The sequence below is a fragment of the Phascolarctos cinereus genome, unplaced genomic scaffold, assembly GCF_003287225.1.
Source record: "Phascolarctos cinereus isolate Bilbo 61053 unplaced genomic scaffold, phaCin_HiC Scaffold_8;HRSCAF=390, whole genome shotgun sequence".
Taxonomy (NCBI): Eukaryota; Metazoa; Chordata; class Mammalia; order Diprotodontia; family Phascolarctidae; genus Phascolarctos; species Phascolarctos cinereus.
The window spans coordinates 42,477,881-42,622,059 of NW_027556291.1; the positions used below are offsets into that span (position 1 = coordinate 42,477,881).

Consider the following 144,179-nt stretch of genomic DNA (forward strand, 5'->3'; position numbering starts at 1 on the left):
GAGTGAACAAAGGATGCCCAATATCACCTTTATTATTTGACGCAGCCCTACAATTTCTAGTTATAACAAAAATACAAGAACATAAATAAATTAATTTTAATTCAACAAGCATTTATTGAGTAACTACTATGTGCCAGGAACTGTGTTAAGTATTAAGGATACAAGGACAAACATCAAATAGTCTCTGCCCATAAGGAGCTTTCATTCTACTGGAAGAGAAATTAAAGGAATAAGTGGGAAAGAAGGATGAAAAATTATCTCTATATGAACATAATTATCTCTATTTGCTTACTTAAAGTACCCTAAAGAGTCTGCACAAATTAACTGAGTAAGATAATAACTTTGGGAAAATAGCAGCAAACATAAAATAAATTCACAAAAAGCATTAGCATTTTTGTATATGACTAACAAAAACCTGGAAGAAACTCTAGAAAGAGAAATACCATTTAAAATTTCAACAACATGCACAAAAAATCTGAGTGTTAACTTATTAAGACACACACAGGAGTTATATCTATATAACTGCAAAACAATTTTTTTCCTTCTTTTAAAATTTAAACAGAAATTTATTAAGCTCTTAATGTACAAGATACCATGCTAGGCTTTGGGGACATAAAAATAAAAATAAAATAGTATCTGCCCTCAAGGAGAAAAAACAATTATTACAGAAATAAAAGAAATAAACAAATGGAGAAATTTAATGTTCATGGCTAGTTCATGACAATTTTGCTACAATGGTGATACCACCCAAATTGATCTATACAGTTAATATAGAGTAAGATTCCTACCTCTAATTATAGAATATTGTTCTTCCCCGATGAAAGCATTCTTTGGTGAGGCCTCCTCCCACCACTAAAATGAGACGTTCCCCTTCCTTTCCCCATATTTCAATTTCTTCCTCTGCCTCTTCACCCATTCTACTGAAGGCCCTCGTCTTCCTTCAGAAGTTATTTCCCCTTCATTATTAACTATTGACTTAATTATATCACATATTCCCCTCTATCTTCTTCGATTCTCCTATCTTGTTAGAGGAACCTCTAACATCAATCAACTCATAATGGGCAACTTTGGAGTGACTGTATAACCTAGTATCTTTTCAGGGCCCAGAAACAGGCAAGCAATTGATTTTTAAAGGTGGTATAGTGAGTGGTTGTTCTGGGGAAACTGAAGCTTTAGAAGCCTAACAGTTGCTTGTTCTGGCCACCTCTTAGTGCCTGTCAAAGACTGTACTCGGCCTAGTCTTTATGGAGTGAGATCTCTAGAACCGTAGGCCTTGAAGGGTCATAAGGCCCCAAGGGGAGAGACTACTGGACAGCTTGCTTTATATCTTCTAGGGATGAAGTCTGTTCTGGGGCTCACTTGAAGGAGGCAGACTTGTGGGTGACTTGGTCAGTGGGGGCCATCAGGATATCCAAGTAAAGAATGTGTATTCTCTAAAGCCTGACAAACCCAATGTCTTTAGGTTTCCTTCTTAGATTGTGGGGAAGTGTTATTAGCTTATTTTAGACTGTGTTCAGAATTCTCTAGGTTTTCCCCACCCTATATATTCCTCAAAACTTGACTGAGCAGGCTAGACTCTGGATTCTTCTTAAGGTTGATTTCCTACCCTTTGTCCCTCTTATGGACTAGTATCGGTTTTGGGCCTTGGCCATTGCAGCTTCATCTGGCTTGGCCAACATTATGTCATCAATGTAATGTCATATATCAATGTCCTCAGGAAGGGAGGTCTCTTTCATATCTCTCTGCCCACCATAATGTGCCAGTATGAGGAAGAGTTCAGATAGCCCTGGGGAAAGACGGTGCAGGTATATTAAACTCCTTCCCAGGTGAAAGTAAACTGTAAACTGTAAAAACTGTAAAAAGTAAACTATTCTCACCCAGAAGGAATATAAAAAAGTATTGCATCCAAGATCTATAGGAAATTGACACAAATCTATGAAATTAAAATCCATTCTACAATAGACTAATTATCATAGGACAGGAACAAATGATTCTTGAGCTAAAATGTTGGGATGAATCTAACAAGATAAAATTTAATAGGGATGAATGTAAAATCTCATCCTTATGTTCAAAAATCAACTTCATAAGTACAAGACAGAGAGGCATGGTAAGACAGCAGTTTGTCTGAAAAAGATCTGGGAGTTTTGGTGGATTGTAAACTCAAGATGAATCAGCAATGTGATGTGGCAGCCATAAAAGCTTCCATGAATATCACCTACTCACATGACAAGGGCTTCTAGCTAGCATTAAAGGAGAAAGGATTTGAAATCACAACTCCTTCAAGTATTGTTAATATAAGACTACAGTTTAATATGGCAATTAGGAATCTAATGCAATCTTATTCTTAAATAGTCACATGCCTCTGTGGTCTCAATTGTTTGAGTAGATGATATTCATAGTTGAGTTGCTGTACCTCTCCCCAAATTCATTACCTTGTAAACAATCTGGTAATCAACCTTTCCAAATGTAAACGGTCTGATCCTTAGATGACAGATATTTTGCCACTGGGCCTTATTCTAAATTTTGTGAGCATGATAGAACTAGACAGAGCTTGCTTTCAACTGTCACCGCCTTGGCGATCCTAAGGTCACTTACATGGCACAATGAGACATCAGAGGAAGACTTTAATGGTGATATTTAAAAATATAGTGCATAAGCAATCATCAAAACTGCTTGGTACTGGCTAAGAAATAGGGAGATAGATCAGTGGATTAGGTTAAATATGCAAGACACAGTAGTCAATGACTATAGTAATCTATTATTTGATAAACCCAAAGACCCCAGCTTCTGAGATAAGAGCCCACTCTTTGAAAAAAACTGCTGGGAAAACTGGAAAAGAGTATGGCAGAAACTAGGCATAGACCCAAATCTCACACCATATACCAAAATAAAGTCAAAATGGGTTCATGACTTAGATATAAAGGCTGATACCATAAGTAAACTGGGAGAACAAGGAATAGTTTACCTATCAGATCTATGGAGAAAAGAAGAATTCACGACCAAACGGGAGATAAAGAACATTATGAAAAGCAAAATGGATCATTTTGATTGCATTAAATTGAAAAGTTTTTACACAAACAAAGCCAGTGCAGCTAGGATTAGAAGGAAGGTAGAAAATTGGGAAAGAATTTTTACAACCAGTCTCTCTGACAAAGGCCTCATTTCTAAAATATATAGAGAATTAAGACAAATTTATAAGAACACAAGCCATTCCCTAATTGATAAATGGTCAAAGGATATGAACAGACAGTTCTAAGATGAAGAAATTAAAGCCATCTATAGTCATATGAAAAAATGCTCTAGATCATTATTGATTAGAGAAATGCAAATCAAAACAACTCTGAGGTACCACATCACACCTACCAGATTGGCCAACATGACAAAACAGGAAAATGATAAATGTTGGAGAAGATGTGGGAAAATTGGAACACTAATGCATTGTTGGTGGAGTTGTGAAGTGATCCAACCATTTTGGAGAGCAATTCGGAACTGTACCCAAAGGGCTATAAAAATGTGCATACCCTTTGATCCAGCAATAGCACTTCTAGGGCTATATCCCAAAGAGATCATACAAATGGGAAAAGGACCCACATGTACAAAAATATTCATAGCAGCTCTTTTTGTGGTGGCAAAGAATTGGACATTGAGAGGATGCCCATCCACTGGGGAATGGCTGAGCAAGTTGTGGTATGTGAATGTAATGGAATACTACTGTGCTATAAGAAATGATGAACAGGCTGACTTCAGAAAAACCTGGAAAGACTTATATAGTCTGATGCTGAGTGAAGCGAGCAGAACCAAGAGGACTTTGTACACAATAACAGCCACGTTATGCGATGACTAATATTGTTAAACTGAACCCTTCTCAGCATTACAAGGATCTAAGACATCTCCAGAGGCCTTGGGATGGAACATGCTGTCCCCATCCAAAGAAAGAACTATGGAAGTCGAATCATTATCACTTATTTTTACCTTCTGTTGAGTTTTGTTTCATCTTTCTGATGGTTCCTTCTATTGGTTTTAATTTTTACTTACAACTTCACTAATGTGAAAGTATGTTTCATGGGAATGTAAATGTTAAAGCCTATATCAGTTTGTGCGCCATCTTGGGGAGGGTGGTGGGGAGGAAGGGGGAGAAAAACTTTCAACTCAAAAGCATATGGAAGTGACTGTTGATAAATCAAAATAAATTAATAAAATATAAAAAAATAAAAAATAAAATAAAATAATAAAAACAAACAAACAAATAAATGTTTGTTGAAGCCTAAATATATATATATATATATAGTGCATAGACAATTGTGGGAGTATGACAGTGTGTTAGGATCTAGAGTATCCAGATTCCATCTCCCACTAGTCAACATACCTAATAAAGCTATAAAAATCCAACTGACTGAATAATGGTAAAGAGTACCAGGAGAATCAACTACGAACTCCTTAAACCAACATGAGACTACAAAAAAGGACTGCCAGAATCCTGTGTAACTGTAGAGCAAAGACAAAGTTCAAAACATGCCAGTATCCATAGCAGGAGAGAAAGTTAGAGAAGGACCCAGTATGGGAATGCATGGGGACCTCATCCACAGCAAAAAAACAAGGCTAGAGCAGCACCCAACAAAGAGAGACACAGGGGACCGTCTGGGGGAGGAAACAGAGACAGGGAAATACATAATTCAAGGTTGACCAGGGGCTTCACCTGAGGCAAGAGACATGGCCATGCCAATATCTAGGAAGTCTGTGCCCAACCCAGCATCAGGCAGCCCATGACTACTTCAGTGTCTGCCTACAACCGTTGGGCAGCCCGGCATCCAGGCAGCCTGAGCTTGTATCACAGTGGGAGACAAGGCCAGACAAGTCTCGTAGAAGGCAGGGCCTACTTGTAGCCACTGAACTCAGGATAAATCAGGGCATGCCCATACCATCCAGGAATATGAGAGAGAAGTTTGACACAAGCACTAGCCCTCAATCTGGAAACTGAGGCCAGAGATAATTTGTCCTGAGAAAAGTATGACAGGGTAAACCCAGAAGAAAGTAACTACAAAACAAGTCCAAGTAGAATTTCAAAGAAAAGAATGAGTTGACCACAAGTACTATAAGGGTACCTGGAAGAAATGAAACAAGAGATAAAAAATAGAATAATTGGACAGGAAAGAATAGTAAGAAGACTAGATTAGAGCCATTGGTGGCAAAATTACCCAAGAATTGAACTCCCTAGAAATTAGAATGTGCCAAACATAAAAAAATGACTTAAATGACAACAAGAAATCTTAAAACAAAATAAAAAGATTGAAAAATAGAAAATTGTAAGGTATATGCTATAAAAAACAACTGATTTGGAAAACAGGTAAAGGAGAAACAGTCTTAAGATTCATCCACGTGAAAATCATCATCCAAAAAGTAAAATAGAAACAGTACACTGGTTACCTCTTGAATGTAACTACAGTATGACAATTTCTAGTAACACCATTGACAAAATATATCTCTCAGTCTTCCCCAAGCTCATGGTAGGCTGCCTTCGCCCAGCCCAAGAGAGGAACAAAAGATAAGAATATCAAGGGGACAGATGAAAAAAAGCATGAAGGAAGGGAGCCTAGGAGTACTGTATCTCAAACTATGTTACAAAGCTGGTATCACTGAAACAATTTTGTATTGGGTTTAAAAAAAAGAGGTTGCTCAGTGGAACAGATTAGATATACAATATACAGAAGCAAATGAGCACAGTAACCAATGTTTGATAAACCCGAAGATCTCACTTACTATTTTTTTTTTTTGGTTAGGCAATGGGGTTAAGTGACATGCCCAGGGTCACACAGCTAGTAAGTGTTATGTGTCTGAGGTCGGGTTTGAACTCAGGTCCTCCTGACTCCAGGGCCAGTGCTCTATCCACCGTGCCACCTAGCTGCCCTTTCACTTACTATTTTGCAAAAACTGTTGGGAAAACTGGAAATCTATGTGGCAGGAATTAGGAATAGACCAACATCTGAGGGGCAGCTAGGTGGCACAGTGGATAGAGCACTGACCCTGAAGTCAGGAGGACCTGAGTTCAAATCTGGCCTCAGACCAAACAGTTGACACTTACTAGCTGTGTGACCCTGGGCAAGTCACTTAACCCCAACTGCCTAAAAAACAAAACAAACAAACAAGAATAGACCAACATCTCATACTCTATACCAAGACAAGCTCTAAATGGGTTCAAGATTTAGACATAAAGAGTAACATCATAAACAAATTAGAGAAGCATGGAAGAAATTACTTGTCAGATAATATGGATCAGAGAAGAGTTCATGACTAAACAAGAGATAGGGAAGATCATAGGAAGCAAAATTGACTCTGTGGTTACAAAAAATTTAAAGTTTTTGTACAAGGAAAACTAATTCAACTAAATTTAAAAGAGAAACAGGTAAATGGGAAATTTTTTTGCATCAAGTTTTTCTGATAAAGATCTCATTTCTAAGCTACATAGGGAACAGATTCATATTTATAAGAATAAGAATCATTCTCCAGTTGATAAATGGTTATGAAATATGCAGATAGCTTTCAGAGGAGGAAATCAAAACTATCTGTAGCCATATGGAAAAATGATTTAAATTGCTAGTAATTAGAGAAGTGCAGATTAAAACAATTCTGAGGTGCCACCTAATAATATCTATCAGATTGACAAAGATGACAAAAAGAAAATGATAAATGCTGAAAGGGCTATGGGAAAACAGATATATTAATGCACTGTTGATGGAACTCTGAACTGGTCCAGCCATTCTGGAAAGCCAATAAACAGTACATAATTTTTGACCCAGCAATAACACTACTAGATTTATATTCCAAAGAGAAAAAAGAAAAAGGGAAAATTACCCACATGTATAAAAATATTTATAGCAGCTTTTTTTGTTGTGGGAAAGAATTGGAAACTGAGGGGATGCCCATCAATCAGAGAATGGCTGAACAAGTTATGACATATAAATGAGATGAATACCATAGTGCTATAAAAAATGACGAAGGGGTGGTTATAGAGAAACCTGGGAATACTTGTATGGACTGATACCAAGTGAAGTGAGAAGAATTTACAGTAACAACATTTTAAAGACAACTTTGAAAGACTTAGGAACTCTGATCAACACAGTGACCAATCGCAATTCTAGAGGACTCATGATGAAACATGCTACTTACCTCCATAAAGAGAGGTGATAGACTCAGAATACAGATTGAGGCTTATATTTTGTTTCGTTTTGTTGGACATGGCCAACGTGGAAATTTGTTTTGCTTCATTATACATATTTGTAATGGGTTTGTTTTTCTTGCTTCCTCAATGGGTAGGAGGTGAGGAGGGAGAAGGAAGGGGAGAGGGAAAGAGTTTAGTCCTGAAAATAAAATAAAATAGAATTGAAAAAATAAAAATAAAATTTTTAAATAAATTAAAAACCAAAAGTGTATACATGTCCTATAGCAATAATCATAGCCTATTTATATAGCAATGTACAGTTTACAGAGTGCTTTAACAGGCATAGAATAAGAGGTTTAGAGATGGAAGGAAATGGAGTTTATCTAGTCCAGTCCCCTCATTTTACATATGAGGAAACAGAGACACCAAGTGTTTAAATGACTTGTCTATGGCCATACAAGTAATAAGTGACAGGGGCAGGATTTGAACCCAGGTCCTCTAATTACAAAATCATTGAGTATTCTTTCCACACTACCTCAAACCCTCCCCCTTTCATAACTTCCATGTAACTATAAGGAGTATCACCATCCTCCCAGTCACCCAGACTCTTTATGATCCAGTCACACTGGCCTCCTTGCAATCACTTGCACAAGACACTTCATCTCTTGACTCCATTTTAATTGGCTGGTGCTCATGCTTGAAACTCTTCCCTCATCTCTACCTTCTGGCTCCCTTGGCTTCCTTCTAGTATCAGTTAAATTCCCACCTTCTACAAGAAATCTTTTCCATGCCTCCTTAATCTTAGTATTCTACCTCTAAGATTATCTGCAATATAGTCTGTATAAATCTCTTTGTACATAATCACTTGCATATTGTCTTCCCTATTAGATTGTGAACTCCCTGAGAGCAAAAACTGTTTTTTGCCTTTCTTAGTACTTAGCACAGTGCCTGGCACACAATACAGACTTTATAATTGCTTGCTGACTTGCTGACCAATATCTCTACATTATGGAGGTGTGCTATCTCCTTTGCGTATTATCTCATTCGATTATTATAATTCTATGAAGGAAATAGGGCAGGAATTATAACCCTTATTTTAGAGATGAGGGAACTGAAGCTTAGGTGGTTGAATGACTTGTCCAAGGTCCCACGGTCAGTAAGTAGTAGAGTTCAGACTAAAAAACCAGGTCTTCTAACTCCCAGCCCAGTGTCCTTTCTGTTTTTTGATTGGCTTACGGATGCTTATTCTTTTTTTTACTATATAATAATTTCCCAGTAAACCACCAACACTGAACCCTCCATAGGGACAAAGAAAAATGGCCCAACAAAGCCATGCAATAAAGTAACCGTGTCTGACAGTGTGTGTAGCATTCCACACCTGCAGTCCCCCACCTCTGTACAGAGAGGAGGAAAAAGTGTTTCATCCACTGTTGAACCCAGATCCTCTGACTCCTTGTCCAGTGCTCTTTACACTAGACCACAGTGCCTTCCATTTGTCATTCTCAGGCTGTAGGGAAGCAAGCACTTTGTTTCAACGTGAGGCTCCCTAAACTTGAGTGAGATCCAGAAACCAAACCAATCATCACCCAAAGCAGTCTTGAACAACTTGCCCATAGACATAAAACTACTGTTGTGGGTAAAGATGGAGGAAAATGCCATTTGTTCCCACAAAAACCTGCTCTCCAGTTGCATCCCATGCTCTGTTGGATTTTCAATTTCTTTGCTATAGGTAATCCCTCCCCCAAAGCAGATCACAATCCCTCTGCACTTTACAATTCTGTGCTATAATTTACATCTAATGAACGTAAAATAACCCAAGGACACTGAATTCATCCCAGAACAAATGCTTTGATTTTGAAGTCTAGTTTACCTGGCTTAATAAAGAACAACATTTAATTTAAAAATGTAGAAGTGGGGCTTTAAATTTTTGTGGTAAATTTGTGACCCCTGTGAGTCTGCCTCCCATTCAGACCACACAATTGTGGCTCTCTACGACAAGGAGAGAAGAAAGGACAGAGAAGATTCAGAGCTGGGATCTCTAGGCAACGGGAGAGAATGCGTAGGTCAGGGGAACTAAAAGCCAATTGCTTCCAGTGCTTAACAGGGAGGCTTTAAGAATGAAATTAACAAGCTGGATAAGTAAAAATCTAATAAAGGGGTCCAGACTTGAGTTGGAGAGAAGATAAATAAGAAATGCTTAGAGCAGTGAGGCACCTGCCCTTATGTGGAAGGGCCCTCGGGAGGGAAGGAATTGTCTATCATTAATCCCTATGTATTCAAAGAATCTTTCTTTTTTCTTTTGTGAACCTGAATTCTATAAAAACCACTCCACTAGAGTGAGGGCAGTGGGAGGATATTGCAGACAAGGAAGATTTGACGCTATGGCAGCAGCACTCTTTGTGGCAGCAAAAAACAACTGGAAACAGACTGGATGGCCACTTGTTAGGGAAAGGCTGTCCAAACCGGGGTGTGTGCTACATTACCAAAAGAAATGGGGAACGTGAGGACTTCAGAGGAGGAGGAGAAGACTTCCATGAAGTGATTCAGAGGGAGAAAAACAAAGCCAAGAGAGTACCACACTCAATGATTGCCATGATGTGGAGGACAGCAACGTGAAAAAGAATCCTCATGAGCAATCTTAGTCCTGAGGGACAGATTAGGAAACAGATTTTCTTCCTGCAGGAGGTAGAGAGGTAGAAGTGATGGGTGGGGAATGAGGTATACATTGGAAGATGTGGCTCCTGTGTCAGCTGGTTTTGCTTAAATCTCACCCCAGAGTAGGGGAGGCTCAGGAGAATCTTTGAAGTTTTGTTATCAATAATGTCCTTCAGGCAGAAATCCCATATGGTTCGAGGGATAGACAAATTCTGTCATTTTTTTCTTGCATAATTCCATATTTTGAACCAAAACAGTTGGACCAATTCATGGATGCTACCACCAGTAACTTACTAGTGTAGCTGTTTCCCCTTATCACATGCAACACCAATTTTTCCATCTTTTTATTACCATCTTTATCAAATGGGTGAGTGCAAGTGAAGCCTCAGAGTAGTTCTAACTTGCATTTATCTAATCATTATCAGTGTTGAGCACTAAGATAAGTTTTGACAGTTTGGGGGGTTTCCCCCTCAAAATCACAGCATTTTAGAGTTGGAAGTGACCTTGGCAGCCATCAATTACCACTCGTACCTGAGAGTCCCCACTACTACACATATGATAAGTGACTATCTTGTCTCTGAATGAAGATTTCCACTGAGGGGGAACCGACTATTCTCAAGGCAGTCTATTCCCTTTTGGGGCAGCTCTAGTTGTTAGCAAGCTTTTCCTGACACCAAGTTTACATTTGCCTCTTGGCAACTTCCACCTATAGCTCCTGGTTCTGCTATCTGAGGCCAAACAAAATAAATCTAAACCCTCTTCCACATGACAGCTTTCCAAGGAGCTGAAGACAACGATACTGTCCTTCCTGCTTCTCTTGTCCTGGCTGAACATTACAGTTACTTCAGCTGTCTCTTATATGGCATTGATTCAAGGCCCCTCCACATCTTAATTGACATCTTCTGTATACTCTTCAGTTTATCAATGTCCTTTCTAAACTATGACACCCAAAGCTGAACAAAATGCTCCCCATGTTGTCCAACCAGGGCAGTGCACAGTGGGATTTTTACCTCTTTATTCCCAAAAGCTTTCTTAAGAAGTATGCAGTAGCTTCTGTTTAGTCAGTTAGTTGAGAAACATTTATTAATTAATTACCTATAATGTGCCAGGCACTCTGTTAAGCGCTAGCAATATAAAGAGTCAAAAGACAGTACCAGCTCTCAAGGAGCTTATAACATAATTGGCGGGGGGGGGAGCAATATGCAGTGCAATGTAAAAGCAAGCTATATGTGGGATACATAGGAAATAATTAACAGAGAGAAGGCACTAGAATTCAGAGGGTTTGGGGATGGCATCCAGTAAAAGATGGAATTTTAATTGGAACTTAAAGGAAGCCAGGGAGGTCAGTAGTTGAAGCAGAGGAGGGAGAGCATTCCAGGCATGGGGGACATCCAGAGAAAATGCCTGGAGCTGAGAGATGGAGTGTCTTGTTTGTGGTACAGCCAGGAGGACAGTGTCACTGGATTGAAGAGTACGTGTCAGGGAGTAAAGTGTAAGAAGACTGGAAAAGTAGGAGGGGGCTAGGTTATAGAAGTCTTTGAATGCCAAACAGTTTTGTATTTGATACCAGAGTTAATTGGGTGCCACTATAGTTTACTGGGTATTGGGGTGACATGATCAGACCTGTACTTTTGGAAAACCACTTTTGTGGCTGAATGGGAGATGGACTGGAATGGGATGAGACTTGAGGCAGGCAGACCCACTGGCAGCTACTGCAATAATCCAAGTGGAAGGTGATGAGGGCCTGTACTATGGTGGTGGCAGTGTCAGAGGAGAGAAGGGGGGCGCATTCAAGAGATGTTGCAAAAGTGAAATCAACCGGCCTTGGGAATAACTTAGATATGGGGGTGGGGTGAGAGAGAGTGAGGAATCCAGGATGACTCCTAGGTTGTGACTCTGAGGTACTGGGCGGATGGTGTTGTCCTTTACAGTAATAGGAAAGGTAGGATGTGGGGAAGGACTTAGGGGAAAAGATAACGAGTTCTGTTTTAGACATATTGAGTTTAAAATGTTTATTGGATATCCAATTCAAGATGTCTAAAAGGCAGTTGGAGATGCAAAATTGGAGATCAGCAGAGATAATTAGGACAGGATTGGTAGATTTGAGAATCATCAGAATAGGGATGGTAATTAAATCCATGGGAGCTGATGAGAGATCACTCAATGAGAAAAAGGCCCAGGACAGAACCCTGTAGGACAACTACAGTTGGAGTTAGCTCTGGATGAGGATTCAGCAAAGGAGATTGAGGAGTAGGTCTGATAAGATGGGAGGAGAACCAGGAGATAGTGGTGTCCTTGAAATCAAGAGGGAAGAGAATATCGAGAAGGACAGAGTAATCAACTATATCAAGGGCTACAGAAAGATAAGGAAAATGTCGATTGAGAAGAAGCCTTTGAATTTGGAAATTAAGAGATAACTGTTAACATTGGAGGGAACAGCTTCAGGGGAATGATAAGTCAGATTGTGAGGGGTTAGGAAGAGAGTGAGAGGAGAGAAAATGGAGGCATTTCTTGGAAATGGCCTTTCCATGTTTAGCCACAAATGACAGTGGAGATACTGATGATAATTAGCAAGGATAGAAGGATCAAGTGAAGGTCTTTTGAGATTGGGAGACACATGGGCATGTTTGTAGGCTGTAAGGAAGGAGCCAATAGACAGAGAGATTGAAAATAAGTGATAGAGTGGGGGTGACAGAAGGGGCAATCTTTTGGAGGAGACAGGATGGAATGGGTTCATTTGAACAAGTAGAGGATTGGGCCTTGGTAAGGAGTAAGGTCACCTCATCACATGAGAAAGGGGTGAAGAAGGAGATAGTGGCAAAAGGCATATGAATAATAGGAGATGAGGAAGAGGGGCAAAGAGAGACCTCACTCTCCTCAATTTAGTTCTCTAAAATATGAGGCAATGTTCTTATCTATCTATCTATCTATCTATCTATCTATCTATCTATCTCTGTCTATCTGTCTATCTATCTATATATCTATCATCCTTCAGCAGTATAGAAACAGAGTTCAGCACCCAGTTTAGAAGAACGGTTAGTTAAAATGGGAAATTCCTCATCTTCCCTACTTCTTCCTTCCCCTCCTCACCCCATGGCAGCCTCAAGAATAGCAGGTTTGTGGCAGTGTCCTAGGGTCTCTGACATCCTATGCCCTACCTACAGCCAACTGAAGGTAAACTCTGGGTCACTTGTCTTAGATGTGATGCATTATCATACACTGCTCTTGGAGCAAATTTCTTAGTACTCCTCCGGGCCTTCTAAGCTGGTCTTCAGACTTCAGAAACCATGCACTCAGCTTGTCAGGATGCAAAGGACATCTACTCTCTGCTTTTGCCAGTATTAGCATGTGGGGGCCATCTCCAGTCATCCTGATCCTTATCTTGCCACTGGACCCAAAAGGCTCCAGAGGAGAAAGTGAGGTTGGTGACTTTGCACAGCCCTCTTTCATTTAAATCCAATTCACCTACAAGTCATGGCATTATCTTCCTGATGTCATTGTCCTCTTCGAGGACAAAGGACAAACAAGGACACCAATTAGCATATATGCAATAATAATAACAACAACAAAACCTTCAACAATGTTAAACTCTGCAGTTGCCCCAATGGCGTTATTTTGAGCAGTAGCAAGATCAAACAAAAAGAGACAAAAATGAGAAAAGAAAGAAACAAGCAAACGACAGCAATAGGCAGGGGGTGGTTGAACTAGTCCTAGAGATTTAAGTAGTAACCCCCCCTTTCAATCATTCCTCTTTTGTGCTGTTATTTAATCAGAATATTTCCCCTCCCTGAAAGGGAGACTTACATTTTTATGCTTGTTCATTGCATTTCTTTGTACTGCTAGTGAGATGTGAGTGAAGTTTTCTGGCCACTGAGGTACCACTAGGGTCAAAAGTAGTATTAACTGGATCAACCACAGTTGAATATCTAATTGCCACTGTTGCGCATTAATCCATTTTACCTTTGGTAATCAGGGTCAATTTTAGTGCTTACTAATATGACCACCCAGAGTGTGAACTCAGCTGCTGGAAGTGTCCTGGTACTTTATGGGGTACTACACTTCACTTGGGTGCCCTGGTAGCCAGACCCAAGGACCCAATTTTTAGGGATCTGGGTATAAAAAAGTGTGAATTACTGTATACTGCTATTACTAATAGTGACAGGTCCCTATCATTCATTCATTCATTCATTCATTGAACAGGCACTGATCAAGCACCTACTGTGTGCCACACACTGTGCTAGGGGCTGTGGATACAAAGGCTGAAATGAATTAGTCTCTGCCTCAGGGAGCTTGCATTCTACTGGGGGAGGGGTGTGTGGTATAGGAAGCATACACACATGTATGTATGTATTCAACAAACATTTATTAAGTACCTATGGTGCCAGGCATTAAGCTAAGCACTGGGAATACAAAGAAAGGCAAAAATAATCCCTGCCCTCAAGGAATTCACATTTTAATGGGAGAGGTAATATGTAAATAACTAGATGCATACAAGATACAGGATATTCTAAAAGTCTTAGAGTAGCTTTAAACTGTTAAATTTTAATTTGACTTAACAATAAAGTTTTAATATCTTAAAGCTACACTAGGACTTCTGAGACACTATATATACAGTTACTGTTGTTCAGTTGTTTTTCAGTTTTCTGACTCTTTATGACCCCATTTGGGGTTTTCTTGGCAAAGATACTGGAGTGGTTTGCCATTTCCTTCTCCAGTTCATTTTACAGATGAGGAAACATAGGCAAACAAGATTAAGTGACTTGCCCAGGATCACATTGCTAGTAAGTGTCTGAGGCCAGATCTGAATTTAGGAAGATGAATCTTCCTCGCTCCAGGCTCCCTACTCTGCGCACTGTGGCGCCACTAGCTGGCCATTTATAGAGTAGATGGAAAGTAATCTCAGAGAAGAAGATATTTACAGCCAGGAGGACTCAAAAAGGTCTCCTACAGAAGGTGGGATTTGAACTGAGACTTGAAGGAAGTAGTAAAATTGAATGTGGAAGGTGATAGAAGGAAAGGAAAAGGAGAAAGGCATAAGCATTGATATACTACCTACTATGTGTCAGGCACCATGCTAAGTGCTTTACAAATACTATCTCATTTGATCCTCACAACAACTCTGGGAAACAGGTGCTGTTATTATCTCCATTTGACAGGTGAGGAAACTGAGGCAAATAGGGTGAAGTGACTTGCCCAGGGTCACACAGCTAGTAAGCGTCTGAAGTTGGATTTGAATTCAGGTCTTCCTGACTATAGGCCTGGTGCTCTATCCACTGTGCCACCAGATGGAGGTAATAGGAAGTCATTATGGTGTATTGAATGAGTTGGAAGGTGTCATGGTGAGACCTATGTTTTAGGAAAATCACTTAAGTGCTTGAGTAAAAAATGGATTGGAGTGGAGAAAGACTTGAGGCAGGGAGACTAATGAGAAAGCTATTGCAATAGTTTAAACAAGAGGGTAGGAGGAGGGCCTGACATAGGGTGATGGATGTGAGCGAGGAGGGAGACATAAAGGACAGATGTTTTCAAGGTAGAAATGACAAGTTTTGGTAACAGATTGGATATGTGGAATCAGTGAGAATAAGGAGTCCCTGATGACACTGAGGTTGTGAGCCTGTATGACTGAGAATATGATGGTGCTCTGGACCATCATAGGACAGTTGAGGTGTGCAGGGGGAAGATGGTTTTGGAGAAAAATAAGCTCTATTTTGGACATGTGACTTTGAGATGCCTAGGGGACATCCAATTCAAGGTGTCCAAAATGAAGTTGGCAATCGAGGCCTGAAACTCAGAAGAAAGATTAGAAATAATTATTGAATCCATGGGAGCTGATGAGTATACCAAATGAAATAGTATAGAGCAAGAAGAAAAGAGGGCACAGGATGGAAACTTGGACTCTACTTGCAATTAGTGAGCAGGATCTGGATGAAGATTCAACAAACGAGATCTAGAAGAAACAGTCAGACAGGTAGGAGGAGAACCAGGAGAAGGCAGTGTCCCAAAAACCTAGACAGGACAGAGTATCCAAAAGAAGGTAATAAAAAAGTGTCAAATGCTGCATAGAGGTCAAGAGTGAGGGGGAGTGAGAAAAGGTCATTAGATTTGGCAATGAAGAAATCATTGTTAACTTTGGAGAGAGCAGTTAGAGTTTTTAAAAGCCAGATTGCAGACAATTTAGAGGTGAGAGGAGAGGAGATGTAGGCATCTGGTGTACCTGGCTTTCTCAAGGACTTTAGCCAAGAGGGAGAGAAGAGATATGGGAAGATAGCTAGCAAGGATGATGGGATCAAATGAACGGCTTTTTTTTAAGAATAGGGGAGACATGGAGGTGTTTCTATAAGCTGAGGAGCCACTATATAGGAAAAGATTGAAGATGAGAGAGACAGTGAAGGAGAGATGATGCTTAATCTGTTGTAGAAGGGATTGGGAGGGCATAGAATCAAGGGTGCATGTGGAGGAGTTTGCCATGGCAAGAAGGACCACCTCTTCATGGGGAAAGAGCTCTTTCTGTGAATGGCCTCAATTGTTTTCATGACGTATTTATACTTCATGTCTTCAGCTAAGAGGGTAGAAAGATGGGTGTCATGTGCCAAATCTGAGTATGAACAGGAGTGTTTGGAATAGCTGCAGTGATGACTGGCATATCCACAGAAAGAAAAATTTATGAGTTCTTGATCATGGAAATTAAACGCTCAAAAGGGTAATGGTGAAATCAAGGATATGAACATCCTTGTATATGGTTAAAATGCAATGAAGGTAGAAGTTATGGCAGTTGAGGAGGTTGATAGACTGAAAGGCCAGAGTCTTTTCAAGGAACATCACCATGTATATTGAAGTCCCCAAACATAAGGACAGAGGTTGGTTTGGAAAGGAAGACTGTATGCCAGGTACTGAACTCTTTGAGAAATGAGAGAAAAGGACTTGAGGGCTGATAGAGAAATGCTACCAAGATCTAGATAGAATGATTGATTTGAATGAAATTAACCTCAAAGGAGAAGGCATTTCTAAGTGATAACAGCAGAGAGCAAGCATGGAAGTGGAAGAGGCATGCAAAGGATGTGATGATTCCATCTCCTGGTACAAAAGAGAGGAGAGGGCAAGAGAAAAGGTATGTATCTAGTCCAGTAGAAGATGGTCATGATACAATATTTTGGCAGATGTAGGCTGGGGGTAGGTAGGTCTTCAGGAGTGCTAGAAGAGAGAAAGACCCTGAGAAGAAAAGATCCAAGATGAAGGGAAGTTTGTGCATGATAGAATGGTTGTTCCCAAAGGTATAGTGGAAGGGGTGGGCATAGCTGGATTGGGACTTGGAAATAGTAGGGTTGAGGTGGATGAGGATAAAGGAACCCTATGAGCAGTAGAAGGGGAGGGAGCAGTTTTCATTTAGGCAGTGCGTGATTCTGTGCCACCTGGATTCAGAAAGGAGAAGTTCAGAGTTCATAGGGATGCTATACTTTTAAACTGGGGCTTCCATCCTCAAAATACTATAAGCATAGAGGATGGAGTCAATTCTCTTTCAAGTGCTAGGAAAGAAGGGCACTTCAGTTGTTGTTAGGGGCTCTGCTTACATTTGAGGTCATTATGGTAAGACATCTGGTATATTAGACTCTGGTCAGGAAGGTTGAGAGGGAGCACTGGGTGGGGGAACCTTAGGAAAGAATTTAAGGTCCAGGAAGAGGACTAGTCCAGCCTCCTATGAGGGTAATTCCCATGATGATCACTGTACCAAGCTGCCTTGAGGAGGGCTGTCTCCTTCAGTGATTTCAGATGTCAATTCTCTGAGTGGCTTGATGAGGTGTTGAGTCTTTTCAGACCTTATTGGAGATATCCCAGGACCCTAAACCCAAGAGCCTTGGGAGTAGCAAAACTTCTAGCCTAGTGCCTTTAGTCCTCACTCTTGGGAAGCAGCTAGTATGGAGCTACAACCTGGCAATTGCTTCTGCAGGTGTTATAGCCACAGCTACTGAAGACCCAGAAAAGAAAGCTCTTATATCTATCTATCCATCTATCTAGATATGTATATATTTTTGGTGAGGCAATCAGTGTTAAGTGACTTTCCCAGGGTCACACTGCGAGTAAGTGTCAAGTCTGAGGCTGGATTTGAACTCAGGTCCTCCTGACTCCAGACGCGATGCTCTATCCACTGCACCACCTAGCTGCCCCAAGAAAGTTCTTGTCATCAAAGTTCTTGCTACTGTCAAAGGATTTGACAGCAGAAACTGATATGATTTCATCAATAGAAATGACAGTAAAGAAGAGGCATCACCATCTGCTTTGTCCCTGTCCCCTAATGACCCTGGGACTTTTCCATCAGACCTACAGCTGAAACCTTTGCCATTAGAATGTGAGTCCCTTGAGAGCAGGAATTGTCTTATTTGTGTGTATTCCTACTGCTTGGCATAGAGCTTTGCATATAGATGCTTAATAAGCGTTTTTTTTCATTCCCCTCACACTTTCAGTATTTTTTTAAGTCCAATCCTAGGCATCCTGGCTACAGAGGAGGTAGAATCATACAGAGGGTGTTTGTGGACTTCATACTATCTGTTGGAACGCTGACTTCCATCCCTCAAAGTGGTTTAATTTTTTTTTAATGTTAAGGTGAACTCACAAAGAAAGTGTCTTCCCTAAACCAGTTACTTTTTCTTTAACCATTTTCAATCTAGTCAAAGATATACAAAGGAATACATTTTTTTTATTCAGAATGAACAAGAAGACATTACCTCTGTTAGTTTGGCCACCATAATTGAGACAATCTCTCTTAATCCTGGTTTCAGGAAGTCAGGATCCCTTAGAATTTTTAACTCTTTTATTAGACACTAATTAGGTCTTAAATTCAAGTGAGATCAGGGACTTCAGAGCAGGGCATTGTTGTGATATTATTTCTAAATATATTTTCCTCAAAACTTTTTCTTTTCTCACTCCTGCCATCTTCTGGCACTCACTGGGATTTGACTCATTTCTGATAACAGTGCTTTCCTGGTTCCCCTTTCCATCATTGGCCATACTTTCTCTCATACTTTGATTCACTGATTGTTATGGAGGAATTGGAATACTCCTCAGTCCTTATTACCTCTTCTAGACCCTCCTTATGCCACAGTCACTCTCCTCCTTTGAGGCTTAAGCTATCCAAGTTTGTCGCCCAATTCAGATCATGATGACTTTTACCTACCAACCCCCAGGTCACTCTCTCTCCATTTTTAGTGAGTTCAGTGCCTGGCTCACTGTCTTTCCACCCCAACTCCTGCCCTCATACTAGGAGACTTCAATATATATATTGATGTTTTATTAAGTACTCTAACTTCTCAGTTCCTTTGACCTACTCTTCCACTCTACCTCTACTCCATGATGAGACAGTCATACCCCTGATCATCACCCACAAATGTTCCACTTCTATGCTCATGAACTCTAAAAAATTCCTTTATCTGGTCAAAATATTTTTATCATTCCACTTTCCCGATGCCTTATGACTGCTAATCTTGTTTTCCTCCCTCACCAAGACTGTCAATCCTTCTATCCATCAATATTTTCTCATACTTTGTCAAGCTCCACACTCAGATTATTGCTATCATTTATCTCCTTCACTCCTCTTCACACACTACTAAACAGAGCTGGAGGAAGTCATAAAATCATCCTGACTGGGTCCATTACAAATTTATGTTATCTAATCTCAGCTGGGCTACTCTGCAACAAGGCAATCCTTCTACTCCTCTCTAATCAATTCTTTAATATATTTACCAGAGCAGCTTTTCTGAACCTTCTTGTCTCTCTTCAAGGCTCTCATGTTGCCCCTCCCCTACTTTCTCAGCTTGGAGCCTCACTTCATACTTCATGGAAAAATTGAGGCCATTAGCTTAGAGTTCCATCTTCTCACCTTATCTCATATCTCATTTATTGAATAATATTTTATTTTTTTCCAATTATATGTAAAAACTATTTTTAGCATTCATTTAAAAAGATGAGTTCCAAATTCTCTCCTTTCCTTCCTCCTTAAGACACCAAGCTATGCATATGCAATCATGCAAAACATTTCCATATTGGTCATGTTGTGAAAGAAAACACAGACCAAAAAACCATGAAAAAAAAATAAAGTGAAAAAATAGTGTGTTTTGATCTGTATTCAGACTCCATCAGTTCTTTCTCTGGAGGCTATAGCATTTTTCATCTTGAGTCCTTTGGAATTGTCTTAGATTATTGTATTGCTGAGAACAGCTAAGTCATTCACAGTTGATCATTGTAAAATATTGTTGTTATTGTGTACACTGTTCTCCTAGTTCTGCTCACTTCACTGTGCATCAGTTCATGTAAGTCCAGGTTTTTGTGAAACCATCTTGCTCACTATTTTTTATAGCACAGCAGTATTCCACTACAATCATATACCACAACTTGCTCCAGTTTCCAATTCTTTGACACCAAAAAAATAGCTGCTATAAATATTTTTGTAGAAATAGGTCCTTTTCCTTTTTTAAATTTCTTTGGGATACAGGCCTCCAACGTTTGTCATTTTCCTTTTTTGTCATATCAGCCAATCTAATAGGTGTGAGGTGGTACCTCAGAGTTCTTTTAATTTTCATTTCTCTGATCAATAGTGATTTAGAGCATTTTTTTTATATGGTTACAGGTAACTTTGATTTCTTCATCTGAAAACTTCCTGTTCATATCCTTTGACCATTTATCAATTGGGGAATGACTCATATTCTTAAAAATTTGACTCAGTTCTCTAAATATTTGAGAAATGAGGCCTTTATTAGAGACATTTGCTGTAAAAAATTATTTCCCAGCTTTCTGCTTTCCTTCTTATCTTGGCTGCCTTGGTTTTGTTTGTGCAAACCCTTTTAAATTTGATATAATCAAAACCCATTCATTATTCTTTCTTTATCCATAGATCTGATAGGTAAACTATTCCATACTCTCTTAATTTGCTTATGGCATGACCCTTTATGTCTAAATCATATATCCATTTTGACCTTATCTTGGTATATGGCATGGGATGTTGGTCTATACTAGTTTCTGCCAAACTGTTTTCCAGTTTTCCCAGCAGTTTTTGTCAAATAGTGAGCTGTTATCCTAAAAGCTTGGATATTTGGATTTATCAAACACTAGATTATAGCTAGACCACCTTTCTTCACATTTCCCCCCCATTAATTCCCTCGATATTCTTGACCTTTTGTTCTCCCAGATGAATTTTGTTATTATTTTTTATAGCTCTTTAAAATCATATTTTGATAGTTTAATTGGCATGGCACTGAATAAGTAAATTAATTTAGATAGAATTGTCATTTTTATTATATTGAGATGGCCTACACATGAACAATTAACATTTTTCCAGTTGTTTAGATCTGACTTCATTTGTGTGAGAAGTTTTTTATGATTGTGTTCATATAGTCACTGGGTTTGTCTTGGCAGGTAGGATCCCAAGCATTTTACATTGCCTATAGTTATTTTAAATAGAATTTCTCTATCTCTTCCTGCTGGATTTTGTTGGTGATATGTAGAAATGCTGATGATTTATGTAGATTTATTTTATACCCTGCAACTTTGCTAAAGTTGTTAATTATTTCAACTAGCTTTTTAGTTGATTCTCTGGGGTTCTCCAAGTATACCATTATATCATCTACAAAGAGTGACAGTTTTGTTTCCTTATTGCCTATTCTAATTCTTTCAATTTCTTTTTCTTCTCTTATTGCTATAGCTAGCATTTCTGGCATAATATTGAATAATAGTGGTGACAACGGGCATCCTTGCTTCACCTTTGATCTTATTGGGAAGGCTTCTAACTTATCCCCATTATAGATAATGCTTACTGATGGATTTAGATAGATACTACTTATTATTTTAAGGAAAGTTCCATTTATTCCTATGCTTTCTAGTGTTTTTAATAGGTATGGGCTTTGTATTTTGTCAGAAGCTTTTTCTTTTGAGATAATCGTATGATTTCTGTTGTTTTTGTTATTGATATCGTCAATTATGCTGATACTTTTCCTAATATTGAACCAGTCCTACATTCCTCATATAAATTCCACTTGTTTATAGTGTATGATCTTTGTGAAATATTGCTATAATCTCCTTGCTAGTATTTTATTTAAAATGTTTGCATCAATACTCATTACAGAAATTGGTCTATAATATTTTTTTCTCTGTTTTTACTCTTCCTTGTTTTGGTATCAATGCAATATTTATGTCATAAAAGGAATTTGGTAGGACTCCTTCTTTGCCTATTTATCCAAATAGTTTATATAGTATTGGAATCAATTGTTCTTTAAATGTTTAGTAGAATTCACTTGTGAATCCATCCAGTCCTGGGGATTTGTTCCATTTCTTTTTCTAAGATAGAGTAATTTAAGTATTCTATTTCATTTTCTGTTAATCTGTGCAATTTATATTTTTGTAAATAGTCATCCATTTCTCTTAGATTGTTAGACTTATTGGGATGTAATTGGGCAAAATAACTCCTAACACTTGCTTTAATTTCCTCTTCATTGGAGGTGAATTAGTTTGTTTTTTTTTTCATTTTTGACACCAGCAATCTGGTTTTCTTTCTTTTTTTTTTTTTAAATCAAATTAACCAATGATTTGTCTATTTTATTTTATTTTTTCATAAAACCAGCTTCTAGTTTTATTTAGTAGTTCAATGATTTTCTTTCAATTTTATTAATCTCTCATTTGATTTTCAGGATTTCCAATTTGGTGTTTAATTGGGGATTTTTAAATTATTCTTTTTCCAGTTTTTCAGTTGCATGTCCAATTCATTGATCTCCTCTTTCTCTATTTCATTGATGTAAGTGTTTAGAGATATAAATTTTACCATAAGTACTGCTTTGGCTGCATGCAATAAATTTTTGTATGTTGTCTCATTGTTGTCATTTTAAGAAATGAAATTATTGATTATTTCTATGATTTGTTCTTTGACCCACTTATTCTTTAGTTTCCAATTAATTTTTAATCTATGTTTTCACAGCCCCTTATTGAATGTAATTTTTATTGCATTATGATCTGAAAAGGATTAATTTAACATTTCTGCTTTGTTTCATTTGGTTGTGAAGTTTTTATGCCATAATGCACGATCAATTTTTGTGTGAGTGCCATGTACCGCTGAAAAAACTTATATTCCTTTCTATTCCCATTCAATTTTCTCCAGAGGTACAGCATATCTAACTTTTCTAAAAATCTATTCATTTCCATAATTTCGTTCTTGTTTATTTTTTGGGGGTTAGATTTATCTAGTTCTAAAACGGGCAAGTTGAGGTCCCCCACTAGTATGGCTTTACTGTCTATTTCCTTTTGTAACTGATTTAACTTTTCCTTTAAGAATTTAGAAGCTATACCATTTGGTCCTGATATGTTTAGTATTGACATTACTTCATTGTCTATGGTACCTTTTAGCAAAATGTAGTTTCCACGCTTATTTTTCTTAATTAGATCTATTTTCACTTTTGCTTTATCTGAGATCATGATTGCTACCCTGGCTTTTGGCTCAAGCATACTAGATTCTCCTCCAGCCCTTTACCTTTACTCTGTGTGTGTGTGTCTCTCAGCTTCTAGTGTGTTTCTTGTAAACAACACATTGTAAGATTCTGGTTTTTAATACACTCTGCTATCCACTTTTATTTTATGGGTGAATTAATCCCATTCACACACAGTTATGATTACTAATGGTTCATTTCCTTCCACCTTGCTTTTTCCATTGTTTATTCTTCTCTTTCTCCCCTTTCACCCTGTCCCTCTTCAAAGTTGTTTTGCTTCTGACTACCACCTCCCCCAATCTGCCCTCTCTTCTATCAGCCCTCCCTTGCTCTTTTATCCCCTTCCCCTCCTATTTTTCTGTAGGCTGAGACAGACTTCTATATCCAAATGAGTGTGTATGTTACTCCCTCTTTGAGCCAATTCCAATGAGAGTGAGGTTCAAGCATTGCCTGCCATGCCACACCCTCATCTTCCCTCCATTGTAAAAGCTCTTTTGTGCCTCTTTTATGTGAGATAACTTATCTCATTGTACCTTTCCCTTCCTCCTTCTTCTAGTAGGGGTGGGGAACCTACAGCCTCGAGGCCACATGTGGCCTTCTAGGTCTTTAGATGCAGGCTTTTGACTGAGTTCAAGTTTTATAGAACAAATACTTTTATTAAGGGCACCTAGTACATCCTCTTTTCTTACACCTTAATTTCATTTTTTTTATATCATCCTATCATAGTGAACTCACACCTATGCTTTCTAAGTACATTCCTAACTGCTGTAATTCTTAGGAGTTACAAGTATCATCTTCCCATGCAAGATGTAAATAGTTTAATCTTATTATATTCCTTATGATTTACCTTTCCTGTTTACTTTTTTATGCTTCTCTTGAGTCTTATGTTTGAATGTCAAATGTTGCAATCAGCTCTGGTCTCTCATCAGGAATGTTTGAAAGTCCTCAATTTCATTAAATATCCTTCCCCCCTCCTGAAAGATTATACTCAGTTTTGCTTGGTAAGTGATTCTTGGTTGTAATCATAGCTCCTTTGCCTTCCAGAATATCATATTTCAAGCCCTCCAATCCTTTAATGTAGAAGATGCTAAATCTTGTGTGATCCTGACTGTGGCTCCCCAATATTTGAATTGTTTCTTTCTGGTGGCTTGCAGTATTTTCTCTCAGACCTGAGAGCTCAGGAATTTGGCTATAATATTCCTGGGAGTTTTCATTTTGGGATTTCTTTCAGGAGGTTATCAGTGGAGTCTTTCAATTTCTATTTACCTCCTGGCTCTGGAATATCAGGGAAGTTTTCCTTGGTAGTTTTTTAAAATATGATGTCTTTGCTCTTTTTTTTTTATCATACCTTTCCAGTAGTCCAATAATTCTTAAATTATCTTTCCTCTATCTATATCCCAGGTCAGTTGTTTTTCCAATGAGATAGTTCACATTTTCTTCTATTTTTTCATTCTTTTGATTTTGTTTTATTGTTTATTGATGCCTCATGGAGCCATTAGCTTTTACTTGCCCAATTCTAATTTTTAAGGAATTATTTTCTTTGGTGAGCTTTTGTACCTCCTTTTCCATTTGGCCAATTCTGTTTTTTAAGGAGTTGTTTTCTTCAGTGAAATTGTTGTAAATCTTTTTCCATTTTGTCAATTCTGCTTTTTAAGGAATTCTCATCAGTGGATTTTTGTGCCTCTTTTAATATTTGGCTCTTTTTTTTTTTGGATCCTTCTTCAGTGAGCTGTTGATTTTCTTGCATCACTCTTTCTTCTTTCCTCCATTTTCCTTTGCCACTCTTATTTGATTTTTGAAATCATTTTTTGAACTCTTCCAGGGCCTGAGACCAATTTACATTTTTATTTGAGGTTTTGCATGCAGCTGCTTTCATATCATTGTCTTTTGTTTTGATCTTCTCTGTCGCCATATAAACTTTCTATGGTCAGGTTCTATTTTTGTTTTTGCTCATTTTCCCAGACTTTTTCTTGACTTTTCACTTTATGTTAAAGTTGGGCTCTGCTCTCGGGTTAGAGGGGGCACTGTCCCAAGTTTCAGGTATTTTGTGCTGCTGTGTGCAGAGCTAGTTCTGGGGGTCTGTAAATTTCAGTTATTCCAAGGTGGTATGATCTAAGGAGAGGTATGGTTAATGTTATCCTGGCCTGTGCTTTGCTCTGTGAGTGATCACAAGCACTGTTTTCCTACCAGTCCTCCTCTTCACCTTGGGACTGTGACCCTGAACCATACATGGCAAAGGATCTCCTGTAATTTCCTTCTGTGGGCTGAGAGCATTGGAAGCTGCTGCTGTTTTCAGTTACCCCCAAGGCCTGCATGGCCCAGTACTGATAGTCTGGCTTGTTAGGGGTAGCCGGTGTTGGACTATGCTCCATACTCACTCCACTGAGACAGACCTTTCCTGCTGACTTTCTAAGTTGTCTTGGGCTGGAAAAATTGTTTTACTCCATCCTTTTGTTAGTTCTGCCACTCCAGAATTCGTTTTGAGGCATTATTTTAACGGTATTTGGAGGGAAATCTGGGAGACTTCAGGTGATTTTCCCTGCCTTTACTCTGCCATTTGGCTCTGCCTGTCATATCCCTCTTACATCATCTTCTACTATCTCCTTTGCTCTAGTCTCTGATGAGGTGACCAACACACTCTACATATATTATTTATCTCAATTTTATTTCATCTTTTACAGCAGATGGCCCCCAATATCATCCATACTCTCTCTAATCTTTACTCTCTACTTATCTATTGTCTCCTTCCATGCTGCCTACAAAAATACTCGTGTCTTTCTGATACTCAAAACCTCCCCCTGGGTTAGCTTACTCCACTCCATTTGATTACCCTTGTCTCAGTGGTACTGAAACCCTACCACCAGAACAATAAATTCTTCTCTCTAACCTTTTTTGCCACCATAAAAATTGCTGCTACGAATATTTTGGTGCATATGGGCTCTTTTTTTTTTCTAGCAATGACATCTTTGGGGTATAAATCTACTAGTGGAATTTCTGGGTTAAAAAGTAAATCTTTGCATAAAGTGACATTTTCATAATTATATTTGCATAACTCCAAATTGCTTTCCAAAATGGTTGTTCTGATTCACAGCTCTACCAACAATGCACTAGTGTGACTATTTTCCCACAACTCCTCCAACATTGACTACTTCTATCTTTTATCTTTATGTGATGTGAAACCTCAGTGTTTTATTGATTTGCATTTCTATTATTATTAGTGATTTGGGACATTTTTTGATATGGTTGTTAATAGTCTGAAGTTTCTTTGACAACTTACCTATTGGGAAATGGCCTTTTATTCTTATAGATTTCTGTTAGTTCTGCATGTATCTTGAATAACAAACCCTTAGATGAGAAATCTGATAAAAAACATTATTTCCCATTCTACTGCTTCCCTTTTTATCCTAGAAACATTAATTCTATTTGTGCAGAAACTTTTCAATTTGGTGTAATCAGGGTTGTTTATCTTTTTGCAGTTATCTTTATCTTTTGGTTAAGAATACATTTCTTACTCATAGCTATAAAAAGTATGTTATCTATCTGGGGGCAGCTAGTGCTGCACTGGATAGAGTATCTGGCCTGAAATCAGGAAGACTCATCTTCCTGAGTTCAAATCTGGCCTCAGACACTAGCTACCTGTGGACCCTAGGCAAGTCACTTAACCTTCTTTGCCTCAGTTTCCTCATCTATAAAATGAGCTGAAGAAGGAAATGGCAAACTACTCCAAAATCTTTGCCAAGAAAACCCCAAATGGGGTCATGGAGAGTCAGACACAACTGAACAATAACAATCTATTTCTTTTCTAATCATTTTTATGGTATGATTTTTAATATTCAGATTGTCTATCCATTTTGAATTTATTGCAAAAAATGTGTAAGATGTCCATTGAACCTAATATCTGCCAGACTTCTTCCTGGTTTTCCCAGAAGTTCTTAGCAATTCAGGAGTTCTTTCCTAAGTGATTTATGTTTTGGGGTTTATTGAATACTGGGTTATTGATTTCCATAACTTCTAATTTTTCCTTTTCTAGCATGTTCCATTGGTTAACTTTTCTATTTTCTAATCAATTCCAAATGGTTTTGATGACTCCTGCTTAATATAGGTCTGAAAGTGCTATTCTCCCTTCATCCTCACCTTTTTTACATTATTTCCTTTGATATTCTAGATCTTTTACTTCTTCATATGAATTTTGTTGTTTTATCAAGTTGTGCAAAATATCCTTTGATAGTCTGGTACAGCATTAAAATTATAAATTAACTTTGATAGTTTTGTCATTTTTCTTATGTGTCCACAGCCTAGTGTCATAGGTGTGGCTCTAAAGCCAGGGATCTTAGTTCAGGTTCAATGTTGAGAGGAGGCACTCTTAAGGCAATTAACATTTAACAAAGGAGGAGGTTTGCTTTGCTCACACACATCAAAAATGTGCAATAGCAAAAATCCAGAAGCTCTTAGCTTCTTTGGACACAGCCCCCCTCGTCTCCATTTGGAAACATTTGATCAGTCAGTCATGTTACAGAGACTCCCATGGTCTCAGACACCCACCAAGTCTGAGATGTGGGGAGCCCAAATGGCTTGGACTTTTTATTGGCCCTAGGCTAGGAATCTACGTCAGAGAAGCTGGGGCCAATCAGGTTTCATGAGGGGAGGAAACTTCACCAGGGAAGCCTCTAGGGAAGCTGGGGCCAAAGGAAATTGTGTCGGGTGAGAGAATTAATTCTTGATCCTGTATTTTATATCTGATTTTACTCTGTAAGTGATTTTATTCTATAATCATATTCCTCTTCTCCGTCTCTGGATGAAGAAGCTTATGTGTGCTAAAGTTCAGCCTTCTCCTCTCTGAAGTTAAATACCAAGGCTAAGCTTTCCCAGAATTGCTGTTAGTTAAAGAAAAACTCTGTTCTCCATACTCTCATAAAGCACTATCTCACCATTTCCTGCAAGGTTTGTGTGGTATCCTTGAGAAACTAGGACTGGCTGACCTTGTCCCATCTTTAGCCATTAAGGTGGTCTTATCTAATTCCCCAGGCGCCAGTGAGTCTATGTACCTGAGACCCTATCAGTAATCTCAGGATACAGCCAGGACCCATAAATTCTCAAAAGCATTCCTTAGAGATAGAAAGAGGTGCTCTTCATCCCACGTGGGGACTAAGCCAGTTTTCCTTAAGGTAACCAATTGTAATCTTTCACCTCTGTAATGCTGGCCAATTATACTGTTTTTGTTCTGTTCTTTGTTCTATGCTTATAAAAATGGATTGTGCCCTTCATTCGGGGTCTTTTGGCTATTTGAGGGGTTTAGACGTGCTTTCTTGGTGGGTAGCACCCCTAGCAATAAACCATAACTTTGCTTGAAGTTTGCCTTGATTTCTCTTTCTTGTTAAACTTCACACATGACATTGGATTGTGTTAGAGTAAGAAGAATTATCTCAGGGAAACTGCTGCTTCCCACATCTAGCCATGAGCATTGATTGAATATTCTTCCAGATATGTAAGTTGTTCTTTATTTTTTTTGAGGAGCCCGTCATAGTTGAGTCTATACACTTTTGAGAAGTGCACTTTTGGCAGATTGAGCCCAAGTATTTTACGTAATTTGTAATTATTTTGAATGGCATTTCCTTTTTTATTGCCTCTTTTTTATTGTTGCATAGAAATGCTGTTGTTTTGTGCGTTTATTTTGTAACCTGCAACTTTGTTGAAACTATTGCCTCAATTGGTTTCTGTGATTATTTCCTGGGATTTTCTAAGTGCACCATCATTCCATCAGTAAATAAGGATTGATTTAATCTCCTCTTTGGTTATCTTTAAAGATGTAGTAGATTTTAATGTGTCTCACAGTTGGCTAAATCTAATGGAAGGGTAAACAAAAGGGAAAATATAGAATTGAGCAAATTACTGGAGAGTTTAGAGTTAAAAGATGTACGGCATCTTCTAAAAAGCAGGATTTGCGATCTTGTTATCAGACAAAGGAAAAAAGTCACAATATAAAGAGAGATGAAGGAAATGGCATTATGCTAAGAGGAACCATAGACAATAAACCAATATTGATATTAAATTTATGTGCTTCACATACCATAGTACCTAAATTAATAAAGGAAACATTTGTCACCTCAGCGGCTTTCTCATAATGGCAACTTCTATGGTTTTCTCCTCTGCTGGGTGAGTTCTTTCCCCATAATCTCAATTTGAGGTTTTAAGGGTAAATAATAATGAGTTCTGTTTTGGACATATTGAGTTTAAGATGTCTACTGGACATCTAGTTCAAGATGTCTGAAAGGCAGTTGGAGATGTGAGATTGGAGGTCAGCAGAGAGATTAGGGCAGAATTGGTAGATTTGAGAATCATCAGCATAAAGATGGTAGTTAAATCCATTGGAGCTGGTGAGATCACCAAGTGAAGTAATATAGAGGACCAGGATAGAACTGTGAAGGACACCTTACAGTTAGAGGGCATGATCTGGAGGAGGATCCAGCAAAGGAGAGAGAGAAGGAGCTGTCAGGGTAGGTAGGAAGAGAATCAGGAGAGCGGGATGTCCTGAAAATCTAGGGAGAAGAGAGTATTAAGGAGGAGAGAATGGTCGACAGTGTCAAAGGCTGAAGGAATCATATTCTCTTCTAACTTGGCTCAGCTCTGATATTTTGGGCTACTTTTCTAGATTTCACTCCCTTCTTGTTTTCAGCAATTTTTTAATATGTTGTCTTACTCCCCCTCATTAGAATGTAAACTCCTTGAGGACAGGGATTGTCTTTTAACTTGTATTTATATTTTCAGCTTTTAGTAGTGTCTGGAACATAGTAAATGCTTAATAAATGCTCTATCTACATCTATCTATCATCTCTACTTTCTATATATCTAACATCTCCTCCAGCTGCATTACTGAGTCTGGACATTTCAACCTCTGCCTCAGCTAGCTTTTCACCCTGGAGATGCTTTTCATCCTGTGTCCCCCTCATCCCATTGATGAGTTTCTGCCCAGAATTTCCACTTGAGAAAAGTGTCCAAGTCAATAATACTAACTTCTCACCCAGCTCTGCCCTTGACTTTTCCACCTCTTCCCTAGTTGCCTTCTCACCCTGGAGATGCCTCTACTCCTGTGACCCAATCCTCCTATTAGGGCTTTACTGACCAGAAACTCCCTTTTCAGAATGGCTCTCTCCTGTTTCTTCTCTTGGCTCTCTGGCTATTTCCTCCTACTCGCTACTTCCTCACCCTGGACATACCTCTGCCACTATGGCCTGCTATTTGTCTTTGTAAGTTCCAGACCAGAACCTTCTTTTTTTTATTTTTGGTGAGGCAGTCAGGGTTAAGTGACTTGCCCAGGGTCACACAGCTAGTAAGTGCCGTGTGCCTGAGGCTGGATTTGAACTCAGGTCCCCCTGACTCCAGGGCCATTGCTCTATCCACTGTGCCGCCTAGCTGACCCTCAGAATCTCCTTTTGAGAAAGCATCCAAGCTTAACCATGTTTACTTTTCTCCCGGATCCATTTCTGACTCTATGGACTTTTGTCTCTCTGTCCCAGTTAACTTTTCAATCTAGAGATAACTCTGACCCTGCATCCCCCAATTCGCATTTGTGAGCTCCAGTCTGGATTCCCGATTTGAGGAAGTACCTAAGCCAACTACATTTACTTTTCTCCTGGCTAATCTGCAGCCTTTACCTCTTCTGCCCCAGTGGCTTTCTCACACTGGAGATTCATTTTCTCTGCAGGCTCTTCCTCCTCATGGGGAGTTCTTGCTAAGAACTTCCATTTAGGGAAGTGCCATGACCCATCACCCTCACTTCTCTCCTCATTCTACTCCCGATTCTCCTGACTTTTTCAGCTCTGTCCCAACTGTTTTCTTACCCTGTACATGTCTCTTCTTCTGTGGTCCCTTCCTCCCATTGTTGAATTCCTGCCCTGAACCTTCATTTATGGAAACTCCAAGGCCAATCATGCTCACTTATGTCCTGGTTCTGCTCCTGACTCTGCACCCTTTTCCACTCTGCCTCAGCTGTCTTATCGTTCTGGAGGTGCCTCTACACCTGCATCCTTGTTTTCGACTTGCCCAGAACTCCCCTAGTAGTTTCTGGTTTGATACTGGAACAAAATGAGACACTCATAGATCATTCAATAGTTAACAGAAAGAGGTCTATTTAGGCATAGCAGGAGGAAGATATTTAAAAAGGATAAGACATTGAAAGCTGAATTCTCATCACAATTCAGCAGCCAAATATCTGAGGGACCCTTCCAGCTTCTTATGACTGCTGGTATCAAGGCTCATTGAGGAGCCTTGGGTGGGGAACCTGCAACCTCGAGGCCTCTAGGCCCTTAGTTCCCTGGACCAACCACGTTTAGAGTAATATCTCAATACCTTTCAAGGAAAAACTAGCCTAATCTTCAAGGGGGGAAGGGTCAGGCTTTTGGTCCTACTACACTCCACTCCTTGCTGATAAGGTCCTTAAGTTTTTTTTAAGAGAATCACATACCACTTAAATGAAGTAGAGAAAAACTAAGAGAAACATGATCAAACCCGAACTAACAATGTAACAGTTCCCTGAAGGACTGACTGAATCTGAGAGAATCCTAGACAAAAAACAAGTACGTGGTCTAAATGATCAGGTTCATGTGGCACATGATGCCAAGTCTTTGCTGTTCATAACATATCCTTCAATGTAAAACGGTTACCATGAACAGGAGTGACAGTAGACATATCAGGGTTATAGCAAAGGTGATTATACTTCCTATTTCGTCTTCCCTAGTCACTGATCCTTATCATAAGACAGCATGAGTTGCCCTGGATGACCACTCACTTAGCGTTCTCTGGCCCACCAATGAAGACCTCCCCCTCCCTGGGAGACCAACTGAGGATGAAATACAACATTTTGCCACATGAAAGGCCTCTGACAGAATACCCCTTTCTTTTGTGGTGGCTTAGTAAACACTTTTGTCTCTCTCTTGTTGCCATAGAGCCAACTCCCTCCCAACAATGTCACCCTCTGGTCCTCCAAGCCCTCCCTGGGGAAGAGTTGTACAATGATCAGTGGGTATTATACTAGCAGCAATGTGGATGCCAATCATTTTTACATTATGATAAGCAATGGGCAACAATGGGTCTGCATTTTGTTACTGCATATGGCAGTGCCCATACCTCTGCCACTGGGCAGAGAGCCAGTTTGCTCTCTATTTCTACCAGGCCCACATCTCTGCCCATCAATGTCCCACTGCTGCTAGGGCCTTTGCTTCTGCCTGCTCCAGCTCCTGCTCCTGGCTGGCACTATGAGGGCCTGTGCCTCTATCCTATCACTCTACCAGGGTCAAATGGTACCCATGGGCCGGGGCAAGAGTACTGCTCCTCCTAGGGCCTTAGATCTTCTGTCCTGTGCTGCAACGGAGTGTTGCTAGAGGCATGAGCACTATTGTGCTGACTTGCTAGGGCCCAACTCCACCCTCCTGTGTCAGGCCTGCCTCTGTTCTCCTATGCAGAAGGTTGCTGGAGGCTTGTGCTGGTGCTTCCCAACTGTGTTTGGCAGGAGTGCTGTGCATTCTGCTAGTGCTGAGGCCTCATTCTGCCCTCATATGTGGAGGAAGGGAAGACACAAAGCAACACAAAAAGCAGCAAAGCCAGAGCTCCTGTAGGTCAGTACATGTGTTCCATTTCCCATCTGGAAGCAGCAGCTGGTTCTGCTGGGATAGAGGGTTTTGGGGGCTTGAGTCCTGTGATTTTGAGGGGCCCCTCATTGGTAGGTCCAGAGAGAGAAAGAGAATTATAGTACACAGTTGAGGAGTATGAGTGGAAATTTCTTTTTTTGAAGGGGAATTTTTTTTTAATTTAAAAAAATATTATTTACTTATTTATAACATTCATTTAAAAAAATTTGAATTCTGAATTCTCTTCTTCCCTCTGCCCTTTCTCCCACTTACTGAGAAAGCAAGCAATATGATATCAATTATATATGTGAAATAATGCAGAACATATTTCCATATTACCCATGTTGAAAAAAGCAAGAAAAATAAAGAAAGTGAAAAAATTATACTTCAAACTGCACTCAGAGTTCATCGGTTCTCTCTCTGGAGGTAGATAGCATTTTTTATCAAGGGTACTTTGGAATTGTCTTGGATAATTGTCTTGATCATATACCTTTTACAGCTGCTCATCCTTACAATATTGCTATTACTGTATACAGTGTTCTCCTGGTACTGCTCACTTCACTTTGCATCAGTTCATATAAGTCTTGACAGGTTTTTCTGAAACCATCCTGCTTGGCATTTCCTATAGCACAATAGTATTCCATCACAATCATATACTACACCTTGTTCAGCCATTCCCCAATTGATGGTCATCCCCTTAATTTCCAATTCTTTGCCACCACAAAAAAAGCTCCTATAAATATTTTTGTATATATAGGTTCTTTTCTTTTTTCTTTGGTCTACCTTTGTTGTCCACCTGCCACGCAACTCTCACCTGTGGCTTTAAGAAGCTGTAGCATGCTTAGTGACCACACCCTGATAAAACCATCTTGGAGGATGGGCTAAACCAAGTTAAGGGTAACCAAAAGGCCTCAGACCTATGGGTGAGTTAGAGGGATGTCTACCACAAGCATGTGAAGACTTCCTCCAGCAGAATGGGCAGATGACACCAATTTGTTCCAATGGTCATGAAGACAGGTGAAGCAGGCATTGTGGAGTGTTTAGAATATCAGGCTTCAAAGACACCAAGGTCATCCAATGCATCCTGGGCCATCGCCAGTCATCCTGACTTTTGTCTTGACACTGGACTTTGATAACTCAGGAAGAGAAGGTGAGGCTGACAACATTGTGTAACTCTTTCACTTAAATCCAATTCACACGCAAGTCAAGACATCACCTGTGTTGTCACTGGTCCTCTTTGAAAATGAAGGACAACCAACAGCTGGGAGGAACATGGAAATATCTAGAGATTCAGGAGTAGAACAGGGAATTAAGTGAACTGAATAGAAGGGAGTATGTGTTGTCGTGGAAGCTTCTTCTATTAAACTTCTAGGTAGTATCTATCTCAGCACTGAGAATAGGGGGATATAATATCAGAGGCATCTTCATGGTGGGAAGGTAGCTGAGATGGAGGTGGAAATATCAGAAGTGTCAAAAGTGGAGTTGGGAATGACATGAACTGGAGAACAGGTAGCATGCTTGGCCTGGGTGTTTCCTCAGTTAGATTTTTCAGGCAGGAAAGTAGCAGTCAGTGAGAGCAGAAGCATCTCCAGGGTGAGAATGTAGCTGAGATGTGTGTGGGAATGGCTCAAGAGTCAGGAATATAGCCAGGATAGAAGGGGTTGTGGTTGGTTTGAACATGTCTGAAAATGGAAATTCTGGACAAGAGCTCAGCAATGAATGAATGAATGAATGAATGAAGCATTTGAGCACTTACTATGTGTAAAGGTCTGTACTGTACTAGTTATACAAATAGGAAAGTAAAACAATCTCTCCTCTCAAGGAATTCACCTTCTCAAGGAGACAATACATAGGGAAGGTTTCAGCTGCAAGTTAGTAGGGAAAAATCTCATAGTGCTGAGGGTACAGTGGCAAAGCAGATGTTAATGATTCTTCTCTAATGTTCTTATTTAATGTTACTATTCCCAGAGCTCTTGGGTTGAGGGTCCTGGGCTGTCTCCATCAGTGTCCTAGGTGAGATAGTGGTCAAGGTGGTGGTGGTGGTTTGCTTTGCCTGGCACAGGCTACCTCATGTCTCTACATGGAGCCTTGCTTGTCTGGTGTGTGGTGTCACTTGGGCAGTTGGTGGGAATGGCTGGCCTTTCCTCTACAGGAGTTTCTTCCCTGGGTGACGGCTATGAGGAATAGTCTGGGGAGTGCTGCCACTCCCAGGGCTCCTGTGCCTATCTTTCTGCTCGTGGCAGTTGGTCAGCAATTGTTGCAGGTGGTGATAAGGAAGACAGGCCCCCCTCCGCACAATGACCTCGCCTTAATGACAACTGTGGGGGCTGGTATGAAAGCAGTCCTGATAGTTTCACCATTTCCAGGGTTAAAAGGCAGCTGGGAATAGAGTTGGAGAAATCAGATTTAGGAGCACCACCTGGAGGAAAGTGTGCTGGAAGAAGAGGGCATGTTTTTCTTGGGTACTTTTTCAATTGGTTTTTCCAGTCTAGAGCTCAGCAATCGGAGAAGGAGACAACAAGAATGGACTCATTTCCAGTTTTAGAAGGCAAATGGGATGCAGGAAAAGAAGTTCGGAGTCAGGAGTGGAGATGGAAAGGAGCAGGAATGGTTAGACTCAATGGAGGTTTGAGTAGGGCCTCATCAATGGGAAGAGATGCCTGCAGGAGCTGAGTCAAGTCTAGGGTGAGAAAGTGGCTGCTGTAGAGTTGGATAAACTACAGATAGAGTTGGACTTAGCAGCAGAACCTTGAGAGAAGTGAGCTGGAGAGAAGGGGATGTTTTGGTCTGGATGCTTCCTCAGTTGGACTTTTTAGGCAGGAGTTCGGCTTGAGAGAAGGGGGATACAAATGCTGCTGTGTCTCCAAGGTGAAAGGCAGCTGGATTGAGGGGGAGAAACAGAAAAATCAGGAGCAGAGCTGGGAATGAATTGAGGCAGAGAGAAGTGAGTGTGTTTGAGGTGGCTGCGTACTCAATGGGATTTTTCCAGGCAGGTATCCGGCAATTATAAAGAGAGACAACAAGGCTGGAGGCATCCTCAGAGTGAGAATTTACTGGGGGTAGAGTTAGATAAATCAGGAGGTTTAAGGCAGAGCCTGGAGAGAACTGAGCTGGAGAAAAAAGGAGCATGTTTGTCAATTGAACCTCCTGTTCAGGAGCTTAGCAATAGGAGAAATAGGCCACAAGGGTGGGAATCTCTCCAGTCTGAGCAGATAGCTACATTTAATGAGCTACAGTCTGGTGAGTGCCAGCCTCCTGATATGGACTCTAAATACTAGCAGGAGACAGAGAGACAGCATTCCATCACGTGCTAATCACCTGGGCTGGCCTTTTCCTGCTTATAGGGGACTCTTCCTATCTCCAGGGGATCAGAGAAGTAGAATCCAGTTCTGGTCCCTCGGCCTGGCCTCTTTCTGCTTGCAGGGGAAAGAGACTGAGAAAGGGCAAATAGGAGTAGTTGAGAAGGGGTGGGGAGAGAGGGAGGGAGGGAGAGAGTGAGACAGAGAGAGAGAAGGGGGGAGGGAGAAAGAGAGAGTGGGGAGGGAAAGGGAGAGAGAGAGAGCCCCACAGGCATGTGCATACACACATCATGCCATACCATTGTGTGCCTGTCTCTCATGTTGTCTTCTCATTTGCAAGGGAATCTTTCTGCCTTCAGGGTACAGAGATACATTATTCCTTCATGCCCCTGCCACCTATCTCCTGGCTTGTTGTTTCACAGGTAAACACACAAGTAACACCATTTTTTAGGCAATTGGGGTTAAGTGACTTGCCCAGGGTCACACACCTAGTAAGTGTCAAGTGTTTGGTCTGAGGCCGAATTTGAACTCAGGTCCTCCTGACTTCAGGGTCGGTGCTCTATCCTAGCTGCCCCCACAGGTTCATTTTTAATCAGGTCAGACAGGAAGACAGCTTTGGAGGTGTTAAATAAACTTACTTTATTCTAGTCTTCTCAAAAGGGTTGCTGATAATGGGAGCACCAACTCCTACAGCATTCCCTAATCACTCTTCTGGGGTGGGGGGAGAATAAGAGTCCAACTCCTCATCCCCTAAGCCTCAATGGGGGCAGGTTGAGGCAAACACAGATTTCCCCCCAAGCCTTGATGGGGGCCAATGAAGGTAAGCACAAATACACATTCCTCATGTGCATTCCTATTCCTTCCTTACTGATCAGTGCCCACTTGCTTTATAGGGCAACAAAGAAGGCATATTGCTAGCAATAGCCTCACAATTTTACATTGCTTCATCTCTATATCTACTGCAACCATGATCGTGAGAACTCATATCTAATACCTGGGAAGTAGAGATTGTTATGGCTATCGATTCTAGGAAACTAAACTCTAAGAAAGAATAGCAAAAATCCACCTTACACAGACTAAAATCTACCTTACTTATACTGGTCCTGCCATTCCATCAGCTCCCCCCACTAGTCCCTTCACTTGAGCTGCCTATGACTCCACCCTGAGGTCAGACTTCTTCTGTTACTAGGCCACCTGAATTCATTTGTCAGTGATTAACAAACTCCCATCCAGTCATATTTAACTTGAGTGCTTCCCTAATCGGAGATTGTGGGCAGGAACTCAGCAATATGATGGGGAAGGAAAGTACCCACGTGAGGACATGGTTTTGACATCTGGAAAATCAGGAGCAGAGTCAGAAGGGGATTGAAGGTTGACCTGCTTGGGCCCTTCCACAAAGTGAAGGGCACAGCATCAACTTACCAATGCAAAAAGGGCCTGCCGGGTAAAAGGCTATTCTAAGATGAGAAGACTGTAGGTATAGTTGTATGTTCCACTTCTAGGAGGCCCCAGGTGCTGAGGAAAGCTCCAGGACTAGAGAGCAGGGGAATGAAGACTGGCCTGCCTAGGCCCCTACACAAAATGGAGGTCCCAAGAGAAATTCACTAATGAGAGAAGAGAACTGACCTGGCAGAAGGCTATTCAGAGGTGAGGAGGCTGCAAAGATAGTTGGATATTCCAGGGTGAGAAGGCTGCAGGGTGATTGGATGTTTCAAGGTGAGGAGGCCTTAGGTGCTAAGGGAAGTTGCAGTATGAGACAGCAGCTGAGTCATGTCTTTGAAGGCCGAAGGAGGGCAGGCATCTCCAGAATGAGAATGTAGGTGGGTGAGAGGTGGAAGAGTCTAGACTCTAGAGAGTCAGGAGCAAATTAGTAAGGGTAGCCTGGTCCTTTCTTCAAATGGATATTCCTGATAGGAACCCACCAAAAGCTGAAGGGACCTGCTTGGGCAGGGGCATCATCATGGTGAAAATGGAAGTTGGATGAATTTTAGTATTGTTTTTCCTCATTTTATAAAATAATCCTTTGGTATCTTGATTGGTATTGGCACTGAATAAGCAAGGCAGGATTTTCATTTTTATTATCCTGGCAAAGCCTACCCATGAGCAATTAATATTTCTTTTTCAGTATGCTTTCATTTCTGTAAAGAGTATTTTGTAGTTAAATTCACATAGCTCCCCATGTGTGTCTTGCTGGACAGATTCCCTGTTGTCATTTTGAATGGAATTTCACTTCTTTTCTCTTCCTCCTGCTTTTACAAATAATCATCTTAAAAGGCTGATGATTACGTGAATTATTTCATGTCTTGAAACATGATGAATTTATTCATTGTTTCAACAAATTGTAGTTGATTCTTTCAGGTTCACTAAAACCATCCTAACATCTGCAAAAAGTGATAGTTTTGTTTTTCTCTTTGCCCATGTTTATTCTCTCAATTTCTTTATATTTTCCTATTGCTATAGTTTCATTTCTAGCACTATGTTAAATAGTAGTGGTCATAATGGGCATCCTTGTTTTGCCATGATTTTATTGTAAAGTTCCTCCAACTTTTCTCCATTACATGCAATATTCATTCTTGGTTTTAAACATGTATTATGTACCATGTTAAGTAAAATTCTATTTATTCCTATGCTTTCTAGTGGTTTTTAAACATAAAATGGTGTTACATTTTGTCAAAAGTCTTTTCAGCATCTATTGATATAAACGTGCTGTTTTTGTTATTTTTGTTTTTAATGTGGTCTATTCTGTTCACTATTTTCTCTGCATTCCTGGTATAAATCCAACCCAGTTGTAGTATGTAATCTTTCTAATATGTTATTGCATCCTATTTTATAATATTTCATTTAATATTTTTCATCAATGTTCATTAGGAATATCGGTCTATAACAGTGATGTCAAATTCAATTAGAAATAGGGACCACTAAAGCATAGATAAGGATTCCTACAGGCCACATATTGACTTAGAAAACCACATGTGTTTATTTCTTTTGTTATTAATACACCAACACATTAAAATCAGTTAGGAACTACCTTTTAATTTGGTTCAGGCTGCACTTGGGAATGTTGTGGGCTGCATGCAGCCCAAGGGCCATATGTTCAAGAGTTTTTGTTCTCTTTTGACTCTCCCTGTTTTAAGTATCAATACCATACTTATAGCATAGAAATAGTTTGGAACAGTACCTTCTTGTCATTCTGGTCCTATTTTGTCCTTTGGGAGTTCATTTATAGTTTGCTTAGTTTCTTTCTATGATGTGTTTTTAAAATAATTTATTTCTTCTCTTAACCTGAGCATTTTATATTTTGGCAAGCATTCAACCATTTCATCTAAGTTATCCCTTTTGGGCATCTAATTGGGCAAAATACTTTCTGACCTTTTCCTTTATTGCTTCTTCAGTGGTTGTGCATTCTCCTTTTTCAATTTTAGTATGAATGATTTGGCTTTTCGTTTCTTTCTTTGGAATCAGACTAGGTGTTCATTTTATAAATTTTTTTTCAAAGCAGTTCTTAGTTTTATTGATCAATTCAGTGACGTTGTTTTTTTTTAATGTATATTTTGAACCAAAATAGAGCATTTCCATATACAAAGCAGAACACAGAGGGCTCTATATGAAAATGTGAATCTCCATTTCATACCACTTGCTTTTGTAAACAAAAACAGATATATGATAAATTCCACACCATATATTCCTTTCAAAATTGTCCTGCTTCTCTATATTTCCTTCTAAACTTCCTCATCTTCCTGTCTGTGCACTTTAAAATATTACAATGGCCCTGTTTTATTAGTAATCCACTATTACTAACCTGTTATCTCCCTGTCCCTTCCTCAAGTGTTTTTGTTGTAAGAATTCATGTAACAAAAGCATAGTCAAGCAAAAAAGTACCCATGCAGAAGCCATATCCTCTCAACCTTGTGTCTATCACTTCTCTGTCAATAGATGGATACCATGCTTCATCGTAGGTCCTCTAGAATCATGGTTGGTCATTGCTTTGATCAAGGGCTCTTAAGTATTACAAAGTTATTTTTTTTCTTTACAATGTTGCTATCTTTGTATAAATTGTTCTGATTCTACTAACTTTACTCTGAGTCAGTTCATAATACTCAGGATTCTTCGAAATTGTCTCTTGTCATTTTTTATGGCACAATAATATTCTGTTGCTTCCCTATACCACAATTTGTTCAGCCATTCTCAACTGTTTAAGGGGGAAATCTAAGGCACACTCTTAGAGTCTAGCTCTTTCTTCCCTTTTCACTACCCTCTTCAGGATGAGGAAGTTTGTTTTGCTTGGGATTATTCCCTCCTTGTATTATTTTCCCGCTTAACAGTCTCATCCCTATCCCTGCTTATTGCCCTATTAATTTGGTATATTTCTATACCAAACAGTGAGTGTGTATTCAATCCTCTTTTCTCCATTTAAGAGACAAATGAGGTTCATTTGACGTTCTCTATCTCTTTCTCCATACTTCTCCATTCTTCTTCTTCCTTACCGCAATTGTGAGAAATACCAAGTTTCACTCTCCTCCTCTATTATATACTGAAGTGTTTCTTTTACCTTTCTTCTCTTTTCCTTCTTCTTATCCTCAGGAGAGAACTAATCCACCACTAAGGCAACTGTTTTTCTTATTTAACTCCCCCAGGATCCTTTGAGGATATTAAGGTTCTGAAAAGACACTTGTTTCTTCTCAATCTATTGGGATGTTAGTACCACATCACAATACAGGTCTTTCTAATTCATAAAATAAATTTCCTTTTCCAGGATTCTCTGGATTCTCAAGTTTGTATTTCAGTGTTTCTATTCATCAGAAATGTTTGAAAGCTTCTATTATATTTCTATTTGAAAGCTCCAGTTCCCCCCTGTGAAAAACTTTTGTGGTTGTTGGTTAAAGCCTATCTCTTTTTGCCTTTTAGAATATTGTTTTCCAATATCTTTTTTCATTTAAAGTAGAAACTATCAGGTCTTAGGTGATCTTGGCTGTAGTTTGGCAGTTGAACTGCTTCAAGATATTTGTAGGATTTTTTAAAATGTTAGAGCTTTGGACATTCTTGGGACTTTTCCTTTTGGGGTTCCTTTTAAGAGGTGACCAATGGATTCTTTGTATTTTCTTTTCACCAGGAGGCCATGCTTTTCAATTCAAGAACTAAGCTTTGCAGAACTTAGCCTTTTCATGCTCAGTGCTCTCAGTTCCTCAAGTCAACCACTACATGTAGGTTGCACTCCAATCACACTTCACTTCATTCGCTGAACTTTTCTCCAGCCTTCCTGCTACCATGTAGCTACTTTGTGTTTGTTCCCCTTGTCCAGTTCTGGAATAAGTTATTGATCCTAGAATGATCGTGTTAAACCATTTCCCTGTGACTCCACTTACCATTCCTGTAACTTTCCAAACCAAAACACGATTCCATGGCTACCATTTCCCTATATGTGTTGCCTGTCCCTATCAGAATGTCAACTCCTAAAAAAAAAAATTTTAAAAAAAAGAATGTCAACTCCTTGTGGGCAGGAACTGTTTTTGGTTTTGCTTTTAGCAAAAGCACAACAATTAGCATGGGACCAGCACTAAATAAGCACTTAATAAATGATCATTCAGATCAAGCTGAGGTCAATCTGCTTTAAGATCCCTTTCCACTGTAAAATTTGGGACCAGCAGTCTTGGCTACAGTGAGACAGGGGATGACTTGCTAGAGATTTTAATATAATTTCAAGTTATATATGTGAGTACAGAGCCTAGTCACAGGAGCAAGAAATGGCCTAATGGGGATCAAACACCAACCATAGGCATTCAAAGTTGGCCAGCTGTGAGGGGGAGATTGACGAGGAGCACTATTTGATTAGTGCTACATGTTGTGCATGGTGGCCTGTCCATCCCAAGGGGTGATGGTGGCATAAGTTACCTTGAAGGCCATAGATTCTTTTTAATTTAAAAGTTAAAAAATTATCTTATATTTTTGCTTTTATTTTCATCATACTCATTTCTGACTATATCTCTTTTGTACCATTGAACTTTCCATTGGTACGAAAATTTTAAAAGAAAAGAAAAAAAAGTGGCAAAACCAAGTTGACACATAAACTATATCTGACAGTAAATGCAACATTTCCCTCCCATAGTTCCTTATCTCTGCAGTAAAGAAAGGATAGTGCGTTTCTCAACTTTTCTCTGGGGTCAAGCTTTGCTATGATTATATAATGTTCAGTTTTTGTTTTTATTTTATTGTTATGGGCATTGTATATAATTTTTTGTTTTTGCTTCATTCTATATCAGATTCTTCCCATGTTTCTTTGAATTCTTCATATTTATCCCTTCTTACAGTGCAGTAATATTCCATTAATTTATAGATTACAATTTGTATATTCATTTACCAATTGATGGTCACCCATTTCCCCCCATCTTTTTGCTACCTTAAAAAGTGTTGCAAAGAATATTTTGGTATGTATGGAACCTTCTTTTCTATCTTCAGCTTAGGTACTGGGGGTCTATGCCAAGGAGGGCAACCTCTTTCAGTCTCTTTTTTTTTTTTTTTTTGCTTTTAGGCAATTGGGGTTAAGTGACTTGCCCAGGGTCACACAGCTAGTAAATGTCAAGTGTTTGATCTGAGGTCAGATTTGAACTCAGGTCCTCCTGACTGCAGGGCCGGTGCTCTATCCACTGCGCCACCTAGCTGCCCCCTTTCAGTCTCTTTTATAGCATAATTCCACAGTGCTTGAGAATGATTGGATTACTGACGATGAATTAATGTGAATTAATGAATTAAGGCCCTTCAGCAATTCTAATTTTCCGTTTTGGTCATCTTTGGCAATTTTATGGATATGAGGTGGAACCCCAGAGTTGTTTTCACTGGCTTTTCTATTATTAAAAGTGATCAGGAATAGTTTCTAATATTGTTGCTTATAGTTTTAATTTCTTCCCTTGAGAACTTCCTATTTATATGTTTTGACTACTTATTTAGTTGGGAATGACTCTTATTCCTACATATTTGCATTGACATCATGGGTATTAGATATCTATCAGAAATTTATAATATAATTTAATTTATACAAATTTATAATATGAGGTCCAAAATGGCTATTCCCTCTTCATTTCTACTTTTAAAACTTCCTTTGGGATTTCCAGACCATTTTTCTTCCTAATAAATTTTATTACTTTATATAGCTCTAGAAAGTAATCCCTGGGTAGTTTGATTGGTATAGCACTGACTATAAATTAATTTAGATAGTATCATCACTTTTATTATATTGGCACAGCCCAGCCACAAACAATGAGTATACTTCCAATAAAATAACTAACTCTTTATTTCTTTAAATAACTCTGTGGTGGAATATTGTTTGTATCCTGCTAAATTGATTCATATAGTTGATGTATTATATGGTTATTTTAATGGGATTTTCCTTTCTATTATTTCCTTTTTGATTTTGTTATTGCTATAAAGAAATTCTCCATTCTCACTTCTGCCTCTTGACTTTCTTAAAGACTTAGCTCAAATCCTACCTTCTGTAGGTCTTTTCCATCCACCTCCTTCCCCCTCTCCACTACTAGTGCCTTTCCTTTGAGATTAATTCCCATTTACATTGTACAAATCCTGTATATACATGGTTATTTACATGTTGTCTCCCTCATTGGAGTATGAGTTCCTTGAGGGAAGGGACTATGTTTATGGTTTTCTTTGTATCCTCTCTATTTGAAACAGTGACTTATACATAGTAAGTATTTAATAAATACTTGTTAACTGACTGATACTGAAATCTCAGTTGTAGAACAATACTTTTCTTCAACCTCAGTTGTCCCTTCATCTATTCCCATCTACCTCGATCTCGTTCTCCTAATTCTTGTTACAGGTTTGTTTGTTTTTGTAAGTTTAAAGTTTTGGATTTACTTAAACAGAACAAAATAATTCTCTTGAACCCTCAGATATCTTCCTCAAACCTATTACTTTATTATAAACCACTCTAACTAAGGAATCCCCTTTCAGTTTGTTCAGGGATTGTACAAAGTCATGACTTTATGGATAAGACCTTCCTGCTATTGGTTTTTTCTACAGAAATGAGACAAATTCTAGTAATTCTAGTCTCAGGGATTCAAGATTCTTCCATGGCATATATTAAACCTCCATTTGAGGCTAATTAGGTCAAGTGAGTACAGGTAGTAGCCCAGGACATTGTCTTCATATTATTTCTTAATATTTTTTTTTCCCCTCAAAATCTTTTCCTTACTCACTTCTGCCATCTTCTGGTACTTTCTGAGACCTGGCTCCCTCCTGATGATAATGCTTTCCTGTTACCCTTTTCAGCACTGGCTATGTTGTATTTTCTTTCATACACTGCCCCCCCCACCCCTCACTGATTCATTGCGGGGGGGGGGGGGGGGAGGAGCTGGAATAAAACTTGTTCCCCATTAACACTTTCAAACTTTTCACTATTATTCAGCCACCTCTCCTCCACTGAAGCTGAATTATCCATATTTATCATCCAATCCAGATCCTGGTGGATGTTTACCAACCCCCAGATCATTTCCCCTTCCTTTCTCAATAAATTTAATGCCTAGATCACTGTCTTTATTTCCACTCCAACCCCCTCCCTCTTAGTAGGGGACTTCAACATACCTATTGATGTTTTCTTAAGTACTCTAACTTTGCAGTTCTTCAATCTACTCAATTCCATTCCTAACTCTGTTGTTCTTCCTCATCAGGACCTCCAAGTCCTCCATGCTTCAATGCTATCCCTCACCTTAACAGTCTTCAACCTTAGAATATTCCTATAATCTTCCTCCTTCCTTCATATTCATGTGCAACTGAATGGAGGTGGAAAAAATCATGAAATTATGCTAACTGGATCCATTACAAATTTATATTACATAATTTCAACTGCACCCTGCAGAAAGGAAATCCTTCTATTTCTTGCTAATTAATTCTCTATTCCACCTACTACAGTAGCTGTTCCAATCCTATTTTGTCTCTCCTTAACCCTCCCATGGTACCCTTTCCTGACCATCTCAGCTCAGGACCTCACCTCAAACTTCATTGAAAAAAACTGAGGCCATCACCTGAGAGTTCCCTCTTCTTTCCTGCCCCTCATTTCACACCCCTTTGACATCTGCTACCACTCTGTCCTCCTTTACCACTGTTTCCCTTGAAGAGGTGGCCCTTCTCTTTGTCAAAGCCAACACTTCTACATGTAACCTTCATTCCTTTCCATCCCATCTTCTCCAGCAGGTTGATTCCACCTTCATCTCTGTTCTCTCTAATCCATTCATTTTAGTCATCCAAGGCTTCTAACTGCAATGCCATTCTTGACTCTTTACTCACCCTACGTTTCTAAATCTGTTTATTAAGTCTTGTCATTTTTACCCTTACAATATCTCTCCTATACGTTTCTTTCTCTCCACTCCCACAGCCACCACCCTGGTCCAGACCTTCATGCCCTCTCACTTGGCCTTCTGCAATAGCTTCTTAGTCTCCTGTCATGTAGTCTCCTTGGTCTCAAGTCTCTCCCCTCTCCAGTCTATCCTCCATTCAGCTGCCAAAGTGATTTTCCTAAAGCTCAGAGGTCTGAACATTTCAGCCCAACTCAGTAAACTCCGCTACCTCCAAAATATCTCTAGGATCACATATAAAGTCCTCTGTATGGTATTGCAGACTTTAAAACCTGGCACCATCCTTCCTTTCCAATCTTTCCATGCTTCTTTTCCCTCTGTGCATTCTATAATTCATCAATCCTTCTCTACTTGCTGTTCCTTGCACATCTCACTCCATTTCCATTCTTTGCACTAGTTGTCTCTATCTCATGCCCCCCATAATTGGAATATATTCCTTCCTCACTTCAGCCTCTTGACATCCCTGGATTCCTTCAAGATTCAGTTCAAAATCTCCCTTCGGCAGGAGGACGTACTTATCCCCAAGCCACTTGAGCCTTTTTCCTCTAATGTTTTCTACTCTGTACGTGTCTTGTATATACCTATTTATTTACGTCTTGTTTCTTTTATTAACATATAGGCTCCTTGAGGACAGGGCTGTTTTAGGTTTCAGCTTTTCTTTTTATCTTCAGCACATAGTACAGTGTCTGGCACATAATATATACTTAAGAAAGATTGTTGGTTGATACCTTCTTGGCAATAGTTCCATGGCCCTCTGTCCACTTAATGGACTGGTTTTGGACATGTACAATTTAGGATAGATCATTTGCAATGTTGTACATTCACAGGAGCCACTTTCTGGCCTGCCAGCACACTTAGGGGGCAATTAGTTGGCCATCTTTCTTGTCTCTGGCCACATTACTGACCTTTTCCATTTGGTTTGTGCTCCACATACATTCTATGTCCTGTTTGGCACTAATCTATTGCTTTCTTTCTACTCTTCGTACCCATTTCCTCACCTGTCCAATTCCAGAAATATTCTTGGATTTATGTCTACTGACACATTCCCTAATCTGTCTAATTTGAGATAAATCACTGTGCCTCATAAAATATGTTCTCTGAGACCTTTTTCTAGTTTGGGAGAATTTCCTGTATGCCTGTCTACCTACTAAACACATTCCTTGACTTTTACTATGAATAGATTCTTGACCATCTATATACACTTTGGATGCATTCTCTTAACTTTCCACTTTGGAATAAGTCTCCTTACTCACAAGACACTTGACATAATCTGTCCAATTCATGATTGGTTCCTACATGTATTCTCTGAATACCTTCCTTTACTTAGCTCTCAGAGACAGATTACTGGTTTGTATACTCTCTGGATATATTCCTTGACCTGTCTAATCTGGAATAGTTCTTTGGTCCTTTATCTATTCTTAAATTCTCTGATCTGTCTTATTATTGTTGTTGCTTCAGTTGTATCTGATTCTTCATGACCCCTTTTAGGGTTTTCTTTGCAAGGGTACTGGAGTGGTTTGCCATCTCCTTTTTAGCCCATTTTACAGATGAAGAACTGAGGCATACAGGATTAAGTGACTTGCCCAATGTCACACAGCTAGTCAGTGTCTGAGGCCAGATTTGAATTCAGGTATTCCTGATTCCAAGGCCAGTGCTTTATCTGCTGTGCCACCTTGCTGCCCTCTCGTCTCATATAAATTCCTAGCCGTGTCTAAGATATGCAGCCTTTTGTTCTTGTAGACAGCCATCTATCTATTGTGAGAAGGGAAGTGTTTCATTTTTTGATTTCTGGAACAAAATTGGTGTTTGTAATTAACCTGAGTTTCACTGTCTTTTAGTGTTATTTTCATACATGTTGTTGCCATTGTATATATTACTTTCCTGGTTTAGCTTTTTGTTCTGTATCCTTTTTTTTATATTTTCAATTATTAAACATTTATTTTCACACCCGAGATGGTTAGATTTGCCTAGTACATGCCACCTCTTGCCTCTCCCTTAGGGTACCTTGATGCTTCAGGGTCTCTGAGTCAAAAGACTCTCATTCAAATGCTCTTGTGTTTCCCTGCTTTTCACAGGATCGTGGTTTCTTATGATGCGGTAATATTCCATTATATTCTTATACTTAGTTTTTACCAGTCTGCTTTCCAGCTTTCCTATCCATTTCCTATCCATCTATTCCTATTCTTATCCAATAAAGAGTCCTCCCCAATCACCATGCTTTCTTATGTTTATCAGACACTGCATCTATTTGTATATTTTTTCTTGCCTATCTAGTCTATTCCATGGATCTACTTTTCTATTTTTTAACCAGTACCAAATAGTTTTGATGATCATAGTTTTATACTAGTTTGAAATCTAGTAATACTAAATACTTTTTCATTATTTCATTTGAGATTCAAGACTTTTTGTTCCTCAAAATGAATTATTATCTAATCTCGTTCTATAAAGTAACCTCCTGGTAGTGTCATAGAAAGAAAACTCACTGCTTATAATTTAGGGTACATCAGTAAAATGCTTTATTTTATGCGTAGCTACAAGCCATGACAGGGAAGGGCATCATAGGGTGGCCTATAGAACAGAGATATTTATATGGGACAACAGTAGTGTAGTCACACTGGGCTCACAAATAGTCCTTGGAACAGGAATTAAGGGGAGCAGTTGGATGGTGCCATCAGCCTCAGGATGACAAATAGCTTTAGTTAGATGGCGAAGGACCTGGAAGATGGAGAAAAACTAAAGGGCAGTGGTCATGGGTATCCAACACTTGGATGAGGGTGTGCAGGGGCAGGGGTGGGGAATCAGGGTGAGACAGGGTGGTCCAGGAATCTGAGAAACACATTCCAGCTTGAGCCTTTGTCTGGCAGACAATCTGGGAGTGGAATTTCTGGGTGGCATGGAGGCAGGCTGGCATAGCCAACCTGGGGTTCTTTATCCTTGGTCACAGATGGGAGCAGCAGCACAGGACAAGAAGAGAGGCATTTGGTTCCAAGGGGATGGTGAGTTTCTTTTGTAGTATGATGTACAGCTCTCCACGTCTGATGGTCAGATGGCAGATGGCAATGTTGTTGGGCAACAGGATCTGGGATGAACTCTTCCAGTATGATCGAAGGGTGCTTTTCTCACTGATGTGCCCAGTCTTCCAGTTAGAAGTTGTGGGAAGGAAAAGGTGTCAAGTGATCTGGGAAGAAATTCTGATACCTGATGGTGAACAGACTAATATATTTCATTAGTACTTGAACATAGTTAGTGGTCTCATCTATTAAATAAAGACCTGTTTGGTAGGGGATGTCTATAGGAGCTTCAAGGTATTGGGGCATGCTTTTTTGCTAATAAGTACTTGTTAATGGAATGATAATTCAAAGGGACCTCAAAGGGCATGGGGGGTCAGCAGGTCACTTATGTCCAATCTCAGTATAAATCTTAGCTATATTTAAGGGTTATATTTAAGTTATTTATAAGGATTATATTATAGTGCTTCTGAAACTCAGGGCGGTACTGGAAGTGAGAATGCAGTTGAAAAAGAAAAGTATGAAAATTCCTCTTACAATTTGTTCTATATAATGAGTGCTTCTAGCAACACAGGCAGATGTAGGGAAATAAGAAATTTTAGTATTGCTGAGCTACCTTTTATCCAATTCTTTCTTTTTAGGAGGAATTGGTACAGACGGGACTGGGAAGGCTGTATCTGGAAATGGAAGAGTTTAAAAAAGTAAAAGGGAGGCAAGAGAATTAATGGTAAGTCTCAAGTCACAAGTTAGGGGGAAGTTGTAGGGGGTGAGAGATTAGATAGGTCAAGGTAATTCTACAGAGGTGAGGTTTCCAAGGTTACTCACCCTATGCATTCCAGCCTCGTCAATTTTGCCCAGGGCAATGTCTGATACTTAATTAACTTCAGGCAGAAGGAACAGGAGGGGGACCAAAGAGTCTGCAAGTGCTCTACTTTTAGTCTGGTGGCTAGGTGTCAAGAAGCAGAAGGGCAGAACATCTACTGAGTTTCAGCAAATTGTGCTACCAGAATTGACTGCGTGATGGCAACAATGGAATTCAGGAAGAATAGGGAGGATCCAGGAAAGAGGCATGGGAAAACTCTTAGGAGCTGATGCAGAGGGAAAGAAGAACCAGTGACAACCATAATGTCAATGGAAAGTCCCCAAAGTGAAAGTGATTGCATTGTCTTTGTAATGACCAAGGATCTTGGCGGTAGAGAAGAGATGAGAAAAGTCACCTCTGTTCCTTCCATGTAGATGGGGATATAGATGTGGATGGTCCGAGTGTGAAATATTGCACATGCAGGCTGACTTGGTGGATGTGTTGGTTGGTTTTACTGAACTGCCTTCCTCCATTTCTTTACTAATTCTTTGTACTAAGGGATGGCTTACTTTGGAAATGAGGATGATGTAAAAACAAAAAGCTGTGAGGACATTGTGACAATAAAGCCATGGAAAGAAGCATGGGTGGGCATTGTAGAAAGGTGCAAATTCTAGCCAGGTGGTGAGAGAGAGTGATGAGAACCTGGATGGGTCAGAGCCTGGCTCCTGGCTGGATCTGGAAGGGTGAGGTTTATTTGATTTACTCACCCTCCAAACATCAGCCATGGCAGCTCTTCCCCAGAGCCAGTTTCAGCGAGCAGTAGCCTATTTCATTCTGGGTTAGGAGAGAGGGTTGGGAAAGTGATGGGTCTCTGGTCCTGGTCCGTTGTCCTGGATTCAAGTAGCAGGTCTGTTGGCTGGGTGGATAACAATGGTCAGGCCCTAGCCTGTGTGTCAGAGGGTGGGTTGAGAGACTGGATGGGTTTGAGTCTGTTGCCTGCTGAGTCATAGAGGGGTGAGGCTTGCTTATTTTACTCACCCTCTAAACATCAGCCAGGGCAGCTCTGCCCCAGGGCCAGCTCCAAATGGTTATGAATTTACCATGGACTCTAGAGGGTCCCTACTTTTGGTCCAGTGGCCTGATGTCAAGAAGCAGGGGGTGAGGAAATGAGGTAAAGGGAGAATCCCAGGTTCTATCTTCGTGTTCAGAAGTAGCTCCTGGAGACTGGATGGGTCAGAGTCTGGGTCCTGGCTGTATCAGGAGGGATGAGGCTTGCTTGATCTACTCACCCTCCAAACACCAGCCATGGAAGCTCTGCCTCAGGGCCAGCTCCAATGGGGAATCAGTGATCTCCAAAAGGGATGTACTCTAGAGGGTGTCTAATTTTGGTCCCATGTCCAGGTGTTAAGAAGTAGGGGACAGGAACATCAAATAGGGAGATATTTAATATACTATGGTACCATGATTTCTTCAATATAATGTAGTATGTCCAGGAAGAGTGGAGAGAAACATGGGAAAACTAATCACTGATGTAGAGGGATGGTCAGCTAGAAAGAAAAACAGTACACATAATGATTCCAAAAATGTCTATGGAAAGTTCCAAAAAGTGAAAGTACATGCATTGTAATTACAATGACCAAGAATTCTGGTCTTAGAAAGGAGCTGAGAGCATGAACCTCCTTCTTTGAGGCTCTGAGACTGGTTAGACTTTGTGTGTGGAATCTTGCGTGAATGGTCAGATATTACTCATGTGGTTTTGCTGAATGAGTTTTGCTGAAGTGCCTTTTTTGCATTTCTTATTTCAAGTTATGATATAAACTGTCATTCTCCATATAGGGAATTGGGAGTGATATTTTTTAGCAATGAAGGTCATATCAAAACAAGAGATATTTGAAATATTTTGAAATTAACATATGAAAGAGCAAAGTTACCTATTGGGAAAATGACAAGTGTCTGGTGCTATGCTGTTGACCAAATGTGGATGTTAGAAAGCAGCAAGGTATGCATTTGACTGGTTCTAGATAGGTGAGGCTTCCTCAATCAAGTCTTTTTTCCAGCTTCTGTTGGGGCAGACCTGCTGAAGGGTCATTTCCAATGGGGGAATTAATCATCTCCATATGGAGGCTGGGGGAACATGGACTTTGGAAGGTGTCTAGTATTGGTCCATGCACCTGGTGATGAGAAGCAGGGAGAGGCACATTGGAAGGTGGTTCTATAGTACATCAATGAAGCTTATGATTTCTGTGACGTAAGAAAGAATGCCCAGGAAAGACAGATGGAGTCATGGGGAAATTGATATGAACTGATGCAGAGGGAAGTTAGAAAAACATACATGATTTCTCCAAAAATGTGAATGGAAAGCACTGAAAAGGGAAAGTGAATGCATTGTAATGACAGTGACCAAAGATCTTGGTCCTGGAGAACTGAGAAAAATGTACCTGCTTTCCAGGATTTGCAATTATGCTATTAAACAAAGCAAAGCTAAAAATTCACAACATAGAAAGAGGTAAACCAGAGAACTAAATTGTGCTGAAAGAAACCATAAACAACAAATCAATGTTAATATTAAATTTATATGCTCCAAATACCTTAGCATCTAAATTCATAAAGGAAAAACACTAAATTGGAAGAAAACATATATATGTTCCTGTTTCAGACAAATCTAACAGAAAAATTAAAGAGGAGGGAATGTAGAATGGAACAATTTGCCAGAGAAACTAGAACTAAAAGTCTCAAGTCATCTTCTACATGGGAGTGCTAAAGAATATGCATCTCTCTCAGAAGCACATGGATCTTTTACAAAAATTGGTCATGTATGAGACCACAAGATATTACAAATAAATATAAAAACTTGGAAATATTAAACATATTCTTTATAGATCATAAGCAAAATAGACCACAGATGATAATCAGTTTAAGGAGCATGTGAACCAGAGAAGGACAAAGTACAGAAGAACTATTAATCATTAATGAATGTAATTTCAAAAACTTTAAATAAAATCCTGTCCAACAGACTATAACAATACATCTAAGAAATCATTCATTATGACCAAGTTGGATTCATACAATAGATATAAGAATGGTTCAACATTATGAAAATAATAAATATAATTAATCATATTATAAACCAAACCAAACCACATGATTATCTTAATAGATGTGGGGAAAGCCTTTAATAAAGTAGAAAACTTATTTATGCTAGAAACCTAAAAATATAGGCATAGAAGGACTTTTTTTTATGTCATGAAAAGTATCTAAAAACAAAAGGAAAATCATATGCAATGGGGATACACTAGAACTTTTTTTTAGTAAATAGAACAGTGCAGTAAGGATGACTGCTTTCCCCACTATTATTTGATAAATTTCTGGAAATGCTAGCAGCAGCATTAATACAAGAGAGAGAAATTACAAGTATAAAGATCAGTAAAAAGGAGATGGGACTATGCATATTTGATGATGACATGATGGTTTACTTTAAAAAAATCCTTAGGAATCAGCAAAATACTAATTGAGACAATTAAAAGCTTTTTTCAAAATTTCAGGCTACAAAATAAATCCACAAAGTCAACAGCATTATTATATAATAACAACAAAATCCAAAAGACAATATAGAAATGGAAATACCATTCCAAATAACTATAAAATGCATAGAGAGTTGGTATCAATATACCAAACCACACAAAATACTTGAATAGATTCAGTTACAAAGCGTTACTGAAAGAAATAAAGAATAGCTTAAATAGTTAGATGAATATTCAGGGCTCGTGACTGTGTGTACCCATAATAAAAATGACAGTACTACCAAAGCTAAATTGCAGTTTTAATGCTATACCAATCAAACTACCAAAGGAATATTTTACAGAACTAGATAAAATAATAAAATTCATTTGAAAATTTAAAAAAATCTAGAATATCAAGGGAAATAATGAAAAAAATAGGAATGAAGGGGGGGCAGATAACACTTCCCAACCTCAAAATATATTATAAAACAGTAGTCACCAAAACAGTTTGATAATTGGTTAAAAAAATAAAGAGGTAGATGACAGAATAAACAAGGGAGAATTAGAAATAATGGAACTCAATAACCCAGTGTTTAATAAATTAGAAAACATGAATTACTTAGGAAATAACTCCCTATTTGATAAAATGTTCTGGGAAAACTGGAAATCAGTGCAGCAGAAATTATGTTTAGACCAACACCTTACAGCATATTACAAAATAAATTCTAAATGGATATATGGTCTTAATATTAAAATCATACCATAAAAATTAAAAGAAAAGCAGATATATCTTACATAGCTTATGGGTCAGAGTATTATTTTTAACCAAACAAGGGATAGAGAAAATTACAAAAATAAAATATATAACTTTGATTATATGAAACAGGAAATTTTCTGTGCAAACAAAACTGTTGCACCTAGGATAAGGGAAATGGTTAAATAAAAAAATCTTTTGATTCCCAGATAAGTGTTTGCTAATCAAGACATATAAACAACTAACATATATGTATATACACAATCTACACATATATTTACAGACATATGTATATATAAAACCAAACATCATTCACCAATAAATAAATACATCAAAGGGTGTAAAAAAATTCTCAAAAGAATTACAAACTATTTACAACCATACCAAAGAATGATCCAAATCACTAATAATAGAAATGCAAACCAAAATAAGCTTGAGATTTCAACTCACACCCTGAAAATTAGCAAAGATGACAAAAGATGGGAATAATCAATGTTGGAAGTGTTACAGGAAGATAGGCACACTACCATATTGGTGGTGGAGTTGTGAATCGGTACAACTACTTTGAAATGCAAGTTGTGATTATGAAAATAAAGTCATTAAAATGTCTATATCCTTTGACCCAGAGATTCCAATACTAGGCTTATATTTCAAAGAGGTTATTGATACTTCAGTTGGGGAATGTCTAAACACATGTGGTACATGAATGTAAATCGAGAGACGAGAAGCTTCTGTGATTATCTCACCCTCCCTATATCAACCAGGTCAGCTCTTCCCCCTGGGCTAGCCCCCGTGGAGTGTTATTAATCCATAACTCAGAGGGGTGAGGCATCGTGGGGTTGCCATGAACTCTGACGGGCCTCTCTTTCTGGTCCAATGGGCTGGTAACAAGAAGGAAGTCCTTAGCGAAAGTAGTCAGTCCTCGGTTATAGTGTGGTGATCAGAAATAGGGGCAAGATACATATGAATCAGTGTTTGGAGTCTGTCTAGTTGTAGGGGATAGAGGTATCATTGCATAAGTCACTCTGCAATCCTCAGGAAGCACAGCTCAAACAGGAGCCAAGTCATTTTGAGATTTAGTTATCTCCACAAGGGAGGGAAACATGGACTCTTAGAGGGACCTTCTCTTAAGTCCAGTGGCCTGATGTCAAAAAGCTGGGGAGGCATCAGGCAAATGGAGAGACTTAGGTCCTAGTCTAGTGGTCGAGGGACTGGCTAGGTCAAAGTTTGGGGCCTGGCTGGATTGGGAGGGGTGAGGCTTGTCATAGATTTACTCACCCTCTGAACTTCAGTATGGACATCTCTACCCTATGGTTAATCAATTACCTCCATTTGGGAGACGGGTGCCAAGGACACTGAAGGGACTCTATTTTGGGTCCAGTGGCCAAGCATCAAGAAAAAAGGCAGCAATGATACTACTACAAGGCCTACGCCTCAAAGAGATAAAACAAAGAAGAAAAGAATCCAGATGTACAAAAATATTTATAGCAGCTCCTTTTATGGTGACAAAGAATTGGAAAGTGGGGGGGGGGGGGACTCAAATGGGCAATGGTTGAACAAGTTATGGTATATGAGTATGATGGAATACTATTGTGCTGTAAGAAATGATGAAGGAGATGGTTTCAGAGAAACCTGGGAAGACTTGTATGAACTGATGCAAAGTAAAGTGAGCTGAACCAGGAGTACAATTTATACACCAACAACAATGTTGTATGGACAATCAACTCTGAAAGACTTGGAAACTCTGATCAACACAATGATCAACCACAAATCTAGAGGACTCATGATGAAACAGGCTACCCACTTCCTGATAGAGAGGAGATGGACTCAGAGTACGGACTCAGATATAATTTTTGGACATGGCCAGTGCAGGAATTTGTTTGGCTTGATTATATATGTTTGTAACAGAGACTTTGGGTTTTTTTGTTTCCTTAGTGGGAGAAAGAATGTAGGTCTTTGTGAAAATGAAATTTATTTTTAAAAAAGGAGTGGACAGGGCATTGGTTGGGGGCATGCCTAACAAACTGCACTGCCATAATCGATTGTAGGAAGGTAGCGACCATCGGGGAAGAATAGGAAAGATTCAGGGAGCAAGCATGGCAAGACTCTTAGGAGCTGATGCAGAGGGAAGGAAGGAGAAACAGCAAAATAGTATACTCAGTGACTGCCATAATGTCAATTGAAATCCCCTCAAGGTGAAAGTGAGTACGTTGTCATCATAATAACAAAAGACAGAAACTAGATGAGAAACTAGATAGAAACTCCTAGAAACTAGATGAGAAGTCAACTCTGTCCTTTCTATGTAGATGTGGGGGTTAGTGAGCGTGAAGCATTGCACATGCAGGCTGACTTGCTGGTTATATTGGTTGGTTTTACTGAACTGCCTTTCTTTCATTTCTTTTCTAATTCTTTGTACTAAGGGATGGCTTGCTGTGGAGAGGATGGGAAAGAATATATTTGGAAAACAAGGTGGTGTCAAAACAAAAGCTATAATGAAAATTGTACAGATAAAGCAATAGAAGCAAGTGTGGTAGTGTAGAAAAAGGCAAGTTGGTGAGTGAGAGCGATGAGCCTGGATGGGTCAGAGTCTGGGTCCTGGCTGCTTCTGGAAGGGTGAGGCTTGCTTGATTTACTCACCCTCCAAACATCAGCCAGGTCAGCTCTTCCCCAGAGCCAGTTCCAGCGAGGAGTAGCCTATCTCATTCTGGGTTGGGAGAGGGGGCCTCTGGTCCTGGTCCGTTGTCCTGGATTCAAGAGGCAGATCTGTTGGCAGGGTGGGTAGCAGTGGCCTGGTCCTTGCCTGTGTGTCAGAGGGAGGGTTGAGAGACTGGATGGGTTTGAGTCTGTTGCCTGCTGTGCTATAGAGGGGTGAGGCTTGCTTATTATACTCACCCTCCAAACATCAGCCAGGACAGCTCTGCCCCAGGGCCAGCTCCAAATGGTTATGAATTTTCTACACATGGGAGAGGCTATGGACTCTGAAGGGTCTCCATTTTCGGTCCAATGGCTTGGTGTCAGGAAACATGAAGTGAGGAATCAGAGCAAAGGGAGAGTCCCAGGTTTTAGTCTGATGGTCAGAAATAGGCCCTGGAGACTGGATGGGTCAGAGTCTAGGTCCTGGCTGCATTGGGAGGGGTGAGGCTTGTTTGATTTACTCACCCTCCAAACATCAGCCAGGGCAGCTCTGCCTCAGGGCCAGCTCCAATGGGAAATCAATGATGTCCAAAAGTGACTTGGCCAGGAACCCTGTAGCAGCTCTATTTTTGATCCAGTGGCCAAGTATCAAAGAGTATGTGAGGGGGACGTTGAATGGAGGATGCCTTGACATACTGTGGTACACCGAAATGAAGCCTATGATTCCTGTGATGTAAGAAAGCCCAGGAAGGATGGAGAGAGGCATGGGAAGACTGTTATCAACTGATAAAGAGGGGTGGTCATGAAGAGAGGAAAAAATATATAAAACGATTTCAAAAATGTCAACAGAAAGCAACAAAAACTAAAAAATGCATGTATTAGAATTATGATGACCAAGGATCTTTATCCAGGAGAGGAATTGAGAAAAATGCACCTGCTTCTTTTGGGAATAGAGCATCTGGACTTTGGGTGTGAAATATTACCTAAAAGGTCAGAAACAGCTTATGTGTGGGTTAGTTATACTGAATTAAGTACCTTTTATGCAATCCTTGTTTCATTCTATCAAATAAAGGGTGGCTCTCCAGGAAGGGGATGAAGAGTCATGTATTTGGAAAAGAAAGTGATGTCAAAACAAAAAATATTATAATTTTTTTTAACATTACGATATAAAGAAGCAAGGTCAATAATAGGAAAATGTGTCAAAAGTAGGCAAAATGATCAGTATCTGATCTTATGCTGTTGCCCAGATGTAGATGTTAGAAACTGGCTGGGTCAGAGCTTGGCTAGTTCTAGAGAGGTGAGACTTCCTTGACGAACTCCCCTTCCCAGTTTCAGTCAGGGAAATCCTACTTCAGGCCATATATGATGGGGAATTTCTTGTGTCCATGGAGAGCCAGAGGGGACATGTAAATAAAGTGTCTCTAATTTTGGTCCAGTGTCAAGAAGCAGGCAAAAGGCACATTGCTGTGGCTCAATATACTATGATATATGAATGAAGGATGATTCATGTAATGTAAGAAAGAATGCCAAAGAAGGACAGAGGGAGGCAGGGGGAAACTAAGATGAACCAGATGCCAAGGAAAGTCAGAAAAAAATTGGAAAAAATATTAATGATGACTGCAAAAATGTGAATGGAAAGTGACAAAAAGGGAAAGTGAAGGCATATTGATAATGACCAAGAATCTTGGTCCTAAAGAAAAGTTGAAAAAAATGTACCTTCCATGCTCTGCAAAGGTGAGGGACTATGGGTGTAAAATATGTCATATATAATCAAACTCAGTTGATATGTTGTTTGGCTTCCAGAAGTACTTTTCTGCATTTGTATGTTATAAAGTTTGGCCCTCTGGGTAGGGGATAATGGGGCAAGATATATGTGGCAATGATGGTGGTATACAATCAAAAGATTTCCACATTTGTGAAAAATGTAATATAAATAGACAGATGAGACCTTCAGGAAAATGACAAGTCTCTGATCCTAATATATTGAGCTAAGGTAGAGGCTAAAGCTTGAGTGTAGATGTGGATGGTCTGAGTGTGAAATATTGCACATGCAGGCTGACTTGGTGGATGTGTTGGTTGGTTTTACTGAACTGCCTTCCTCCATTTCTTTACTAATTCTTTGTACTAAGGGATGGCTTACTTTGGAAATGAGGATGATGTAAAAACAAAAAGCTGTGAGGACATTGTGACGATAAAGCCATGGAAAGAAGCATGGGTGGGCATTGTAGAAAGGTGCAAATTCTAGCCAGGTGGTGAGAGAGAGTGATGAGAACCTGGATGGGTCAGAGCCTGGCTCCTGGCTGGATCTGGAAGGGTGAGGTTTATTTGATTTACTCACCCTCCAAACATCAGCCATGGCAGCTCTTCCCCAGAGCCAGTTTCAGCGAGCAGTAGCCTATTTCATTCTGGGTTAGGAGAGAGGGTTGGGAAAGTGATGGGTCTCTGGTCCTGGTCCGTTGTCCTGGATTCAAGTAGCAGGTCTGTTGGCTGGGTGGATAACAATGGTCAGGCCCTAGCCTGTGTGTCAGAGGGTGGGTTGAGAGACTGGATGGGTTTGAGTCTGTTGCCTGCTGAGTCATAGAGGGGTGAGGCTTGCTTATTTTACTCACCCTCTAAACATCAGCCAGGGCAGCTCTGCCCCAGGGCCAGCTCCAAATGGTTATGAATTTACCATGGACTCTAGAGGGTCCCTACTTTTGGTCCAGTGGCCTGATGTCAAGAAGCAGGGGGTGAGGAAATGAGGTAAAGGGAGAATCCCAGGTTCTATCTTCGTGTTCAGAAGTAGCTCCTGGAGACTGGATGGGTCAGAGTCTGGGTCCTGGCTGTATCAGGAGGGATGAGGCTTGCTTGATCTACTCACCCTCCAAACACCAGCCATGGAAGCTCTGCCTCAGGGCCAGCTCCAATGGGGAATCAGTGATCTCCAAAAGGGGTGAGGCCATGGACTCTGGAGGGTGTCCAGTTTTGGTCCAATGACCAGGTGTTAAGTAGTGGACAGGGACATAAATTGGAGAGTGGTTCGACATATTATGGTACATGAATGAAGCCCATGATTACTGTCATGTAAAGTCATTTTGCCCTGGAATGATGGGGGGAAGTAGGGGAAGATTGACAGAAAGTTATGAAGAGAGGTGGTCAGCAATGAAAAACGGCACGCAATTTCTCCAAAAAAAGTGAATGAAAAATAGCAAAAAGAGAAAGTGAGGGTATTATAATGATGATAACTAAGGATCTAGGTCCTAGAGGATAGTTGAGAAAATGTGCTTGCTTCCTTGCTTTGCAATGTGTGAGACTATATGTATGGAATATTGCATACAGATTCAAATTTAAATTCAAATGATGTGGCATTTGGTTTTGAAGCAGTGCCTTTTCTGAATTTATTTTCCCATTCTTTGTAATAAGAAATGGTTCTCTGGGCAGGGGATGACTAGGAAGGGCATATGTTTCATTGATGGTGATATAGAAACAAAAGATCTCCATATTTGAGGGAAAAAAAAGACCATATGGTAAAGAATCAAGGATGACCTTCAGAAAAATGGCAGGTCTCCAGTCCTGTTACAGAAAGATAGAGGCTAAATGCTAGTTCAGTATGTCTGAGCTGGGCTAGGTCTAGAGATGAGAGGCTTCCACCCTCTAAACATCAGCCAGGTCAGCTCTTCCCCTAGACCCTTTCCAAAGGTGAGTTAATACAGAACTCAGAGGGGTGAGAGAAAGGGAAGGGAGGTTGTTATGGACTCCATAAGACTTCTACTTATGTTCTAAAGGGTTCATGACAAGAAGTAAATGGAAAGTCCCAAGTTCTAGGTTGGTGGTCAGAAGGAGGGCCTCATTACAGCATGGGGTAGAGTCTAGGCTCTGTCTTGTTGTAGAGGAGTGATGTGTTATTAAATGAGTTACTCTGCAGTCTCAGGCAAGGCAGCTTTGACCCAGGGCCAAGTTAATTTAAGATGTAGCTATCTCCACAAGGGAGATGGAGTATGACTCTGGAGAGACTCTCTCTCTTTCTCTTAAGTCCAGTGTCCTGATGTCAAGAAGGCATCAGGGTAAATGGAAAGACCTTGGTCATATCCTATATATCAGAAGTTGGGTCCAGGGACTGAATGGGTCAGAGTCTGGGACCTGGCTGGATTTGGAGGGCTAAGGTTTGTCATTGATTTACTCACCCTCTAAACTACAGTGTAGGCACCTCTATCCCAGGTTAGCTTCCATGGTCAATCAATTACCTACACCTAGAGGGGCCAAGGACTCTGGAAAAGCTCTCCTTCACATCCAGTGGCAGGCTGTCAAGAAACTGATGAGGGTGGGACATTGATTGGAGGAATCGATTATATGATGACAGCAACAGATACCAAGAGGAATTTGAAGGATTTAGGGAGGAGGAATGGGAAGCTTCTTAGGAACTTCTGCAGAGGGAAGGAAGGAGAACCAGGAGAACAATGTATTCAGTGATTACCACAATGTCAATGGTGAAAGTGAGTGCATTGTCATTGTAATAACAAAGGATCTTGTTTCTCAAGACAAGTTGAGAAAAGTGACCTCTATCTTTTCTATGTAGATATTGAAGTACCATGAGTATATAATATTGCATGCAGGTTAACTCAGTGGATTAGTTGGTTATTTGCTGAATTGTTTTTCAACTCCATTTCTTTTCTAATTCTTTATCCTAGTGGATGGCTTACTTTGGAAATGATGGGGATGGGCATATTTGGAAATGAAGGTGATGTAAACACAAAAGCTATGATGAAAATTGTAAAGATGAAGCAATGGAAAGAAGCAGGGGTGGACAGTGTAAAAAAAAGACGACAAGTTCTAGGACCTAGGCAGGTGGTTGTTGAGAGCCTGGATGGGTCAGAGTCTGGGTCCTGGCTGCTTCTGGAAGGGTGAGGCTTGCTTGATTTACTCACCCTCCAAACATCAGCCAGGTCAGCTCTTCCCCAGAGCCAGTTCCAGCGAGAAATAGCCTATCTCATTCTGGGTTGGGAGAAGGAGTCTCTCTGGTCCTGGTCTGATGTCCTGGATTCAAGAGGCAGGTCTGTTGGCAGGGTGGGTAGCAGTGGCCTGGTCCTTGCCTGTGTGTCAGAGGGAGGGTTGAGAGACTGGATGGGTTTGAGTCTGTTGCCTGCTGTGCTACAGAGGGGTGAGGCTTGCTTATTTTACTCACCCTCCAAACATCAGCCAGGGCAGCTCTGCCCCAGGGCCAGCTCCAAACGGTTCTGAATCCATTACACATGGGAGGGGACCATAGACTCTAGGGTCCCTACTTTTGGTCCAGTGGCCTGATGTCAAGAAGTTGGGGGGAGGTGTGAGGAAGAGAGGTAAAGGGAGATTCCCCGGGTCTATCTTCATGTTCAGAAGTAGGTCTTGGAAACTGGATGGGTCAGAGTCTGGGTCCTGGATGTATTGGGAGGCGTGAGGCTTGCTTGATTTACTCACCCTCCAAACACCAGCCAAGGCAGCTCTGCCTCAGAGCCAGCTCCAAATGATTATGAATTCTTTACACATGGGAAGCAGTCAGCCTCTGGAGGGTCTCTACTTTTGGTCCAGTGGCCTGGTATCAAGGAGAAGGAGCTGAAGTAGCAGGATAGCAGGAGAATCCTAGGTTCTAGCCTGATGTTCAGAAGTAGGCCCCAAGGACTGGATGGGTCAGAGTCTGGGTTGTGGCTGTATCAGGAGGGGTGAGGCTTTTTGATTTACTCACCCTCCAAACATCAGCCAGGGCAGCTCTGCCTCAGGGCCAGTTCCAATGGGGAATCAATGATCTCCAAAAGGAATGAGGCCATGGACTCTGGAGGGACTCTATTTTTAATCCAGTGGCCAGGTGTCAAGGAGTACCTGGGAAGGGCATTGATTGGGGAGTGTCTCAATAGATTATGGCACGTGAATGAAATGCATGACTTTTACAATATGAGAAAGGATGCTTAGAGCGATGAAGGGTGGCATGGGAGGACTGAAACAAATGGATGCAAAGACATGCTCAGAAGAAAAGGACAAGGGTGTATATAGCGACTCCAGAAATATCAATGGAAAGCAATAAAAAGTAAGGTGAAAAGAATGTAATGACAAGGACTAAGGATCTAGGTCCTGAGGAATAGTTGTGACAATACCTATAGGTACAGAATATAGGATACACAGTCCAATATGGTTGATGGGAAGTTTGTTTTTGTTGAAGTGTCATTTCTGCATCTTTTCTTAAGAATAGCTAGCATTTCCATAGTGCTTTCATGTTTGCAAAGCACTCTACATTCTCTCTTTTTTTTTGGTTTTTTTTTTAACAAGCATTTCTTTTGTATGTGTGTGTGCATGTGTGAGGCAATTGGGGTTAAGTGACTTGCCCAGAGTCACACAGCTAGGAAATATTATGTGTCTGAGGCTGGATTTGAACTCAGGTCCTCCTGATTCCAGGGCCGGTGCTCTATCCACTGTGCCATCTAGCTGCCCCAAAAGTGTTTGGTTTTGCATTGTTATTGCAGAGACCAAGGATTCTCCAGGAGAGGAGTTGAGAAAAATCATCTCTGTTCCTTCCATATAGATGTGGAGAGAATGTGTTATTCTTACAGAACTGCTTTTCATTGATTGCTGATTCTAGTACTAAGGGATGGCTTACTATGAAGATGATAGGGATGAGTATATTTGGAAATGAAGGTGATATAAAAACAAAAGCTATGATGAAAATTGTAATGATAAAGCAATGGAAATAAGCAGGTGTGGACAGTGTAGAAAAAGGGCAAATTCTAGGTTCTAGTCAAGTGGTGAGAGAGAGTGATGTGAGCTTGGATGGGTCAGAGTCTGGGTCCTGGCTGGATCTGGAAGGGTGAGGTTTATTTGATTTACTCACCCTCCAAACATCAGCCATGGCAGCTCTTCCCCAGAGCCAGTTCCAGTGTAGAATAGTCCATCTTGTTTTGGATTTTTGGAGGGGGCAGGGAAAGTGGAGGGTCTTGGCTCCTGGTCCTGTGTTTTCGATTCAACAGGCAGGATTGTTAGCTAGTGGATAACAATGGCCCAGTCCCTGCCTGTGTGTCAGAGGGAGGGTTGAGAGACTGGATGGGTTTGAGTCTGTTGCCTGCTGAGTCATAGAGGGGTGAGGCTTGCTTATTTTACTCACCCTCCAAACATCAGCCAGGGCAGCTCTGCCCCACGGCCAGCTCCAAATGGTTATGAATCCGCTATAGGTAGGCAGAAGACATGGACTCCAGAGAGTCCTTACTTTAAGTGACTTGGCTGGTGTCAAGAAGCAGAGCGTCATGCATCGAGGTAAAGTGAAAATCCGGGGTTCTATCTTCATGTTCAGAAGTAGGTCCTGGAGACTGGATGGGTCAGAGTCTGGGTCCTGGCTGTATCAGGAAGGGTGAGGCTTACTTGATCTACTCACCCTCCAAACATCAGCCAGGGCAGCTCTGCCTCAGAGCCAGCTCCAAATGGCTAAGAATTATCTACACATTGGAGTGGACAGGGGAGGACATCAACTTTGGCGGGTCTTTATTTTTGGTCCTGTAACAAGATGTCAAGGAATAGGGAGAGGGACATGGACTGGAGAATGACTCAACATACTCTGGTAAGTGAATGATACCCATGATTCCTTCAGTATGAGAAAGGATTTTGGAAGGGTGTAGGGAGGCATGGGAAGACTGAAATGAAGTGATTCGGAGGAATACTCATCAGGAGAGGAAAAGAATGTATATAATGATTCAAAAAAAATCAAGAAAAAAATGAATAAGTGAAACTGCATGTAAAAAAGATAAAGAGCAAGGATTTTGGTCATGGAGGAGAGATGAGAGGAAGGATGCACGCAAATTTTACCCTTTCCTAAGTAGGAGTGGCAGCACTTTAGTTGTGGACTAATGCTGAAACACTCAGTCACAGCTTCTATGAAAGTGACTTGGACAAAAATGTATTTTTTTTAGTCTTTGATACAAGGTCTGGATCTCTGGCTAGGGAAGGAAAGAATAGGGAATCTGTTTGGAAATGAATGTAATAGCAAAATAAAAGGTATTAGAAATATCTGAAAGTTATGAAATAAAGAAGTCACATAGGGTAAATAATGTCTCTGATATGGTATTGTTCAACTGAGGATGCTCGAACTAAGCTGAATTAAAAAAAAATAGGTAGTTCTTGAGAGGTGAGGCTGCCTTAATGAACTCCTGAGCTGAAACCAGGACAGACCTTTTCAAGGGCCATTTTCAATGGTGAAGTCATTATATCCACATGGGTACTATGGTCACAAGGATTTGGGATAATGTTTAATTTCTATTCATGGGGCTTCTCTGGAGAAGCAAGGCTGAGGAACATTCAATCAAAGATTAGCTCAACATATTACACTAAAGAATAAAAGTAAAGATTACAGCAATGTCAGAAAGGATAATTGGAAAAATGAAGCGTAGCACAGGAAGACTGAAACAAACTGATTCAGAGAGATGCTCAGCAAGAGAGGAAAAGATTGTATAAAGTGACTTCAAAAATATGAAGAGAAAAAACTAATAGGTACAAGGAAATGCAATATAACTCTAATGAGCAAGGATCTTATCTGAAGGAGAGTTGAGAGAAGGAATTCACCTCCTTTGGTTGGTTACAAAATAGAAAAATATTGGAGGTAGAATATCGCCTAACTGATCAGACAAAGCTTAGGTGAGGGTGCATTTGGTTAAAGTGGGGTGTTTTGCATTTCTAGTGTCATTGTTTGATATAAAAATGGGTTCCCTAGTTATGGCGTGACAGAGGTCATAGTGGTAAATGAAGGTGATGTCAAAACAAAGGATATTAAAAGTATTTCTGAAATTTTGGTAAAAAGAACTAAGGTAATTGTTGGGTAAAATGCAGCTTCTTTGGCGGTCTGTAGAGCTCTGGGACATTGAGTGTAAAATAATTCTGAAATTTCCAATCACTATTTATGTTTCAATGAGTTACTTGAATTGCATATAATATATTTCTTATCTTTTGACACAAAGTCTGAGTCTCTGGCTACTGGAAAAATGGGGAGGGATATATCATATATACCTATATATGGAAATGATAGCCAAACAAAATATGTTAGAAATATTTGGACATTATGATATAAAGTAACAGGTTCATCTGTAGGGAAAATGACATGTCCCTAATCCTCAACTGTTGACCAAGTATAAGTGCTAGAAGTCAACTTTGTCAGAGTTTAGCTTGTTCTGCAGAAATGAGGCTACTTTTGTTCTTCCGAGGTACAGCCACGGCAGCCCTGCCTCAGGGTGTTTTGAAATGAGGAATTCATTATCTCCATACATGAGCTCTGGTCAAAGGGTTTTGTCCTCAGCCCTGCACTGGATAAAGAGCGTTAGAAGCACTTGGATTTGAAGGTGTCTCATAATCTGATGATATATGAATGAATCCCATGTCTTCTGCTTCATTCTGTAGTACCTGAATGAAACATATGACTTCTGAAAAATAAGAAAAAATGCTTTGGAGCAAATCAAGAGAAACTGAAACCAACTGATGAAGAGGAATACTAACCAAGTAGAAAAACATTATATAAAATGACTTCAAACATAATAAGGGAAAGCACTGAAAGGTGAAATGAAATGCTATAACCACTATCATGAGCAATGATCTTTTCCGAAAGGAGGTTTGAGAGAAGAATTGTGATTGCTTTCGTTGCGTAAGGATGGGTGGGACATTGCTTGTCAAATATTGCCAAAATGCTAAGACAAAACTTTGATAGAAGTACATAGGATTGAAGTGTCCTTCTTGCATTTGTAGTTTCATTCTTTGAAAGAAAAGTTAGCTCTCTGGGAATGTGACGGTAAAGGATATGTTTATAAATGAAGGCAATGCCAAAAGAATGGATACAAGTATTGTTGACATTCTGCTATAACAAAACAGGGCATCAGGAAGTAAAATATTCCTGCTTTGGTTGTCTATAGAGCTCTGGCACACTGGATGTGGAATATTTCTGAGACTGTCAGTAACAGTTATGTGTAGGTAACTTTTTTTTAATGAGAATTTCATGAATTTCTTTTTTGTTTCTTTGTTTCAAGGTCTGCTGCTCGAATTAGTGAAGGAAGAGCAGGTATATATCTATATCTATCTATATGTGTGTATGTGTGTGTAAATGTAGCTGATGACAAAAGAAATAATATTAGATGTATTTTTTTACATTCTGGTGTAAATAAATTGTGTAAAGGACATTAACGGGTAAATTGCTGGTGGTCTGGATGCCTATGTAGATTTGAGCCAGTGGGTGTGGAATATTTTGAAAACTGTCAGTCATATCTTATGTAGATTTTTTTTTCTGGTTAGGCAATGGGGTTAAGTGACTTGCCCAGGGTCACACAGCTAGTAAGTGTTATGTGTCTGAGGCCAGATTTGAACTCAGGTCCTCCTGAATCCAGGGCTGGTACTCTATCCACTGCGCCACCTAGCTGCCCCTTATGTTGATTTTTTGAAGTGCATTTAATACATTTCCTTTTTCATCTTTTGATGCAAGGTGTACCTCCCTAGCTAATGAAAGAATGGAAATGAAGGAGATAGCCATATAAAATGTCAGAAATGTCTAGAAATTTGTCAACATTGTCAAAATGCCAAAAAACAAAGGATATTAGAAACATTTTTGACATTATGATAGAAAAAAATAAGGTAATCATTGGGAAAAATGGCCCTGCTTTGGCTATCCAAGACACTGAGTATGGAACGTTTCTGGAAATGTCAATCACAGCTCATATATAGCTTATTTTATTTGGAAATGCATTTAATACATTTTTTTCATTTTTCTGATAAAATGTCTGCCTCTCTAACTAGTGAAAATATGAGTAAGGATATATTTGGAAATGAAGGTAATGTCCAAACAAAATATATTAGAAATGTGTCGACATTATCAAAGAATAGATTTATCAGTAGGGAAAATAACATGTCTGAAATCCTCAGCTGTTGGCCAACTGTGTGTCCTAGAAACTGGCTGAGTCAGAGATTAGCTTATTTGGGAGAAGTAAGGCTTCTTTCATGAATTCCTATTTCCAGTTTCAGATGGGGCAACCTAGCCTCAGGGACATTTCTAATGGGGAACCCAGTATCTCCAAATAAGAGCTGCTGACATGTAAATTTTAGAGTGTCCCTAAATTTTGTCCTTAGACCTGCATTGGAGAAAGAGGGAGCACTGGGATTTGAAGCATCTCATCATTTAATGGTGTAAGAATGAATCTCATGTCTTCTACAACATAAGGAAGGATACTTGGAGGGATGGAGTGAGGCATAGAAAAACTGAAACAAACTGATGCAGAGTCATCAGCTCTTGGCCAAATATAAGTGCTAGGAAACAAACCGGTTAGAGTTTAGCTGGCTCTAAAGAAGTGAGGTTACATTAATTGAATTCTCTTCCCAGCTCCAGCCAGGGCAGCTCTACATGAAGACCATTTGCCATGGGGATTATGATCTCCATATATGGGCTGTGGTCACATGGGCTTGAGGTTATGCCTGAGGTTCATCCTTGGACCTGTATTGGGAAAAGAGGATTGGAAACACTTGGATTTGAAGGCATTTCATCATCTGATGGTATGGAAAGGGATCCCATGACTTCTGCAACATAAGAAAGAATGTTTGGCAGGGTGGAGAGAGGAATGGGAAGACTGGGAAAAAAAAACAATGCAGAGGAATGCTTAGCAAGAGGAAAAAAGCATTGTAGAAAGTGACTTCAAACCTATGAATGGAAAATAGTGATAGGTAAAACAAAATGCAATCCAGTTATATAATGAAGCAAGATGCTTTCCTGGAAGAGAATTGGAAGAAGCGATGCAGTGACTTGTGTGGGTTGTACCACTGTGGAACACTGATTGTGAAACATTGCTTAAAACCTGAGGCAAAGCTTCGACGTGGTTGTATTTCACTCAAGTGTCTTTCTTTCTTTCATTTGTTGATTCATTCTTTGATAGGAATGTAGGCTTCCTGTGGACAAGATGGTGAAAGGTATGTGTGTAAATGAAGATGATGTCAAAAGAATGGATTTGAGAAATAATGTTGACCTCTTGTTATAATGAAGCAAGGTCATCAGTGGGCAAGATGCCCTAGCTGGTTGTCTATAGAGCTCTGGGACATTGGGTGTGGAATTTTTCTGAAACTGTCAATCACACTGATGTGTAAGTGATTTTTTGGAAGAGAGCTTACTGCATTTCTTTTTTGTTTCTTTGATATAAGTTCTGGTCCCATGGTTAGTGAAAGATGGAGTTGGATATATTTGTATCAGAAGATGATGCTGAAACAAAGGATATTAGTAAAATTTTTGGCATTCTAGAATAAAGAAATTAGGTCATAGTTTGGGAAAATGGCTGTGATTTGTCTATAGAGCTCTGGTAAACTGGGTGTGGAATCTTTCTGAAAGTGTCAATCACAGCTCATGTTAGTTGAATTTGTGGAAGTGTATTCAATGCATTTCTTTTTTCATTCTGTAACATAAGGTCTGTCTGCTCTTTGGCTAGTGAAAGGAAGAGGAGTGTTACTTTTGAAGATATAGGTGATATTCAAACAATAGATGTTAGAATTATGTTGACATTACAATATCGAGAAAGAGATCTATAGGTATGGAAAATAACATGTCCTTAGTACCCAGCTCTTTGCCATGTGTGAGTACTAGAAAACAATTTGGTCAGAGTTTATCTGCTCAAGATAGGAGATTACTTTCATGAACTTCTCTTCCTAATCCCGGTCAGGGCAGCCCTGCCTCAGGGCCATTTGTAAGGGAAATTCATGACCTCTGTTTATGGGATCTGGTCAAAGGGACTTGGGAGTATGCCCAAGTTTTGTCCTTATTAGGTCTGCTTTAAAGAAAGAGGGTTGGAAGCACTTGGATTTGAAGACATCTGATGGTATGAGAAGGAACCTTAAGACTCCTGTAGGAACGGAATGGTTGATAGGACAGAGAGAGGCACGGGAAGACTAAAACAACAGTGGGATGCTCAGGAATAGAGGAAAACATTGTAGAAAGTGACTTTAGAAATATCAAGGGGAAGTAAGAATAGCTTAAATGAAATGCAGTGCAATTATAAGGAGTGAGGATCCTTTCCTGGAGGAGAATTAAGAGAAGCAAAGGAATTATTTTGGTTGGATGTACCTCTGTGGAACATTGGTTCTGAAATAATGCCTAAACCCACAGACAGAGTTTTGATGAGGGTGATTTTGGTGGACATGTCTTACCTGCATTTTTACTTTCATTGTTTGGTTTTTAAAAAGTTGGTTCCCTGGTAACTGTTATGAAGGACATGTTTGTAAATGCAGGTGATATCAAAAAATGCCAAAGAGCAGACTTTTTGTGTAAGGAAACAGAGCTACCAGTGGGTAATTTGCCAATGCTTTGGTTGTCTGTAAAGGTCTGGAACAATGAAAGTGGAATTTCAGACAGAACTTTTACTTATGGTGATTTTTTCCAATTGCGTTTAATGTATTTCTTTCTTCTTTGCTTGATGTCAGTTCTGGCTTTTTGGCTAGTGAAAGGATGTGAAGAGATGTACCTAGAAATGAAGGTGTTATTCAGACAAGATATGTGAGACATGTTTGGACATTATGATATCAAGAAACGAGGTAGTCTGTAGGGAAAATGACATGTGCCATGTCCTCAACTATAGGGCAACTGTCTGTCCTATAAACTGACTTGGTCAGATTATGGCTTGTGGAGAGCTGAGGCTCCTTTCATGAACTTCTGTCTTCCCAGCTCCTGCCAGTGGCTTTGACTCAGGGCCATTTTCAGAGGGAGATTCGTGATCTCCATATATGGGCTGTGCTCACATGGGCTTGAGGTTATGCCTGAGGTTCATCCTTGGACCTGTACTGGGAAAAGAGGATTGGAAACACTTGAATTTGAAGGCATTTCATCATCTGATGGTATGGAAAGGGATCCCATGACTTCTGCAATATAAGAAAGAATGTTTGGCAGGGTGGAGAGAGGAATGGGAAGACTGGAAAAAAAATGCAGAGGAATGCTTAGCAAGAGAAAAAAAGCATTGTAGAAAGTGACTTCAAACCTATGAATGGAAAATAGTGATAGGTAAAACAAAATGCAATCCAGTTATATAATGAGCAAGACGCTTTCCTGGAAGAGAATTGGAAGAAGCGATGCAGTGACTTGTGTGGGTTGTACCACTGTGGAACACTGGTTGTGAAACATTGCTTAAAACCTGAGGCAAAGCTTCCACGTGGTGGTATTTCACTCAAGTATCTTCTTTCTTTCATTTGTTGATTCATTCTTTGATAGGAATGTAGGCTTCCTGTGGACAAGATGGTGAAAGGTATGTGTGTAAATGAAGAAGATATCAAAAGAATGGATTTGAGAAATAATGTTGACCTCTTGTTATAATGAAGCAAGGTCATCAGTGGGCAAGATGCCCTAGCTGGTTGTCTATAGAACTCTGGGACACTGGGTGTGGAAACTTTCTGAAACTGTCAATCACAGCTCATGTTAGGTGAATTTGTTGAGGTGTGTTCAATGTATTTCTTTTTTCATTCTGTGATATATGGTCTGCTCTCAGGCCAGTTAAAGAAAGATGATTATTTTTGAAGATATAGTTGCTATTTAAACTAAATATCTTAAAATTATGTTGCCAATATTATATCAAGAAGGAGGCTCATATTTATGCAATATGATATGTTCATAGTCCTCAGGCCTTTGCCATGTGTGAGTGAACCTAATTTGGTCAGAGTTTAATGGGTTCTCAAGAAGTGAGGTTACTTTCATGAACTCTTCTTCTTAGTTCTAGCCAGTAAGACACACCACAGGACTCTTGGCAAGGAAATGTTTCAAAACAAAAGTGATATCAACTCAAAGAATATTAGAAGTGTTTTTGACATTGTAGTCCAAGAAAGAAAATTTATTCAGTGGATAAAATGCCAATGCTTTTGTTATCTATACAGCTCTGGGACTTTGAGGGTTGAATTTTTTTTTTTATATTTTTCAAAAAGTCTTATGTATAGGTTTTTTTTGGAATTGTCTTTAAAGTATTTTTTTTTCATTTTTGATACACATTGTGACTTTCTGATTAGTGAAGCAGGTAGCTGAGATAATTTGGAAATGAAATTAAAATTAAAAAGGTTATAAATATTTATTATGGTATTAGGAAATGGGGTCATCTGTAGAAAAAAAATGAGATGTCTTTACTACACAGCTGTTGGTCAACAGTGTATGCTAGAAAATTTGGTTGGTCATATTTCAAGTTGTTCTAGAGAACAGAACCTGCTTTTTTGAACTCCTCTCCCCACCTCCAGCCAATGTACCCCTGACTTAAGATCATTTGCAAGAGTGAATTCTTTATCTCCACATATTGGCTACTGTCACATGGATTTTGAGGTTTGCCAAAATTTTGGGCATAAAACAATGCCGGGAAAGAAGGGAGGAAGCACTTGGAATTTTAATGAAAACTATTACACATGAAATATGCTTCGGAGGATGTAGAGATGCATGGAAGAATGATATGAACTTATGTAAGGGATGCTCAGAAAAAATAATAATGACATTTAAATAGCATTTAGTATGTGCCAGGCACTTTGCTAAGTGCTTTACAAATATTACCTCTCTGTACTCTCACAACAACTCTGGAATGTAGGTGGTATTATTATCCCCATTTTGCAGTTGAGGAAAATGAGGTAAATGGAAGATAAGTGACTTGACCAGAGTCAAACAACTAGCAAGTGTCTGAGGCTGGATTTAAATTTAGGTATTCCTGATTTTAGGCCCACTATGTCAATATGACTAATAATTTCTACAGTATCAGAAAGGCTAATGATAACTAAGAAGTAAATAATGTGTAAAATTATTTTTAAAATGTTAAAAAAAGAGAGAGAGAGAGAGTAGCTAGGTGGCATAGTGGATAAAGCATTGGCCCCAGGAGGAACTGAGTTCAAATCCAGCCTCAGACACTTAATAGCTGTGTGACCCTGGGCAAGTCATTTAACCCCAATTGCCTCCAAAAAAAGTTAAAAAGAATGAAGAAGTGGAATAAGATGCCATCAAATTACGTTGAGCATGAATATTATCCTAAAGGAGAGTAGTGAGAAGGAATACACCTGCTTTGGTAGATTTTAGAATGGTAGAACTGTGGTTGTTGAATAACGCCCAATCAGGCAGGAACTACAGAAAACATGAAATTGACTGATGGCTTTTTTTTGCATGTATGGTTATATTGATCTAAAATTTTGTTCTCAGATTCCAAGATGACAAAGAATATGTTTGGAATTGAATATCTTTAAAAATAACGAATATTGGTAGTCTGGTTGACATTCCCAGTATAATGAAGCAGAGTCATTAATGAAAAAATGCCCCAGCTTTTGTTTTCTATTGAAGCTATGGGAAATTACACATGAAGGAAAATATCAGTCTCAGTTTACTTGTGCCTGATTTTCTGAAACACAATTTAGTACCATTTTTTCTTTCCTATGATGAATGAGAATGGAAATATATGCAAAAGAAGGTAAAATGAAAACAAAATATTTTAGAAATGGGTAAGTATTAGAAAGTCAGAAAGGGTTGACCACAGGCACAATGACATATCCCTAGCATGGAGCTGTTGGGCGACAGTGTATGCAAGAAAAGGCAAGAAAGAATATGCTTGGTCAGAATGTAGGTAATTTTGGAGAACTGAGGCTCCTTCCCTGGATTTCTCTTCTCAATCCCAAGCAGGGCTGCCTGGCTGCATGATAATAGGCAGTGGGGAATTCCTTACATCCATAAATGGCCTGTTGTTACTGGGACTTGGAGGTTTGCATAAGATTTTGCATGAGCCCAGGATAGCAAAAGAGGGAGGAAGTTCTAGGCTTTGAGAATGCCTCAGTATCCTATGGTAATTCATTAAATGTATGCTTCTAAAGATAGAGATCTTAGAAGATTGAAATCAATTTATGGATTTCTTGAACCTGTGTTGGAAAAAGAACATCAGATGCATTTGGATATGAGGGTGACTCCTAATATTATGATATTTAGATTCAATCAATAACTAATGATATATTAGAAAGCACAGTGAGAAAGATGAAGAGAAGAATCAGAAAACTGAAATAAGGAATGCCCAGGAAGAGGAGAAGATTATATAAAACTAAATGAAAATTCATTTTGAAAAATTAAGAGGTTAATTTTTATGCCATAAAATTATGCTGAGTATATTTCTTATCCTTGAGGAGAGCTATGTGAAGGAATATAGATGTTTGGGTTGTTTACAGAGTGTTGGGTTTTTTTGGCTGTCAAATAATGACCAGAAGACCAGATAAAACTATGGGGAAGATGAAACAGGCTAAAAGTTTTATTTGTTTGTTTATCAGTTTATTCATTCATTTATTTCCTTTATGGTTTCATTTTGATTTAAAATTTTGGTCTCAGATTATAAGCTGGCAAAGGATATGTTTGGAATTGAATTTGCTTTCTAATTAGTGGATTATTAATAGTCTGGCTGACATTCTAGTATTGAGAAATGGCATCCTTAGCAGAGAAAGTGCCCCACCTTTTATATGAAGCAATGTTTTTTAACAAAAGAAGACAACATTTTTTGAAAGTAAGACAGCATCAATAAAATAAAAACTGAACAGGTGAAATTTAATGCTATAAACTGAGGCTGTGCCAGGATGTTCTCCAAGAAGTATAAAGGGAGATGGAATTCCCCTGTTTTGCTCAGCTTGAGAGTTCTAGGGTGCCAGTTGCTCAAATATTGTACAAACTTCAGCTAAATGTATAAGCAGAGTGGGACTGTCTCCATGCTTTTGGGGGAAGAGGGAAGATGACACTTGTATTTAATTTTGATCCAAATTTGGGGTTCAGAATACAGGAGATCCAAGAATATGTTTGGAATCAAATATCTTTTCAAATTACTAGATATTGGTAGTTTGGCTGACATTCTCCATAAAGGAAGGAGGTTCTTTAGTAATTAGAATGTCCCAGGTTTCCTTGTCTTTCCAGCTATGGAACAGAGCTTCCATAGGGAGAATGAGAATTCTAGTCCCAGGTGATATGTAGCTAATTTTTCTGGAACAGTCTTTCTGGAAATTCTATTTCATTCCTGGATTCCATATCTGGCTTTTTGCATAGGTAAAGATGAATGAAAATATTTGTCAGTGAGAGCTAAATTAAAATACAATAAGTGAGAAATACAGGGGAAATAGGAAATCAAAAATTGGTCATGTGTAAGACGGAGGCAATACTGCCAGGGTGAAGCTACTGGCAAACTGTTTTTGCTAGACTTTGTTCTGGATAAAGGTTGATGTGGAGAGCTGTGAATCATTCCCTGATTTCCTCTTCCCTCTTCCAGCCAGGGCTGCTTGGCCTCCCAACTCTCTGCAGTGGGGAATCATTGACCTCTAGATATGGGCTGTCGTCACTGGGAGATGGTGAAATGCCTATGATTATGCATGAAAGCAGGGTAGCAGTAGAGGGTGGACGCCCTTGGATTTGAGAGTGGCTTAGTATCCTATGGTACAGCAAAAACGCATTCATTCTATACAAGAGAGTATGCTTTGCAGGATGGAGAGAGACCTTGAAAGACTGGGATCAACCAAGAAATTTCTTGAAGTCATGTTGGAAAAGGGGTTGTTAGAAGGTCTTGGATGTGAGGGTGACTCTATATACACTGGTATGTCAAGACAACCATTGAGAAATGAGGTACATGATAGAAAATGCTATCCACATCCACAGAAAGAACTATGGAGTTTGATTGCAGATCTAAGCATACTATTTGTTCTTTTTTTTCTTCTGTTTTGTTTTGTTTCTTCTTTCTTGCAGTTCCTCCTATTGGTTCAAATTCTTCCTTACAACATGACTAATGTGAAATATGTTTAATAGGAATGTATATGTAGAGTCTATATCAAATTGCACACTGTCTTGAGGGTGGGAGAAGGAGAGGGAGGGGGATAAAATTTAAAACTTGAAAGCTTATGGAAGTGATTATTGAAAACTAAAAATAATTAATTTTTAAAAAGAAATGAGGTATCAAAAAACACACTGATGAGGAGGAGAGAGAAATCAGAAGACTGAAATAAATTGATATAAAAGAATAATCAGAAATTGAGAAAAAGATGGTCTAAACTCAAATGAAAGTTGAATTTGGAAAAAAATTGTCCTAAAATTATGCTGAGTAAGTTTTTTGTCTTTGGGGAGAGTTTTGGGAAGGAATATACATGCTTCAGTACTGTCTAAAGTGTTATGTCTGTGGTTGTTAGATCATGATGAAGCCATAAGCTAACATTGTAGTGAAGGACAGAAAGACTGATAGATTCTTTCCCTTTTTTTCTATTCTTTCTTTAGTTTCTTTCTTTGTTTTCTTTCTTTTTCTTCCTTCCTTTCTTTTTCTTTCTTTTTGTCCTTCCTTCATGCCTAGGAAGTTTCATTTTTATTATACGTTTGAGTCTCAAATTAGAAGATGGCAAAGGATAAGTTTAGCATTGAATTTTATCTCAAATTAATGGATATTTAAAGTCTGTTTCACATTCTAGTTTGAAATAAGGGCATCATGAGTGAGCACAAGGCCATTCTTCTTGCTGGCTATTCAGATCTGGGACATTGAGGGTGGAATATGAATGAAACTGACAGTGTCCCCTTACGTGTAACTGTTTTTCCTTAAAAGCCTTTCATGAAATGCTGCTTCTTTTAGATATTTGCCAATCTAGGGTAAATTAAGATAAAATTAGTGAGAAATGTGGAGGAAAAAAGGAAAGCAAGGAGGCACCGCCTGTAGGGAAAATAAAACATTCACTGTAGGCAGTTCTTGGCCAACTGTTTTTACTTGAAATAATTTGTTCCCCAAGTTGAAAATAATGTAGATTTGAGATTCGTTACAGGAATTCCTCTTTCCAGTTCTTGCCTGGTCTGCCCGGTCTCCCAGCTCTACCTAATGGAGAATCTTTGTTTTCCATATATTGGTTATGGACAGTGGTATATAGTAGTGTGCCTAAGATTTTGCCTGGGCCCAGGATAGCTACAAAGGCAGGAAGCTCTTGGGTTTCAGAGTGCCTGCTCTTCCTATGGTACTTTATTAAATCCATCACTTCTCTGGGATGAGAGAGGATGCTTTAAAGGATGGAGAGAAGAATGGGAAGACAGCCATTAACTTAAGGGACTGCTTGAACCCATGTTGGGAAAATGTATGCGGGAAAACATCGGACTGGAAGGTGCCTCCCCAAAGTGTGGTATGCCAAGGCAACCATTAAGGAAGGAAGTATTAGAAAGCATACTGAGCAGGAGAAGAAAGAGAAAAATCAGATGACTGAAATAAATTGATATAAAAATTACAAACAGAAAAAGGATGCATCAAATTAAAACAAAATTATATTTTAAAATGAGGAAAGGAGTTTTAAAGTCAGAAAATTAAGCTGAGTAAGTTTATCCTTGAGGAGAGTGCTATGAAGGGATATATGTTCTTTCATGCTTATAAAGTGGGATTTTTTTGGTTGTGGGATCATGAGCAAAATATCAGCTCAAACTCTGAGGTCAGGGAGATAGTCTGATGGCTTTTTCTAAGTATTTTATTTAGTTATTTATATTTTGGTTGTTTGTTTATCAATTTTTTGCTTATGAAGTTTCATTTTGATTTCACATTTAGGTCTTAGATTATAGGATGGCAAAAGCTATGTTTGGAAATGAATTTCTTTTCAAATTGATTGATAGTGATAGTCTGGTTTGCATTCTAGTAATAAGAAATGGCGTCATTAGTGGACAAAATGCAAATTTTTTTGGCTATTCAAGTCTTGGAAATGGTGTATGGAGTATGAAGAAACCTGGCAGTGTCCCCTTGCCTGTAACTGATCTTCTTGAAAAGCATTTAATGAAATGCTTCTTCATGTCTGATATCATGTCTGGCTCTCTGGATGGCCAAAAATGAGAGAAAGATTTGAAAACGAAGGCCAAATTAAAATAAAATACGTGAGGTGTGTGGAGGAAAAAGGAAATCAAGAAAGGGTCACCTGTGGGGAAAATGAAATGGCCCCAGTGGGCAGCTCTTGGACAATTGGGTTTGCTTGAAAGAATTTGTTCCCAATGCTGAGAGTAAGGGAGAACTGAGATTTTCTGCATGTTCTTCCCAGGTCTAGCCAGGGCTGCCTGACCTTGAAGTATATGTAAAGGATAATCTTCTACCTTCCTATAGGCTTGTGGAAACTGGCATGTGGTAGTGTGTCTAAGATTATGGCTGAGTCCAGGGTAAGAAAGGAGGCAGGCAGCTCTCAGATTGAAGAGCCACTTGTCATCCTAAGGTGTGTTACTAAGTGCATCACTTCTCTAGTGTGAGGGGATGCTTTCAAGAATGGAGAAAGGCCTGCAAAGACTGAAATTACCTTCTTGTTTGCAAAAAGTATTTTGGAAAAGGGGTTTGGGAAGCACCAGGATTTGCAGGTACCTCCTGAATGTGGAATATGAAATTTCAACCACTGAAGAATGAAATGTCAGATGAGATAGTGAGAATGATGGAGAGAAATGGAGGGGCACAAAACATTTCATATGAAGCAATGTTAATAACAAGAGAGGACAATATTTTTAAATTAAAACATTTATAAAGTAAAAACTGAACAGGTGAAATTTAGTGGTATAATCTTGAGGTTGTGCCAGGATGTTATCCCAGAAGTATGAAGGGAGACGCAATTCCTGTGTTTTGCTAGGCTTAAGAGTTTCTAGGGTGCCAGTCTCTCAAAAATTGTATCAAGTTCTACTACAGGTATAAGCAGAGTGGATTGTCTCCATGCTTTTGGGGACATGGGGAAGAGGGCATTTGTATTTAATTTTGATCCAAATTTGGGGTTCAGATTACAGGAGATCCAAGGATATGTTTGGAATCTAATATCTTTTCAAATTACTAGATAGCGGTAGTTTGGCTGACATTCTCCATAAAGGAAGGGGGTTTTTAGCAGATAAAATGCCCTAGGTTTCCTTGTCTATTCAGCTGTGGGACAGAGCTTCCATAGGGAGAATGAACGTGTCAGTCCCAGGTAATATACAGCTGATTTTTCTGGAACGGTCTTTCTGGAAATTCTATTTCATTCCTGGATTCCGTATCTGGTTTTTTGCATAGGTAAAGATGAATGAACATATTTGTCAATGGGAGCTAAATTAAATATAATAAATGAGAAATATGGGGGAAATAGGAAATCAAAAATGGGTCATGTATAGGACAGAGGAAATATTTCCAGGGTGGAGCTGCTGGCAAATTGTTTTTGCTAGACTTTGTTCTGAATGAAGGTTGATGTGGAGGGCTGTGAATCATTCCCCAATTTCCTCTTTCCTCTTCTAGCCATGGCAGCCTGCCCTACCAACTCTCTGCAATGGGGGATCATTTACCTCTCGATATGGGCTAGAAACAGTGGGAGGTGGTGGCAGGCCTATGATTTTACATGAAAGCAGGGTAGCAGTAGAGGGTGGAAGCTCTTTGATTTGAGAGTGGCTTAGCATCTTTTGGTACAGCGTCAAACACATTCATTCCATATAAAAGAGTATGCTTTGCAGGATGGAGAGAGGCTATGAAAGACTGGAATCAACTCTGAAATGTCTTGAAACCATGTTGGAAAAGGGGATGTTAGAAGGACTTGGATCTGAGGGTGACTCTATACACACTGGCATGTCAAGGCAACCATTAAGAAATGAGGGATCAGAAAGCATACTGGGGACAAGGAGGAAGAGAGAAATCAGATGACTGAAATAAAATTATATAAAAGGATAATCAGAAATTAAGGAAAAGATTGTATAAACTCAAACGGAAAATTGAATTTGTAAAAAGAACAGAAATTTAATGTCATAAAATAATGGTGATTAAATTTGTTTTCTGTGGGAGGTTTGGGAAGGAATGTACATGCTTTCATATGTTGTGAAGTTTTATTTCTTTCATTGTTTGATCATGATGAAACAAACAGCTAACACTGTGGTAAAGGACAGAAAGTCTGATGGCCTCATTTTCTTTCTTTTCTTTCTTTCTTTCTTTCTTTCTTTCTTTCTTTCTTTCTTTCTTTCTTTCTTTCTTTCTCTTTCTATTTCTTCCTTCATTCCTTCCTTTTATTCTTTCCTTCCTTCCTTCCTTCATGTTTTGGAAGTTTCATTTTCATTGGACATTTCAGTCTCAGATTAGAAGATGGCAAATGATAAGTTTAGAATTGAATATAATCTCAAATTAATGGAGATTTAAAGTCTTTTTCACATACTACTTTTAAATAAGGGCATCATGAGTGGACACAAGGCCCCCTTCTTGTTGGCTAGTTAGGTCTGGGACAAAGTGGATAGAATATGAATGAAACTGGCAGTGTCACCTGACATGTAATGGTTTTTCCTTAAAAGCCTTTCATGAAATGCTCCTTCTTTTAGATATCATGTCTGGCCCTCTGGATAGGTAAAAATGAAAGACATATTTGAGATTTTAGGCCACATTAAGATAAAACAATTGAGAAAAGTGGAGGAAAAAGGAAAGGAAAAAGGTGCCACCTTTAGAGAAAATGAAGTGTCTCCTGTAGGCAGCTCTTAGCCAACTGTGTTTGCTTGAAAGAATTTGTTCCCCAGGTTGGGAGTAGTGGAGATTTGAGATGTGTTACAGGAATTCCTCTTCCAAGTTCTTGCCTGGACTGCCTGGCCTCCCAGCTCTACCTAATGGAGAATCTTTGCTCTCCATATATTGGTTGTGGATACTGGTATGTAGTAGTGTGCGTAAGATGTTATCTGGGCCCAGGCTAGTCACAAAGATAGAAAGCTCTTAGATTTCAGAATATCTGGTCATCCTATGGTACATCATTAAACCCATCACTTCTCTGGGATGAGAGAGGATGCTTTAAAGGATGGAGAGAGGCCTGGGAAGATAGCCATCAACTTAGGGACTGCTTGAATCCATGTTGCAGAAATGTGTGCTGGAAGATGTTGGATTGTAGGGTGCCGCCCCAAAGTGTGGTATGTCAAGGCAACCATTAAGAAAGGAAGTATCACAAAGTGTACTGAGCAGGAGAAGGAAGAGAAAAATCAGAAGACTAATATAAATCAATATGAAAATAAGAAGAAAACAGGAAAAGGTTGTATCAAATTAAGATAAAATTATATTTTAAAATGAGGAAGGGAGTTTTAAAGTCAGAAAATTAGGCTGAGTAAATTTGTTATCCTTGGGGAGAGTGTTGTTAAGGAATAGACATGCTTTCATGCTTATAAAGTAGGAGTTCTTTGGTTGTGGGATCATGAGCAAACCATTACCTCAAACTCTGAGGTCAGGAAGATAGTCTGATGGCTTTTTCTAAGTATCTTATTTGGTTATTCATATTTTTGTTTATTGATGTTTTTGCCGATGAAATTTCATTTTGATTTCACATTTAGGTCTCAGATTACAAGATGAGAAAGGCTGTGTTTGGAACTGAATTTGCTTTCTAATTGGTAGATAGCGATTGTCTGGTTTGCATTCTAGTATTAAGAAATGGCCCCATTAGTGGACAAAATGAGACACCTGTTGTTGGCTATTCAGGTCTTGGAGATGCTGTATGGAGTATGAAGAAACCTGGCAGTGTCCCCTTGCCTGTAACTGATCTTCCTGAAAAGCATTTAATGAAATGCTTCTTCATGTCTGATATCATGTCTGGCTCTCTAGATAGGCAAAAATGAGAAAAAGATTTGAAAATGAGGGCCAAATTAAAATAAAATAATTGAGATGTGGGGAGGAAAAAGGAAATGAAGAAGGGTCACCTGTGGGCAAAATGAAATGGCTTAGTGGGTAGCTCTTGGCCATTTGGGTTCACTCAAAAGGATTTGTTCCCAGTCTTGGGAGTTAGAGAGAACTGAGATTCATTGCACCACTGCTCATTCCTAGGTATGGCCAGGGCTGCTTGTCCTTCAACAATAGGTAATGGGGGAGCTTTTCCCTCCATATAGCAATTTTGGACACTTGTACATGGTTGTTTGCCTAAGATTTTGCCTGAGCCCAGGGTAAGTAAGGAGGCAGGCAGCTCTCACATTGAAGAGCCCCTTATTATCCTAAGGTGTGTTGTTAAGCCCATCACTTCTCTAGTATAAGAGAGGATGCTTTCAAGGATGGACAGAGGCGTGGGGAGACTGAAATTACCTTAGTGTTTGCCTAGACACGTTTTGGAAAAGTAGTTTGGGAAGCACTAGCATTTGCAGTGACTCCTGAACAAGGGGTATAGAATTTCAGCCAAAAATGAATGAAATATCCGATGAGATAGTGAAAATGATGGAGACAAATGGAGGGGCACAAATCAATTTATATGAAGCAATATTTTTTTTAATGAAAGAAGACAATATATTTTTAAATTAAAACAGCATCAATAAAATAAAAACTGAACAGGTGAAATTTAATGCTATAAACCGAGGCTGTGCCAGGATGTTCTCCAAGAAGGGAGATGGAATTCCCCTGTTTTGCTCAGCTTGAACGAGTTCTAGGGTGCCAGTGGCTCAAAAATTGCACAAGTTTCAGCTAAAGTTATGAGCAGAGTGGGATTGTCTCCATGATTTGGGGGGCATGGGGAAGAGGGCATTTGCATTTCAATTTGATCTAAATTTGGGGTTCAGATTATAGGATATCCAAGGATATGTTTGAAATCGAATGTCTTTTCAAATTACTAGATATTGTCAGTTTGGCTGACATTCTCCATGAAAGAAAAGGGTTCTTTAGTGGATAGAGTGTCCCAAGTTTCCTTGTCTATTCAGCTGTGGGACAGAGCTTCCATAGAGAGAATGAGAATTTTAGTCCCAGGTGATAGAGCTGATTTTTCTGGAACAGTCTTTCTGGCAATTCTGTTTCATTCCTGGATTCCATACCTGGCTTTTTGCATAGGTAAAGATGAATTTGTCAATGATATTTGTCAATGACGGCTAAATTAAAATCAATAAATGAGAAACATGGGGGAAATAGGACATAAAAAATGAGTCATGTATAGGACAAAGGAAATGTCGCCAGCGTTGAGCTGCTGGCAAATTGTTTTTGCTAGACTTTGTTCTGGATGAAGGTTGATGTGAAGAGCTGTGAATCATTCCCCGACTTCCTCTTCCCTCTTCTAGCCAGGGCTGCCTGGCCTCCCAACTCTCTGCAGTGGGGAATCATTTACCTCTCAATGTGGGATGGGAATACTGGGAGGTGGTGATAGGCCTATGATTTTGCATGAAGGTGGGGTAACAGTCGAGGCCAGAGAGTGGCTTAGTATTTTATGGTACAGCATCAAACACATTCATTCTATACAAGAGAGTATGCTTTGCAGATGGAGAGAGGCCTTGAAAAACTGGGATCAAATCTGAAATGTCTTGATGCCATGTTGGACAAGGGGGTGTTGGAAGGACTAGATGTAAGGATGATTCTGGGTATGCCGGTATGTCAAGGCAACCATTAAGGAATGAAGTATCAGAAAGCACACTGGGGATGAGGAAGAAGAGAGAAATCAGAAGACTGAAATAAAATGATGTAAAAGGATAATCAGAAATTGAGGAAAAGATTGTATAAATTCAAATGAAAATTGAATTTACAAAAAAGAAGGGAAATTTGATGTCAGAAAATTATGCTGAGTAAGTTTGCTATCCCTAGGAGGTTTGGGAAGGAATATACATGCTTTCTTATGTTCTAAAGTGTTATTTCTTTGGTTGTAGTTCATGATGAAACCATTAGCTAACACAGTAGCAAAAGTCAGGAAGGCTAATGGCTTCTTTTCCTTTTCTTTCCATCCTTCCTCCCTTCTTTCCTTCCTTTCTTCCTTGCTGCTTTCCATCTTTCCTTTCTTCCTTCCTCACTCTCTTCCATCTGTCCTTCCTTCCTTTCACTCTTTCGTTCTTTGTTTCTTTTTTCCTTCATACTTAGGAAGTTTCATTTTGATTGTACATGTGAATCTCAGATTAGAAGATGGCAAAGGATAAATTTGGAATTGAATTTGATATCAAATTAATGGAGATTTAAAGTCAAGTTCATATTCTTGTTTTGAATCAGGGCATCATGAGTGCACACAAAACCCCTCTTCTTGTTGGCTATTTACATCTGGGACATTAAGTATGGAATATGAATAAAACTGGCAGTGTCACTTGACATGTAACTGATTTTCCTTAAAACTCTTTCATGAAATGCTTCTTCCTTTAGATATCATGTCTGGTTCTCTGGATAGGTAAAAATGAAGGAGATATTTGCCAATCCAGGACAAATTAAGATAAAATAAGTTAGAAGCATGGAGGAAAAAGGAAAGCAAGAAGGCATCACCTGTAGGGAAAATGAAACAACCCTTGTGGGCAGTTCTTGGCCAACTGTGTTTGCTCAAAAGAATTTGTTCCCCAGATTGGGAGTAATGGAGATTTGAGATTCATTATAGGAATTCCTCTTCCCAGTTCTTGCCTGGACTGCCTGGCCTCCCAGCTCTACCTAATGGAGAATCTTTGCTCTCCATATATTGGTTGTGGATACTGGTATGTAGTAGTGTGCGTAAGATGTTATCTGGGCCCAGGCTAGCCACAAAGGCAGGAAGCTCTTGGATTTTAGAGTGCCTGGTTATCCTATGGTACGTCATTAAACCCATCACTTCTCTGGGATGAGAGAGGATGCTTTAAAGGATGGAGAGAGGCCTGGGAAGATGGCCATCAACTTAGGGACTGCTTGAACCCATGTTAGAAAAATATGTGCTGGAAAATGTTGAATTGTAGGGTGCTTCCCCAAAGTGTGGTAGGTCAAGGCAACCATTAAGGAAGGAAGTATCAGAAAGCATACTGAGCAAGAGCAGGAAGAGAAAAATCAGAAGACTGATAAATTGATACAAAAAATTACAAAGAAATACAGGAGGGCCAGCTAGGTGGCTCAGTGGATAGAGCAACAGCCCTGGAGTCAGGAGGACCTGAGTTCAAACCCGGTCTCTGACTAGTCACTTGACACTTATTAGCTGTGTGACACCCTGGGAAAGTCATTTAACCCCAATAACCTCACCAAAAAAACAAAACAAAACAAAACAAAAAACCAAAAGAAATACAGGAAAAGTTCATATCATACTAAGGGAAAATTATATTTTAAAATGAGGAAGGAGGTTTTAAAGTCAGAAAATTAGGCTGAGTAAGTTTGTTGTCCTTGAGGAGAGTGTTTAGAAGGAATATACGTGTTTTCATGCTTATATAGTGGGAATTCTTTGGTTGTGGGATCATAAACAAACCATCAGTTCAAACTCTGAGGACACCAAGATAGTCTGATGGCTTTTTCTAAGTATTTTATTCAGTTATTTATGTTTTTTGGTTGTTTATTGATCTTTTGCCTATGAAGTTTCATTTTGAGTTCACATTTGGGTCTCAGATTATAAGATGGGAAAGGATGTGTTTAGAATTGAATTTGCTTCAAATCAATAGCTAGTGATAATCTGGCTTGCATTCTAGTGTGAAGAAATGGTGCCATTAGTGGACAAAATGTGGCACCTTATTTTTTTGGCTATTCAGGTCTTAGAAATGGTGTATGGAATATGAAAGAAACTTGTCATGTCCCCTCATGTGTAACTGATCTTAATTTTTGATGTCATGTCTGGTTCTCTGGAAAGGCAAAAATGAGACAAGGATTTGAAAATGAAGATCAAATTAAAATTAAATAAGTGAGATGTGTGGAGGAAAAAGGGAAATCAATAAGGGATAATCTGTGAGCAAAATGAAATGGCCCCAGTGGGCAGATCCTAAACAATTGGGTTCTATTAAAAAAAAATCATTCCCAATGTTGTGAGTAAAGGAGAACTGGGATTGTTGCATCAATTCTTCTCAGCCCTCTCATTATCCTAAGGTGTGTTATTAAGCACATCATTTCTCTAGTATAAAAGGGGATGCTTTTAACCATGGAGAGAGTCCTAGAAGACTGAAATTAACCTGCAAATTGCCTAACCCTCTTTTGGAAAAGTAGTTTGGGAAGTACTAGGATTTGTCTATCCAGCTGTGGGACACAGCTTCCATAGGGAGAATGAACATGTCAGTTACAGGTGATATTAGCAGATTTTTCTGAAACAGTCTTTCTGGAAATTCTGTTTCATTCTTGGGTTCCATATCTGGCTTTATGCACAGGAAAAGATGAATGAAGATTTTTGTCATTGAGGGCTAAGTTAAAATTCAATAACTGAGAAATATGGAGGAAATAGGAAATCAGAAATGGGTCACCTATAGGTTAAATGAAATGTCACAAGGTGGAGCTGCTGGCCAATTGTTTTTGCTAGACTTGGTTCTGGATGAAGGTTGATGTGGAGAGCTGTGAATCATTCCCTGATTTCCTCTCCCCTCTTCCAGCCAGGGCTGCCTGGCCTCCCAATTCTCTGCAATGGGGAATAATTTACCTCTTGACATGGGCTGGGAACACTGGGAGGTGATGGCAGGCCTATGATTATGCATGAAAGCAGAGTAGCAGTTGAGGGTGGAAGCTCTTGAATTTGAGAGTGGCTTAGTATTCTATGGTACAGCAAAAAACACATTCATTCTATACAAGAGGGTATGCTTTGCAGGATGGAGAGAGTCCTTGAAACACTGGGATCCACTTAGAGATTTCTTGAATCCATGTTGGAAAAGGGGGTGTTGGAAGGATTGACTCTGAGTGACTCTGGTTACTCTGGTATGTCAAGGCAACTATTAAGAAATGAGGTATCAGGAAGCATGCTTAGGATTAAGAGGAAATCATAAGACTGAAATAAAATTATATAAAAGAATAATCAGAAATTGAGGAAAAGATGGTCTGAACACAAATGAAAATTGAATTTGCAAAAAAGGGAAGTTTAATGTCATAAAACTATGCTGATTAAGTTTGTTATCTTTGGGGGGAGAGTTTTGGGAAGGAATGTACATGGTTTCATATGTTCTAAAGTGTTATATCTTTGCTTATTGGATCATGATGAAAGCATCGCTAACATGGTGGTGAAGGCTAGAAAGGCTTATGACTTGACTCTTCCTTTCTGTTTCTTTCTTTCCTTCATACCTTTTAAGTTTCATTTTTATTGCATATTTCAGTCTCAGATTTAGAAGATGGCAAAGGATAAGTTTAGAATTGAATTTTATCTCAAATTGATGGATTCTAGTTTGAAATAAGGGCATCATGAGTGGACACAAGGCCTCTCTTCTTGTTGGCTATTCAGGTCTGGGACATGGCAGATGGAATATGAATGAACCTGGCAGTGTCACCTTCCATGTAACTGCTTTTCCTTTCATGAAATGCTGCTTTTTTAGATATCATGTCTGGCACTATGGATGGCTAAAACGAAGGAGGTAGTTGACAATCTAGGCCAAATTAAGATAAAATTAGTGAGAAACATGGAGGAAAAAGGAAAGCAAGAAGACATCACCTACAGGGAAATGAAACGTCCCCTCTGGGCAATTCTTGGCCAACTATGCTTGCTCAAAAGAATTTGTTCCTCAAGTTGAGAGTAATGGAGATTTGAGATTCTTTACAGGAATTCCTCTTCCCAGTTCTTGCCTGGACTGCCTAGCCTCTCAACTCTCTCTAATGAAGAATCTTTCCCCTCCATATAGCGCTTCTGGACACTTGTATGTGGTAGGATGCCTAAGATTTTGTGAGAGCCCATGGTAAGTAAGGAGGCAGGCAGCTCTCACAATTGAAGAGCCCCTCATTATCCTAAGGTGTGTTGTTAAGCACATCACTTCTCTAGTATAAGACAGGATGCTTTCAAGGATGGAGAGAGGGCTGGGAACACTGAAATTAACTGATAGATTGCCTAAACCTGTTTTGGAAAAGGGGTTTGGGAACCACCAGGATTTGTAGTGACTCTTGAACGTGGGGTATGGAATTTCAACCAATAACAAATGAAATACCAGATGAGATAGTAAGAATGATGGAGACATGTGGAGGGGCACAAATTAATTTATATGAAGCAGTATTTTTGAGAAAAGAGGACAATAGTTTTTGAAATTAATATATCATCTATAAAATAAAAACTGAACAGGTGAAATTTAATGCTATAAACTGAGGCTGTGCCAGGATGTTCTCCAAGAAGTGTGAAGGGAGATGGAATTCCCGTTTTGCTTGGCTTGAGAGTTTTAGGGCGCCAGACATTCAAAAATTGCATAAAGTTCTACTAAAGTTATGAGCAGAGTAGGATTATCTCCATGCTTTTGGGGGTATGGGGAAGAGGGCATTGGCATTTCACTTTGATCCAAATTTGGTGTTCAAATTACAGGACATTCAAGGATACATTTGGAATCGAATGTCTCTTCAAATTACTGGATATTAGTAGTTTGGCTGACGTTCTTTGTAAAGGAACACAGTTCATTTGTAGACAAAATGCCTGACATTTCCTTTTCTATTCAGTTGTGGGACAGAGCTTCCATAGAGAGAATGAAACTATTAGTCCCAGGTGATATGTAGCTAATTTTTCTGAAATAGTCTTTCTGGAAATTCTGTTTCATTCCTAGATTCCATACCTGGCTTTTTGCATAGGTAAAGATGAATGAAGATATTTGTCAATGAGGACTAAACTAAAACCAATAAGTGAAAAATATGGGGGAAATAGGAAATCAAAAATGGGTCATGTGTAGGTCAAATGAAATGTTGCCAGCTGGAACTGCTGGCCATTTGTTTTTGCTAGACTTTGTTCTGGATGAAGGTTGATGTGGAGGGCTGTGAATCTTTCCCTGATTTCCTCCTCCTTCTTCCATCCAGGGCTGCCTGGCCTCCCAACTCTTTACAATGAGAAATCATTTACTTCCCGATATGGGCTGTGGTCACTGGGAGATGGTGGAATGCCTGTGATTATGCATGAAGGCAGGGTAGCAGTTGAGGGTAGAAGCTCTTGGATTTGAGAGTGGCTTAGTATCCTATGGTACAGCGTCAAACGCATTCATTTTATACAAGACAGTATGCTTTGCAGGATGGAGAGAGACCTTGAAAGGCTGGGAATAATACAGAGATTTCTTGGAGCCATGTTGGAAAAGGGAGTGTTAGAAGGACTTGGATCTGAGGGTGATTTTATATACACTGGTGTGTCAAGACAACCATTAAGAAATGAGGTATCAGAAAGTATACTGAGGATGATGAGGAAGAGAGAAATTAGAAGACTGAAATAAAATGATTTAAAAGGATAATCAGAAATTGAGGTAAAGATGGTCTAAACTCAAATGAAAATTGAATTTTACAAAAAAGAAGGGAAAATTAATGTCATAAAATTATCTTGAATAAATTTATCCTTGGGGAGAGTTTTGGGAAGGAATGCATAAGTTTTTGTGTGTTCTAAAGTGTTATTTCTTTGGCTATTGTATCATAATGAAATCATCAGCTAACACTGTGGTGAAGGCTAGAAATGCTGATGGCTTTTCTTTTTTTTTCCCCTTTCTTTACTTCTTTCTTTTGTTTCTTTCCTTCCTTTCATTCATTCTTTCATTTTTCCTTCATGCCTAAGGAAGTTTCATTTTGGTTGTACATTTGAGTCTCAGATTAGAAGATGGCAAAGGATAAGTTTAGAATTGAATTTGATCTCAAATTAATGGAGATTTAAAGTCTCTTTTACATTGTCTTTTTAAATAAGGGTGTCATGAGTGGACATAGGGCCTCTCTTCTTGTTGGCTATTCAGGTCTGGGATATTGCAGATGGCATATGAATGAACCTAGCAGTGTCACCTGACGTGTAACTATTTTTCCTTAAATGCCTTTCATGAAATGCTGCTTTTTAAGATATCATGACTGGCTCTCTGGATAGGTAAAAATAAAGGAGATACTTGAAATTCTAGGCCAAATTAAGATAACACAAGTGAGAAAAATGGAGGAAAAAGGAAAGCAAGAAGGCGTCACCTGTAGGGAAAATGAAATATCCCATGGGCAGCTCTTGGCCAACTGTGTTTGCTCAAAAGAATTTGTTCCCCAGGAGTAATGGAGATTTGAGATTCGTTATAGGAATTCCTCTTCCCAGTTCTTGCCTGGACTGCCTGGCCTCCCAGCTCTACCTAATGGAGAATCTTTGCTCTCCATATATTGGTTGTGGATACTGGTATGTAGTAGTGTGCGTAAGATGTTATCTGGGCCCAGGCTAGCCACAAAGGCAGGAAGCTCTTGGATTTCAGAGCGCCTGGTCATCCTATGGTACATTATTAAACCCGTCACTTCTCTGCTATGAGAGAAGATGCCTTAAGGGATGGAGAGAGGCTTGGGAAGAGGGCCATCAACTTAGGGACTGCTTGAATCCATGTTGGGAAAATGTGTGTTAGGAGACTTTCGATTGAAAGGTGCCTCCCCAAAGTGTGGTAGGTCAAGGCAACCATTAAGGAAGGAAGTATCAGAAAGCATCCTGAGCAGGAGCACAAAGTAAAACATCAGAAGACTGAAGTAAATTGATGTAACAAAATACAAAGCAATACAGGAAAAGATTGTATAAATTTAAGTGAAATTTATCATTTAAAATGAGAAAGCGAATTTTAAAATCATTAAATCAGGCTCTTTGTTATCCTTGAGGATAGTGTCATGAAGGAATATTTTCATGTTTATAAAGTAAGATTTCTTTGACTGTCAGAGCCAGCCATCATGATTAAACTGTTGGCTCAAACTTTTATGAGAACAAGGTATACTGATGACTTTTCTAAATTTCTTTATATATGTATTTTTATTACCCATTAAGTTTTATTTTGATTTTTCATTTTGGTCTTAGATTATAAGATGGCAAAGGACGTGTTTGGAATCTATTTTTTTTATATAACTGGATACAGTAGTTTGGCCGACTTTTTCTCCTAACAAATGAGGTTCATTATTTAATATAAAACCCTGTTTTTCAGTGTCTGTTCAGCCTTGGGGTACAGCTTCTGTAGTAAGAATGAAAATATCAGTCCTATGTGATATGTACCTTATTTTCTGGAACATTCTTTCCGGACATACTTATAATTCTTCTTACCATATATGGCTTTTTGCATAGGCCATAATGAGTGAATCATTTATAATTATAAAGTAAAATTATATGAATAACAAATATGGGGCAAATAGGAAATAAAAAATGGGTCGTCTTTAAACAAAATGACCTGTAGCCAGTGGTTCCAAAGTGTTTTTGCTAGAGAAAATTTGTTCCATATGTAGGTTGAATTGGAGAACTGAAACTTTCCCTGAATTCTTTTTTTGACTTCCAACCAGGGCTACCTGGCCTCTCACCTCTCTGCAATAGGGAACCATTTAGCTCTGTATGGCCTGTGGGCTCTGGGGTGTCATAGGTTGCCTTTGGTTTTTCCACCACCCAGCCTAGCCATTGAGGTTGAAAGCTCTTGGATTTTAGAGTGGCTTAGTGTCCTATGGTATGTCACTATTCTCTGCTACCTTTTGGGAAAAGAATGTTAGAAGCATTTGGATTTTCAGTTTACTCCTCATAGTGTTATATGGAATTGCAATCAGTAACAAGTGAACATTAGCAAGCATAATAGGAATGATGGAGTGGAAATAGTAGGTTGAAGTAAATTAATATAAAGGAATGTTTTTAAAAAGAGAAAAATACATTATTATATCCGTTCATAATTGATAAAATTAAAAAAATTCGCTGCCATTAACTTATTCTGCATATAACTATAATCCCAGAAATGAGTAATTTTAAAAAAGACTCCTTCCTCCTTTGCTAGTGTATAGATTTCTGTGACATTATTTGTTAAATAATGCCAAAAGGTCCGCTAAATATTTGCTGAGGGTTAGATGGTCTGAAGGCTTTTTGGAAAGGGACATTTAAATTTTATTTTTATCTAAATTTTTGGCCTCAGGTTACAAAATGTCAAAGGGTATGTTGGGAATTAAATATGTTTCCAAATTATTGGACACTGGTAGCTCCATTGACATTCTCTAATGACAAAAAAGTTTTATTAGTGGATAAAATGCCCCACCTTTCATAATCTGTTCAGCTCTGGGACATTACATACGTAGTAAGATTGAAAATGTCAATCTCAGATTATGTGTGCCTGATTTTCTGGAACAATATTTCATTGTATTTTTTTTTTCCATTCTTGGATTCCATTTTTGGCTCTCTGGATAAGGAAAGATATCAATAGAAATATTTGCAAAAGAAGGCCAAATTAAAGTAAAATTAATGAGAAATGTGAGGGGAATCTGAAGTCAAGGCAGGGTCTATTCTAGGCAAAATGAAATTTCCCTAGTGTGGAATTGTTAGCCAGTTGTGTTTGCTACTAAGAATTTGTTTCCATGCATACCTTTTGACTACACAATACTACTACTAGGTCTGTATCCTAAAGAGATAAAAAACAGAAAGGAAAAGGACTTATATGTACAAAAATATTTATAGCAGCTTTTTTAGTGGTGGCAAAGAATTGAAAATTTAAGGGATACCCATCAGTTGGGGAATGACTGAACAAGCTGTGCTGTATGAATATGATGGAATACTATTATATTATAAGAAATGATGAGCAAGTAGAGTTCAGAAAAACCTGGAAAGTCTTATATGAACTGATGGTGAGCAGAACCAGGAGAACATTGTACAAAGCAACAACCACATTGTGCTATGACTAACTTTGACAGAGTTATCTCTTCTTGGTAACGCAAGGATCTAAGACAAATCCAAAAGACTCATGATGGAAAATGCTGTCCACATCAAGGTAAAGAACTATGGAGTCTAAATGCAGATCGAAGCATATTATTTGCTCTCTCTCTCTCTCTCTCTCTCTCTCTCTCTCTCTCTCTCTCTCTTCTCTCTCTCTCTCTCTCTTTTATTTCTTCTTTTTTGTGATTTCTCCCATTAGTTCTAATTCTTCTTTACAACATGACTAATGTGAAAATAGGTTTAATATGAATGTATATGTAGAGCCTATATCAAATTATATGCCATCTTGGGGTGAGGGGTGGGGAGAGATGGGGAGAAAATGTGGAATTCAAAATCTTATGGATGTAAATGTTGAAAACTAAAAATAAATAAATTTAAATTAAAAAAAAAAAAAGAAATGACAAGCGGGATGCTCTCAGAAAAACCTGGAAAGACTTACATGAACTGATGCAAACTGAAAGGAGCAGAACCAGGAGAATATCATATATAGTAACAGCAACATTATATGATGATCATCTGTGAATAACTTAGCTATTTTCAGCAATATAATGATCTAATACACTTATGAAGGACTTGTGATAAAAAAAATGCTATCCCCCTCCAGAGAAAGAAGTGATGGAGTCTGAATGCTGATCGAAGCATACTTAAAGAATGAATCCACTTTGATTGAGTATAGAGTGGTGTGTTTACTGTGGAATATTACCTAAATGTTCAGGTATATCTCATGTATGTGTACATTTTGTTGCAGTGACTATTCTTAATTTCTTGGGTTTTTTTTTATATAAAAGTTGGCTCCCTGTATCCAGGATAACGAATGATATGTTTGGAAATTAAAATGATGTCAAAATAATGGATATTAAAGTACTTTTGACATTCTGAATGAATGAATGAAACAGAGTCATCAGTGGGTAAAATGCCCCTACTTTGATTATCTATGGAGATCTGGGACATTGGGTATGGAATATTTCTGAAACAGTTAGTCACAGTTGATGTGTAGGTGATTTTTGAAAGTGCCTTTAATACATTTCTTTTTTTGTTTTTTGATGCAGTGTTTGACTCTCTAGCTAGTGATATATTTGGAAATGAAGGTGACATGAAATCTAAAGATAATAGAAATGTTTTCACATTATGATATAAAGAATCAAAGTGCTCTGTAGGGAAAATGACAAGTCTCTATACTGTTGTCCAACTTTGGTGCTAGAAAATGACTGGGTAATAGTTTGGCTATTTCTTGAGAAGTAAGACTACTTTGATGAACTTCTCTTCCCAGTTCCAGCAGTAGCAGCCTTGGCTCAGGACCATTCCCAGTGGGGAATTCATTATCCTCATTTGGAGACTGTGGTCACATAAACTTTGGTAAGTATCTAAGTTTCATCCATGATGCTGCTGTCAAGAAGCAAAGTAGAGGCATATCAATTGGGGGTACCTCAGTATACTATGATACATGAAGAAACACATAATTCCTGCAATATAAGGAAGGATATTTGGAAAAATGGATAGTCATGAGAAGACTAACATGAATTGAAGCAGAGGAATGCTCAACATGAAAGGAAAATCATGTGTATACTGACTCCAAAAATATTAAGGGAAAGCACTTAAAGGCAAAACTAAATGCAATAAAATTATAATGATCCAAATTCTTGTTTCAGGGTGAGAGTGGAGAGAAGGACCCCACTTTAGAAAGAACAGTGGCAGTTTGCTGTAGAATATTTCCTAACTACTGAAACAGAGCTTATGTGTGGTCAAATTGTGCTGAAATGACTTTCCTTCCTGTCTTGTTTCATTCTTTGATATAATGGGTGGTTTTGTGCATATGGGTTTGGAAAGGAAATGTATGGAATTGAGAGTGATGTCAAAACAAAGGATATTAGACATGTTTTTGAAATTTTGGCAAAACAAAGTGGTGTGATCAGTGTGTTAAAATGTCCCTGCTTTGGTTGTCTATAGAGCTCCAGGACATTGGGTGTGGAACATTGCCTAACCATTGGTGTTGAACTGAAATAGAAATGGGGACCACTTAACCATACATAAGGACTCCTAAAAGCTACATATTGACCTGGTTTTAAAATGTAATATTATCTGTGTTTTATTGTATTTTTCTTTATTTGTTTAAATATTTCCTAATTATATTTTAATCTGGTTTGGGTTGCACTGGGTAGTGTTGTGGGTCACCAATAGCACAAAGACCACTTGTCTGACACCTCTGGCCTAAATGATCAATCATAGCTTTTGTGTAAATGATTTCTGAAGTGCTTTTTATGTACTTTTTTTCCTTTTCTGATACAAGGTCTAGCTCTCTGGCTTGTGAAGGGATCAGGAGAGATATGTTTAGTCATGAAAATGATATCAAAACAACAGAAATTAGAAGCATATTGGCATTATCTTATAAAGAAGCATGGTCATAATTACAGAAAATGACAAGTCCTTGGCTTTATGCTGTTGGTCCACTTTGGGTGCTAGAGCCTGGCTGGGTCAGAGTTTGATTACACTCACTTTGTTTAGTTATAGAGGGCTAAGACTTTGGGAATGGAATATAGCCAAGATTTGGATACTCATCTTATATGTATAGTTAAGTTATGTGCTTCTCCTGCTTTTCTTGTTTCTGTCTTTGATATATTTTGTGGCTATCTTTGGATAGGATGAAAAGAGACAAATTTGGAAATGAAGGTAATATCAAAACAAAAGATATTAGAAAAGTTTTTACATCATGATGTCAATTAGCAGGGCTACAGTAGGGGAAATGACATGTCTTCGGTCTTATACTCTTAGCCTAATGTGAGTCCTTGAAACCAACCAGGTCAGAGGTTGAGTTAGAGATCTAAAGCTTCCTTGTCAATTTCCCTTCCCAACTCCAGGCATGGAAGCCCTGTCTTTGGTCCGTTTCCAATGGAGGAATTCATTATTTCTTCATTGAAGATGGGGTCACATGGCATCTGGAGAGTTTCTAGTTTTAGTCCAGGGGAGTAATGTCAAGAAGCAGCAGAGAGGCGTCTTGATTGGGAATATTTCAACATACTGTTTTTGGGAATGACGCTTATAATTCCTGCAATGTATAAAAGTAGAAGTAGGAAGGATAGAGGGAGGCATGGGAAAACTGACATGAACTGATACAGAGAGATGGTCCTCAAGAATGATAAAACTATCAAGAGAAAGCACCAGAAAGAGAAAATGTACACCTTGTTATTATGATGACCAATCATCTTGGTCCTAGAGGAGAGTTAAGAGAAAATACCTGTTTTGTTTGAATATAGAGTACCAAGACTTTTTGTGTGAAATATCACCTAAACAATCAGAAAAAGCTCATGGATGGATCACTTTGGCTGAAGTGCCTTTTCTGCTTTTGTTTTAGTCAATGACGTAAGGACTATTTGTGTAGACGATATGGAGGGATATATTTGGAAATGAAGGTGGTGTTAAAGGAAAAGACTGAAATACTTTTGACATTCTGTTATAAAGCAAGGTCAGTAGTATGGAAAATGGCAAATCGCTGGTCCTATGTAGCCAGCCAAATGCGGATGCTAGAAATCTGATGGATGAGAGTTAGGCTAGATCTAGGGATGGAGTGAATTTCCAGGGTGAGAATCTATAGGGGCAGAATGCATTTCCAAGGTAAGAAGGCTGCTATAACATGATAGAGAAAGTCTGGAGACTCAGGATTAGAACTCAAAGAGGAATGAAGTAATAGCTAGTATTTAATTAAAATGGAGGTTTGGACAGGAATTGACTAATCAGAGAAAAGGCCCCAAGTATTGGAATATATTTGTAGGGTGGGAAGCAAGTGGCAAAGTGAACCTGCAAGGCTAGAAAACTGCTTTGATATAGGGAAGAAATTCTGCAGTCAGAAGTAGAACCTAGAGAGGAGACGTTCTGAGAACAGACCAATAAGAGAAAGGGTATGTCCAGTGTGAGGTCAGATGAGGAATGAACTTCCAAGGTGATGAGGCTGCAGGGCAGAGTGAAATCCCAGCATGAGAAAGTTGCTGTGGCATGATGAAGAAACTTTTCAGAGTCAAGAGTGGGGCAAAGAGAGGAATGAAGACATGGCTGACCTCGGACTGCCTTTCCTTAAAATGAAGTTTCTTATAGGAACTGACCAATCAGAGAAAGGGTCCACAGGGTAGAGGGTATGTCCAGTGGGAGACCAGTACAGATTAAACTTCCAGAATGAAGAAGTTTCTCTAGCATGGGGGATAATGTGTAAAGAGTCAGGAGTGGAGCACAGGGAGGAATGAAGACATGGCTGGCCTGGGCACTTTCCTGAAAATGGTGGTTCTGGCAGGAAGCAACCAGTCAGAGGAAGAGTCCAAAAGTGGGATCTACTTCTAGTTCAAGGTCAGGCAAGCTGAATGTCTAGGGTGATGAGGCTGCTGTGGAATGATGGAAAAAATCCAGAGTCAGGAGTAGAACTCAGGGAGGAATGAAGACATGGCTGGCATGGGCATTTTCCTGAAAATGGAGACTATGGCAGGAACCATCCAATCAGAGGAGGAATCCAGCAGTGGGATCTACTTCCAGTTCAAGGTCAGGCAAACTGAATGTCCAGGGTGATGAGGCTACTATGGCATGATGGAGAAATCTAGAGATGAGGAATGGAGCTTAGAAAGGAATGAAGATATGGCTAGCCTGGGCATTTTCCTGAAAATGGAGGCTATGGCAGGAACCATCCAATCAGAGGAAGAGCCCAGCAGTGGGATCTACTTCCAGTTCAAGATCAGGCAGACTGAAATTCCAGGGTGACGAGGCTACTGTGGAATGACGGAGAAAGTCTAGGGAGCAAGGAGAGGAGATCAGGGAGGAATGAAGACATGGCTGGCCTGGGTACTCTCCTGAAAATGGTGGTTCTTCCAGGAAGCAACCGATCAGAGGAAGATCCCAGCAGTGGGATCTACTTCCAGTTCAAGGTCAGGCAGATTGAACTTCCAGGATGACGAGGCTGCTGAGGCATGACAGAGATGTCTAGAGAGTCAAGGGTAGAGCTCAGAGAAGAATGAAGACATGGCTGGCCTGGGCATTTTCCTGAAAATGGAGGCTGTGACAGGAACCATCCAATCAAAGGAAGAACCCAGCAGTGGGATCTACTTCCAGTTCAAAGTCAGGCAGACTGAACTTCCAGAGTGATGAGGCTGCTGTGGCATAATGGAGAAATCTAGAGTATGAGGAATGGAGCACAGGGAGGAATGAAGTCATGGCTGGCCTGGGCATTTTCCTGAAAATGGAGGCTGTGGCAGGAACCATCTAATCAGAGGAAGATCCCAGCAGTGGGAGCTACTTGCAGTTCAAGGTCAGGCAGACTGAACATCCAGGGTGATGAGGCTGCTGTAGAATAATGGAGAAAGTCTAGGGAGTCAGGAGTAGAGCTCAGGGAGGAATGAAGATATGGCCAGCCTGGGCACTTTCCTGAAAATGGTGGTTCTTCCAGGAAGCAACCAATCAGAGGAAGAGCCCAGAAGTGGGATCTCCTTCCAGTTCAAGGTCAGGCAGACTGAATGTCCAGGGTGACGAGGCTGCTGAGGCATGACAGAGATGTCTAGAGAGTCAGGAGTGGAGCTTAGGGAAGAATGAAGACATGGATGGAGTGGTCACTTTCCTGAAAATGGAAGCTTTGGCAGGAAGCAACCAATCAGAGGAAGAGCCCAGCAGTGGGATCTGCTTCCAGTTTAAGATCAGGCAGACTGAATGTCCAGGGTGATGAGACTGCTATGATATGACAGAGTAGGCTACAAAGTCAGGTGTGGAGCTCAGGAAGGAATGAAGACATGGCTGGCCTGGGCATTTTCCTGAAAATGGAAGCTTTGGCAGGAACCATCCAATCAGAGAAAGAGCCCAGCAGTAGAATCTGCTTCCAGTTCAAGGTCAGGCAGACTGAATGTCCAGGGTGACGAGGCTGCTGAGGCATGACAGAGATGTCTAGAGAGTCAGGAGTGGAGCTCAGGGAAGAATGAAGACATGGATGGAGTGGTCACTTTCCTGAAAATGGTGGCTCTGGCAGGAAGCAGACAATCAGAGGAAGAGCCCAGCAGTGGGATCTCCTTCCAGTTCAAGGTCAGGCAGACTGAACATCCAGGGTGACGAGGCTGCTGAGGCATGACAGAGATGTCTAGAGAGTCAGGAATGGAGCTCAGGGAGGAATGTAGACATGGATGGAGTGGTCACTTTCCTGAAAATGGTGGTTCTGGCAGGAAGCAACCAATCAGAGGAAGAGCCCAGCAGTGGGATCTCCTTCCAGTTCAAGGTCAGGGAGACTGAATGTCCAGGGTGACGAGGCTGCTATGGTATGACAGAGTAGGCTACAAAGTCAGGTGTGGAGCTCAGGGAGGAATGAAGACATGGCTGGCCTGGGCATTTTCCTGAAAATGGAAGCTTTGGCAGGAACCATCCAATCAGAGAAGAGCCCAGCAGTGGAATCTGCTTCCAGTTCAAGGTCAGGCAGACTGAATGTCCAGGGTGACAAGGCTGCTGAGGCATGACAGAGATGTCTAGAGAATCAGGAGTAGAGCTCAGGGAGGAATGTAAACATGGTTGGCCTGGGCACTTTCCTGAAAATGGTGGTTCTGAAAGGAAGCAACCAATCAGAGGAAGAGCCCAGAAGTGGGATCTCCTTCCAGTTCAAAGTCAGGCAGAGTGAACGTCCAGGGTGACGAGGCTGCTGAGGCATGACAGAGATGTCTAGAGAGTCAGGAGTAGAGCTCAGGGCAGCATGAAGACATGGCTGGCATGGTCACTTTTCTGAAAAATGGTGGTTCTGGCAGGAAGCAACCAATCAGAGGAAGAGCCCAGCAGTGGGATCTACTTCCAGTTCAAGGTCAGGGAGACTGAATTTCCAGGGTGATGAGGCTGCTGTGGAATGATGGAGAAAGTCTAGAAAGTCAGGAGTGGAGCTCAGGGAAGAATGAAGACATGGCTGGCCTGGGCATTTTCCTTAAAATGGTGGTTCTGGCAGGAACCCTCCAATCAGAGGAAGCACCCAGCAGTGAGATCTACTTCCAGTTCAACGTCAGGCAGACTGAACGTCCAGGGTGACGAGGCTGCTGTGGAATGATGGAGAAAGTCTAGAGAGTCAGGAGTGGAGCTCAGGGAGGAATGAAGACATGGCTGGCCTGGGCATTTTCCTTAAAATGGAGGCTGTGGCAGGAAGCAACCAATCAGAGGAAGAGCCCAGCAGTGGAATCTACTTCCAGTGTGAGGAGCTCCGGCATGGAGTGACCTTCTAGGGTGATAAGGGTGCTATGGCATGATAGGGAAAATCTGGAAGGTTAGGAGAGCAACCTGGAGAGGAAAATACCAAAAACTGAAAGTACATGCACTGCAATTGTGATGACTAAGGATGTTGATGCTGGAAGAGATTTGAGAAAATGTGCATGTTCTTTTGGTCATAGAGAAGCATTGGGAGTTTGAATCCCCCACTGTCAGACCCAGTTTGTGTGTGGTTGTGTTTTGTATTTCTTTAATACAAAGGCTCACTCTCTTGTTTTGGGGTAGGGATGGATATCTTTGGAAATGAAGGTTAAATCAAATGAAAGATAATATAAATGTCTGACATTCTGGTATAAAGAAGCAGGGTTAGCATAAGGGGAAACGACAAGTTCTCAGTCACATACTGTTCACAAAATAAGTGTACTGGAAACCACCTGGGTCAGAGTTTAGATAGTTCTAGAGAGATGAAGCTTCCTTGATGAAATCCCCTTCCCAGCTTCAGTCAGGGCAGCACTGCCTTATGGCCATTTCCATGGGGAATAAATGATTTCCATGTGGGTGTTCATGGGACATTGACTCTGGACTGAATCCAGTTTTATTCCAAGGGTCTGGTGTCCAGAAGCAAGGGAGAAGCACGTCGACTAGGGAGTGACTCAACATACTGTGGTAGGTGAATGAAGCCCATGATTCCTGCAATATAAGAAAGGATGCTTGGAAGGATGGAGGGAGGCATGAAAGTCTGATATAAACAGATGCAGAGGGATAGTCAGCAAGAGAAGAAAGCATTGTACACCATAAGCCCAAAAATATCAAGGAAACACACCCAAAAGTAAAAGTGCATGCATTGCAGTTATGATGACCCCAAGCATCTCGGTCCTGGAGGAGGATTGAGAAAATGTACCCACTTCTCTTGGATATCATATCAAGAACCAGGACTTTGGGCAGGGAATACTACCTAAGTTGTCAGACAAAGTTTATGTTTAGGTGAGGTTTTTGAAGAGCCATTTCTGTATTTATTATTTCATTCTGTGATATACAGAAACAAGGTTAGCAGTAGGAAATATAAGCCCCCAGTCCTGTGCTATTGGAGACAAGTGGATCCTAAAAATTGGCTGGCTCTAGGTTTGGCTAGTTCTAAAGAATTAAGGCTTCCTGGTAAACACCTTCCCAGCCCAATACAAGGCAGCCCTGCCTCATGGCCATTGACAGTGGGGATTTCATGATCACCATGATGTGACTTAGGGGACATGAATTCTGGAAGATATCTAGTTTTAGCCTAAAGACCTGGTATCCAGAAGAAGGGGAGAGACATATCAAATGAAAAGTGGCTCAACATAGTGTAATATATGAAGTACTTGATTCCTGCGATATCAGGAAGAATGCTCTGAAGGACATAGAGAAGCATGGGAAGTCTGATATGAACTGATGCAGAGGGATGGTCACCAAGAGAGAACAGTGCAGATGGAAAGCCCGCAGCCTTAGTCTGGTGTCTAAGTGGTATGGAAGCCAAAGTCAGGGTTTATAGGCTGGATGGATATGCTTACAGAATGGGTGACATAGTTGATTTACTCACCTTTCAAATATCATTCAGGGCAGTTCTACTCTCAAGATCAGCTCCCGTGTTGATTTCATTATCTCCACCTGAGTAGCCAGGCAAGAAATCTGGAGAGTCATCCATCCTGGTCCAATGGCCTGTTGTCACAGGGCTGGGATGGTGGCAGGGGACATGGCAAGTCCCTGGTCCTGGCTTATCACTGAGGCAGGGGCTGGAGGCTGACTGGTTCAGAGTCCCCATACTGGTTAGAAAGTGGTGAGATGTGGTTGATTTACTTACCCTCTAAACAGTATTGAGAAGCAGTGCAGTGCAGTGGAAAGAAAGATGAGTTGGTATTTAGAATCCATAGTCAAATTCTGACTCTGAGACTTGGTATCTCTGTGACCATGAGCAAATCATTTTGCTTCCCTGGGCTTCAGTTTCCTACTCTGTAAAATGAGGGGACTAAACTATTCTACCTCTGAGCTTTCTTCCTTTTCTAGATCTATAACCCTATAATTATATTGGCCAGATTATTGGCTTTCTGTCTGTTCTCTGGACATATTTCCTGATATGTCCATTTTGGAACATATGCTTGGACCTCTCTTTACATCCATTCTCTGGTCTATCCACATAGATCCCTAGTACTGCTCCTCCTCCTTCTTTTTCTTTTCCTTCTTCTTCTCCTTTTCTCTCTCTCTCTCTCTCTCTCTCTCTCTCTCTCTCTCTCTCTCTCTCTCTCTCTCTCTCTCTCTCCTCTCTCTCTCCTCTCCTCTCCCTCTCCTCTCCCTCTCCCTCTCCCTCTCCCTCTCCCTCTCCCTCTCCCTCTCCCTCTCCCTCTCCCTCTCCCTCTCCTCTCCCTCTCCCTCTCTCTCTCTCTCTCTCTCTCTCTCTCTCTCTCCCTCTCCCTCTCCCTCTCTCTCTCCCTATCTCTCTCCCTCTCTTCCCCCCCCTCCCTCTCTCCCCTCTCCCCCCTCTCTCTCCCTCCCTTCTCTCCCTCCCTCCCTTCCTTTCTTTCATCCTTTTCCTTTCTTCTCAGGATCAATTTATAGACTTCCATATATTTTCCAGATGCAGCTGTTGACCTGTTCAACTGGGGACAAATTCCAAATCTTCCATCTACTGTTTGGACACATTTAATGATATGACCCTTTGGCATAGGTTGCTGGCCTATTGTCTACTCTCTGGACACATTCACTGACCTATCCACTTTGGAATAAATGCTTAACCCTGTGTCTACTTTCTAGATTCATTCCTTGACCATTTCAGACAGGTGGACAGCCAAAGTGCTCCACTGGTACCATTTCAAGATCAGAATAAGATGAGGAAGGCTTCCAGCATGTTGAGTGGGTCCCCTCTGGCAAACTTTTGGGACAACATACCTGATGGCCACTTTGAGATATAAGCTTGAACCTCTAGCTATCCTTTGGATCTATTCTCTGACTTTTTCAATTTCTGACTGTCTCTCTACTCTACTCTGAACTTTTTACTATCTACTTGAACTGAATGCTTGATTTTTCATTTTTAGATCATTTCCTAGATATTTGCCTACTTCCCAGACACATTTTCTTAGCCGTCTTCCTTGTCCTCTTTGTATTCATTACAGACACCCCCTAACCCCTTTGGGATAGATTCCTAGACCCTTATGTAAGCTCTGGATCCATTATATGTATACTTTGCTTCACCTATCCTTTTTAAGAGAGGTCCCTGGGCTTTCATCTACTCTGTATACTGTAATCTGTCCTTCAGAGCAAATATCACTGGCCCTATGTCCGTTTTCTGGATGAAATCTCTAACCTTTCCAACTTGGGATAGTTTGCTGGGGCTCTTTCTACTCAGTGGCCATACTTTCTGACCTGTTCACTTGAAGAGAGATCTCTGACTCACTGTCTACAATATGGATCTATTCTCTGCCCTGCCAGGCTCCCTGACCTATCTGGTCTTGTACACATTTCCATAACTATCATCTTTGAGAGGAGTGTCAGGCCCTCTGTCTAGTCTGTAGGCCCATTCTCTGACCTGTTTTATTTGGATTACAATGTTATCACTGTCTAATCTCTCCAAATGTTCCCTGATCTGTCTCACTGGTAAATACTTTCAGATATTCTCTATATTCTCTCTGGACATGTTCCCTGAACTTTTTTCTTTGGATCATACTCTTCAACCTCTGTTTACTCATTGGATATGTTTCCTTACATGCCTACTTTGGTACAGATACCCAGATGTGTCTCTACTCTTTGGACTCATTCCCTAGCCTATCCAAATAGACAGTTTCCTGGATCTCTCTATTCTCTGAGCACAATCTCCAAGGATCTCTCTCTGTTCTCTGAGCATAATCTCCAACCACTCCAATTTCGAATGGATACTCAAACCTCAGCCACTGCCTGAACATATTTCCTTATCTGTCTTTCTTCATTGTACCTGTCCATCCCTAGACATTCTTTTTTTCCTGTCCATTTTGGGATGGATGTCTAGTCTTCTGCTTACTTTCTACATGTTCCAACTTGTCCTCTTATGGACAGATTGCTGACTCTGTACCCAGTCTCTAGTCCCACCCTACATGCATATTCTGTCATTTGTAGTCATTTGGTTTAAGCTAGATAAATCAAACTATATATCTAAATTTTTATGTAGTTGGTGAACAGTTTTCTTTTCTGCATCATTACTAGCAAGTACCCAATTAACCTGAAGCTAATTCAAATCTATAAATATAGGATAAATCAATAACAAGGAAAATTAAAATAATAATATGTACACCAATATAGAGTAGGCAGAAAGACCAAATAAACTGAAACTATTAAATCTTGTAAGTATACCCATGAATTCATCTCATCTAAGTTCCCCCAAAGTTAATGTATTATCCATCCTGAATTTAGATTTCTAAGAAACAAATCATGAAATTCATAACAATTCTGGATAAATAAAGATGGCCAACACTTTTTTTCTGTTAGTGCCATTTTTTGTTAGTGCCAACACTTTCTTCTACCCACTGTATAACTACTCCAATTTTACATTTCCATTCAGTTTCAGATATCACCAGTTCTTGTGATCTGCATTGTTTTTAAGAGGTACTCTGTGTTCTCTGTTAATATTGGTGTCCTTAAGGATGACAGAGCATGCACAGTCACTCTTCCCAACAAGTTGTTAGAACATTTGAATGAATTTAGGGTCAAATGAGCTCTTAATAAACTGTAAGATAATTACCATCCTCGAATCTGAAAAGCAGAGTTCAGATGCCCCTTGTTCCCCTGTGTAGAGAGAAAATCTTCACCCAATTCAAAACTCAGTCCCCTAATTGCCATACTCAAAGGGCCACCATTCAAATATATGGGCATTTACAGAATCAGAATCTCAGAGAAGGAAACAGATCTCAGAGACCATCTATTCCAGCTCATACCTGACCAAGAATGCCCTTTACAACATATCTCACAAAAATTTATGAAGACTTTCAGTAAGGGTGACCCACTAATTACCAAGTCAGCCCATCTCACTTACTGAGTGGCTCAAATTGTTAAGACGTTTTACCTTCAGTCAAGACTAAATTTCCCATTTTACTCCTGGTTCTGTCTTGTGGGGTCAAATAGAACAAATCTAACTGTCTTCCACATAATGGCCCTTCAAACACACTATAATATTCTCCTAATTCCTCTCTTCTCCAGACCAAATATCCCAAATTCCTTTAAGCAGTGCTCATATAAGATGAATTTTGAGGTCCTTCAGCATCCTGCTTGTCCTCATCTGGTCACTCTCTGGCTTGTCAATGTTCTTCCTAAATCATGCCCTCAGAAATGAACATAGCTCTCTAGCTGTGGTTTGATTATGGTAGAGGACAGTGGAGTTTTAGCCTTGCTTTGAATACTATGACTCATTCTTTTTCTTTTTTTTTCCTTCAATCTAGACCATTAAAGCTTGACAAAGACTTTTTTTCATTGAAATTGTCAGCAATTACTCCCTCATATATACAGTTAGAAGTTTGATATGATTTCTAACTTCCCAAGTTCTGCTGTACTTTGCAACTACTAGAGAAATAGACAATCCTTCCCCAAACCAAATGACCCCTTATTATGTCAGTGTAAACATATTTTAAAAGTAGTAGATATATACACCTATGCATTTGGACATACATATATAAATACAGATTTAACACCATACCATAAAAGCTTCCATGATAAGAATTTTCCAGAGGGAGAATAGTAAGGCCTTTCAACAAATGTTCTCAGTACCTGGTGTTCCAATAAGTTGATTCCAGCCGCTTTTTCCAAGTTGACATCAGTATTCCAGCATCTGTAAAATTAAGCATGAAAATCATTAGGAGTCTCCTCTGTTCTCTAGGAAAGATGTCTCTTTGGAGACATTTTTCTTCCCTGTTTAGTACATTTTATATATAATTTCCTGTTGCTAGCACATGCCCATTTTTCCATCCGAACATGACCAGGCTCTGAAATTTTCTGGAAAGTACAAAATGTCCTATACCATATTTCACTGGTTTAATGACTTCTCTTTTCCAACTCCCCCTATATTCTTTCCAATGTTCTTCTGACTCACTAATTCTAGGTGAGGTCATTCTGAGCTCAGTGTGGGCCCTTAACATTGACTGAATTTGCCTCTCTTCTTGTGACCAAGGTGTCCCACATTTCTAACAGGTATTTCTCCGGGCAAAATTCATAGCTTTGTCCTTCCAGTGGTCTCAATCTCTAGGGTTTGTTTCCCTCTATTTTCCAACTCCAACAAGGTCCAAAATAGGAATTCCTAACCTAGGGTCCATGAGCTAATATTTAAATATATATTTTAATAATATTAATAATTCATGGCATTTTAATAATAATGTTTCAATATAATTGTTTTCATTTGCAATCTGATGTATGTTAGTTTATACATTTAAAAACATGATTCTGAGAAGGGGGTCCATAGACTTCACCAGACTGACCAGGTGGTCCAAGACACAGAAAAAGGCTAGGATCCTCTGCTTTAAAAGCTTTCTTAAACCGTTGTTAGCATTTCTGACAACTGGGCTGCTTTTCTTTTTTCTTATCACTTTTAATTGCTTCTTTTGCTGATCACCTCTGTAACTGGCACTTAAGTAAGGTACTTTCACTGGTCTCCATTGAAACTGATACTCTCTAATTGTCCTTCCTGCTATTGTATTGAAAATTGGGAACCCTAGGCTCTTAGATTTCAAATAGCCCACCTACCACAGACACTGTCCCTTTTCACTTATCCACACATCTGATTTGGTTTGGGTATCATCTTGCCTTCTTTCTACTTGGGACATGATTATGATTCTTTAATTTCACCACTCTTGCAAATTCTGTACAGCTGTTATGATTCCCCCTAGCTATTAACAGCCTCCCCTGTAAGAAAAGCTTCACCTCCTCTGTGTATGTAGTTATTTACATTATCTCCCCAATTCAAATGTAAGCTCCTTGACTGTTTTGTTATTGTTGTTGTTGTGGGACCTTTTAGGTGGTCTTTCTTTGTATTCCCAGCACTTAGCACAGTGCCTGGCACATAATAAATGCCAGTTGACTGATTGAGTAAACTATTCAGGTGCCTTTACTAGCCAAATTTGCAGTTCAAAACCAAACCCTTACATATGCATTCCACTCAAATGGGTTTTCTTTCCTTACTGAACAGCAAAACTAATGCTACTGGACCTCAGGATTATGCTGACATATACTTAGGAAGGCTTTTTCTTGTATTCTCCCATTGCTAATTTCCCAGTTATCACTATGGCAACTCAAGAAATTATTCTTAGCTGCTCTGCTTTTGGAAGAGAAAGAGAGAGAACTCGAGCAGATAATTGTAGTCCCCCATCTATTATATCATGCCTTTGTGCTGGGCTTCTGATCTATTTCCCAAACTCTTCATTTATCTCTCCTCTCTGTCTAGATGGTCTGTAGTATACTCCAATGAAAAAAATCTCTTCCATTTCTCCCCCCATTGACCTGCACCCAAACACTGTCTGTCATGTTTCCCCATTCTGGTTTCTGGATTTCCTCCCAAGAGGAAATCTTCTTGATATACAATACTAAACCACTGGCCCCACCTCCTCTTTTGCCTATCCAGTTTCTTTTGAATAAAGCATCCCCATCTAGGGCCATAGTCCAACCATGGATTTTATCCCACCAAGAGTCAGTGATATCTCTGACGTCAAATTTGTCCCCTTGCATTAGGGCCTTGACTTCTTGTTTATTACCTAAACTTAGAGTTTTTTGTATATACACTTGAGGGTGTAGGTTTTACTTTATTGAATTTTGTCTCCTGTGAATTTCTGGATATCCTAAATACTATTCTTCCTGCTTTGTATCTAATCTTTTCCCTCCCTAATTATTATTAATTCAAAACCCCTTTGATTAGATTTGCAATATGCTTGGCAAATACATTCTTATTAGCCTTTGTTACGTGTTCTCTGTCTCTGGACAGGAATCTCTCAGTCCTATATTGTAAGTTGTAATCCAGAAATCCAATCTAGGATACAACTTTCTTAGCCACTTTCCAAATCATTTTTTCTCTTATGTAGCTTTTTCCTTCAATGGGCAATAACGAGGAATATAATGTGTGCACCCTTGGTATTCAGTTTCCTACCCAGGACTTCAAAATACTTTTAAAATTCTTTTAAGTGTCATTTGTACCCATTGGAAACATCAGAAATAGGTAATTGTCATTGATTTTTCTAAGTCTTGAGAAGTTCTCTTATGTCTTGAATACATGCCCCAGGAAGACCACAGAGCCCTCTGTTGTTGTTATTGAGTCAGCTGACAAATAGCTGCCTCAGTACCCCTGAGCAGGTGTCACCAACTCTTCCAATTCTCCTCTTCTTCCTCTGTCCCCTGCCGGACCATGGTCTCTCCTCAAATAGCTCCTGTGGCTCTACCATAGCATTCTTGGGAGGACAAGCTACTTCTTCCTCCTCAGAGCATTCAACTCTCTTCTCTTCAGGGAAGAGCCTTAAAACTATTTTGTGTGGGTGCTGTTTCTTTTCCCTTTCCCAACAAGAAGGCCAGTTTGACTGTACTATTGAATGTGTGAAGAAGAGTAATGTGTATCCCTGTCCCTCTGCCTACTACTACAGAGGCAGCTAGGTGGCAGAATAAAGCACTGGGCCTGGAATCAGGAAGACCTGAGTTCAAATCTAGCCTCAGACTCTTAATAGCTGTGTGACCCTCGGCAAGTCACTTCACCTCTGTTTACTTCCATTTTCTTAACTGTGAAATGCAAAAAAAAAAAATACAAATAGCATCTACCTCCCAGGGTTGTTGTGAGGATCAAATTAGATAGTAATCATAAAATGTTTAGCACAGTGCCTGGAATATAGCAGGTGCTTAATAAATCCTTTCTTCTTCCCCAAACACATTCTCTGAGTTGTGTTCCTTGGGATCAATCTCTGGTGCTGTGTCTACTCTCTAGATACATTTCCTGACCTGCCCACTTAGAGATGGATCCAGACACAGTCCCCAATAAGTCTGTCTTAAGATTGATTCCTAGACCTCTATCTACTCTCTGATTTATTTGCTAGTCTATTCACTTTGTGATAGGTCCCTAGCCCACTGATGACTCTCTAGACACATTTTCTGACCTTTTCTCCTGGGCAGAGCCCTAGGTTTCTAGTTACTGTCTGAACACATTTTCTGACCTATTGACATGGGGATAGATCTCTGACTTGTCATATTTTTGGACACATTAATTGAGCTATCTCTACTTGTAGGATGCTTTCAGTGACTGGTCCATTTTGGGACAGATCCTAGTCTATTTAATCTATCTCTTTCCTGATGTGTCCATCTGGAGAAAAATTTCTGGCCCTGTCTACTCACAGGACATATTCAGTTATCAGTCCCCAGTGGGACAGATCCCTGTCTCTGTTTCTAATATCTAGACATTTTCTTACCTGCCTACCTAGAGACAGATCACTGGCCCTCGCACTATTCTGTGATACATTTCTTGATGAGAACATCACAAGATATATCCTTGGGCTTCCTTCAACTATCTTGAAATTATTTTTTCTCTTACATACAGATTAGGGTAAGTCATTCTCTGGATACTTCCCTTGACCTGTCTATTTTAGCTCTTTCTGTATACATTCCATGACCGTGGCTGTTTGGGATTGATCTGCAATACTCTGTCTATTCTCTGGATACATTTTCTGAAATGTCCAAATGGGGTGGTTCAGGTCCCTTGCCCTTGTTCTACTATCAGACTAATTTTCTAACCCATCTACCTAGGAACAGAGCCCTGATTTTCAGTCTATTCAGTGGAAACATTCTCTGACTTGTCCACTGAGCCCTGTTCATCTTTCCACTCTCTGGACATATTCTGTGATGTGTTTATTTGGGGACATATCTGTGGTCTTCTATCTATTTTCTGGACATATTATCTGATTTTTCTACTTTCTGACCAATTCCACACATAGGAGATTCTTTGAGCTTGTTCCATGTTCCATTTTGAGATGGATTCCTGGACCTCTGTCAACTCCAGTTTTTAGACTATCTACAAACATATTAACTGTTAGATCCTTTTCCAGTAACTAGTGAATTGCTAGACCCCTCTCTGCATGAAATTATGTTGCTTTTACTTGGTATGTATTTTAAATTTACATACTTATATATATGAAATATAACAAAAATATGTGGGAAAACACAGTTTGAGTTAGGAACAAGAAAAGCCAATGGCTTGTAAACTATACAGAATCCCTACACATATATTGCAAATACTTTCTTTGTGAAGATAGTCAAAAGGGACTTGACATGGAAAGTACCAAAAAGCATAAAAAGGAAATTGACATTTTAACAAAGAAGAAATGAATAGTTATTGATGTGGATCCTGAATCAGCCATCTGTGTATAATCAGATTAACAACTTGTTAAAGCACAGAGCAAAAATAAATATCAAACTAGAAAAAAAGAATAAAAATAAGAAGAGATGGTATGTAATTGAAATAATTCTGACCTGACCTACTGAAACAATTTGTTGACACGTAAAGATGGTAAATGGATAAAATAACAGATGTTAACACAGATTATTACCATTTCCTAAGGAAGTCTATTAATTGCCACAACAAGACCAAAAAAGCCTAGATTATGTCTCAGTCAGGCTACATTTGTTCTCCTTGCAATGCAGATACATGGCAGCCAAGGGCAGCATCAATTTGGAATACAAATTCACCTGGAAGATGTATGTTATTCTCTAGGCTTTGCTTTTTTTCACATGGTTATCAATTTATACAAATCTACCTGTTTCTCTGAATTTCTCATGTGTGTCATTTTTTTTATTTAGCAGCACAGACATGAAAAAACAAAGGAATTATTCTGGTTAAGTTCAGTGGAGTTTGTCTATTGTCTAAAGATAGGAAGGTCCAATTGCCAAAATCTTGAAGAAAATTAATGACAGAGCTACATTGCAACAAGAAAATAAGATGTTAACAAAAGCCAAGGTGACTACTTTAATTTCTTCCATAATCTTCAAGATTTACTTTATAAAATACATACATTAGGTGTGTCAGCTGAAAAGAAAAGGAAGACACAGATAATGAATGTTGTTGTTCAGTCATGTCCAACTCTCTGTGACCCCATTTTTGGGGTTTTCTTAACAAAGATACTGAAGTGGTTTGCCATTTCCTTCACCCAGCTCATTTTAGAGATGAGGAACTGAGGCAAATAGGGTTAAGTGACTTGCCCAGGGTCACACAACTAGTAAGTGTCTGAGGCCAGATTTGAACTCATGAAGATGAGCCTTCCTGACTCCAAGCCCAGCATTCTATCTACTGCACCACCAAGCTGTGCTCAGGGAATAGATATACACAAACCGAAAACAACCTGCTATTCAAAACATCAAGTCCTATTATTGAAGATAGCCCATCAATTAAATACTATTTGTTTTAGAGAACTTTTTTTTTTAGATTGGGGATTCTTAACCTGTTGTTCGTGAACAGATTTCAGAGGGTCTGTGAACTTATATGGGAAAAAAATATTTCTTATCACTAACCGCTAATTGAAATTTGGCATTTTCCTCAGTGATGACTGTAGGAAAAACACATTACTCTGTTTCACCAGACTGCTCAAAAGGTTCATGACATAGAAAAGGTTAAAGATTCGTGTTTTTGATGGAATATTCATTTGGGGGGGGGAAGCTATCCTGTAGCAACTTGGGAAATAGCCCAGCTGAGACAAGGATATGTAAATTCAGAGCCCCTTGTCAGAGCTTGGGAATCAAATATTTAGGGTAGTCTTGTGTCTAAGTGATTCCATTTTTACAAAATAGAGGAATGTATATAGTGAAGGCAGATGTTCAAAGCTTTTGTAGGTCCTTGTTTTTATGGAAGGAAAAGAGAAGAATAAAAGGCCTCCTACTTTTATCCACATCTAAGTAGAATGAAAAATGACCCAATGACCAGATTGACCAACTTTCCTGTTAGATGTCCCTCTCCAAAGCAGGGAATAAAGTGTATGGTTCAGTTCATTTGAAACACTTTATACAGGTGTGCACCCAGCATTTTGGTCCCTTCTATGTAGTTATGCCTGTTTAGTTTTTCATTCTGTGAATGAGCACCATCATCTGCTGGTCCAGCAGGAGGCAGCATTATGTTTGTTTTACACGTGATTTATTTGTTGAAAAGCTTCGAGGGCATTTAGCCAGCCAAGTGCTGGTCCCTTGTCCATCTCTTACATCAGCTTTCCATCACTTTCTATCACCGTGAAGGGCTCACCGTCCCAGCCATCCTCCAAGGCTGCTGGTTGTGCGTCTAAACGTCCAAAGAAGCACACAGTTTTCTTTTGGGGATCTGAGCCTAGTTTGCCAAGTAAAATAGGAGGAAGAAGTATTTCAGAGCCACCAGGGAGCTTCTGTTTCTCAGTGTCTATCAGCTCAGTTGTGCCACCTAGCTGTTTTATGTTTGCAGCTGCAACTTTCGTCATTCGTTTGATGTCCTTTCTTTTCTCTGGCCATGCAGAAACACTCTAGATTGCTACCCATTCTGCAGGCTTCTTTATGTATTGAACCTGGTGTTTAACAATATAACTGAATGGGTCAGTAAGGACAGGCATTTTCTGACTCAGTGAATGATTCTGGAAACTCTGAGAAGAAAAGATTGTGTTCAATGCTTGAAATCTCTCAGTGCCGCCAAGGCTTCTGTTGTCATTTCTTATTATATAATAACATTATATACCATATTATATTCATATACCATAATTTTATAGTCATTCATTCACTAATCAAAGGGTACCCACTTTGTTTCCAATTCTTTGCTACAATATAGGGTGTTGATATTAATATTTTAACACATATTGGACCTTTGCTTCTGTCCTTGAGTCACTTGGGATGTATTCCCAGTAGTGGCTTCACTAGGTCAAAGATTATTGATAGTTGAGTCACTTTTATTGCATAATTACAGATTGGTATCCAGAGCAGTTGGGCCACTTCACAACTCTAATAAAAGTATATATCAGGGTGCCTATCTGTGCACAGTCCCTCTAATATTGACTGGTTTTTGTCATCATTGCCCATTTACATGGTATGAAACAAAACTTCTAATTTGTTTTAATTTTCTCTTATTTTTAGTGGTTTAGAGCAAATTCTCATATGGTTTTTTATACTTTGTAATTCTTCTTTTTTGAAATCTGTTCAAATCTCTGGACCACTTATCTATCAGCTTTTGGTATTACCTATTATGTTAATTCCTTATATATTTTGAATATCAGAATTTTATCAGTGATATTTGATTCAACTATTTTCCCTACTCTATCACTATACTTCTAATTCTGTTTTCATTGATTTTATTTGTGTAAGAGACCCTTAATTTTTTTGTAGTCAAAATTGTCTAATTTATCTTTTACAATCTTTATTCCCTCCTTAATTAAGAATTCTCCCTATAGTCACGGTTGCAACAAGTATCTGATCTCATTCTCTTCAAATTTTTTAAAATGTAGCCTTTTATGTCCAGGTCATATATTCATTTTGAATTTATTGTAGTATATAGTATTTTAAGTGACATTTTATTTATTTAGACTCATTTATTCTCTCTCCCTCCCATTTCCCTCCCCCCATTGAAGAGTATTTTTTTAAACTTCATAACAAATATGCATAATCTAGCAAAACAAATCCCCACACAATCGTGTCCAAAAATGCGTGTCTCATTCTACATTTAAGTCCATCTTTTCTCTGGCAGGAGTTTGGTAGCATGCTTTGTCTTTAGTCCTCTAGGATGGTGATTTATAATTGCATTGGTCAGAGTTCCAAAGTCTTTCAAAGTTAATTTTCTTTAATGGTGAAAAAAAAAATTTACAGCAAGGTTCTCAGATAAAAGCGTCATTTCTCAACTACATAGAGAAGTGGGTCAAATTTATAAAAATAAGAGCCATTCCCCAACTGATAAATGATCAAAAGATATGAATGGGCAGCTTTCAGAAAAAGTAATCAAAGCTATCTATAGGCATATGAAAAAATGCTCTAAATTACTTATTGAGTAAAGAAATGCAAATTAAAACAACTCTGAGTTACCATCCCACATTTATCAGATTGACCAATATTACAGTAAAGGAAAATGACAATTGTTGGCAGGGAAAATTGAGACACCAAGGCACTGTTGGTGAAGTTATGAACTGATTCAACCATTTTGTAGAGCAATTTGGAACTATGCCCAAAGGGCTATAAAGCCATGCATACCCTTTGACCCAACAATACCACTAACTAGGTCTGTATCCAAAAGAAATAAAAAACAAAAACGAAAAGGAAAAGGACCTATATGTACAAAAATATTTATATCAGCTCTTTTAGTGGTGGCAAAGAATTGGAAATTGAGAGGATGCCCATCCATTGGGGAATGGCTGAGCAAGTCTTGGTATATGATTGTGATGCAATACCATTATGTTATAAGAAATGACAAGCAGGATACTCTCAGAAAAACCTGGAAAGACTTACATGAACCAATGCAAAGTGAAATGATCAGAACCAGGAAAACTTGTACACAGTAACAGCAATATTATACAATGATCAACTATGAATGACTTAGCTATTCTCAGCAACACAATGTTCCAAGATAATTCCAAAGGGCTTATGATGGAAATGCTATTCATCTGCAGAGAAAGAATTGATGGAGTCTGAATGCAGATTGAAGCAAACTTTTTTTAACTTTATTTTTTACTTTGTTTTCTTTCACAACATGACTAATATAGAAATATGTTTTGCATGACTATACAAAATTAACCTATATCAAATTGCCTGCCTTCTTGATGAGGTTGGAAAGGAGGGAGGGAGAGAATCTGGAACTCCAAAAAAATTTTTTTAGAAGAATGTTAATATATAACCTATATCAGATTGTATGCTATCCCGAGGAGGGTAGGGAGGGAGAAAAATTTGGAACTCAAAATTTTACAAAAATGAATGTTGAAAACTATCTTTACATGTAACTGTAAAAAAAAATAAAATTCTATTAAGGATAAAAAAGAAAGAATATTTTAAAATTGTTTTTACTTGTAATTGGGAAAAAAATAAAATATTAGATAGTAAGCATTAAAAAGGAGTGGAAAAATAGGAAAGAAAGGAATGAGGGGGAGAAAAAGTACCAAACCAGGACACAGTGGAAAAATCTGGAGTATCAGAAGCATGGCTTGCCTGGGCACTTCCTCAAAATGGAGGTTCTGAGAAGATCTCACCAATGGGAGGAGGGCACTACAGGGGAAGAGCAATCTTCCAGGATGAAAAAGCAGCTAGGTCATGGTGGAGAAGCCTAGAATGTCAGGAATGGAGCTAAGAGAGTGTTGATGAGGCTCATCTCTCTGAACCTCAGTTTCCTCATCAATAAAATGGGGATATTAAAACTTGGGGGGGAAAAGATGTTTTTCCTTATAATGTTGTCATTGTATAAATTGCTCTCTTAGGGGCAGCTAGGTGGCACAGTGTGTAGAGCACCGGCCCTGAAGTCAGGAGGACCTGAGTTCAAATCTGGCCTCAGACCAAACACTTGACACTCAATAGCTGTGTGACCTTGGGCAAGTCACTTAACCCCAACTGCCAAAAAAAAACAACCAAAAAAGTAAATTAAATTAAATAAATAAAAAACTGCTCTCTTAGTTCTTAACACATCACTCTGTATCAGTTCATATCGTTCTTCCCAGTTTCCTCTCAAATAATCCATTTCATCATTTCTTATGGAGCAGTAATATTCCACTATATTAATATGCCATAATTTGTTTAGCTATTCCCTAATAGGTATGCCTCAGTTTGTAGTTCTTTTCCACTACACAAAGAACTACCATAAATATTTTTTATAAATATGAGGTCCTTTCCCTCTTTCTTTTATATCTTTAGTAATGGTAGACCTAGTAGTGGTATTGCTAGGTCAAAGGGCATGCACAACTGAAGGACTTTTTAGCCAGAGTTCCAAATTGGCTTTCCAGAATGGCTGAACCAATTCACAGTCCCACCTACAGTGCATTAGTATGCCTATTTTCCCACAGCCTCTCCTAAATTTGCCATTTTTCTCTTTAGTCATCTTTACCAATCTGATGGGCATCAAGTGGAACCTTAGAGTTGTTTTAGTTTGTATTTTTCTAACAATACTAATTTGGAACACTTTTTTATGTAGTTATTGATAGCTTGGGTTTCGTCTTTTTGAAAATTGCTTGGTAATATATTTTGACCATTTATCTATTGGGGAATGACTCAAGTCTCATAACTTTGAATCAATTACTTATACATCTTGGATATGAGATCTTTATCACGAAAACTTACTATACAGTTTTTTCTTAATTTTAACTATCTTAGTTTTCCTTATGCAAAAACTATTAAATTTATAATCAGAATTGTCCATTTGCTCTTCTGGGATCCTCTCAATCCCTTGTTTTGTCCTAAACTCTTTCCCCATCCATAGATCTGAAGGGTGATTTCATCCTTATTTCTTTAATTTGCTTGTGATATTACCTTTTATGTATATCATGCAGCCATTTAAGGTTAATCTTGGTATATGATATGAGGTGTTGAGCCATACATGATTTCTGTCAGAATGCGTTCCAATTTTCCCAGCTTTTGTCAAATAGTGAGTCCTTAACCCAGTAACTGAGGTCTCTAGGTTTATTGACCACTATGCTACTGTTGTATGTATGCTATGTGTACACACTATGTTGTGTATTCTATGCCACTGTGTGTGCAATATTTTGCTGATCGACCTCTCTCTTTCTTAACCATTAACAAATCACTTTAATGATTATTGCTTTATAGTATAGTTTAAGATCTGGTAGTGCTAGGCCTCCTTCTTTTCAACTTATTTTTCTTTCTTCTCTTAAGAGTCTTGATTTCTTATTCTTCTATATGAATTTCTTTATTTTTATTTTACCTCTATAAAATAATCCTTTGGTAGTTTGAATAAATAAGATGTATTGGCTCAGCTCACTTATGATCAGTTAATGTTTCCCCAATTATTTAGGTCTGTCTTTCTGCAAAGAGTGTTTTTGATAGACTCCCACATATTTTATACATTCTGTAGCTATTTTGAATGGAATTTTTCTTTCTAACTTTTCCTACTGGGTTTTGATAATAATATATAGGAATTCTGATTTATGAGGATTTATTTTCTATCTTGAAACTTTGCTGAATTTATTAAGTGATATATTAATTCATAATATTTGAGTATTAAGAGGCTGGTCTAAACTTTTACTAAATCGCTTTGCAGTTTTTGTCAAAAAAGGTTATTTATGTTCTTGGTTTTATGAAACAGTAGACTACTGTTATTAATTGCCTGTTTCTTGCTTAGCTAGTCTATTCCATTGATCTTCTCTTCTGTTTTTTAAACAGGACCAAATATTTTTGATGATTACTGCTTTGTAATAGATTTGGAGATATAGCAATACTATGCCCTTTACTTTTGTACTTTTTCTCATTATTTTATTTGTAATTCTATGTTTTGTTATTCCAAATGAATTGTATCATTTTTTTTTTAGTTCTAGAAAGTAATGCAATTGATATAACATTAATTTAAGGAGTATTGTCATTATATTAGCATGGCCCCACCATGAGTAGTGAATATCTCTTCAATTCTTTATTTCTGTAATTAGTGTTTTCTAGTTATATTTATCGAAATCATTCACATGTTTTAGTAAGTTACCTGCTAGATAGTTTATGCACTGTATAGTTATTACAAATGTAACATCCCTTATTTTCATTTCTTCCTGGTTTTTATTAGTACTGTATAGAAATACTGATGATTTTTTGTGATTATTTTTATCCTGTTATCTTACCAAAGCTATTAGTCTTCTCAATTAGTTTCTTCACTGATTCTCTAGAGTCTTCTAAGTACACTATCATGTGACCTACAAATTGGGATAATCTAGCCTCGGACACTTAATAGCTGTGTGATCCTGGGCGAGTCACTTGACCTCTGTTTGTTTCAGCCTCCTTAACTGTAAAATAATAGCATTTATCTTGCAGGGTTCTTATGAGGATCAAACAATATATTTGTAAAACACTTAGCACAGTGCCTGGCATATAGTAGGCACTTTATAAATGCTCATTCCCTTCCTTCGTTATGCCAATATTTACATTAATTTTGTTCAGTTGTTGTACTGCTATAATTAATGTTTTGAGAACTATGTCAAATAATAATGGAGCGAGGAGGTATCCTTGCTCTTCAATCCGTAAGCACTAAAGAAGTGGAGAACAAGTGCCAGGCACTAAGATAGGCACTGGGCATACAAAGCATTCTGTGCCCTCAAGGTCGTTTACATTCTATCAGAGGAAACAACATCTGTGTGTGTGTGTGTGTGTGTGTGTGTGTACATATATATATATATGTATGTATATATATATGTATATATATGTATATATATGTATATATATGTATATATATATGTGTGTGTGTGTGTGTGTGTGTGTGTGTGTGTGTGTGTGTATGTATATATCTGCATATGTATGCATATGCCCCAACCCCAGATAAAGATATAGATATTTGGGGTTGGAGCATTAGTGGCCGTAAAGGCCTCATGCTGGAGGTAGCGCTTGAGCTTTGAAAGAAGGTAGAGATTCTTCCATTCAATCAATAAGCTTTTCTTAAGTACTTACTATGTTTCAGGCACTATGTTATGCATTGGGAATTCAAAAACTAAAGCAAAATAGTTACAACCCTCAAGAAGCTTTCATTCAATCAGGGGAAGCAACATATATACACATGCATGTATATGTGTATATATCCAAAATAGCCCCAGATAGTTCTGAGATGAGGACATTAGCAGATTATAGGTAGAGATAAGAAATTAATGCATTACATTTGCCCTATTTGTACTGGAAAATTTCTAGTGTTTCCCCTTTACTAACAATACTAGCTCTTGCTTTTAATCATATGTATATATATATATATATATATATATATATATATATATATATATATATATATATATATATATATATATATATATATGGCAATTGGAGTTAAGTGACTTGCCCAGGGTCACACAGCTAATGTCAAGTGTTTGGTCTGAGGCTGGATTTGAACTCAGGGCCTCCTGACTTCAGGGCCTGTACTCTTATCTACTGCACCACCTAGCTACCCTTTAAATATATATTCTAAAAGAGCCTTCCTCGTCTTTGCTCTTTAGTGACTTATAACGTAAATGCGTGCTGTATTTGGCAAGGTTTTTCCTGCATCTATTAAAATAATCATATGGTCATCTTTGTTGTTTACATGAAAAATCCTGGTAATTTTTCCCCTAACGTTGAACTATCCCTGGCATGATTCCAACTTGGTCATGGTAAATTATTTTCTGGATAGATTATAATAGTCTCCATGTGAGAATTTTATTTGAAATTTTTACATCAATATTCATTAGTGAGTTTGGTGAATTATTCTTTCATCCTACTTTGTTTCTCTTTAGTTTAGGTATCAGGATCATATTAAGCTCAGAAAAAAAGGTTAGTAGAATGCCTTATATGACTTAAGAGTAATTTTTGTAGTAGAGTTATTAAATGGTATTTTAATGTCTGTTCGAATTCCTCAGGTCTTCTAATATCCCCACTCCTCATACTCATATACTTTGGTTTGCTCAATTTTTTTTCCGAGATTAGATTAAGATCTTTATTTTGTTTTGTTAGTTTGTTTATAAATGTCCTTCTAGTACTCAATATTTCCGGCATTCAGTTTTCATACTAGTAGTTTCTGATCATTCTTTTGACTTCCTCTCCATTGTGAATTTACCTTGTTCTTTTTAAAAATTTTGCTAATTTAGTTTTCTAATTTTTTTTCTTGATCAGATTAGTCAATGGCTTATCAATTTTGGTAGTCTTTTCAAACAAACAACAAGCATTTATTCAGCATTTACTATGTGCTAGGCACTATGCTAAGCATTAGGATACAAAGAAAAAGCAAAACTAGCCCTCACCTTCAAGGAGCAGTCTAATGGGTTAGACAACATCTATTAAACAGAAGATACCTACAGAGTAGAGAGGAGATAACCTTAGAAGGGAAGGCAGTAGCTACTAAAGGGACCAGGAACCTATAGAAAGTGGGATTTTGGCTGAGTTTTGAAGGAAGACAGGACAAAGGAGTTTAGAAAAATCAGAATATTAGGGGCAGCTAGATGGTGCAGTGGATAGAGCACTGGCCCTGAAGTCAGGAGGACCTGAGTTCAAATCCGACCTCAGACCAAACACTTCTTAACATTTACTAGCTGTGTGACCCTGGGTAAGTCACTTAACCCTAACTGCCTAAAAAAAAGAAAAAGAAAAAAAAGAAAAAAGAAAAAAAATCAGAGTATTACAAGCATAGGGGGACAGCCAGTACAAAGGCACAGGGAGCTGAAATGGAGTGTCTTGTGTTGGGAAATTCAAGTAGACCAATGTCAGAGGATTGTAAAGTGCCTGAAAGAGAATAAAGTGCAAAAAAAAAAAAAACAACTGGAAAAGTAGGAAGAGGCCAGCTTGTGAATAGCTTTAAACGTTTTTTATTTTTTTTTTAAAAAAAGGATTTTAGCGGCAGGTAGGTGGTGCAGTGTATAGAGCACCGGCCCTGAAGTGAGGAGCACCTGAGTTCAAATCTAGCCTCACACCAAACACTTGACACTTACTAGCTGTGTGACCCTGGGCAAGTCACTTAACCCCCAAAAAAATCAGTTTAAAAAGATGATTTTATAGTTGATCCTTGAGGTAATAAGAGAACCACGGGAGCTTACTGAGTAGTGGGGTGACATGATCAGATCTGTACTTTAAGATTGCTGTCAGCTAAGTGGGGGACAGATTGGAGTATGGAAAGACTTGAGTCAGGGAGATCTGAAAACTTTTGCAGAAGTTCAGACAAAAGATGATGAGAGCCTGTACCAGAGTGGTAGCAGTATTGGAGAAAAGATGTTTACAAAGTCCAATTCCATAACCCTTGGTAACAGATTGGACATGGGGTGGGGGGAGGTAAGAGAAAGCGAGTAGAGGATGATGCCTAAGTTGTGAGTCTGGGTTACCTGGAGGATGGTGATGTCCCTCCACAGTAACAGGGAAGTATGGAAAGGGGGGGGGGGAGATAATGAATTCCATTTTAGACATATTGAGTTTAAGATGTTTGATGGTCATCCAGTTTAAAATGTTTAAAAAGCAACTGGAGATGAGAGGTTAGGGCTGGATAAATAGATTTGAGAATCATCAGCATAGCGATGATAACTGAATGGCTCAGAACTAATGGGATCACCCGTTAGAGAAACGTACAGTGGCTCTCAAAATGTAGTCTGGGCTATCTGTGAGGGTTCCGCTAGGTCAAAACTATTTTCATAATAGTAAATATTAGTATTCCAAGATGGTTCCACATCTAATATGGAAACATCAATAAATATTTCCAAACAAACATACAAATAAAACTCTTTAGGAGGGTCCTCAATAATATTTACAAGTGTAATGAGGTCCTGAGACCAAAAAGTGCAAGAACCACTGGTGCAGAGGGAGAAGTGAGGAGGGGAAAGTTCCTGTGGGAGCCCACGCTAGCCGCTGCGCACTCGCAAAAGGCTCTCCATCACTTCCCTCACTTCCTTTGAGGGGAGTGGTGGATGCTGAAGCGGCAGCCTCGACACCCATTCCAGTAGGCCTCAAAGCCATTCTGGTGGGCCCTGCAGCGACACCCAATTTCGGTGCCCATCCTCCAGCAGCAGCCATACCTGTGGGCCCCCTGCCCAGCGACAGGCATTCCGGTGGTTCCCACAGCTACAGCCATTCGGTTTTTCTGGCAGAAGAGAGGTGGTTTGCGGCCCTCAACCCTTCAGCAACAGCCATTTTGATTGTACAGAGACAAAGGTCAGAGACAGTGGGGGTTTCTCCTCACAGTCACAGTACTTTCTGGGTGTTTTGGTGAGAGGAGGAGGGGAGCAATTGAGAAGGCAGCAGCCAAGCCTGATCCTGAGGTAGCCAGTGGCGGGAAAGCGCGGGCCTGTGCTACCATGAGCGAGAGAGGAGAGCGCAGAGCCAGTGGGCGGGAATCCCGCTCTGCCTCCAGAAGCGGAAGTGCGCAGAGCTCTGACAAATCTGCGGCTTCTAGCCATGCCGAGTCTCCTTTCAAGGAAAATTCGAGACATTCTGAAGCAAAGTCACGGTCCAGGTCCGGATTCAGATCCGAATCCAGATCCGAAATTAACTCTTCAAGTCATTACAGCACATCACTCTCCCGCTCCGGCTCGCGCACCGGCTCGCGCACCGGCTCGCGCACCGGCTCGCGCACCCGTTCCCGCACCCGTTCCCGCTCCCGCTCCCGCACCCGCTCCCGCTCCCGCACCCGCTCCCGCACCCGCTCCAGTGCTTGCCGACAGACCCAGAGCAGGTCTTACAGTCAAGATTGTCATGGTTATCGAAGATACTATAACTACAGTCGTTCTCCTCTGACTCCCTGCAGACACCCTATGGGGAGTCCCAACTCTTGTCTCGGTGTATTTGGTTTGAGCCTGTACACTACGGAAAGGGATCTAAAAGATGTATTCACCAAATATGGCCCAATTTCTGATATCTTCATTATTTATGATAAGCACACCAGGTGCTCCAGGGGGTTTGCTTTTGTGTATTTTGAAAATGTGAATGATGCCAGGGAAGCTAAACAGAATGCTGATGGGATGGAGCTTGATGGGCGAAAGATTAGAGTGGATTTTTCTGTAACAAGAAGACGCCCCAGTCCCACACCTAGAATCTACATGGGAAGACCTGCTTATATCAGAGGTGGTCGTGAATATGGTAACTGGGACTATTATGGTAGATCCAGTAGAGGAGGAGTTGGAGTAGCAGCAGCCAGAAGCAGAAGAGGATGGAGAGGTGGCCAAGATACGAATCAGATTTTCCAAAGGCAATTACCATCTCCATGTTACAGCCAAGGGAGATACCGTTTCCATTCCAGATCTCGACCCTATCGTCCTCATCACTTTTAAAGCCTGAAGGTGGAGAATTTGATGGAGAATTTCCAAAAGCTACCCTATAATTGTAATGTGGGTTTTGTTTCTTTCTTCTTATCTGCTCTTTCAAGAGTGAGCTATGCCTAGTGAGTGAAGACTACTTTTGCTCGAGTTGAAATGTTGTTTTCATTAGGGGCGGCTAGCTGGTGCAGTGGATAGAGCACCCGCCCTGAAGTCAGGAGGACCTGAGTTCAAACGTGGCCTCAGACTAAACACTTGACACTTACTAGCTGTGTGACCCTGGACAAGTCACTTAACCCCAATTGCCTCAAAAAAAAAACAAAAACAAAAAAAACCAAAATGTTGTTTTCATTCTTCATTTGTGTACTTTGGTGTTTTATTCAAAGTTAAATGTTTTCAGAAAAATGTGTTTAAAGACTAAATTTTGACTGCTTCAAAGTTTCTTCTGGATAAAAACTTCATTTAAAAAGTTTTCCTGCTGAATCCCCAGTAAAGTGAAAATTTTGTATTTATGTAAGATACCTAAAATGTGATAAACCAGCAATATATATTGTTTGCTTTCTGCTTTTGTCTTTACCACATCAATGCTTAGAAAAGTTGCATTTTTAAAAAAAAGGAAAAAAAAGGAAAGTTGAATTTATCTGGTTGTTAGTGGAAAATAAGTTAAATTTCCTTTTGTTCCTACCCTTTATAGAGTATTATATATACTTAATTATCTATAACTGAGTATTAAAATTATACTGTGTAACTCTGTATTACTGGTATTAGATCTAAAGGTATTTTTATGCAGCAGTTTTCTAATTGTTGTCTGAATACTGAGCTTGTCAAATCCTTAATATAATCTACAATAGCAAGTGGGAGGGGAGGAGTAGAGTTTTATAATGTATGCATAAAGATTTTGTTTTCTTACCACATGACTGATATACAAGTGGTGATATTGAGCTTTCACTTATCAGTGAATAACTATACAATCCACTGAAAATGTAATCTTAATTTTGCGGCCTTAGAATACAATTATAAAACTAGTCACTTCGTGGTAAAGGATTGGGGAGGGAGGCAAAGAATACTTCAAGTATGCTTTGAAGTGAACCAAAAATGTTGCCTGTTAATTTTTAAAAACTCTTTTAAGTCCTTTTGCTCATCAAAGGACTTTTTTTTCAACTTTTTTTTTGAAAACTGTTTAAATAAGCTGTTAAAATTTTAAAAAGAAAAAGGAAAAGAAAAAAGAAAGAAGAGGGCCTTGGGGGACATGGGACACCTGTTATGGGTGTGGCATGGATCCAGATCCAGCAAAAAGGACTTGAACTTTGGGTTTCTACCTCTTCTTAACTGTGTTCATTGATGGAGGTTGGGGAAAGGTTGGGAGGGTAGGGTGGAGAAAGGTACATAGCAGTTATCTGCTACAAAAATTATTTTAGCTCTTGAGCTCAGAGATGTTCCAAAATGGTACCTGATATAGTTGGGGGGGGGAAGTGTTACTGTTTTATAGATAGATATAGGTATTGTAGCAATTGTTCTCTAAATGTTTGATAGAATTTATTTGTAAATCCATCAGTCCAAAGGTGTTTTTTTATTGCTTGATTTTTCCCTCCCATCATTCCTTTAAGGACTCTGCTGTTTTGTTCATCTGAGTATCAATTTCCTTTGAATGATCAGTTTTGCATATTATTGTATATGGTAGCTTCTATTCTTTTGACTTCCTCTAAATGCAATGTAATACTAAAATATATATTATGGCCTTATGTTTTAAAATGCTTATTTTGGTTAACAAATGTCCCCATCGAATAACATACACATTCAATTGGGTATGGAAATCTGTCTTACCCTACAGGAAAATAGGGGGGAAAGTGGACAAGAGAGCAGGGGGATGATAGAGGGGGGGCAGATTGGGAAAGGGGTTAATCAGAAGTAAATACCTCTGAGGAGAGACAGGGTCAAAAGAAAGAACAGAATAAATGGGAGGGCAGGATAGGATTAAGGGAAATAGAGTTAGTTTTTCACAAAATGTCTACTATGGACGTGTTTTGCATAACTGCACATGTACAACCTATATTGAGTTGCTTGCCTTTTCAATGAGGGTGGGTGGGGAGGGAGGACTGGTTAATAAATATAGGAAATGGGGTACAGAAGTCTATCCTGCCCTACAGGAAAATAGAAGGGGAAGGGGATAAGAGAAGGGGAGAGAGATAGAAGAGAGGACAGAGTAGGGGAAGGGATATTCAGAATGCATGACATCTTGGGGTGGGGGGAGGGGGGAGATGGGGTGAAAATTTGAAACTCAAAAACTTGTGGAAGGGAATGTTGAAAACTAAAAATAAATAAATTTAAGGATGTAAAACAGGTGCATCAATTGTGCAGCTGTGTGGGGGAGCCAGATTCAAATGTAATTAGGAAATATTTCACAAAACCAATAAATATACAACATAGATAATGAAAAGAAAAAAAAAACAAATGTCCCCATCCAGAATTTGTGTGTTCCTTTTATTTTGTACATTGGACCAATGGCTGTGTTCCAGGTTATTCTGCATTTGAGGTCATTAATATGCATTACTGCAAGAGAGGGGACAACTTTTCAAAAATTCTGCTGAATCTAGCAACTTCCTTAAGGGTGTCAAATAATGGCTAAGCAACTGTATGTTGCTGTCATTGTCCAGTCAATTAAATGACAACAGAAATATGCCAAATGTGTCAATTATAGTGAATATTGGAAATAAATATTGGTTGTGTTCTAAGAAGATTTTGATGTTTTTATTTCATTCCATTCCATAAACTCTTTCACTCTGATTCCATTAAGTATTTTCAAAACAACAGCAGCCATTAAAACAAAAGATCCAGCAAAGGAGATTGAGGAGCCTTCAGACAGGTCAGAAGGAAGCCAAGAGAGTATCCAGAGAGGAAAGAAAACACAGGAAGAGGCACACAACAGGGGCAAGTGCTACAGAAAGGTCCAGAAAGAAGATTGAGAAATGAACATTAAATTTGACAATTAAGATATAATTGGTCACTTTGACCTTTGATAACTTTTGATGAGGTTGGAGCCAATTTGCAAAGGGTTTAGAAGAGAGTGATAGGAAAGGAAGTGGAGGTATCTAATATAGATAGCTTTTTTCTTTTTTCTTTTTCTTTCTTTTCCTTTCTTTTTTTTTTTTTTAGAGTGGGTCTTCCTATCTTTTCCAGGCTAGAAGTACAGGTGCTACTTACAGATCCAGTCCCACCACTGACTGGCTCAGAGGCTGTGACCTGCTGTATTTTTAACCCCAACACCTAGCATCTCACCTTATTGATGCAGGATTTATGCAGAAACCTGATTGGCTTCAGGTATACTGCAACTTAGAACTCCCAAACTAAAGTGATCTACCCACCTCAAACTCCCCTGTAAAGGGTTAGAGGCATATGTCACCACACCTAGATAGACAGTTGTCTTCAAAGAGAATAGCTGCAAAGGGGAGAAGAGCTATAGGACGAGGATAAGATCTAGTAGAGGTTTTTTAAGACAGGTAGATACAGGTATATTCACGTGAAACAGGGAAAGAACCAGTACATAGATTGAAGATTAGAAGGGGAGTCGTAGAGGGGCCAATCTACTGAAGAAGATGATGGGAGGGGTTGGAGAAAGGGTACATGTAGATGGTTGGCCTTGAGAGCAAAAAAGAGACTACAGTGAAGGAGGAGATAAGATAGTGGGGGATGATGTTAAAGGAATGTCAGATGAAAAGTGTGCTCTTCGCCTTTGGTGAATGATCTCAGTTTCTATAGTGAAGTATGGTATGAGTCAAGGTCCTCATCTGAGCAGGTGGACAAAAGGGGTGTACTTTAAGAGGCTTGGAGACAGAAGAAAAGATTTGAAACAGCAGTTGTGGTGAATGAGCTAAAGCATCAATTAGGGAGAAGGGGGATTGTTTTGCAATAATGAGAACCCAGGTCAGAGTATGTAACAGATGTGTGGTGGACCCAGTCAGCATGGTTTTGTTACTTCATCTCCATTTGGCAACATGTGAATGAGAATGAAAGAGGCAGATAGTGGGAATGATCCAAGGCTGGGATTTGGCAATAGGATGAAGAGGCAAGGGATTTAAGGTTAGGGGATAGTATAGAGTTGAATGAGTTCACCAAAAGGTCAAAGTTGGGAAGTGAGAAGAGTATAATCAGTGCAATGGTGATGGCCTGGGAAAGTAATAATAGCTAACATTTATACTGCACTTTAAGGTTTGTAAAGTGCTCTGCAAATATTATCTTATCTTATCCCCACAACAACCCTAGGAGTTAAGTGCTATTATTATCCCTATTTTATGGATGAGGAAACTGACACAGATTAAGTGACTCATAGCTAGTAAGCATCGGAGGCCGCATTTGAACTCAGGTCTTCCATGGTCCAAGTCCAGAGTTCTCTATCCACTGTGCTACCTAGCTGTCTGAAAGGCCAGAGGCATTGGAAGTCTTGGTGAAGATGAAGAACAGGGTTAAGAGGCATAAGACCTTTCCCCCCTTCCTCTACCCCTACATCCACTGTCAAAAAAAAAAATTCTTGTAACATATGTATAATCAAGCAAAACAAATTCCTGCATTGGCCGTGTCCAAAACATAAATGTCTCACTCCCTGAGTCCATCACCTCTCTGTCAGGAAGCAGGTAACATACTTCATCATAAGTCCCCTGCAATTGTTATGGGTCGTCACAATGATCAGAGTTTTTAATTTGTCCAGAATTGTTTGCATTTACAGCATTGTTGTTATATAAATTGCTTTCCTGCTCACTCCATTCTGAATCAGTTTGTACAAGTCTTCTCAGGTCTCACTAAAATCACCCCTTTCATATTTATATACCATCATTTGTTCAGCCATTCCCCAACTGATGAGCACTGCCTCAGTTTCCAGTTCTTTGCACCACAAAAAGAAGTACAGTGTTTGTGTACATGTGGACCTTTTCTGCCTTATTCCATCTCAAGGCCTAGCTGTGGTCAGCTGGGTCAAAAGGTACGTACAGTTCAGCGACTCTTAGGGCTTGGTTCCAGATTGCCTTCCAGAATAGTTGGGGGATTCATTGTTTAAAAAAAAAAAGCTCTTAGTTTTATAGTTTTTTTTATTTTCAAGTTTCTCTGTTTCTCTGATTTTTCAGACTGCTTCCCTTATACATGTCTTAGGGTTACTTATTTGCTTATTTTCTAGTCTTTCTAATTGCATGCTTAGTTCATTGGTCCTTTTTTCTATCTTGTTTATATAAGTTTTCAGAGATATTAATTTTCCATTGAGGACTGGTCTAGCTGCATCCCATTAGTTTTGGTATGCTGTTTCATTGTTATCATTATCTTGAACATAATTATTTGTTGTTTCTATTATCTATTCTTTAACCCATTCGTTATTCAGGATGTCAATCCTTTATCTCCATATAGGACTGTATCTTTTGCTCATACTTCCTTTATTCATTACAGTTTTATGACGTTACAATCTCCATAGGCAATCTGGGCTCAAGCCCCACCTCTGACATATAGGTGGCTCAGAATCCTGGGTAAGTCACTTAATCTCTCAGTGCTCTAAGCAACTAAGACCAGAAGTGGAAAAGAAGATACTAACCTACATTGGTAGGAGTTTCCATATCTTGTGTTTTCCATACTAATGAAATCATAGGTCCAGTCACTATCCCTATCATCTGGAAATGTACTCTATCTGCCTTTTTATATTTGTTTATGATTATTATATGCCTTAGCACATGATCGGTTTTGTTAAGGTGACATGGGATGCTCACAAATGTGTGTATTCTTTAATATTCACATTCAGAAGTCATAATAGGTCAATTACATCTAGTTTGTCCAACAATTCATTCAGCTCTATGTTTTCCTTCTTGTTTATCTTTGTGGTGGACTTATGCAATTTTGAGAGAGGGATATAGAACCCTCCTATTGTGTTAACTGGGCATCTAGGTGACACAGCAGATAAAGCACCTGGCCTGGAGTCAGGAAGACTTGTCTTCCTGAGTTCAAATCCAGCCTCAGGCACTTACTGGCTGTGTGACCCTGGGCAAGTCACTTAACCCTGTTTGCCTCAGTACTTCATCTGTAAAAGGAGCTGGAGAAGGAAATGGCAAACAACTCCAGTATCTTTGCCAAGAAAACCCTAAATGGGGTCGCAAAGAGTTGGACACAACTGAAAAACAACTGAACAACATTGTGTTACTATCACTGTCTTTTTCGCAATGCATCTATTTTTCCTTTAAGAATTTAGTTCCCATCTCATTTGGTACATATATGTTTAATGCCATAAATTTTCCATTATCTATGGTGCCTTCAAGCATAATGTCATTTTCTAGTTTGTCATGCTTGACTGTATCAGTTTTTGTTGGTGGGATTGCTTTACCTCAGACCTTGATTGTAACTCCTACTTTTTTGACCTGAAGCATAATAGTATTTGTTTTGTCCTCTCATTTTCACTCTATATGTACCTATAGGATATAAATGTGTTTTATATTTATGCAACCAATTTTTTGGTTTTATTTTCTTATCTATTCCTCTGGTGTTTTACTTTTTAAAAGGGAGTTTGATCCATTCACAATTGACAGTCACACTAAGTTTGGTTTATCTCCTATTAAATACATATATCCCCCTATGTATGCACAAACATATAACAGTAAAATCTAATGTAAATCTACCCCCTCTTTCACATTAGCATTTAATCTCTGCAATTTGTTTTGCCTACAAGAAACTGAATTCAGTTGCTTCCCCGAAATTGCCCGTACCTTTCCATTGTCCAATTCCAATGTCCTTGAGTTTACTTTTATTATTTTCTTTTTTGTTTTATCCTTCCTTTCCTAGCTGAAATAAAAGTTCCATAACTAATCCTCCCTGCCATCTCATCCATTCTTCTATTTCAGTGGTGTTAATTTGTAATTCCTCTTTCCAACTTGGCTTCCTAGGATTCTCTAGAATACATTCCAAGGAATGTTAATTCTCAGTGGCGGCAGTGGGTTGCAGTGGACACGAGGGCACAGTTCTGTCATTTGTCTTTGTGCGCATCACATCCATTTTGTTGTCATGTCATTATTCCTTTGAACCTATGACCCCTTATTCAACTGAACTATGCCAAGAGTCTCAACCATTTCCTTCCCCCTAAGGGAAGGAGATGCTCCCCAGATGGACAATTTCATCTTGAAGAAGTGGCTTTCCTGAAGGATCCAATCTCCCTTTCCCTGAGTACAGTTCATTGCAGCATCTATGTCTGACCTTATTCTGCATCTGTGAAGATCATTATATTTCTGATGCCTGTACCTAATTTCTACCCATCATTTTCTGTCCTACTTCCCAATGTTCTGTCCTTACTCTCACCACCCCAAAGGCAAGGGGGCAAACTGAAAGGCTGTTTTTGTCTATCTCCCGTCTTCAGACCCACTGAGTTATTATCTGGACCCTCCAGTCCCACGCTCTCATTTCCTCATCCAATAGGTATTCCTCTGCATTATCTAACCAACTACAATACTGATTTATTAATGAGTGGATGTCATTGTTTTCCCTGAAATAGTAAATCACTTCTTCTACCTTCTGTCATCTTGATTTTAGCCCATTAACGCTCTCTTTGACTTCTCCCTATCTCTCAGATCATGTGCAATTTTTTTGGTGGCTAAAAATTGAGGTTTTATTATTTTTGCTAAACAATATTAAAAAGGATTATTTTTAAGGCAGGGCTCGAATTATTTACTTTTCATCCATTCATTTTTTGAGGGGAAAGATCATAGCCCAAGAAATTGTTAACTAATTTCACCCCCAGGCTTTAACTAATTTCGTGGATATTATCCACAACCTACTTTGTGCCTGATAGGAAAAATGGCAGCATACTCTACCTAATATTACTGTCCTGAGGCACATGGGGAAAGGAATGCTAATGAATTCTTATCAGGTTAACCAAAACCTGGTAGGCTAAATCTCCAAAACACTTAGGCTTTCTGTTTGCTGAGCATAAACTGTCATCAGTTGGTAAAGAGGTGGGATAAAAATACACACACACACACACACACACATACACACACACACACACATCTATATATACATACACATATACATGCATGTGTATATATATGTGTTTATATATTTATATGTAAATATACATATATGTGTATGGATATATAAACACAAGATAAATACAGAGGAAGAAGGGAGCCAGCCTTAGAGGAGAAGGTACTAACAGCTGGAATAGACTCGAAAAGCCTCCTGTAAGAAGTGGCTTTTGAGCTGAGGCTTAAAGGAAGCCAGAGACTCTAGGAGTTAGAGGATGGGAAGGAGAACAGTGCAGGCATAAAAAGAGACCAATCAGTGCAAAGGCAGGGGGATGGGGGTGGGGGAGGGGAGACAGACGACAGACTGTTGTGTGCCAGCAATGGCAAGTAAGGCACTATGGCTGGAACATAGGAAATATGGATGGAAGACAGGAAAGGTAGAAAGGAGCCAGGTTTTTAAAAGCCTAATTGCCTTATGTTTGATTTTGGTTATTAGAAGCTTTTACTAGGTAGTGACTATTACTGGCTATTCTCTTCTATTTATCTTTAATTGCCCACATCACAATCAGATCCTGGCCTTCTGTCCACTCTAAATACATTTTTGATCCATTAGCTAGGGACACATTCCTAACCTTCCATCTACTCATTGGACCCATTCCCTGGCTAGTCCTCCTTTAGACAAACCTCTGACTCCATTTCTACTACCCTGACCTTTACACCTGGCAATAGTTAGCCTTCCCTCTACTGTTTTAATATATATCCTGACCTGTCCCTATGGCATTTGCTGATCCCCCAAGCTATAAATGTCCTCACCTATCCCACCCAAACCCCCAATCACCTTGTGTCTATTTTGTATAGACCTACATATGTATATGTTGTCTCCCTGAGTAGAATGTGAGCTCTTTAAGAGCAGAAAATGTTTTGCTTTTGTCTTTATAAACCCAGTGCCTGACACACATAGTAGGCACTTAACAGAGGCTTCTTGACTTGGGGATATATGCCTGGTCCTCTTATGTACTCTCCAGACACATTCCTTGATCTATTTTGGGATTGATCCCTGGCCCCTGGCTACTCCAGTGGTGTCAAATAGAAACAGAGGCCACTAACCCATACACAAGGATCCCCGTAGGCTGCACGTTGATTTTGTTTCTAAAATGTTACATTAAATGTTTTGTTGTGATTTTATTTATTTTGTTCAGTATTTCCCAATTCCATTTTAATTTGATTCAGCCTGGCTAGGTAAGTATTGCTGAGTGTTGATACCCTTGGTGAATTCTATGGATAGATTCCCTGGCCTGTTCACTTTTTGACCAATCACTGGCCCTTTGTCAACTCTCTGGACACATTCTCTGAACTATCTTCTTTGGCACAGACCTCTGGCCTTTTGTATATTCCCTGGAAACATTCCCTGACCTATCTACTTTGGAAAAGATCCCTGGACCTATCAACACGTTCTGTGATCTGTCTACTTGGAGACAGATTGCTGCCCTTTTGCCTTTGGTATAGGCCCCAGGGACACATTTCTGCCTATCTCTCTACTTTCTCAACACATTCTCTGACCTGTGTACTTTGTGGGAGACTTCTGTCCCTCTGCCTACTCTCTAGATGCATTCTCTGAACCTGTATACTTTTTTATGTATTCCCTGCCCTTCTATTCACATATTTTGACTCATCTGGTCTTAACCAGTTACTAATAGACAGATTTTATGTTGGACATGTAGTGTGTCCAGCACAAGCTTTATTAATGCAAACTGCCTAATGAAAAGGATAAGACACAGGTTAATGGGATGAGTTGGTTTTTTTTTTGGGGGGGGAGTCATAGAAAAGACATAGTCACTAATGCCAAATGTCCAAAAGCCAAGATTCCTACCCACCATCACCCTGAGAGCATAATATGTATCCCACTACTCACAAACATCGTGGGCAGCCCCTCTGATTGTTTTGGAAACTTCTGTTATCTGACAGAAACACTTGGGGGGGTGTCCTTTCTGTTGTACTCAGTGACCCAGTCATCTTTTCACTACTTATCCATGCTCCACCCCCAGGCTCCACTCCCACTCTCTGTTTCTTGTTCTCCCCTGTATATTACAGACCCAAAGGAGCCAAGCCTCGCTATACATTCCCAAACATTTATTCAGAATCAATGATGAGACCTCTATTTCCAAAGAACAGTGCTTTGGAGCTTAGAAAAAAGAAGAATCTATTCATTGACTCTAGTTAAAATTACAGAAAAGTTTAGACCAATTCTGGAAAACAATTTAGAATTATGCCCCAAGAGTTAAAAATCTGTACATACCATTGGGCTCATGGTCATGCACAAAAGTTTTTATAAAAGCTCCTTTTGAGATGGTGAATAATTAGAAACTAAAGGAGTACCCATCAATTGGAGAATTGCTCAATAAATTATGACACATAAATGGAATGGAATAGTATTGTACTTTAAGGAATGATGAAAGGGAAAGTTTCAGAGAAAACCTGGGGAAATTTGTATAACTAATGCAGAGTGAGTTGAAGAGAACCTGGAGAACAATTTATGCAATAACACCACCACCATACAGACAAACAACTTTGAAAAACTTAAAACTGATCAGTGCAGTGACCACCCACAATTCTAGGGGAGCAATGAGAAAACAAGCTAGCTTCCTCCTTCCAGAGAGGTGCTAGACTAAATATGCAGGATGAAACATATGTTTTTGGACATGGCCAATGTGGGAATTGGTTTTGCTTGACTAGGCATATTTGTTACAAGGGCTCTGTTTTTCTTTCTTTTTTTTTTCCACCTTAGGGCTAGGAAAAGTGGGAAAGAGAAAAAAAATGCTTACTAATTGGAAAAAAATTTTTTTCATGTAAAAAAAGTTCAGGCCAGGGAGTTTACTTAAATTCAGAACAGGAAAACATGAGGTGAAATATTAGTTCAAAAGCATAGAAAACCACTTTTTTCCTATTCCATTTCATTCAACAAATATTGACTTTATTCGTGCTCTATTCAAGGCATTATTTTAGTCTCTTTAATTTTATGAATATCAGTTTCCTCATGTTGGTGAGTGTTAGACAAGGTAGATCATCACAGGATTTAAAGCTAAAAGGAACCTTAGTAACAAATTCAGAAATGGCTGAGTGTAATGGAATTTTATCACACCATGTATCAAATATGAGGGATTCCAGCAAACATGAGAAAAGAAGCAGTGTAATACAGTAGCTAGATAGATGGCCTTTGGTACAAGAAGACCTGAGTACAAGTCCCACTTCTGACATCTATTGGCCATGTGACCCTGTTTTTGTTCTTCAGTCATTCAGTCACATCCAAGTCTTCATGACCCCATCTGGGATTTTCTGGGCGAAGTGACTTGTCCAGGGTCATACAACTAATGAACGTCTGAGGCCAAATTTGAACTCAGGTCTTTCTGACTCCAGGTCCAGCACTCTGTCCACTGAGCTGCCTGTGTGACTCTGGACAAGTCACTTAACCTCTCAGTGCTCTGGGTACTGCTCAAAGACTTTGCATAGAAGGTACCAACTTGCATTGGTAGTGAGCGTTTCCTCACCCAGGAGTTCCCTATGTTAATGAAGTCATAGATCTACCCTAACCCTATGGGAAAATTTATATGAAGTGAAGAAAGCAGAACCAGGAAACTATACATATGTTTATGTATATGTGTATATACATAAATGTGTTTGTGTATATGTGTATATACATAAATGTTTGTGTATATGTGTATATACATAAATGTGTTTGTGTATATGTGTATATACATAAATGTGTTTGTGTATATGTTTATATACATAAATGTGTTTGTGTATATGTGTATATACATAAATATATATTTATGTTACTACCGTAACATAAATGACAGCAAAAATAAAAAGCTACTGAGCTCAGATTAAAGGCCATTGCCAATATTGGTTTCCCAGAGGGCAGATGATGAAAATACACTTCTCTCCACTCAGTAGAGAAGTGGGGGCCTACTGGGGTAGAATATTGCACATAATGTCAGATATATTTGCTATGTTGGTTGGTTTTTCTTAACTTTTTCTTTATTATAAAGGAGAATTTGGGGTGGAGGGAAGGATATTGGGAAATGTTTGTTCAGTAAAAAAAAAAAAGCATAAAAAAAGCTTACAAATCAAAACAAAGTAACCTTAGAAATAATCTTCTCCAAATGAAGCCCAGAGAAGAGAAATGACTTGGCCAAGGTCAAACAGCTAGTAAGTGGCAGATTTGGCATTTGAACCTAGATTACCCAAATCCATACCAGTTGTTCTTTCTTTTCCACCTTAATCTCTTATGTATGTTAATCTTTTAACATTCTAGGTGTGTATGTAGTGCTTTGGAGGACAAAAAAGAATAAGACATAGTTCCTACTCTCATGGATACTTTTTTGTTCGACTGATTGGATTTTTCCCTTCTTTTAAAATTTTTTTTCCTCATGGATATTACAATCCAGTAATGGAGAAGAAATATGGACACAGCCAACTATCGTGGCAGAATTTATTAAGTGCCAAAAGAGAGGTACAAAGTACTGTGGGGATTTGGAGGAGGGAAAATACTAGCTTTATTTTATTCATCTTTGTATCCCCCCTCTGTACCTAGCATATGTGGGTTTTCAATAAACATTTGTTGGCTTTAATTGATTCACTGAATTTGAATGCTAGTTAGAGTGATCAAGAAAGGTTTCACGGAGTAGGTAATATTTGAATCAGACCTTAAGGGGTAGCAAAGATTTTGACAAGTAGAAATAGAAAGAGGGATGAGGAGGGGATATCATAACGAGAGAATAAGATGAGCATATGTGAAAGGACAAACATGGTTGAGGCATACTTGGATATGGCAGCCAGGTGTCTGGCTGGAGTGTAGGGTATACATAGGGGCACAGTGGCAGATTAGGCTGTTTTCCTTAATTATGGGTGAAACACAGAGTAAAGGCACCATATAAATCTCACAGATGAAGAGAATTATGATGTCTTGGTGAGAACATACAGCCTATGCCTAACAGATAGGAAGTACTTAATAAGTGTTTGTTGACTGAACTAGTGCCAGAACAGGCAAGCAATTTCAATAATTCAGCAAAACAAATTTGTCACATCAAACAACTGGTTGACTTACGTTGTACATTTTTTAACCAATGGGGTTGCAATTATTTCTTGACTATAAAAAAAAGCAATTTGACAAAGAAGCAATCGTCAAAACAATTTGGTACTGGTTAAATATAGAGAGATTGGTCAGTGGAACAGATTAGGTCACTATATATGGAAGTAAACAAACACAATAGCATAGTGTCCGCTAAACCCAAAGGTCCCAGCTTGTGGTGTCAGAATTCACTTTTTGACAAAAACTGTCAGAAAAACTGGACAGAAGTTTGGCAGAAACTAGGGTTAGACCAGTACGTCATACCATATACCAAGATAATTTCCAAATGCGTGCATTACCCAGATACAAAGGTCACATCATAAACAAATTAGAGGAACAAGGAAGAAATTTGTCTCGGATCTATGGATAGGGGAAGAATTCATGACCAAAAAAGGTTTAGAGAAAATACAGAAGATAAAATGGACGACTTTGATCACATAAAATGAGAAAGCCTTTGAACAAGCAGATCCGATGCAGCTAAGATGAAAAAGGAAACTGGGGGGCGGGGGAATCTTTACAGCAAGTTTCTCTGACATAGATCTCCTTTCCAAGATATATAAGAGCCTTATTCAAACTTATAAGAATAAAAGCTATTCCTAAATAGATAATGGGCCTAAGGATATGAACAGTTAGTTCCCAAAGGAAGAAATGTAAGCTAACTTAACATATTTTTAAATGATACAAATCACTAATAATTAGAGAAATGCAAACTAAAGCTACTCTAAGGTTCCAACTCACACTTACCAGAATGGCAAAGTTAACAAAAAATAAAAATGACAAATTCTGGAGAAGCTGTGGGAAAACAGGTACACAAACGTACAGTTGGTGGAGCTGTGAAGTGGTAATGCCATTCTGGAAAGCAATTTGGAACTATGCCCCCAAAATCACCAAACCGTGCATAGCCTTTGACTCAGTGATATCACTACTAGGCCTATACCCCAAAGTGATAAAAACAAAGAGGAAAAAGACCTACATCTACAAAAATATTTATGGCAATTCTTTTTGTTATAGCAAAGAACTAGAAACAGGGTGCCTATCAATTGGGAAGTAGCTGAACAAATTATGGTATATAAGTGAAATGGAAATTGGGCCATAAGAAATTACGAAAGGAATAGTTTTGGAGAAACCTGGAAAGATTCATATCGACTGAAGCAGAATAAAATGAGAAGAACTAGGATGACAATTTATACAATAATAACAACCCTGCAGAGAAAGACAACTTGGAAAAACTTATGTATTCTCATTTGGTGCATTGACCAACCCTGATTCCAGAAGACCCACGATGAAACAAACTGCCCGCTTCCTGAAAGGGAAATAGTGAACTTAGGGTACAGAATAAGACATACATTTCTGAACACACCCAGTGTGTCCAGGTTTAGTATTCAGGTTCCATTGGCTACTAGGACCCTTCTAACAGGAATTCTGATATTCTGATTCTGTAGTCCATCCAACATGCTAGAGACCTTCCTCTGGTTTTTTTCCCACGCATTGGGAATACTTGGGCTGTCCATGTATTATCCCTCATCCATGAGACTAGCCAATCTATCTCCTTTTCTAGTCATAGTTGTCCTTGATGATACATTTTATATAATTTCTCACCTACTTATCTTTGGTAAGACTCAAATACTCAAATAATTTGTAATCTCATCAATGTGGGTGTTCCCTCCAGTGATGCAGATTGCATTCAAGAGATCAACCAGTAAGCATTTTAAAGCACCTACTACATGGAGGATAACTGCTAGGTATACTAATACAAAAACTGAAATGATCCCTACAAGGAACTTATATTCTAATGAGAGAAATAACATATATAAGAGTAATTATAAAGAGAAGATATACGAATAAAGACAAAGTAGTTAAATACAAGGCACTTAAGGAGGAAGGGCATTAGCAGCTACGTGTGAGGGGGTGGAGTTTACAAAAAGCTTTGCATAGAAAATGGAGGATTCACCCAACATATGAGAAGCCCTCCTTTTTCTCTTGACATTGCTGAGATACCAGCAGAACACTTAGCCTTTTTACCTGTTATCCTTCACCCTTGACATGAGATCAAATCATCTCTCTATCTGCAGCTCTGCTTGGTTTCAACTCCATGAAGATGCCCCTCCCAGGATAAGCTGATGACTTCTAATCTCACCATGCTGCCAACACAGCCTTGGATGCTCAGATACCTTCCCACTTCCCTCAGCTTCTATGTCCCTCTGATTGGAGGGCTGGAGGATGGAGTACTAAGCTCCTCAACTCCTCCCAAAGCCTTTCTTTACAGAGGGCTGAAATTAGATTTCCAGCTCACTCATCTCTCTGTCTATAGCTCTGCTAAGTTTCAACTCCACAGAATGAGATGCCCCGAGTATCCTTGGTATCCCTCCCTCCCTTCTGTCTTCCTTTTGTGTGTTGTCTTCGCCTGTTAAATTGTAAGCTCCTGGAGTGAAGAGACTGTCTTTCTTGCACATTCTCTGGCACGTAGTAGACACTTGATAAATTTTTACTGAATTGAAATGTCTTCCTATGATACATTTCCCTGCCAACAGATTTTGATCCTTTTCTTCTCTGAAGTTCCTTTGCCCTCTGTGTGACATTTATCTTTAATTTCTCAGAGTCTCTTGTATTCCACATCGTGCAACCATACAGAAACACTAGTAGAATATTAATAAGAACAAAAAGTCATTTAAGGACCTCTGAAACTTTCTAAAGTCAATTCAACCGTTTCTAATCCTTCTGTTTAATTCTGGGCCCATCTCAGTCTGTTTTGACTATGCATCCTGGATATATGTAATGGATAAGCAGAAGAGGTTATCCACCTAAATTCATGTCAAAATAGGGCAGTAGACATTCTTCATCTACCACCTCATCCCTGTGGGAATATCTAGAGGATCTCATCATACCCAGGGAATACCTCTTCAGCTTAGATTCCACACCGGACCTCCTTCACCACGGTGGCAAATAGCTATGGTGAGCATACCTTCTACTATTTTGTAATTTGCCAGATTTTTAAAAAGATTATCATTTAACAGGGTTATTTGTCTCATGTCTTCCAAAGAATCTTGAATGATGGGGCAGCTAAGTGGTGCAGTGGATAGAGCACCGGCCCTGAAGTCAGGAGGACCTGAGTTCAAACCCAACTTCAGATCAAACACTTGACACTTACTAGCTGTGTGACCCTGGGCAAGTCACTTAACCCCAACTGCCTAAAAATAAAAAAAAATCTTGAATGATATATGGGTGGTAGATTAAATAGATAAAACTTCTAGTAAGTGTCTGCTATCTGCCAAGCACTCTGCTGATCACCCAAGGATATAAATATAAGTAATCTTATTTGGGACAGAGCCTAAACCCTAAAGAGAGAAAGATACCAAAAAAAGAGAAGCTGGAAAGTCAAAGAAGGAACCCGTACAGAAACAAGAAGTCTAGGGTCAAGTTAAGCATGGCTTTGGCCCAGGCTAAGAGAATGGTTCAGGTGGGCAGTCACTAATCAGGAGTGCCTGGCCTCAGGGGGAAGGTTTCTCTGGGAGCGCCAGGAGGGAGGGCCATGCAGAGGGTGAGATGAGGCATGGCCAGGGTGGGGCCTCCCAGAGAAGATATCTCCTGGTTGGGAAGGTGAGAGAGGAGGTGAGACACTTTGTTGGACTGAATCAAAGGCTTTCTTCATCATCAACAAATAATTAGCACAACAGGCTTTTCTACTCTTTACATTTCTTGAATCTGTTATCTGCCCACCTGCCAGAATAAGCTGCCTCAAGTACAGTTCTGACAACTTCGCCTCCCAGTTGAGGAACCTTCAGGGGGTCCCTGTTGACTCAGAGATAACATACATCCTTTTGAGCTTGGCACTTAAAGATTTCCCCATAATTGGGTCCCAGTCTACCTTTCCAGACTTATTTCATATGATTTCTCTTCACATGCTCTATGTTTAGCCAAACTGGCCTATCTGCTGAACCTCAAACTTGGGCTGCCATCTCTCACCTCTGTGCCTTTGCCCAGGATGTCCCTCAGGCCTCTCTGGTTCCCTAGCTTCTTTCAAAACTCAGTTCATACAGATTACCCAAGTGCTTAGAGTCCTCTCTCTCCAATTATCATACATATACTTATCTGCTTACAAGTCTAAGCAGCCAGGAGTGGTGGATAGACCTTTGCAACTGGAAGTAGGAAGGGTTCAAATCCCACCTCAGATACTTAACAGCTGTGTGACCTTGGGTAAGCAATTTAATGTCTCTGTGCCACATACATAAAATAAGGGGCTTTGATTTGATGGCCTCCAAGTTTCCTTAAGGCTCTGAATCTATGATCCTATATTGTATTCCCCAACCCAGCAGCCTGTAGTTCCTTGAAGGGCAGGAATATCCCAATATCTCCAGTATCTAGCAGTGCCTTGGGCATAGTAGATATTGAATAAATGTTTATTGGATGGAACACAGAGACTTGCTTGCAGAGTGCAAGAAAAAAGGGATCTTACATCTTCCTTCCCTCTCTCTCCCCCAGATTTTTCAGGGAAGGTTTTGGGGCTGTGGGACAGTATTGACTTTAGCCAGCAAAACTAATCCTCATGACTAGTCCCTAGAAATGACCAAATTCTTTTAATTCAACTAACCAGTACTGAGGAAGACTTAAGAATAATGAAAGTTTGTGTGGGTTTTGTTTGTTTGTTGCCATAGGTTTTTTTTTTTGGCAGAAATACTCTAAATGAGCCAGAAAAAGAGATGGGCGCCATCTGCTGGATGTCTGGAGAAACCCCAGAAAAGCTGAGAGTTGCAGCAGAGCTTGGGAGGACAGTAAATGAGAGCCTTCCAAGCAGTGGGGATCCAGGACACCCACTTGGGAGTGTTATTAGGAGGTGAGAGCTTTTGGAAACAAGCAAGGCTACTCAAACAGAGGAACAACACAGGGGAAGGCCAGGGAAGAACACTACAGCCTTTCATCACCTAGGCTTAGAACTGCTCTCATAACTGCCTAATTGTATTCCCTGCTTCCAATCTCATCCCTCTCTAATCTATTTTTTTTTTTTGGCTAGGCAATGGAGTTAAGTGATTTGCCCAGGGTCACACAGCTAGCAAGTGTCAAGTGTCTGAGGCCGGATTTGAGCTCAGCTCCTCCTAACTCCAAAGCCGGTGCTCTACCCACTGCACCACTTTGCTGCCCTTCTGTAATCCATTCTTGCAAGATCTGTCAAAACAATCTTACTCAGGCACAGGTTCTCAGAGCATGGAGGTGAGCCTGGGGTTCTGGAGGTTATGACAGAGAAGACCATGCTTTGCTAAGTCCTACTGATCTAGAAAGGAGTTTTTCTTTTTCTTTCTTTCTTCTTTCTTTCTTTCTTTCTTTCTTTCTTTCTTTCTTTCTTTCTTTCTTTCTTTCTTCCTTTCTTTCTTTTTTTGGTGAGGCAATTGGGGTTAAGTGACTTGTTCAGAGTCACACAGCTAGTGTCATATGTCTGAGGCTGGATTTGAACTCAGGTCCTCCTGACTCCAGGGCCAGTGCTCTATCCACTGCACCATCTAGCTGTCCCACAGAAAGGGGTTTCTTAATGTAATTTTTCAATTTTTTTCAACAAGCACTTTCAAAAATTAATCTGTCCCCACCTCTCCCCTCTCCCCTCACCAAATTGAGCAATTTTCTAAAATGAAAACTAAAGCCCACAATACACAGCTGCAGTCTGGCAAAATGAATTCCCATATTAGCCATGGCCAAAAATGTGTCTCTTTATGCATTTTAAGTTCATCAGCGATTTCTCAGGAGGTAAGTGGCATGTTTCCTTTTATCATTGCATTAAGTTGCAAAGTCTTTCAAACTCATTTTTCTCTATAACGTTATCATCGTATAGATTGTTCCCCTGGTTCTGCTCCCTTTGCTCAGTATCAATTCATGGAGGTCCTCTCAGTTTCCTCTGAAATTGTCCATTTCCTCATTTCTTATGGCACAATAATATTCCATTACATGCCACAATTTGCTTAGTGATTCCCAATAGAAGAGCACACCATTAGTTTTCAATTTTTGGCCACTACAATGGAGCTGCTATAAATACTTTTGGATAAATAGATCCTTTTCCTCTTAGTCTGGGGGATAGGCCCAATATTGGCATCACGGAGTCAAAAGATATACAAAGTTTGGTAACTTTCTGGGCCTAATCCCAGATTGCTTTCTAGAATGGCTAGACCGATTTGCAGCTCCACCAACAGTGCATTATTAATGTGTCTGTTTTCCCAACTGGAAAGGTTTCAATTTCAGGTTGGGTGACAGACTGCATAAGTGTTGGCTACGTTCAGAGAGATTCACCAGGTAGGTTGTAAGGTAATGAATTTTCCAGCCAGAATAACCCTCAAAGGATAACTCCTAAGTTGGACGAGGCTTGTGATCTGCATCACCATACCAGTGAAATCACAGATCCTTGAAGGGCGGAGGCTTGTACAGTTCCATGACACCCCCCCTACTCAAAAAACCTTCAGCAGCTCACTATTGTCTATAGAATATATATATTTTATACATGTTTATTTTATATATGTACACATACATATTTATATATGCATATATACATATATATTTATACATACACACACACACACAAACACACACACACACACACACACACACATATATATATATATAGCTCTCCATGATGAACATGTCAAAAACTGAATTCATTCTCTCTCCTCTCAAACCTTCCTTACTTCCCAACTTCTCTCTGACTATCCAGGGTACCACTGGTTACCCAGACAGCCTCACCACCTCGGTGTCCTCCTCGACTCCTCACCCACTCACACCCTATAGCCAATCTTTTTCCAAGTCTTGGTGATTCTCCCTTTGTAACATCTGTCTCTTGGGTATGGCCACTTCTCACCTGTGAGACTGCCTTCACACAGGGGACTACTGCAACAGCTTCCTTACTGTTTTCCCTATCTCACATTATCTCCCTGCTCGAGCCTACCCTCCACTAGACTGCCAAAGTGATTTTCCTAAAGTGTAGGTTTGACCACGTCATGCTCCCCCACCCCCACGAACACATATTCAATAAATTAGATGAACTAAAAGCTCATCTCAAAATTCTCTGCCTCAAAATTCTCTGATTTAATGAATCTAAATTGTTTACTAGACAAGAGGGACAATAGCTACAGGAATGTTAGATATAGGAAAAGTTGACATCTTGATTTCAACTAATTCTAAACACACTAAAAAATATTTTGTTGGTATCCTAGGAAAGATGGAGAAGAAAAAAAAGGGAAACTCCATAAGCCAGAGACATTTTAAAGTACAAATTTATACAAAAAATGGCTGGTTTGTTGGCATAAAAATGAAACTGGCACATGAAGAAGGGGAGAGGAGAAAAGGCACTTGCCCCAAGGAATAGATTAAAAATCTTTATCCTCTAGTGAACCAAATCAGATAAGTTGTCACAGTGAGAGCTGGGTTTACACATGCAACTTTCCAAAGCTTTCTACTTAATTTCAAATTCCTCTTCATTTTCAAATGGTTCTGGTATAATAAGCTTTCAGTGCATGAGTATGATGAGAAACATATTGATTCAATTTAGCAGACATTTATTAAGTGCCTAGTATATGCAAAGACCTGGGGGGAGAGAAGACAATTAAGATAGAGTTCATGCTATTCTGGAGCTTATAAAGTCTAGTAGGGGGATATTTCACAGGCCCAGAGAAGCAGAATACTTGCAGGTTCTGAGATTTCTTTGATATATTGAACCTCCCTCCACTAATGCAGATTTCAAACCTTTCCATGCCTTGACAGATAGATCACATGCATGAGTTACTATGGGCAGAAAACATCACCCTCCAGTTCTATAGGAAGTAAAAGTGGGTTGGGAGCAGGAGTAGATGGGAACCCATTACTCTGCCCATGATGGGAGGGTGTAAGGAAAGAGTGTCAGAGAAAGCTTTATGAAGGAGGTAGCATTCAAATACTTAGGGTTAAATTAAATTCAAAAGGTCAGCATAGAATTCAACAGCCTGTCTTTTTAATAGGCACACTAAACTTTAACTCTTTTAAATTCTTATTGCAATTATTCTTTTTTTTCGAGGCAATCAGGGTAAAGTGACTTGCCCAGGGTCACACAGCTAATAAGTTTATGAAGTCAGATTTGAACACAGGTCCTCCTGACTCCAGGATCCATGCTCTATCTAATGTACTACCTAGCTGCTCCTGTTATTGCAATTATTAAAGGACCCTCATTTACTCAGTCATAGAGGCCTTGTGACCCACATCAGTAGAGGGCCTAAAGGCACAAATAAATCATAAAACCTTTTAGTACACATTGGAGTTTTAGTTAGGAGAAACCAAGTTTCAAAGCTGGACTCTGACAGTTTATACCTATGCAGCCATGGGCAAGTCACTCACCTCTGCCTAAAAAATGGGGCTAAGAATGTTACTGTTATTGTTCTTGTTCAGTCCTGTCTGACTCTTCATGGCCCAATTTGGGGTTTTCTTGGCAAAGATACTGGAGTGGTTTGCCATTGCCTTCTCCAGCTCATTTTACAGATGAGAAAACTGAGGCAAACAAAGTTAAATGACTTGCCCAGGGTCACACAGCTTTCCTAGTGTCTGAGGTCAGATTTGAACTCAGGTTTTCCTGACTCCAGGCCTGACACTCTATCCACTGCATCACCTGGATGCCCAGGAGTAAGAACAGCACACATTTATATAGCATTATCTCATTTGATCCTCCGAACAACCCTATGAAGTAGGTACTATTACCCCCTCCTGCCCCTGCCCCCATTTTCTGGATGGGAAAACTCAAAGAGACTAAGTGACTTTCCTGTAGTCACATTAGCTAGTAAGTATTTGAGGCCCAGGTTTGCTTGACTCAAACTCAGGTCTTCTGATTCTCAATCCAATCTCTTCTCCACTTCATAGCAATAATGGTTATTGCTATCTCAGTCTTGTAAAGCTGGGCCAGACTCATATGTGAGAATGTGCCATATATGTATATATGCATATAATAACATCTAACATTTATATAGCACTTTAAGGTTTGCAAAGTACTTTACAAATATCTCATTTAGCCTCACAACAACCCTGGGAGGTAAATGTTATTATTGTCCCCATTTTACAGATGAGGAAACTGAGGCACAGAGGTTAAATGACTTACCCAAGGTCACACACCTAGTATCTGAAAGCTGGATTTGAACTCAGATCTTCCTGACTCCTTCTATCTACTGTGCCACCTAGCTACCTCAACATATGTGTGTGTAGGGTATGTGACCTAGGACAGGTACCCTCTCTGAGCCTCTATTTATCCATCTGTAAAATAGGGATAGAGCCTGCAACACTTCACTCATCTTTTATAAGGCTTGTGTGAGGAAAGCCTTGGCCAATTGGAGGATCTGCCCTTTGGTAGGGCTCAAGGCTTCCTGCACTGAAGCC

General features: G+C 39.4%; 1 long non-coding RNA gene and 1 pseudogene across 1 annotated transcript; one reads left to right on the forward strand and one right to left on the reverse strand.

The window, feature by feature from the left end:
* Positions 1 to 48,047: 48,047 nt before the first annotated feature.
* Positions 48,048 to 98,017, reverse strand: LOC144455026 (uncharacterized). Its single transcript, XR_013483657.1, has 2 exons — positions 56,512 to 98,017; positions 48,048 to 56,419 (listed from the first exon to the last, which is right to left on the reverse strand). It is a non-coding gene; the product is annotated as an uncharacterized LOC144455026 (long non-coding RNA).
* Positions 98,018 to 120,749: 22,732 nt separating this feature from the next.
* On the forward strand, positions 120,750 to 122,027 carry LOC110196540 (transformer-2 protein homolog beta pseudogene; annotated as a pseudogene).
* Positions 122,028 to 144,179: the final 22,152 nt, after the last annotated feature.